The sequence below is a fragment of the Lytechinus variegatus genome, chromosome 1, assembly GCF_018143015.1.
Source record: "Lytechinus variegatus isolate NC3 chromosome 1, Lvar_3.0, whole genome shotgun sequence".
Lineage (NCBI taxonomy): Eukaryota > Metazoa > Echinodermata > Echinoidea > Temnopleuroida > Toxopneustidae > Lytechinus > Lytechinus variegatus.
The window spans coordinates 6,998,058-7,101,918 of NC_054740.1; the positions used below are offsets into that span (position 1 = coordinate 6,998,058).

Consider the following 103,861-nt stretch of genomic DNA (forward strand, 5'->3'; position numbering starts at 1 on the left):
CTTGTTGCAATATTTTCTGTTCATCATCCATAGTGCATTATTGCTATCATCTACTGGGATACAGGTTTTAAACTTTTGTTTTAAAATCAAGGCATTGTTTTGTTTCTTCTCAAATTATATTGTTTTTTATTTCAACAATCACATTGCTGCTTGTGTATGAAGACCTTCCTGTTCCCCTCTGTGGTGTTAAAGGATCATAGATTTTATGAGATACACTTAACCTTAATACTGTCAGGGTATTTCAAAGCTTGTTATTACCTGGAGGAGCCATTATGCCCCCCCCCCCCAGATCTTGGCCATCAGTTGCCCGATTGCCTCAAAATTTTGCTCAAGGGTTAAGAATTATATTATCTACAAAGTTGAATAGCTAAATTTACGAAATTTCTTATATTTTTTTATTTAAATAATTCTTGCAAGAAATCATAGATTTTGGTATTTCTCATTTACCTAAATAAAGCCTCAGGAATAACAATTTTTTGGTACAAATGTCTTTCATACATGTAACTCCCTCATCAATTCCTGAAAGGAAAAGATAAGTAGTGGTAATTATTTCCTATGTATTTTATTGTTTTTCAATTTTCTTATGTATTTCTTTGTTTTCGTAAAAAGTTTTCAGATGCGTTTCTGTGGGTGGGGGCACTATGCCCCCCTTCCCCTGAAAGTATTAGGGTTAAAGGGGAATGAAACCTTTGGAACAAGAAGGCTTGTGTCGAAACAGAAAAATCAAAGAATAAGAACAAAGAAAGTTTGAGAAAAATTGGACAAATAATGAGAAAGTTATGAGCATTTGAATATTGCAGTCACTAATGCTATGGAGATCCTCCCATTGGCAATGCGACAAGGATGTGTGATGTCACATGTGAACAACTTTCCCTTTGATGGACTGTAAAATACTTCAAAAATGTCTCTTTTTGCTTTTTCTTATGGTGATACAAACTCTTTATCCATGATGCATTCTTTAAAAATCAGTTTCCAGTGAATTTCAGTCCTTGATTTCAGTTTATTTTTCAGATGTGAACTGGGATATTTGTGAAAGTGATGTACAGCGGTATTTGAGTCTGCATGTGTACATGCAGTTCCAACCAAGATTGTAAGAGTTAATAGTTGACTATATTTTGCCTCTCATTAGCTTAGCAAAATTGTCAATAGTCAGGAAGTGTTTTTTCATTACAACTCCTGCACAGTTACACAGACAAAACAATGGGGACTGCAGGAAAGCTGCAATGAAGATGTGCAGCAACCTAATAGCAGGATTCCTGATAGAAGACATGGCAGAGACTTTTGACAAGTTGCCTTTAGTATTCAACTAGATGAGCAGCCCCCGTCCCCCCCCCAAAAAAAAACACAACAACAACCAACCCTTGTCATCTGAGATTTGGCATAGTCTTACAAGATACTGTGACGAATAAGTTTCCTACCAAAAATTAACTGAGTTTTTAAGCAGCATTCTGTAAGAGAAGAAATCTTCATTCTTATTATTTGTACAAACTGTACACTTATACTTGACATTTTGGAGTGGGTTCATTAATATATTTTGTATGTTATGTTTTCATAAAATTTAACACATATGTATATGGCTTGCAAATTAAAATGTACTTCAAATACAAATACTATGTACATGTTTTTAGGTTGAAGAATGTATTGTGTGTAAGTAATTTCTTAAGTAAAAAAAGGGTTGATTGATTATAATTATCATTTCACTTATCAATGTCACTATTCTGAATTGACAATGGTGTGGTGTAGGTAAGATGAATGGTTGATTATTATGTCTAAAGGCGACAGCACACCGTACGATTGGTCTTCGACTTTGGAATAAAACCTAGTAGAATTTGATACTGATATTGAGACTTGGAATATCTCACTGTGTAATGTTCTAAATCATTGTATGAATACCTCATACCTATGTTCAAATCTGCAACTATGCTATCATAATTTTTAGAAAAAAAATCAGATTTAATATCTACTAGTCGTAATAATGCCATAGCAATCGTACGATTGGCTTTTGATTTGACACTATTTTGGTATGTACTAAAAAATAAAGGCTTCTAATCCTCCAAATTTGTTATATTAGTATTCTTAGTTAATTAAACCTTAAATAGAAAGAAACTTCTCATTCACATATTCAGAATATGATTTGTTCCAAAATCGGTTCGTGGAACAGTCGTAAGGTGTGCAGTGGCCTTAACAAATATTGTCAGTACTACAAGAGTATATTTTGTTTTAACTGTAAGTGAATATGTCAGATAAATGCTTGAGCTTTCAAATAATGATTTTTATTTCTTTTCTGATGTAATTCTTTATGTTTATCTGTTTCTTGTTTGTAAATCCACTTATTCGTCTTTCTTTATGTATTTCTTTGTGTATTCTTTTTCTTCGTATTCTTTTCATGTCCTCTTCCTTCTTTTCTTGGTCATCCTTCCATCATTCTTTTTTTCTATAGTATCTTAATTTTTTACCAGAGATATTTTTGTAACATCACCACCTCAGTGGCGTAATGACCCAAAATTTTTGTTGGGCCACATTCAGTGTATTGGGCCAATTTTCCAAAATACGATGAGCGATCAAAGCAAGCAAGAAGTTTCTGATATAACAAAAATTGTGATAGATTTTGAGAAAACATATTTTTATTCAGAAAATAGTATATTTCCCATTTCCCTTTCTTTTTCATTTTATCATTTTTTTGCTTGGTGGAAAAAATTGGGGGCAGGGTGGGTCCTTGGCCATCAAGACCCCCATCTGTGCGCCAGTGCACCAGATTCTAAATAACAAGTAAAAAAAAGATTAATAAAACTGATTTCATCCAGAGAGAAGTGCCCTTGGCCAAGATTTATCGCAGAGCCGAGTGTCATGTTTACTTGCCTATTTATTGTTGTCTTGGTAAAATATAAGATTCATCATGGCCCAGGGAAGCGGGGTGCTGAAGCACCACTTATATTTTTTCAGAGGGTCCTGCATATTTTATACACCATATCGGCTGCACCCTTAGAAATTGGGTTAGTATGCTAAAATGTATACATTTGACCAAAATCACCTTCATTTTTGGAGCCAAAACCTTTTTTTAAAATTAATTTCGACCCAAATCTCCTTCATTTTGATGATTTTGGACATTAAAAAAAAAAGTGGCTGTCATTTTGGTTTTTCAAAACTAACACACCCTCTTCAAAACTTGTTCCCACGCTAAGCCATAATGATTAATGTGTATTCAATTTGAAAAAGAATGTTTTATTCTTTAAGCTTGCCTTAGGTGATACACACATTTCATTGATAACCTATCCTTTAACAGCACAATCATGCCTGCTATTATCATGGACCTATTAAATTAGGTCCATGCTATTATCAAGATTAGAAATACGGTGTTGGACATCAAATTCGGTGTTTTGTTATTGTCTTTGTGTATTTTAGTTTAGCTTTAACGTACCGAACGAGTAAAAAGTGTTTATTGCTTATTAGCATGGCCATACACAGGGGAGGGGGGGGGGGAGTTGCCCCCCCACCATTTTTTTGTGTGGAAGACTTACATTTTTTTTTACTGAAAATTTTCACAGAAGTCACTAAAGTTATGCATGAAATCCTTCAATTTCACATTACAAAATGCAAAAGTGCCCCAAATGACAAGCTCTGTAGCTTTACTCCCTTGCATAAGAGTTCTTTAGTAAACAAAAAGTTTACACGTCCTGCCCCCAACAAAAAATTCCTGTGTAAGGCCATGCTAAGTAATGATTTTATTCAAAGATTATTTTACAATTTGTACTCAATGGGTAGTAATAATATGGTGAAACCAAAGAACGTTAATTTCATTAAACAGTAAAATATTTTAGAAAAATAAAGATTTTTCCTTCAATTATCTGTATAATTGTGTTAACTCTATTTTGCCCTTGTCAAATTACACTGAATTGTTTTTCTTTTTGTACATATCATTTTCACATGAATATTTGTTGTATGACGATTGCGGCAAGTACATTATGTAACAAAACCGTCTAACTGCACCCACTTCAGTCCCGGGAACGTATAATGTTATGGATTCAAAATAACCTTCATTTTTTTTTTGCTTGTCAAATTTCTTGGGACCAAAATAACCTTTATTGTTTAGCGACCCCCCCCCCCATTTTTTTGTTGCTTATAAAATTTACATCATCACCCCTGTTAAACAAAAAATGGTTCCCAGGGGCCTGCCTTGGCGCTGGGAAGCGGGGATGCTGAAGAGTGCCTCAAGATTTTCTTTGGTGCTGCGTATATTATATATTATAGACGGCACCCCATGGAATTCTAGTAGGTGTGACGAAATTTAACTAAAATGAACTTCATTTTGTCCAGAAACCCTTTTTTTTTTTGCTCGTCAAATTTCTCAAGACCAACATAACCTTCACTTTTAGTGGCACTTTTTTTGCTTGTCAAATTTCTCGGCACCAAAATGACCTTTATGTAGTGACCCCCTTTTTTGCTTGTCAAAGTTACATCCGCACCCCCGGAGTGGCGAGTTTTCGGTATTCGGTATTATTATCACATCACGGGTATTGTATAGGGGAAGGCGGGGTAAGTTGTGACACTTTTTGCATTTTGCATGTTAGAATCGATATGACTTATAATATTGTAGTATTACGTACCTTGTCTTTAAATTTGATTCTTGGGAAAGATTTTTCACTATATATAACTTTCTACCCCCACACTGAAAGTTATTATGACCTTTGAAAAAAAAAAACGATGTCAAGTGGCTCAACTTGCCCCATCTGTGGGGTAAGTTGTGCCACCTTCTGGGCCAAGTTAAGCAAAAAAGCTATGTATAAAATGTATGTGGGTCGAAGAACCAGCATATCAATTTTTTATTTAAAGTTTTCACTTGCTAATTCTCTATAAGTACTAATATCCTTTAAAAGTTAAAGAATTGTCATGTTAATTTGCTCCTTTCTGCATGCATATCAATGGCTTTTTAAGGTTTTTTTTTTATACATTACCATAAGAATTACAATGGCTCAACTTGCTCCATGTTCTGGGGCTCAAATTACCCCAGTCCGGACTTAATGCGATATGTTCGCATCCACACATTTCTTATGCATCCATCGTGTAAAAGACTGACAAGAATGAGAATCCATACCTGGACTAACAATATTGTTCTTATTTCTTTATTATATTTTAAGATTGTGTGGCTTAAAAACGCCTATCTATTTCACACCCTTTTTTTACTTTTTTGGCTGAAATTAGTATTTTTCCCACTAAAAAAAGTACTTTTTGTTTCTAAGTTAAAAACAATTTGGTGGGGTTGAAGGTTATGTAATGGGTCATCAATGCATGACACCACCAAAATGTCTGACTGGTTCATTATTGGCCTGGGGGTGGTAGGTCAACTTGCCCCTATGCTCAACTTACCCCGCCTTCCCCTACGTATATACTGTAAATGTGTACATAGTACTACAAGGATTAGAAAGATATTTTTCCATGGATTTATTGTAAAGGATTTGCTGGTATACAAATTAATGAATTACAATGACTAAAATCGTCTTCTAAGGGATGTGTAATTATTGGAGACATGCAGCGAGTGAGTCTTGGAAAAAGTTGCTTCAGTTGTTTAAAATGAAATGCATTAACAGAGTATGATAAGGGTAATAATCAATAATTTAATCTTTAAAAGAAAAGGAAAGAGAAATAAAGAGCAAATAAGAGTTGAGCAGATTTTGTTCAATAAAAACTCATTTGATCACTGCATGGTTAAAGGTGAGATGAGAATAAATAAAAACAGGATCGTGCATATCGGGACTAAGCAGTGGTGTAATGAGCCCAAAAATTAGGGGTCGCAGATATGGCTTACCGGGCAAAATTAAAAGAAAAAAAAGAAGAAGTCGCGAGTTTCTTTGGTCGATTAAAATTGGGGGGGGGGGCGCCCCAAGCCCCCCCCCCCCACCATCTGTACGTCACTGTGACTAAGGGTGCTGTATGAAATGATTATAGGTCATCACAGGCCACAATATGACCCCCCCCCCAAAAAAAAAAAACATGAGAACAGCTCAAAAATGAAAATTAAATCATTATTTTTTTTAAATACAAATTATCCACCGCTTCCAAAAAGATGCTATGATCGATATGACCCCCCCTGAAATATCAACGCCAGTGTATTCAAAGGATGTTTTGACCGTTTCTCTTTAAATCAAAGTTATTGGTATCATACAGTTCATAAATGGACGTACATGTATTATAACCATACTATCATGATTCAGCGATATAACCTTTGCAATAAGCTAAACGTACTGGTATAGGGATTTGTCATGGCCAAAATCTTGTAAAATTAGATTGAGCGGAGCGACCTCCCGAGAAATTTTGTACATTTAGAACACCGCATTGGGCCAATATCATTTAAGCACTTTGTCTAAATTTAAAGATCAATCCACTCATAAACAATAGTATTAATGATGTGATGATAAAAATGTCGTTTCTGTCTAGAAAAATGGGGGGGGGGGGTTGATTGTACATGCCACCCCCCTCTGTGAATTGCCCTTAGACGTAAACGGGGCATGGTGGCTCAGTGGTAGAGCGTCCGACTCGTGAAAGGGAGGTCGTGGGTTCGATCCTCGGCCGAGTCGTACCAAAGACTTATAAAAAAGACCTTGCGAGGCGCTCAGCATTAAGATTGGAGGAGGGTTATATTATGTTATGCAGGGCCTACTAGTAGAGCAGTTTTCAACTGAAGTGGCTACCCTGGGTAAATAAAACATTCCCTTTGGATAAAGGAATCGGAGAGCACAAGACATAGGGTCCACGACTAACACCACCCCTTTCACACCCACCTTACTAAAACCCCTGTTATCATAACCGTGGACCTATAATAGGTCCATGGCATAACATAAACATGAACCTTATTTTTTATGGCTCATAACACTTGATTAAGGCCTATCTCTGTAAGCTTTTGAACTTTGATTTCCTAATTAAGATCAAAAGTTCATCAAATTACGGATCAAACATGCAAGTAATCTTCAAGAACGTGACTTCTTTAATGTTAAAGGTCAAGTCCACCTCAGAATTTTTTTTATTTAAATCAAGAAAGAAAAAAATTATTTAATTATTTAAAATATTTAAAAGAAGGGTAGCCCAATCAACAACAAGCTGGTTTTCGTTGGGGCCCTTCGTAAACAAACACAACTATCAAATATGGTGACATATTCAAATATAAACAAAGAATAGAGCATAAATACTAATATTAAAAATCAAATAATGAAATAATCATAATTAACTATGGAAAATGGAAAATAACAAAATAAATGAAATATGATACTGTACAAATGTTACCTAAAAGTAAACGAAAATTATTATACACCTGAAAAGTATAAAATATGTACAAAATGAGGAGAAAGATTAGAATAGATTTCACCATTAGTCCCTATTACCTATTAAATGTTTTTCCCCCATTTTGACATTTCCCGTTATTGTTTAATGTCTTCTATCCAAGAAGTATAATGCTGAAAATTTCATCCAAATAGGATGTAAAGTAAAAAAGTTATGACATTGTAAAATTTCGCTTATTTTTTTTTACGAAATAGTGATATGAACAAGTCAGTGACATGCAAATGAGAGAGTCGATGATGTCCCTCACTATCCCACTCACTTTTTTTTTAAATATACAATATTTCAATTTTTATAATTTTGACCGACTTGACTGAACCATGAAATGTTTTTGAAAAAAATGTAATTCTACATGTTCAGCGAGGAATAAAACTTTCCTTCACGTGACAATGAGGGGAAAATTAGAATATTTCATATATAATAGAATACGAAAGAAATAGTGGATGACTTCACCAGTCCCCTCATTTGCATACAGACCCGAATGTGCATATAACTCTTTTGTGATATTAAGCGAAATAAAAAATGTCAAATTTTCTTATTTTACATCCGATTTTGATGATATTTTGTTGGATTTTTCTCTTTGTATTCGAAAGAACTTTCTGCTGGGGTGGACTTGTCCTTTAATATCAATTAATCATCGAAGCTTCATGTTGAGTGTATATTAGAAGGAGGTAACCCATTTTGATAGCAGTTATCTGGGCTCAGGGGCGTAATTATGATATATATTTTTTTTTTCGGGGGGGGGGGTCGAGGGGCCGGGGGAGAAGAGAAAGAAAAGGAGAGTACAGAAAATTATTGGTAGTGTAACTTGTGTAAGACACACACAAAAAAAGACTTTACGTTTTCATCATCTTGCCCAGCCATGCCCCGCCCCGCCCCCCTCATCAAAGCATCTTGGCAACACCCAGTTAGGTTTGATCCGTCTGCCAACAGCATTCAATACAAAAACATACGCACTCTGACTGCATGGTCTCGTCTCAATCTTTATAAACCTGCACTGCCTACATTGACCTGGCCAACAGACTACCAGTATCTTGGGGGTATTATTTACCTCTGTATTTGTGAGAAACTTCATTTTGCTTCGTATGAAATGATATTTCAACCATGGAGAGGTTGATTTGTATTCTCTGCCTTGTAGCGGCTTGTATATCGAGTCTTTTCGCTCAAGATTTACCACCGGCAAGTAATAATGTACCTTTGGATTTTACACAGAGCTATTGTAATGTTATTGTTTACTCACCCCTTGTCATACGTAATGTAGCATATCACGACTCTGTACGACCATTGTCATGGTTGACATATACTGATTTGAAAACGGAACATTCAACATAATTCCATGAATTGCAGTAGTATGGAGCCATGAGAGAGGGTATCATGTATGGGGATATTTAGAAGGGGTTGTCCAGGAGAGTTGAATAAACAGATAAAAGTAGAACAAAATCGGATATCCATGCGCGTCCTTTGGCTATATGACCATCAACTATAAAGGCCTACCCTAGATAACACTATGATTGTCTTCATCATCACCATCATTATTGTCATCATTATTATTATCATCATCATCATCATCATCATCTCATCATCATCGTCATCACCATCATCATCATCATCATCATCATTCATCATCATTTTCAGCATCAGCATCATTATCACCATCATTAGCATTATAATTTTCTTCATCGTTGCCATCATCACCACTACCACCACTATCATCTTCATATCACTAACACCATCATCATCATCATCAATTACTACCACCACCATCATCATTATATCACTATCATCATCATCATTGCCGTCGCCATTGCCGCGTCACTAGTTATTGTACATGCATTTTTTGTTTTATGTTTTTTTTTATAATACAGACAAATTTTTGTTTTGTTTTCATTCACATAATTGTTATCTTTTTCTTCATGTCCTGTATATCGAATTGTATATAATTATTCATATTACTTGATGTAATGTACGTTGTAATTTATCTATTGTTGAAATAAGACAATATGATTTGATGTGATGAATATATTATGTGATCCTGTTATTTGAATGGAAAATGAAAGTGAACAGTCATCCTTTTGCTCTCCTCTTTAGTTTACAGACAAGAATTGCCGAACCGATGCTTACCCACCATCCCCCAGTGATGCAGCTCCTCAATACGTCTTCAATATGGACTTGGATCCAGAAGATAGATGGACAGAGTTGGTCCAGCCTAAATCAGCAAATGTAAGACATCTCCACTTTGATTTCAAACTTCATGATTTCGATACATCAGGTCCCCTTTTTCGGGTTTCTACTGTTTCTATATGTATGTCTATGAGTTTGTTTGCCAAACTTTGATTTATTAGTAGGCCCTAATAATGTGCGATTCAATGCTAGACAATCAGCCATTTCCCAACATTTTTCAACCTGCCGTCCAAACTAACAAAGAACTTCAAGTTGTTTTGAGATTATAATAAAGTATAACTGACAACCAGCAAAGAAATTTCGTCTATAGATGAGTGAATATGGGGGGGGGGGGCGGCGGCGGCTCCCCATTCCCTCTGGTACACCAGGGAACCCAGGGCCGATTACATCATGAAATTGCGATTATGCTAATTTTTTTCTATTAACGGAACAAGTTAAGTGTTACGTAATATAAAGACTCTCTGACGCTCGGCTTCATTCTTCTTCATGACTTGTCATGTCCCCATTTATTATACCTACAATGTCATGAACTAGAAAAAAGGGAATGTATTGTATACGGATTTAAGTGATATGTTGCGGGGCTATAAGCAGTTACTAAGCTGGGATATTCTATTCACACTAGAAACTCACTCGACCATCGATAGTGAGAAAATTTGGAAATCGGATTAGGGTAAAGGTTTAGTGTTCTTTGCGCTTGAAACCTCTTTCTTGGACCTCATTACAGGTCTCACGGGCCTGAAACATTTCCCATAGACTCGTGTGTTAAAGTGGCACTTTTAAAAAAGTATGAAATTCGGGGGTCGAATGTTCACTACCAGTAGATAGGATATATATCTGACATATTTGACCAGAAAAGGGTCCCTCAACCGGTTCATCTTAAAAATAAATCGGCATTTACGAAGATCCTTAGGGGAAAAAAAATCATCACCTAAAGCAGTATTATAGCCCTAATCCTTTCACCATTTTTTTTCTTCCAAAGTTGGTGATATTTATTCCCAATTTTGGAAAAAGAACTTCAGTAATTGGCTTGACTTGGTGTGAACATATTACTAATATCGTTTGTAAAATATCTCGAGCAATAGGTTGTATAAGGCGGATTAAGCATTTACTGTCCTTTGATATCATGAAGAAGCTGTACTTTTCTATGATTTTACCTTACATTGATTACTGTAGTACATCTTGGGGAAGCATGTGCAAAAATACATTTAGATAAGATACAAAAATTTCAAAATAAATATGCCAGGGTGCTTTTGAAAAAAGATTATAATACATCACAAATTTCTTTGTTGCAGTCACTGAAGTGGCAATCAGTAGATCAGCGTATAAAATATCAGTATTGTGTTCTTGTATATAAAATAATGAATAATTTAGTTCCAAATTATTTAAAACCTTTAGTATGTAAACGGCCCGTGAAATACAGGACACGGTTTTCTTTGCGATGCCCCCTTCAGCTTCCCAAAGCTAGAATTGAATATAAAAGAAAATCTTTCGCATATTTCGGACACAAATTATTTAATGCACTTCCTTCAAATTTACAATCCTGTACCTCCTTGTTAGTTTTTAAAAAAATCATGCAAAGCCTTTCATACGTAACGAGCGAAATAATATTCCATTGATTTACAATGCTATGTACTTGTATGTTTAAATTGTCACTTCCCACTATATATTATTTGGTGTTAATTGTTTCTGATGTTAAATAGTTTGTATTTTTGACGTTGATTGTTTTTTTAATGATATATTTTATAGTTATCTTGACATGTATTTTAAACTGCAGGGCGCCTTTGTAAAGCAGTTTTAAGAACTGAACAGGCCTACCCTGCAGTATAAAATAAATAAAACAAAATAAATAAATGAATAAATAATTACCCTCCATTATATTCATGCACTTTGTCAATCAAACCCCTCAAAAAAAGTTTGGAAATCTATGTTTGGCCATTAATTTCTCCCAACTTCCAATTTTACACAATGCATATTTTACATCATTCAAAAGATCATCTAATTCCCTTTAAAATGATACCATGCTTGTTATGATCATGCCATCACGAAAAGAGCAGGATTCAAAAGTGTTGGATGAGGTCTGAATTGAAAAGCTGCAAAAGGAGCAAAAAAAATTTGGAAATCTGAGTTTGGCCATTAATTTCTACCAACTTCCAATTTTACACAATACATATTTGATATCATTCAAAAGATCATTTGATTCTCTTTTTTTATGATACCATGCTTGTTATGATTATGCGGAATTCAAAAGTGTTGGATGAGGTCTGAATTAAAAAGCTGCAAAACGAGCAGAAATAGTCATGAAGGTTCAATACAGAACATGATTTTGTCTGTGTCAATAGACATGATAGAGACGAAAATCCATTCAAATCAAGCCCCTGTAGTGATGGTTCTGTGAGATGACATGGTTGGAGTCATGGTTTCAAATACCCATGCGTGTTTGTTTGTTATGTGTTTGTTTGTGCAGAGGTGTGTTTGATTCCATGTTAATGGTGATGTTAAGGTGCATGAAAATAATAATAAAAAAAAAACCGCTGAGAAACCCACTTATCACCCCTGAAAAAAGAACAGTGACATTCAATATTGTGTTATTTTGCAACTTTTGAATTTTGACCTTATCCACATTTCAAGGCACTGCACCTCCATGTGAACGATAATCACATCATGTAGGGTATCAAAGAAAATTAAATGATCGATTCATTGATATTAATTACACATTGATATTTACTAAAACCAGTAAGGTATTGTCGATCAAAGTCAAAAGAAACCGCTGAAAAACTCATTCATCATCACGGAAAAAAGAACAGTGACTTTCAATATTGTGTCATGTTTTGCAACTTTCGAATGTTCACCTTGCCCCACATTTCAAGTCACTGCACCTCAATGTGAACCCTAATGATATCATGTAGGCTTCATTTTAAAGGGAATCAAATGTTTTATTCATCAATATTAATTACACATTGATATTTACTATAACCGAGGAGGAAACATCGATTAAAGTCAGATTTCCGAACTTTTTTTTGAGGAGTTTATATATAAAAAAAGAAAATGGGTTGGTTCGAATGATTATCTTTTTTCCTTTGTTAATCGGCCCGTGACTTGCAGTCGACCGTTAGATGTCCTTTTAAATTTTACAATATGGTCCTTATGTTCATTACTTTTCATTTAGATCGGACTACTTAGATTATGAATCGAATTTTACAGGCAGTGTTTTATCCTGTTTGTAAATGTATACAATTTATTGTTAAAAAGCACTGCATTAAACAGCATGTGTTCCTTTGATTCAATTAGTGGGTCATGATAATGAGTTATCCTGACCTCGATACTTTGCCACTTTTATAAAGTTGATCTATGAAATTTTACTTTGCACTTAACATGCTTAAGAAATAGGTGAGCCAAGAAATAGACTTAGACGCTTTCTTTTTATGTCAACCGGACTTAATCATTAAAATGTGCAATTACGAAACCTTGTTTGGCCTCCAAACGGGACTATTCGACATTTTCTGTGAAACTCACTGTAAACCTTATAAAAAGGTTAAAGGATTGTGGAAAGTCAACAATTTACTACTGTAAGATTCAACAATATTCTGCGTAATAGAAAACAGGAATATACTTAAAACATGTAAAAAAGTATCTTCTATAGCGAAAGAAATGGTTCTGTCAAATTGTTGAACTTTCTTAAAAGTTTTGTGTCCTTGTAAATGGCACGTATAGTGTATAAAATATAACGAACATTGCCTGCTCATTTATGACGAAATAAAGGCGAATGATTTCTTCTAGTTAAGAGCACTGTATATTCTGTAAGCAATCAATTTCATGACAGTATTTTATTGCTTGTACAAGTACAGTATAATCATACTATGTTTTACTTTTTCAAACTCCTTATGAAATTCAGATCAGTTTTCTAATAGAAGACATCAAAGGGCTTGTTGGGCTCCTACTAGGCAAGAAACTCACTTCTGAGGTCATTGATGATTTATTTGTAAGTCTATTTATTATTTTCTTAAAAATTAAAAAGAAAATATGTGTTTCAATTTCATCAAAGATTGTATTGTTTGTTTCTATTTTTCCTTTAAAATTTGATCGATTATTTGTTTATTTCTTTGTACTGAATACCGTTTTCGTTCTTGGCTGGCTCCTCCTACAATGCGCCTTTGAATGTCTTTGACAGATATATGACGCTATACAGATGCTGTGCATCATCATCATCATCAAATGTTTGTTATATTAGTTTTGTTAAACTGAATACGAGAAACATCCTAGCAGCTGCATACCAGCAGATATTAATTCTAATTTAGATATATCAAAAAAAATGAAAGAAAAAAAATATGACGTTTAATATGTATAATTCTTGTGGAATTACCATACACAGGGTCCCGTTGTGTCTTCTCTACGTGAGCCGTATGACCGTGAACTTCAGGGCATTGCGGATGCGACTGGGATTCCCATTGGTAAGATGAATTATTATCTGGCGGACGATATTTCCCAAAGTTGGTCTCCGATGATAAGAACACTCTGAAAAAAATATTGGGTAAAAGTGCTCAATGAGGGTAATTATGTGTCCAACCAACATTGGGCATTCTTTTGGGCATTTTCATTTATCCAATGTGATGAAAATTGTGCCCATTCTAAATTAATGGCTACTTCTCTTTTCAACCTTACTGGACAATATGCTTCCCGCATTGGGTAAAATACTGTTCAAAATTGGTTGGACACATAATTTCCCTTGTGGTGATAAAAATCCAACCGAATATTTTTTTTGTAGTGAAAGTAGTAACATGGGTAATCGATGTGAGCTTCAAGTAGATTAATTATTCTTACGATTAATGAACATCAATAGCTGGTGCAACAGCATGTCATAGAAATGTCTTGCTCGACATCCTTTTATAAAAATGTTCTTAATTAGATTTCAATTAAAAAAAATGTGTTCTCGGTTGTCTTTTATTACTTAACAGTTCCCTTTTAGATAAATCTTCGGTTCGTATCAGAATGCTTTGATAATTACAATGCTCAAAATCGTCGATTATTTTATTGGACGTTAAAGACGACATCCGTTTTACTTCGACAGCAGTCTCGACGAATAAAGCATTTATACAAGGGCTTATTTCATTTCCCCCTTCCCTCCCACTCTCTTTCTCTCTCTCTCACGTTTGTGCCGTAGAATATTCTTTTTAACTGTAATAAAATCCTCGTCATTAAATCTAATTTATCCATTCTTTATCCTGCAGGTGAAATAGTACTGATGAACATCTTCTATGAGATAGAATCCTTCTGCACTGCTGTAATAGCACAGACTAAAAGTGGTAAGTCATTATAGGGATTGGGCACATAAAATGGACACAAATACACATAAATCGTGTAATACATACGGTTTGGGGGTAAATCATAAATCACGTAATTACCCAAAGCAACATGGCTAGAAGATCATATTAAATAATATGTTTTACGTGATTGTATACTGTAATTTTGGAGTGGGATTATAATATTTTGAAAATGCATTATAGCTCCTTCGGGAGTGAACAGTGCGTATTTAAAGATATTTTCACTCCAAAAAGAGGTAAATCCACTCTCAAAAGATGTAAATCCCACTCCAAAACGACTGGTCCCTCATGCCACTCCGAGATGACTGTGATTAGTGACCAGATTAGCATTTTTGCATTTAGAGTGATATGGTTGATACTAAAGAGAAGGAAGTGGGATGGGGAAGTAGAGTTAGAGGTTAAATAGAGAAGGAAGTAAAGATACTATCATATTAATCAACACTTTGATGTAATCATGGTAATATAGGCCTACAGGTTTATAAATCGAGCTGATGTGTCTTTCTTTTGTTGACGTTTAGTTAAAGTCATAGAAAATAATTTTGATGATGACAGTGTTGTGACGAAATTGTAAAAAACATAACCGAATATAAGCATGTACAGTATAGGTGGAATGATGGTCGTTACTCTTAAAGCTGGCTTAACCTAATTAGACATAGTCCAAGTCTATGTCAAACATGGCCAAATTTTGTTTACACTTTGTTTCTTTTATGGACCAGGCTATTTTCTATCGTCGTACAATACACTGTAAAAAAAATATTGGGTAACATTTTTACCACCATGAGGGTAATTATGTGTCCAACAAATTTGGGGCAGTATTTTTCCCAATGTCATGAATGTGGGAAGCGTATTGTCCGGTAAGGTTAAAAAATAAGTAGCAATTACTTTAGAATGGGCAAAATTTTCATCACACTGGATTAATAAAAATGCCCCAAAGAAATGCCCAATGTTGGTTGGACACATAATTACCCCATGAAGCACTTTTACCCAATGTTTTTTAAAGTGTAATTCACTGGGATTTTTTAATGCATAGTTCAATTGCTGGTGAATTAAGAATCGCTTTTTAAAGTTCATTTGTTATCAATCTTTAAAATCTGAGTTCAGACATGTTCATTTGGAGCAGAAGAAGTTTACGCCAAAATACACGTTATGGCAAACAACTAAACATGTTAAACGAGAATTTTCAAGTGCCAAGTTTATCAAGAAGCGAATAGCATGCTCTGCTTTCTATAGGCCTATATGCATATCAAAAGGAAACTGGCTGATCTTACCTGATTTTGTTTGTTTTTGATTAATTAATACACCTATAATTATCTCATCTTGATAAAATCAGGTGACATCTATCACGCACGGAATATGGACTTTGGAACCTTCCTAGGGTAAGCAGATAAGAGTGGTTTCACACGAGAGCATAAAATATAATTATTGTATATGTGAATTACATGCCTATAGAATGGTTTTCAATCTATTATGCAATCAGTATATATTTTATTTTTAAAAATGTATTTCAACATATCCTTTTCAATGTTTATAGTTTAATTTAACCGTATTCTTATTTCACCGTTGAGATGTGCCTTAACATATTTTCAGTGTATCAAGGTTTCTTAGACTGCCGTCCGCTATCCACCACGGGAAATTAAGATGGCATTTTGTTTCGCTTTTTAAGCTCGTGTCAATACCATATTAATAGATATAATAATGTTGGCAAAGAGTTCATTCTGAGCTGAATATGGGCGAATCTTCTACACTGTAAAAAATATTGGGCAAAATTTTAACCAGCACGAGGGCAGTTATGTATCCAACCAATTTTGGGCGGTATTTTACCCAATGCGGGAAGCATATTGTCCAGTAAGGTTAAAAAATAAGCAAAAATTACTTAAGAATGAGCAAAATTTTCATCACACTGGATAAATAATAATGCCCAAAAGAAATGCCCAATGTTGATTGGATACATAATTACCATCATGGAGCATTTTTACCCAATATTTTTAAGAGTGTACCCATATTTATAAAAACAAGGAAGGGATTTATAGATCCTATCAGGGCACTGGGAATATTTGTTTTTACAAAAAAGTGTTTCACTACAAAATGAAGGTCATTTTGGTCCCTAGAAATTTTACAAGAAAAAAAGTATCCATTTTGACACAAATTTCCTGGGGGTGTTGCCTATGGAAAATAGCACACCAGCACACCCTGGAAATTCTTGGGGGTGCTGCGAAGCACCCCCACTTCCGAAGGGCCACGGATCATATCCTGCATGGATGTTTTACAAAAGCTGAATATGCAAAATTGTTAATGTAAAAATGGTGGATTTTGCAGGAGTTTTGCTTTGTTCTGATATTTTTGGGGTTTATTGCTTTACACCATGTACATGATTCATTTAAACTACAATATGTTTATTACTTATTCAAGCATATTCGATATATGTTTGAAATTATTTAATATTAAGCCTATATTCATTGCTAATAAAATTGAAATACATCGCAATTTAATCAATGAAAGTACATTATTGGATTTTAAATAAAGTATGCGTATTCCAGATTCATAAATGAATAATTCAATGAAATTGTTCTACAGTATAAAAAATATTCGTAGGTAAATGTTGGCTACTGATAGAATTATTGAATTTAACTGAAAACCAAATTGTGGTACTGTGTACCGTTAAACCGCTACACTCCTCCGCAATGGAAACCTTCAGAATTTTCTTGTAACTTGGAAACAATATGAACAACGGTAATATACAATTTGAGAGGAAAGTTATATACATGTACATAATAGGCTTACTTTATGAGTATAATCGGCATGGCAGGTACAGCCTATTGCCCAAACATCAGCTACTCTGGCATTTTTTTGAGGTTACATCGTTGGTTGAGGTAATTAAAAAATATACAGATTTGATTTAATCTTTGATTTTTTCTAATTTCCAAGATTGATGTTCCAAAGGAACATAGACTAGATGAATACAAAAATCATGAAAACGAATAGACTGATTAATGAATATATAAATGCAGGTACTATCTAAGAAAGAAAATTTGTTTAAAACTTCTAGGTGGGATGTAAAGACGAATGAATGGATAATCTCTGAGAGGCTCAAACCTTTGGTTACCAATGTGGAGTATCAGAAAGGTGGGAAGGTGATCGCTCGAGCTGTTCACTTCGCTGGTTATGTTGGAATTCTGACTGGATTAAAACCGGTAAGACATGTGTAAATCGTTAGGACGTATCTAGGCCGGCTCAAAACCGTTAAGACCTGATTAAAGTCGATGAGATGAAATTAATTGACTCAAAGACGGCAAGACCTGCGTAAAGTCAGTGGAAAACAATTATTTGGTGTTTTTTTAAACAGGCAAGACTTACGTAAGACCGGTGAGATGAAATTCTGACTGGCTTTAAACCGGAAATTATTTATAGGACAATAATGGTACGTCTGCGCACTAATAGTAGCATGAGCTTTTACATAAGGGGCAACTCTAGGATATTTTAATAGGTGGGGCTAAAGTGACGTCATTTTTATTCGATTGAATTGTAGGGGTATTATATAATTTGTATGCTATTCTTCATTGTTGCTTCCTTTTTATTCCAAGACTCCAACATATCCAAGTGGATTTGGCAGGGGGGGGGGGGCAGAAACATTATGTACCATTTTGCAAAATTTTAGTATTCTTTCCCGAAGGGGTGGGTGCACCACCTGGATCCACCACTGATGTTTGAACATCCAATATTTCTTTATTTTTAGGGAGTGGTTAGTCTTAACATCAACGCTCGTCATAAGCTGAAGGATAGCGGTGTACTTGGTTTTATTGAGTGGATCCTTGGTGATCGCAAGCCATACTGGACCGGATTTGCACTAAGAGATGCTATCCTCATGGCAAAAGAGTAAGCTCATTTTCTTCCATATTTTCTTCGAATAAATATAAACGAATGAATATAGGGAAAATATACATTATGCAAATAGTAGTATTTTCAAGCAAAAATAAGGTTTGGTGAAAAATCTAAAAGATCTTTCCAGAACAATACATATAAATATGGCAAAGTCCTGGAAAAAATCCACTGATATTGATTTGAATGAGACTATTTCGATATATATATATATCTATTAATGATATGGAAGTGAATGGACGCATTTTCGTTCAATTTGGAGTTTCCACAGTCGCGACGGGCACAAATTCTACAACACAGAAAATCTATTGTCTAAAACCCTTCGTGACAAATCAGTCTTTGTCGGATATCAGTGAATCAAAACAGCGGCATATTTGCAATTTTTCGTCATCTCAGAATATTGCGGAGATCAGCTGTCCCTATTCACAAATTTTCGACAAAGCCCTCTAAGCTGTTCATTGTCATTTGACGGGCTTTTCAATATATTTACTGTGTTGTAGAATACGCCCCGCCGCGATTGCGAAAACTCGCTATTATCACGAAATGAACAAGAAAATGAGCACATAAATAAATCGTAGACAAGAAAGAAGTGTGTATATGTTGTTAACTGAATGTACAGTATTTCTGATTTGATCTCGTCACAGTTTCAACAGTACCGTAGAGTACCTATCTACTGTAGATACCATGGTGCCATCCTATCTTACTGTTGGCGGCATGAACCCAGGAGAGGGCGTGGTCATCACTAAAGCCCAAGGAAATAAATCGGATGCCATCAGGAGGTAAATTATTTGCACTCTTCCCAGGAGAAAAATGCGAAATACCGCAACGCTAATTACGACTGCAATGTGTCTTGTCATTTTCAAGTGCGATATGTAAATCTTTGCCACATTCTTCAAAAAGGTTTGGTGAAAATAACAACTGTGTTGATTATTATGCGTCAGACGCCAAATATTGTTAAGAATTCTAACAATTTGTTCGTTTAAGTGTACCATAATTTTGTCGAATTTGGTAACATTTTACAAGGATATTATTATTCGGCATATTTCAACAATACATTATAGTCATGATTGTGACTGACCAATTATTTCAAGGGTGAAGTTCTGATATCGATATTGAATTATGCTGCTGTATTATCTAATTCCATTCTAACGTTAGCAATTTAGTAAATTAGCCATGAAAGTTAGTTAAGCACAGTCCCAATTGAATCAAAGATCTCGCAACTGAAAATTTAGTATGATGCCTTTTCTGTCTAACTTTATAATTGCTATTAGGATAAACGTTGATCAAGGAAACTGGTTTTTGGTGCAGACTAACTATGACAGCTGGAAGAATGCACCATGGTATGATGACAGAAGAGATCCAGCCATCAAATGCATGAAAAACATGACACAGCCGGTAAAATTTATATACATGTATATCATTGTGAATGCTTTTTGGTAACAAAAAATAATAAAAATGATGTTCTTACTCAGGAGTTACAAGATGGATTGGTCGAAAAGAAATTGAAATTAAAATAAATGTTTTTCACTTGTGTAATTGCCATGGCAAATTCGCTGTTTTAGTGATCGTTTCTGTCGTTCAAACGACAGGAATAGTAGTAATAATAATAACAATGATATTAATAATAATAATGATAATAATAATAAAGTATTCGTTCTTAATTGAGGTTCTCTCGAGAAGCAGTTCTTATGTACTGAAGAGACCACCCTTAATGTTGAATGAATGAATAAATAAATATAAATGCAGTTTTTTTTATTTGTCTAAACTTAATTTTTTAGAGAATATCCATTCTTATTTTTCAGAGTAGGCCTGATACCGATTAACCATTATTTCTTTTGCTTTACAGAATGTTAGTTCAAAGAGCTTCTTCAATGTTTTGTCAACTAAGCCAGTCTTGAATATGGTGAGTTTATTTTTCAGCGATAGTTAACCTTGTTTGTATGATTACCTCCTTTTAGACATTTGATTAAGAATGCATAGTTCGTTGATGTTGTAAACCTACTAACTGAGATACAGTTTGAAAAGTGTATTAATGTCAATTGAAATTATAACTTTAGAAATGGGAATTGTATAACCATCTTATTGATTGTCAATGGATCATAATTTTAAATTATAAACATTCTGTTGAAATAAAACAATGAAATCGCAATAATACTTATTACTGTTCACAAGATATCTACCCTCCCTATAAATCATGCGGCACGTTTTACTCGGTTCACTGATGATTAAAAATAATCCAGTTTAACTAATTATTTAGCCATTAATCGACTTGCTCTTTTAGAGAGTGAAAAGACTGACGACAACATACTAATGGTCACTCATACAAGTCGGTTATAACTCATTTACGAGAGGGAATACATTCACTCGTTTAAGCGACTAGCTGTAAGGTGATCCTTAGTAAACGAACGATCAAACATGAAATCCATAATAGTGACGAGACAAACATGAATGACCTAAAAGGCATTGGCGATTCCATACTGGTCGTTTGGGACTTTTCAACAATTTGCTTGAGCAATGATATAGTGGGTATCGAAAAAATTATAACCAACCAAAAAATGTTTGATTATGGGTGAATTAAAGGTGAAAATGTTATGTGCCATATACGGGACTCAGAAATGTCCCGTACGACACGCAACATTTTCTCCTTTAATCACCCATGGACGACATTTTTCTGTTGGTTGTCATTTTTTTTTACATGACTACCCAATAGTACTTTATTATTACCACGAAACAAGTTCAAGTTCCTCGTTTGCTTGGACAGCAGGTTGAATGTTGTGAAAATGGGTGATTTTTCTAGCATGGAATCGCCCCTTCTTTTTCTACTTGTTTTCTAATTCTTAGTGCAATCTCTTTCTCTATGAATCTACTTTAGCTGACCACATTCACTGCTTTAATGCATGTAAGAGAAGGAACTCTGGAAGCCTATATTCGCCATTGTCCACAACCTTGTTTCCCATGGTAACCATCCAAACCACGCCCACGACTCAGCCCAGGAATCGAAAGTTTTACATCTGCGATAAACCTCCAATGTTTTGTCATGTCTCGTTGAATAGCTGAAAAGAATCATTATTTCATTTCATAATGATAGTTATTGGTGATTTTTAAATGGTTAAAAGTATTGTGAGACATGACCCTACATTATTTTGTTGAAAAGTAGACAAAATCTTAAAACCGAAGTTGACCGTAATGCCAAATAATGTAGTAAACATAATACAATTTAGAACCTTGAAAAGTAGGCACGTAACTGTCCTGAATAATTTGAATTGTCAAATCGGGTAGTTTTTTTTTCTAAAATGTTATTCCAAACAAAAGTCTCTATTCAATCTGCAATTTGAAAATCGTAATTTAATAATAGTTTTTCTGTCATATTTGGATTCTAAATTATATGATAAATATTTTCGCCACTAATAGTCCATTACGTAAAGAGGAGGGGAGAAAGAATGAGTGAAGTGAAGAGTGGTAGCAAAGAGAGGAGGAAGGGAAAGGGAAAGGGTGAGATAATGAATAAGAGCTTAGATAACTAAATATAGAGAAAGTGAATTATTGTGCAATAACGGGGGCAAAGATGAAGTTGGCTGTTCTTTCGATATTTTTGTATGATTTTATATGATTTTTCTTATAGCTGGAATTCTTTGTTGCCAGAGAACTGGAAAATAAAATCATGTATTTCAAATATTTCGATGCTGTTTTGGGTTTTTCTGTAAATTTACACCCTTGAAATGGAACACAAGACGTGACTGCGTTGTTACGAGTCACAATAAGGAAACCGCCTCTATAAATATGGGGCACTGGGAACATGTGGTGCTGGTTTGAAGTTGAAAAGCCAACAACAAAGAAAGGGTTTTCACTACAAAATGTAGGTTATTTTATCAAACCTAACAGATTTTCCAGGGGATGCAGCTTAGTATGGGGAATAACACACCCAGCACCCCCCCCCCTTCCCTGTAAATCGCTTTCCAGGGCCATGCACAACGATCAGAAATACCAAGTCATTTCGAATGGTTTATCATCGGTTAATTAAGGGACGGTTATATGGGTGTCACTGTAGCATTATAGATGTTGGCATTCGCAAATGGTGCTTAGGATATGTTCGACTTGAAATTGTGTCCGTCCAAAACCTGTTGACGAAAATTGATGGACCGGCACACGTCGATAAACAAAATCGACAGAGGGCGTTATGTGACAAAGACCACAAAGACTCAATGATTGATTATCAACACCTTTATGACGTATTTCGATTGTGCTTGTAACTCCCGTCACTATTGTAACGCCACGCTCTCTCAAAATAGACCACTTACGCGGTTCATCGGATGACACTTGAATGCCGAAAGTGTCGACAAGAGTGATGCTATCCTTAAAATACATATTGGGTATTTGTTATTGACAGATGTTTTCGAATATTTCAGATCGTGACAAGATGTCTTAAGAAATAAATTTTATATGAATTATAATTGTAAAACAGTTTATAAAATAGCCTTTCGAAGTACTTATAAAAATACCTATATTTTCAATTCTTTTAAATTTCATTCAAAGTTCTTATAAAGCGCCCCTTGAGCACCTCTACAGGATAGATTTGGCGCGATATAAGTCCAATGTCTTGCAATTATAATGAAAAAAATGTTGACTGATAAGTTTGGTCTGAAATAGATCAGCTCAAACTATAATACATTACGGAACTTTTCCAAGGTTTTCTTGTTTTGCATATTAATTTTTTAAAAATAATTTTCATCAATTTCATTTTTTTTCAATCTATTATAAGTTTCATTTTCAACAGAATAAAGTAATGTGGTCGAAATAATTACAATGAACTTATACAGACAAAATAAATTTAGGCATGTACAATGTATGATATTTATCTATAAGTAAAAGTAAACAAAACAGAGTATTATATTTAAGCAAAATATTTTTTTTTATAAATTCTGAGAAAACAGGAAAATGGAGGGATTTACTAAAAAGCAGTGCTTTTATTGTGTGGACACCTCTAAATAATTATTTTAGAATTGCCTACAAAGATTTGTTGTCCAATACAACTTCAAACTTGAAATTTACAAATAATCACTAAAACATTAGTAGCAAATTTATTTTCCGCACATGTTTTTTTTTTATTTCATTCTTGGATAAGGTTAACAACCCTACACTGTGAACATGGTGAACAAAACAAATATTTCCATGACAACCGAAAACAGCAGACGATCTTGTTAATTTTTAACTACCCCGATCTTGCTTTAATCCGATTATATACACTTATCATCTGACAATCCTTGTATCGAGATATCGATACACTCATGCCTTCAACGATACATGTAATCAATATCGCTGAATAAAAGATTTCTTTTGTAGGAAACTGGGGAACAATTCACAAATCTATTTGGACAATATTTGCACAGAGTCATCTCGTTTCTAGCCTTCCGACAAAAAGAAAAAAAAATCCATATGCGATCTGAATTCAAACGGAGTAACACTGGGTGGAAAACTTACTTGATTAAAATCGTCTCCCTGAAATCACGTGTAATAAGGAATTAACCTTGAACATATCGCCCATTTTAGATATTCATGTGGCGTTGTCAACAAACTTGGATTGTTACTGCAGTACTGAGAAATTCTGCGATGAATATCGCATTTCAGCCAGATAATATTTTTCTTTGTAATTGGTGAACATGATTAATGATCTGGAAATCAGAAGCTTCGAAACTTTGTGTCATAGATGATATTGACATACGATCGATTTACTGTTGTTAATTGATATGAAATTTACTCTTTATCGCTTTTATGAGCACAAATTAAAGTTTGGTGTTTGGATTTTGGACCTCAGATGTAACTTCGTGCGTGCCCTGTGTTTTGTTTTCTTGATTGAAAAAATGTTTTGAAGTGAATGATGCATGTTCGGATCAATTATTGAAGACTTTAATTCCCCTCAAACCTACGAGCAACGAATGTACTCTTCGAGAATTATGTTTTCATGACTAAAAATTTGGTAAATCGGGTAGACGATATGTGGATGTACAAGGTAATCAAATCACAAATGATTACAGTAAAGTAAATGTTTTTTCTAGATTTGGGAGAATCAGCAGGCAATTCAATTCCAGTAAAATAGTCTTATCATGTCACCTGAGAAGGAAGATGTTAACAATGATGGATATAGCGAAGAAGTTCAAAAGAAGTTGGAAATCAAACGACATGCATTGGCAGTCTTATTTGGTGGGTCGAGCGTACCGCTTTTGCCGGTGCTTGACGAAGAAAAATCATCAAAATCTACTTCTGGGGCGAAAAATGGACGAACTACGAGTGGACACAGTCAGACACGTCAAGGAAATTCGACCAAGACGCTGTCGAACTTCATGCCCGAAATCAAAGAGAGCCATTCTGTCGCGGCTAAGAATAAGAATTCCTCATTACATAGACAGCCTTCCCAGGAAAGGATTTCGAGAACAAGGTCGAGCTCGGAGACGATGACGACCAGCGAGGAGGAAGAGACTCTTCGGGCGTTCACGAAGTCCCGACGTGCGGTACGACGCAGGACGAGCGCGAGCCGCGGCTCAAGGGGAGCCGACGGGCTGAGAGACGACGAGGCTCCACCGATGAGGCCTTTGCTGAGGAGGCGGAGTACGAGGTTTAGCTGGTCGGAGCAGGACAGCGGCGATGTCAGTGGGTCATCGACTTCGCTGTTTGGTCGAAGGGGGTCAATGAGCACCAGGATGTCAGACTGGAGGAGGATAAGCTTACTCATCAAACAAGAGGAAGAATTGAAAGAAATTCAAAAGAAGAAAGAGGTATGGATACAATTTATTAACAGCTAAATGCAAAATATGAATTATGCTTGGTGAAAAATAGGCCTTTGTTAATTGTAGAAGTTTAGACAGTTAGAAGTGCCCCAGGGGCCCATTGCCTAAAATATTTTGCCTGAGAAAAGTCAGGTTGTTTTAACCGGAGTATTTGCCTTGTGTTAAAGTCAATGGCAGAAATCAGACTAACCTTAGTTTTCAGTTTTTACCAGAGTTTTCTCAGGTAAAAAGTTTTATGCAACAGCAGGCCCAAGATGTACAAATACTAATCTCGTTACACCAACATTCTGTGGAAAAGATGACCAGATGATTGGATCATGAATATTGTCATGGTAACATCCTAAAAAAGAGATGATTACTTGACAAGATGTCAAATCTAGTCATAGGAAAAATTAGGATCTCGGCATGTCTTCACCTTTTGGAAAAGAGGATGAGATGACGAGATCTCGTCACATCGCCGTCATGCCGAAGAGAACTTTGATGACATGGATGAGATGACAAGATCTTCGGATCTCGTCATGTCTACATAATTCTGAGGAAAAAATGGTCAGATGACAAAATTCTTGGAAAACTCTGGCAACTAGTAATGAGGGCCTCGTTGCATAAAATTTATCATTATGGTAACTTTATCATCCAATATTAACCTGCATGGAATTTTGTTCGAAATGATGTAGACATGACGAAATATGGGATCTCACCATCCGATCATCTCTTTGAAGCAGACATCGTCATGATGAGATCCAAGATCTCGTCTCGTTTGCTTATAAGATGTAGACTTTTTAAGGTAATTAAACTCTGAATGGTTAGTATTGACATTCCAAACCCTTGTCAATGCATGTGTAATGAGTGTACCGAAGTGATGTCTTTAAATTCGTTTCAGCATATGCCATGCAGGTGTAAATCGTCGGCTTGGAGTTGGGGACTTGTGTTTTAAGCAGGACCATTGTCATGATTATTGTAGACGTAGATCATGTAGATAGGAGATATAGCAATGTTTCGAGCCATTTGCTATGGGATGATAGGCCATGACGTCACACTTCTGTACTCTACTTATTTTCCCTTATTTTCCATTAAAAGATTTCGGTACTCTAACAAGTTTTAGTGTAGGCCTGTAGATTGACATATACGACATTTTCTTTCCGGTATCCATGTTATCAGAATAGGTTTTACGTCGTCAAAGACTCATACGCACTCCAAGAATATTCATCAAATATATTTATTATCATGAGTCATTAAACTATTACATAATATGCAACACTTTAAGCAACTGGTCATTGTGGTGCAATGGGTCATCGTGTTTAAAATAGCGGCGCTGTGGTATCAACCCCGACAACGAAATTGGAATAAGGAAAGATATGAGCTCTTATTCGGTCTGAAATACGAGTTCTGCTTTACTGAGATGCACCCCCCAAAAAAAAAATGTTTTACGACTAGAACAACAAATGAAATATAAAAGAGCGAAAAAGAAAGGGAAATGGAGATGTTATTTTCTGAATATCATTACAAAATCTATCACAGAATTAGATTTTCATAACTTAAAAGGCGTAATTTTTAAGTTTTGTCCCAATACGCCTTTTCTCTTTTTATTGTTGTTGCTCATTTTACCATATTATTTATACATGATATGTAAATACTCTATTTTGTGACACCTTAACCAGCTTTTTTACTCTGACGATATTGATCTGGGAAAGGCAAATCAGAGTTACTGCGTCCTCTACGTCACATTATGTCCATTATAATTCGACAATCAGCAAGCACTTTTTTTAATACCGTGGTTGAGAGCAAGTTGAAAAAACACATAACATTTTTGTAACAGACTAAACAGAGAAAGGGACTAACAGACTGATAGACCAACAGACTAAAAGAAAAATATATTACTAGGTCTCTGCAGAACTTCGTTCGGGCAAGATTTAAAGCCCCGATCACACCTGACCGAATGTAGGCGGACGAAGGGTGACGAATGGGAAAATGAACGAAATGCACGCGAATTAAACGAATTCAAATAAAAATTTCCATCAAATCTTGCGATCAGTAACAGTTATTGTCAAATTTTATCAACGAATTGTAATCGAAAGATAAATATGACATGCAAAGGATATCGATTTTCGGTTCACGTCTTTGAGAAAATTGCTGCCAAAGGCGAGCGAAGGGTTAATATAACCCAATAAGACGAAGGAACAGTGAGAAATGGTTTGATATAGCGTGCGATTAGTAACGAAGACGAGGGAAAAGATCAGGCAATCTTGTTCGTTGTGTCATCGTGTTGCTTCGTTACAGGTTCTCCCGAGATTGGTCCACTTTGGCAAAAGTGCAAAGAGGGACTATGCGCGACAAAGACACACGAACGATAAACGAACGATTACCGCAGACTAAATAAGAGATGCAAATTCAAACAGATGACCAACGGTTTTTCAGTTCGTCGGGAAATTTTGAACATGTTCAAAATTTCCGCGCGAATTTGAATAATCGCAGCTGTTATTTCAGGAGATGTACGAACCCAAACACGAAGGTGAAATAATAGGATTTACTGTCAGTTACCATTGAAAACGATTAAAAAAAAATGCCTTTCGCCAGCCATCGCAAGGCATATTTCAGGCAATTCGGTTAGGTGTGAGGGGCCTTAAGACTTGCAAATACGGGCCATAACCTTGAGATAAAGGAAATGGAATAATTGGAATAATGATGCAATTTTGAAAAGCAGCTTATATTCATTGCATTATACAGTATCGCATAATCATGATGACCTGCATAAAGTGTCTCATTGAATATGCAAAAGTTGTCCTTACATAGTTGATTTACTCAGTATGAATTCAGGTATCAGCATGATAAATACCCCCCATCAACCATGGTCTCAGTAGACTGAAAATGACGTTCTCACGATATTATAAAGAGAATTGGCATATCATGGTTATTGATGGATCCTTTCTTCAAGAGGTCGTTCAGCGGTTCTTATAAACACGTAACGGTTGAAAGGATTCTATTGTTACTGATCTATAAGCATTTTGGTGAAGGTGGATGCTACCATTTCCTATTCAATGATAATCCGATTTTCTTAATAAACCACCCTGTGTTAAGGGAACCCACCTTACATACAGTTATATGCACGAGTTCATTGGAATACGATACAAAAACACACACAAAACAGAGGGTATTCTTAGGAAGAAAAAATGTGGTCCTTGTCTCAGAAAACTTGATTATCCGGAACTCTGTTATAAGTTACTGATATTGTACAATCTGATTGGCTTGGAGTTATATGGCGCAGTCGCATATCGCCTATCGTATGGCAAGTCGAAGCTTCGTGTTGTGCATACATAGAAATCCAATTGCCAATTTGATATTTCCATAGCACTAGTGATCGCAATATTCAAATGCTCATAACTTTCTAATTATTTGTCTGATTTTTCTCAAACTTTTGTTGATCTGTTTTTCTTTGATTTTTCTGTTTTCACACAAGCTATCTTGTTCCAATGGTTTCATTCTCCTTTAAAACAGCTGTTTTCGACTCACTCAAGTGCGGACACCATACGGGGAATGTGACTGTTGCATAAATTTACCTGTTGCAGAAATGAAAGATTTCTGTATATAGCTCATCTTTGGTATCAACGTTTATGATTTATTTTAATCAAGGAAATTAAAATTCGTCTCGAGGAAAAGCTTTTGATAAACCTCATTTGTACAGTTCTCTTATCATCATCATGATCGTACGTTGATCCCATTAAAAGTGTTAACACAGAGAAAAGTCCGAATTATGCCAAGAGCCGCCCAAAATTATTGTATGTAGTTTGGGAAAAAAAATTTAGATCCATTTCCTCTTTGCCTCATAAATATTTTTTATTGTTAAATTTACATCAGCACCCCAAATTAAGAAAAATCGTTTGCAGGGCCCTGTATTAGGGTCCCCAATTCTATGGGTTTGTTGCAAAAAACTTTCTGAGATTTATAATAATCTACCTCGTGTCAAGTAAGAAACAGATGTAAAATTATGAATGTTATTAATTTTATAACTTATTCACCTTTTTTTCATCGCACATCGTATCGATTGGGGTTATTGATATATCGCACATCCCAAAATAACGAGAGAAATTAATGAATTGAAAAAAAATATTTCGGGCCATTGTGACCTCGGTAGAGGGAAAGTTTAGAAGTCAAATCCTCTTTGAGTCATGGAATACTAAATCGCAATTGGCACTTAAACCTACCACTGAAAAGAAATCGCATCCGTGCTTTGGGTTGAGGTCAAGGGTGGTTACCCTAGCAACAGTGCACATGCTACCAAGCTTCGGTTGAAATGTATCCCATCACTGTATGAAATTGATCGCAAAACTTGGCACTTGTGTCGGTATGCAGCGAATTGGACAGTATCACGCTTTTGACCTGTTGTACTTTTGGAAAGCACAACGATTTATTGAAAATGACAGACAAATTGGTTGTTCGATATAAAATGCTAAAGAATGCGTTCTCGCAAGTAATTACATTTGTAGTTCTGTGCCTCTTATGCATCTCTTACCACCCTGCCTATCTAACTTGGGACTATCGTATTTTAACAGGTAAATTGACTCTTGAAAGTATTGGTCTTAAAGAGATGGTCCGGGTTGAAAATATTCATTTTGATACATATAGTAGAATTCACTGAGCAAAATGCCGAAAATTTAATCAAAATCGGATGACAAATAATAAAGTTATTGAAGTGTAAAATTTAGCAATATTTTGCGAAAACAGTCGTCATGAGTATCCATTAAGTGGGCTGATGATTTCACATCGCCACTTTCCGTCTTCTTATGTTATTACATAAAATTACATTTTTATCATTAATTCATACTTGTGTGAATAATATGTCTCCTTTATAATGAAATAAGTTGCAGCAATAAATATCTAATGCACTAAATCAGTTGTCAATCCAATTTTTCTAGTTCTTGGAGGAAAAAAATTGAATAAACCTAATTTCATATAATAAAATACAAAGAAGATGTGGGGGATGTGACATCATCAGCCCACCTAATGAATATTCATGACGACTGCTTTCACAAAATATTGCTAAACTTTAAAATTCAATAACTTTGTTATTTGTTATCCGATTTCGATGAAATTTTCGGCATTTTCCTCAGTGAATTCTACTTTATTTATTAAGCTACAAATACTTTCAACCCGATCATCCCTTTATACCAAATGGTTCTTTTGGTGAATAATTATGTTTCTAATCGAAACCGTAAAAGTCGACCAAATAATATATTGGAATCTTCTTAAACTTTGGCATATTTGATGATTTCTAGCCTAGGTTAAATGTAGTCAAATTCACTAACAGAGTGAATTTTTTTTATGAATCCTTTTGAATAGTGCACAAACTTGCAATAAAATTCAATGTTGAATTTATATGTATACAACAATAAAGTATTGAGTATAGGTTCGTGTATCAAATTGCCGCCATTACCATAACAACTTTTTAAATAATTTTTCTTTCATAATTATGGCGTGCATGTGCTCATCCATGCCATTTTCTTTCAGTTTGAATACATTATGTTTGCTATTGAACGACTTCATCGAAATGGGAATAACAAATAAATCACACGATATTATCCTACGATACTGATGACGTATCTATATTCAAAACGCTCACAATAGTTTCATTTTTTACTTTATTTGGAATCTAACCTCCCACAAAGTCCATCTCCCACGACAGATGTATAATAAAGTATATATATAATTCAAATACAAAGGTAACTCGAGTCTTCAATGCAATGGATAATAGTAAGGTGACGCTGGCAACGATATGAGCCGGTCTTTTCAGGCTCAGTCGTGCGCGCGAAACACAATCGCTATAAAATTCGATGCCCCTTCGTGATAGTTCGCTCAGCCTAGCGACAGCACGCATCGCCACTCAAGAATCCTCGTCGGGTTAACTTGTTCTGTTGAAGTACTTTTCAGCAGGAAGATATCTCTTTCATTTCCTTCTCTTATTCTGCAAATGTCTGGATTAGATTCAAGTAGTTTTAACAAAATGGCCATCTATTTCAAGACCTGAAACTCTGAAAGCGAAGCAAAGGCTTAAAAATTTATCCGGAAGTGGAACTTGATATTGGAGGACATCCGATGAAGATGATTGGAACTGGTATACGAGGTTCTCTCTGGTTAGTCAGGGCAAGCGTGAAATTTTGATCAGATTCCGTCATTTACTAGGAGAGTGATCACCAGGAATCAGTAGTTATCTAAATTACTTTTGTGAGGAAAGTCAGAAGCAAGACTATCCGCAAGACTGTATATTCCTATATTCGTCGTCAACTTATGCCACGTTTCGACAATGACTCCATTTAAACATTCTTCTTGCTCAAAGCTTCATCCGTCATTCGTGCAACATGTATTTCCCTGAGCTAGCTGGCTAACTAAGACGTGACTGGAGATCAAGCGAAGCGATTTCAAGAAACAAAAACATATTGACAGCTCTTCGCGGAACGGCTTAATCAATCGAATCCTCCCCATTCATTATAAAGGAATACTTAAAGACGTATTAAGGAGAAATAAACTGTAATGTCGCGGGGATCTAATGTTTTTAAACGACAGAATACGAAGCAATGCATACTTATGATAATCAGAGCACTTGTAAATATCGAGGGGCATTGATACGAATGACTTTACCAGGACATTGCCCGAGAGAAGATGTAAAATGATTTCGACAACATCCTGGCGAACAATCCGTTTAAATGTTTGATTAAGATAGCAAACGGGTTTTAATTATCGTTGTTTAAACCATGGAAATAGTTCTGAAATGTAAGACTGACATCATCACCTCTAGACGACAAACACCACCTGCAATAAAATTTATATCTACACTATCTTTAACTGCAGAGGTAGAAATGTAATTAATTTTGTTCCATTTCAGTGTGCCGGCTAGTAGAAAAGAAAAACCCACGAAATCAGGAATGCGCAGCTCTGAACTAGCGTAATGCATGATACTGGAATGGATCACAGCAAAGTTTTTAAAGCAGATAGATTGTTGTCATCGCTCTGGCTCTAGGCTATGGTTGCCAGTATGGCCCGAGTCTGAGGAATATAATGCGAAATAATTTGTATAACTTCACATCAGAATAGAGTTTAACAAGCAGAATGATAAAAATTTAAAAAAAAGCTTGAACATCGTTAAACCTTCAGTATGGCTTTGAACTTGGGAAACATAATGAGTGCTGTTGCTATGTCGGAAAACTTAAACAAGCGTATTGGTACGCCCTCGACTCCTGCATCAAGCACGAGGCCGTCTCAAAATCAGTCAAGTAATCAGCATCATGGTCATCGACATCCAACTCGAAACCGACGACGGGTTCGGTCAAAGTTTTTCCAATTTATTGATACCCCACCCGAGGCCGAGGCTGTATCAAGTATTCGATTATTTTCACCATCGTTCGATGTAAGTTAATTCATTATAATGATATAACAATTTGAAATCGTGATCGTTAAAGTTAATTTGTTGATTTGTTATATAGGCCTTAGTGATATGTCGATGTATATGAGCATTATCATCATTTATTCTTAAATTTTCAATTCGAAATCGTTCAAAATTAAAGTATCAGCCAATTTTCAGTAAATTAATTGAATGAAAGAATAAGGGATGATACAGAGGAAGGCATTAAAACTAAAAAAAAAAATAAAAATCGTTTAGAGCTCAATAATCTATTTCGCAATTTATGTGAAAGCAGGCCTATCTTTATCTGTATCGATGTTATCCAAATTGTTATCAATACATTCTATTGTTATAAATATAATTGTTATTATTAATATTATCATTATCATTGCTATTACTAGCATTACTATCATCTCCATTATCGTCATCGTCGTCATATTTTTTTAAAAACTTTCTTAAACTGGGGAACGTTGGTTATGTCACATGAATGTTCCCTGCGACCAATCTTCATCAACACCACCAACACAAAGGCAGATGGATGAGTTGATAACGATGTCTTAATCAATAAATTGTAATTGACTTTTTATACACGAAGATCATAATCTTACTTTGTTCCCGCATATATTATTCATCAATGATTTAAATCCTATACAAGGCTTGAACGATCCATACCTTACAGTGTATATAACATTTTCCTGGCGTTTTAATGGACATGCATGTGCTATGAGAGTTGGCTTTACGAGTGATTAATTATTAAGTCGACACTTAGATCAATAACAATCGGTTTTTTCTTTTCAGAAGCTGGAGTAAGATAGAGATAAAATGTAACAAGAATGGCGTGTAATCTCCTTTTTTCTAGATGGTCCAATTGAATAGAAGAATGAAATATTGATCTTATTCCACTCCATGTTTTTATGCTTTTCGTTGTTCACTTACGAATGTACAAAATAGATACATGTCTGCTCAATGCACCCTATTATACGACATTCATCTTTGATCTATGTGTACATGTTGTATAATGTGATTTTTTCCCTTCAATTTACCCCTTTTTACTGAACAAATTCACTTTTTACACGCTAAAACCTGACCTGTTAAAAGAGCAATTAAATGAAGGAGCAGCAACCTTTTTCGAATGTTGCATTCATAACTTTAAATGGTTCGACCTAACACTTAAATATTTGGATTCAGCTTTATGCAAGGTTGAATGTAACATTTGGAAAAGGTTTTCACTCCTCCGGTGGATGAATTTACATTTTGAGTAGCAATTCAAACGTACAATCTCATTTTTTAAAGTTATTTTATATTTTACCCCCTTTTAAAAAAATAATAGAAGTGGTAAAACAAATCATAAATAAATATTAATCTGTTAATACATTTACATTATGGTGTCAAGTTTCAGCGAAGACAGCTCAAATAGTGGCCATCGCATGGGGGTATTCTTATGATAGCTCCTTTCATTTTATACATTGTTAGAATGTATTCTCCGATATAGTTGTAAATAATTCTATCCTGACTATCATTTTCATTTTTGATTTTCCCATGTCTACATTCCCAGGCTCGAAAGAAGTTCATTCGTGCAGCCAAACTCGTCATTGTGCTTTATCGGGTCTACAAGGTCATTTTCAAGTAAGAATATTCCCTTTTATTTTTATTTTGTTCTACCCCATATTGCAAACGATCTCTTAATTTCTGAAGATATGCACAATACAGTTTTTATATCTTGTACACTTTAAAGACTTTTTTTTCGTATATAGACGTATAAAGTTGATGCCATAATCGTAACAAATCCAATATTTTAATGATAAATTGAAATGCGGTTTAATGTAGTTTAGATGTAGTTAAGGCAACATAATTATATAAACGCGACAAAAATAGAGCATTACTTGAGTATCCTAAGATCATGAATATTATAGCGAATATTACTAGAAAATATTGAGGAACACAATTTTGCCATTCTTATTTCATTCGTGCCCATAACTTAAAAACAAAAACAAGTCTACCTCCCCTGCATAATTTCGAGAGGGGTAAACGTATTGACTGACCCATGTTGGCATATGACCTGTTTTACGTGATTGAATTCCGTCTGATACACGATCATCTTGGGTGCATGTTATGAAGACATCTGTGGGTATAAACTATAATGTCACTGACTGGTTTGCTTTTAGCCAAGCAGATGCAATGATTTTGAGTAGCTTATGACATATCGGTGAAAATCACAAAATTCTTCATGGTATACTGTAAAGGGCAAATACGTTTCATGGCAACAAACGGGATAAGAAAAGTTAATGAAATATATCAAATATTGGATGAAATGAGAGAAAAATACGGGTAATATAATATGAAACGTTTTGGTGAATTCAGAGCAACCGAAGAACAGGATCAAGACATCATAAATAAGAAGATCATTAAGAATATGATACCTAAACTTTGTACTCTTGCGCGAACCAAGTACGTCACGTAGTTTACAGAAACCCCAATGTTTCTTAGAGCTCGTGACAAAGATTCCCGTTCTCTAACAATAGGACCCACATGAAATTCAAATTTATGTTGTTCTACGAGGTCACGTCATGTTCAACATTATGACCCCGGGATCTTTGATTTCATTAGACCCCCATGCCCCAGCGATGTGATAATGTAACATGATTTGATGGTGGGGTTTGATCACGTACCAACGAAATTCATCCCCGCTAAGGTGATGTCTCCCCATCCATGATAAACAACAATTGTGATTGGGGCATCACCTAATTATAACAGAGAGACGGAGAGAGAGAGAGAGAGAGAGAGAGAGGGGGGAGAAAATAATACACAAAGAAGAAAATTGGAAGCGAGGTGGCCATCCAAATTTCACATTATTTGTCTCCAATTTAACAAAACTATTTTTAGGAATAAATTTCGATCGCCAATCCGCATTATTTCTTTTTATAGTTGAATGGGCAAAATTAATAATAGTCAAGACCTCGAATTTGACCACCTTATTTACCCCTACAATAATTGATATGACATTATTATTTCGGTCTAGCCTTACATACATTTGTAATCAATATGACCCGACTAACAATATATGTCTATCGGTTTAAACTCAGAAACCGACAGCTGTCAACGCAAGTCTATTCTCATAATTCTCACAAAAATCTTATATTTTGTTTCAAAACATTGCTGGTATTTCAGTCAATGCATGTCATAGGATGTCCTTGCTTATTCGATCTGCTTGAGTACCAATTCCTAAAAGTTAGTATAACAATACAACAAAAAGATATACCGTTAAAAGACAAACGCTTGTATTTAATTAGTTGAAAGCAAGTCGCCATTAATGTTGGACTTAATTAATAGGGCCTTGAATGACCAAAAGCATGCATGATCAAAAGAAGCTATTTGAAATAAAGAGTAGGTTCAGAAAAGAAGTCATTACTATTTTCCAAATAAAAGAAACGTGCCGTTGATATAGGTGAATGTCATAACAACTCAATATCTTTCCTCTTCTCCACCGCATCACGCCTAGCGCAAGGATTTGGTTTGAACGCTACCTGTCTCCCATCCTATCCATACCTGCAAAAGATTTTTGTTTATCATTTATAAGACGTGTTTCTCATATAAAAATAATTATATCGGATCGATGTTTGAATATGTTGAAAAAAAGAAACTAAAAAAAACACCCCACAATACACGCAACACACTCGAGTCAGTGCGAATATCTCGTTAATATAACTGTTGGGGAAAATCTACGGAGTAAAAATAGTCTTGACTAATGAATGATTGTGAATTGAAGAGTCAACAGTACTATGTCCTTTGAGTTCAGCATCATTTATTTGTATATCTCATCAAACCTTTAGTGTTACTTCTGTAGGCATATTACAAAGAAGGTTGTATCCTGAGATTACCAAGTCTGATTTCACTTCAATTTTCTCTTTCGGTATCATTGAAATGGCAAATAAGAAAAAGGGGTTTGTTCACAATTTGTTTAAAATTTATGATTTATATCGCAGCGCAACACCCATACACCTATGATGATAAATGCATATACCTGCAGTACATTTTTTTTAAAATGGGGATCTGGAAAAAGCAGCCATTCAATGCCTTATCTCTTTTTGAAGATGCACTCTATTTTTTTTTATTTAGAAATGTTGCAAGCAATGAGCAAATCCATAATTTGATTGATAAAAATAAAGACTGTATGATTACAATAATTGTAATCTCACTTGTGATAAATCATGACTTTTATGAATATGAACTGCAGTTTATTTGTTTATAATATTTTCAGCCTGTCGATTCATCAATTTTGTTTGTTGTTAAGTTTTGTTTGATTTGTTTACATACACTGCATTCCTCATTCAGTTATTAAAAATTGAATTCATGCAGGGATTTGTTTCCTTCCGGAATCTAATCTGCATTTGCGAATATGAGATCAACAGATTGTCAAGAGAGTGAAGAGACTTCCCCCCCCCACCTTTATATCTAGATCGTAATAATTTAGTTGGTTGTAACAACTACGCCGCATTGGCCCTATTTGTAGGATTATGGTATCAATCAGAGTGTTTTCTTTTGAAATCTATAAATATACCATTATTCAAAGGATTAGAAGGGTAATCCGCATTCACCGTATTCATGGTGCATGATTTCTTTTGATTCTGTTGTATAAATATCGCTGTAAAAGCCTCTTCATGCAGGAAAAGCGTATAAAGTGTGTTATAATTTTGAACGTGTTGTTTTCATTATACATCACTTTCTTTGAAAATGATAACTTAAAAAAAAACGAGACCGACTCTAGACCAACAAAAGCTATTATATGCGTTAGTGCAACACAAAAATAAGAAAATGAAATTACACACACACACACACCCACACAAAAACATCAATAGTTTAGGGTGTGTATATATTTAGTATGGTATACAGGAAACCATCCTACAGGAAAAACATTATACCATCGAATTAAAGGCAGGCGACATATGGTATTAAATAGTAAAAACAACTCCATAACATGCATAATGCTTTGCTGCCATAAGAAGCAAGAAGGAAACCTTTGCGATCTAGCCCATCTTGAATAAAAGAATAACAACACAAATTGCATGCTTTTGACTATTTTTTATACAAGAATTTTCTCTATAAGACCCACACGAGTTGACAATTTTACAAGGTTGCTTGAAATGAGTGCTTTCTCCAACTGTAAGCCTCGTATTCATTAAGCAGTAAGCCTCCTTATTTTTTACCAATTGTAACTACATAATTATTTTGGATTGTAGATTTTCACAAATAATTCACGTATCTCTTAGGTTATCCGTGAGGTTAATGCGATTTTCATCTGTTCACATGTTAATTATTCAGTTCATCATTTGATTATTCACTCATTCCAAGGAGGTAAATTGATTACCAGTACTGAGTACAGTGCTTGGGTGAATACACTTTTATATAGAGTAGTGGTATCGTTGTTTTTATACGAGGTTTCCAAAGTAAGCAAAATTATTCCATGCATTGGTGGAACAAGAAAAACAGTAAAAACATCAAGAACAAGCTGCTTCGTATTGATACTGCTTTAACGTTTGAGTCAAATTATTGGAATAGCGTCGGCTATGAATCTATATTTCCGAATTAATATGTCATGAAGTTAATTTTCTGAAACAAACGTGGTAGCGAAGAAATAGAAATCAAATTATGGTCTACTTTTTTCGAAGGAATCGAATTTCATGTTAGGTAAAAATATAAAGGTCCTATAAAGAAAAAAATCAAGAAAGAAGTACAATATAATATTTGCCTGCTATTTTGGAAATGATCTTAAATTCTTTTGTTAAACTCAGTGTCAAAATTTCTGTTGAAACAAAATAATGCCCCTGAGCCCTTGTTGTAGACGAATAAAATGTTTGATACATCTATTCATTATAAGTACGAATTCCGAATGTCATTTCTATATGTAGTTCACTATACAGTACAATGATTATACAGAATGATCGAGATTGAGGGAAGTGGGGGGGGGGGGGGGGGGGAGACAGAGAGAGGGAGAGAGGGGAGGGTGTATAATCAGGCTATATCAAGATGATCCGAAAGTTAATTTAAAAGCCATCTGAGCAAACAATTACCTTATTAGCAATGGAATCCTAATGAACTCTAAACATTAACATTTGTGGGAATGGTATTGTCAAACAGATGATAATCTATCAACAAAATATTGACCGAGCAATCATAAAGCAAAGAGAAAATAATTGGAGTACGTAGAATCTAGAACCACTTAGAACATTAGAAGAAGTTTAAAAATTGACAAAAATAGACGAACACATTAGAGGGAGTTTTCGGGGGTCTCTCTTAAATTAACATAATAGACCTTATATCAAAGTACAAACTCAATGTAAAGTCGAACTCACTATTTGTTCAGGAATACAGAAAGATAGGAAGCAATTTTAAAAGGTCGTGTTATCTCAAAAGAAAGAATATTCATTCGTCTACGTGAGTTGCTGTCAATTTAATTTGATACAAACTAATTTTTTCGCTTTCTTTAGGAATAAAACACTCCACTCTATCATCTTTAACTGCAACATTTCAAATTCTAATCAATTTATTTTCATATCTCTAAAAATAAACAAAGATACATTGCATTTTGAATTGAATGAAACGAAACTGTTCCTGAACAACACAAAATAATAGCAATAATTATAAATTATACAAAATAGCAAATAGTAATGAATGACATGTGAGAATGAAAATGTGTGTGAGGGAGTATAGCAACAAACCATTTCGAATGATTGGAACCGATTATGACGATGGGTGCAGTGTGTCATTTTTATTTGTACATCACGCAACAACAGTTGAGGTGTGGGAAGTCTGTTTTTGACTCCCATACGATGATAATTGAAGGTGTTTATAATCCACGGTGTATGAATGGGGATCAATAAGGTAAACACTTATTGGAAACCAATGCCTCAGGCTCGGCTTAACTAGTCTAAATGATGAAAGGTGAACAATATACTTAGAGACCTTCTAAGATTTCCACTTTTTTCGACCTCGATGAGGTCCATTAATGTTCGAATGACTTCCTTTTATCTCGTCATGCTTACGAGTATAAATGTTTAATGCTTGATGGGTGACGCCGGAAATACTCGTTTGAATTCTCTATTATTTGTTCAGGTTTTTTTTATTGGGGGGGGGTTCGATGTTGATCAAAATGAAGAACGCTACTTCTCTGTGCACATTTCCATTCTTTATTCTTTACGGGTCTTTGCGTGAGGGAAGGTATTGTGGTAAGAGAGAAAGAGAGGGGAATGGAATGAGAAGGGGGTAGCTATGGATACCCATAACAAATTCATTTTTAAATGTCGTGTGTTCAGATTAAAGGCAACATCTGCTTTTCTGACAGTCCTCATACACTATCCTTTTCCTCTTTTATTTTTTAAAGAAGAAAAACTCAATGACCTTTTGCTTTTCACGCGATATCCTTATCTCCCTCAACCCTCCTTGTTAAATGATTTTTCTTCCCTTTTGAAAGTTTTTTTTTAATCAGAGCAATGTCACAAGTGAATAATCACCCTTCTCCATATTTACATTATCCAACAGAACTAAAAAGGATAGTGAACGCATTGAGCCGCATACGTTCACCAGCCTCGCGGAGGAATACCAATCTGACAACATGAAGCTGTCAGGCCTTTCTTTTGACCGAAACTACTTCAAAGTCAAGAAAGAGGTACTCCGTCTAAGGATGTTTTGTGAAGGATGATGCAGACGATATGAAATTAATTATTTCATGACATATTATCTCTTCCATTCTCAATTGAATCCACATGATTTCAAATTTAATGTTAATGTTGATGATTTTGGTATTCAAATAATTACACTGCAAAAACTCCGGAATCTATATATGTCCACACCAGTATTGAAACATCACCAGTTTGGAATCAAACCGATGCTGTTTTAATACTAATTGGTGTCGATAAACACTTATCTTGTGTTAGACCAAAACAGTTCTGGTGTTGTTTTACACTTCTCTGGTGTGGACATATATAGATTCCGAGCTGGTGTTAAATCAACACCAGAGTTTTTGCAGTGTATCCATTGATCCTGCTGACTATATACCCCACCGAAATTAAAAATGACAATTAATGATTATCTAATGTTCATTATTACCAAATGATCTGAGTTAAAAGTCTTAAGCCACATTACTCGCAGCACATAACTAAATCTGTGGTGTTAACCGACATACATAAAGGACTACACCAGTTATTTTAGACCGGTGTTAAATTGACAATGTTAGCTTAACACCTATAGGTGTTATTAAAACATCTTTGGTTGTTACATTTACACTCATTGGTGTTATGTACGATCTCTAGTGTGTAATTTTAACACCTCAGGATGTGGTCCTCTATTAACACCAACCGGTGTTAACACTGTTTTAACACCACAATTTTTACAGTGCAGTATAGTGGTACAATGTGTTGTTGTTCAATTTTAATATTAAACAAAGCTGTTTATTATTGTTGGCATTACTATTATTATAATTCATATTACCGCATTCACTAATTTCTCTCATTTCTCCCCTTTATCATCCCTCCCTTTCTGTGTCTTCTTTTCTCCTCTTTCTTCCCCTCTTTTCCCTCTTCCACTTCCTCATCTTAATATATCTTCATATCCCCTCGCCTCTTACATTTTTATTTCGTTTTATATCTTTTCCCGTTTCAATATACCATTTACATTTTATTTCATACTACAAAGGTTGGCATCACACAAGAAGTCAAGCATATTTTGAGCTCACCGAGTTACTTCAGAACAAAAGAACAACTGGGAGTGGTAATTATAGGCATATCTGTATATTTTAAGAACTATTCTGCGTACTATATACACCCCCATCATTCTATATTTAAAATTGAATCCTATCAAAGGAATAACATTCATTTAATATTTCAAGCAGCATATATTTTAATTGATTAATCCAAACAGACTAAAAATGTCATAAAATATGTTACAGAGAAAGCTCCCATGAACGTTATAATTTGCGAAAAAAAACCCGGGTGTATTACAAAATGTTGAAGACAGGCAGGATGCTATTTAATCATGTTGGTTTTTCATCTCATAGTGAATCTTTGGTTCAGCATGTTCAGTGGCATACAGATAGGGGCGCTAGCCCTCACTCCTTAAGATTTTCTCGACCCCCCCCCAAAAAAAAAAAACGGAAGAGAGAATGGTGAAATTTTATATTCTGACAAAATCTATCACAAAATTTGATTATTGTAATAAAAATGTCAAATTTTTGCTCGATCGATTCGCTCGCAACTTTTTTATATAGATTTTTGCCCTTTACGCCATAGCTGGCCCCCTCATTCTTTGTGTCATTACGTCACTGATAGAGTTAAACCGATAATGATTCTTTGTTCACTAGTTTAGTCTCTGAATTAAAGCCTTACATCCCGCCGATATTGTTGAAAACATTGTTGAAACTGAATGTGATCTTAATGATATCCAAGGTTTCTGGTGAATGAATCAATATTACGTAAAAATGTTAATTTGTCTAGTAATATCAATCATAATGATTTCATTTCACAGGCTTTGATTGGATTACAGACGATGAAATCATTTGCCGAATATCCGCTCCATATGCAAGAAAAACTAGTCAAAGTTGCATGGTATGAATTGTAAGTATACACTCTAAATTCAAAGGATTTAGAATAAACCCAGATCGGCTGTGAATAGTGACTAGCCGAATATTAGATTTAGTTTTAAACCTTGTAGATTCAAATATAAATCTAAAAGATTTGAATTTCACTCTTTTGAGATTTGAAAGTTAATCCTAAAATATAATCGGCTGGTCACTATCCACATCCGATTTGGATTTATTTTGAATCCTTGGAATTTAGAGTGCATGTGTTTTTGAAAAATACAATGATTGCTTAAGAATCAGAATAACAAATAATCTTGATACCATATAATTTCATAATATTCAGGAAAGGAATTGGCTTTTGATATATCCTGAAATATCCTTGTATCTTTTAGCCCGTTTAAAGCCAAAAGATGAAATCACATTTAAATGCCAAATTCTAAACGTTTTCATTTTTGTTTCCTTTCTTTCTTTTTTTCTTCTATATGAGTTTATCAAGAAAAAATAGTTCTTGATGAACTAGACGATGGGGGATTCGGAAGATTGCTTTCTACTTTATCATGCTTATTATTTTTTTTTCAGCATTCCTCCTAAACGGGTCATCATTAGACAGGGTCATTACGCAGAAAACTTTTATTTCGTCATTTGTGGTTCAGGTGAGTCCATTACCAAGTGTAAATTATTTCTATTTCAATAGGCCTATACATGCTCATTGATCTTACATTCGGGTATTTGAGTACTTAAAAATATTATCATTAATGGACCATTTCGTTTCAAAAAATCTAAATTTTATTTGATTATGATTATGTTTCTTCATGTTCACATATTTAACATTTTCTAAGCTCTCTGCTTGACAATTTCTCTCAGTAATACTCAAATAAAAACTTAATTATCATTAATCATAATACACCACAGTAAAATAAGAATACAATTCTTGAAAATATGCCTTGAACGTAGTCCTGTGTAAACTCATAAAACTTGCATGTACACGAACAGGAACTACCTAGATTGAAATAGATTGCGATCAGGATTAAATTTTCTATCTAATAGATTTAGAATTCAATCTTATTCGATTGAAACTTTCGATCAATTATTGGTCCCTGACCACAATCTACTAGAGTGACTTCCAATCTACGGACGTGAGAGAAGGAGGGGGTACGAGTACGTTCAAAAATTGTTTTTCTTTCTTTTCCTTCTGGTTATACCTTCACCATTACGTATCTTTTCTATTTCGTTCTTACCATTATCTTGATTATAGTTGTGGTAACTATATTATCCAATAACCCTGATACGGGTGAATCGAGTCTACGAACTGTAGCCGTGCTTCGTCGAGGGAGTAGCTTCGGTGAGATCGCAATCCTACACCACGGTAGGCGGACAGCGACCGTGTCAAGTCAAGGACCGGTCCATCTTCTTGCCATCACACGAGAAGACTTCTTCGATATCTTCATGAGAGGACAAGAGCCTGGACAGGAACCAGAACATGTCAAGTTTTTAAGGTGAGGACCCGGGTGGACCTGGTGCAGACAGTGGCTGATTCACTGGTTGCATATGACAACGTATCCATGATGATCCACCCCGCGCGCTCCTTGCCCATTATTGTTCTTATGCCCCCAAATATGAAGTTAAGTCCTGATTTTTTTAAATGTTGAATTAATCAACAGTGAGAGGGAGGGAGCGAGAGAGAAACAATATATAATCACTATAGCCTTTTTATGGTTTGCCATATTCCTGTTGCCTAATACACAGTAAAAAAACAGCACATTGTTTAAGCCTATCACTCTAGCAAGTTGTTTAAACTTTTTTGTTTAAACCTTTTTAAACAACTTGTTTTAAAAGTTTAAACAGTTGTTAAAAAAGTTTAAACAATAGTTGTTAGATTGATGTGCTGAAACAACGTGCTTAAAATTTTGAACAGCGTTTTTACAGTGTATCACCACAATCATGATCAAATTCTTGTATTTTTCATCTAAATCATTATTATAATAGCCATTCTTCATTATCTCTTATCCTTGTTGTAGACAAATCAACTTCATGAAGTACTGGCCCATCGAAATTCTTAAACAGCATCCGGAAATGTGCCTTTTTCATTTTTACAAGTGAGTACATCCCATGAAACCGATATAGTACGACATTGAGATGATTTTCATTGCAGGTTTTGGCATTAACGATCAATATTATTATAGCCTTTATTTGCAAAATATAGCTTTTGTGTTTGGTTTGATTGCGATTCTTGGATTTTCTTTAAAGGGTGCTCTTTACGATCGAAACAATCAACTATACCATGACAATGCTTGGTTTACAAAAAAAAAAATGAAGAAAAGTTTCTAAACTCTTGTGGTGTTAAGAGTTCAGAGTACTTCCCGTCAATACTATTTAAAAAAAAAAAAAGACGTTAGACATTTCTCATTTTATGAAAATGAAGGAAAAACTTCGTTATTGGTCTGTGTCATGCCTTTTTACACCTGTTAAAAGTGTTCGAAATTATGATCCTCATTCTTTTGGCTCTCTATTGCTTTTCTTTATAAAAACACATGCATGGAATCATCCCGCAACGCCAAGGAAAGCGTGAAATTCCACATCTCTTGAGTGTAATAAAGTGAGAATCAACCCCCTGCTCGTCCTTCCAATAAGTTTATTCTTGTTTATTGTTTTCAGTTTAGTTCTTACCTATATCAATAACCTTAGAAAGTCGGTTTACACAGAAACATTGCCTTTCTGAGTATACTTATACACTACCAAAATGTAAAAATTTTTCATTATTTTCTTCTCTGTTACAGACGTGGTCAGGTGATAGTGAAAGACAGTGAAAAGTCGGAATGGATCTATGTTGTAAAATCGGTAAGTTTGATATGGGATAATGATAATAATGCACGATGATAGTGATGATTTGATGACAGCTGTGAAAATTTCAATGGTATCTAAAATGAAAATAAGGATAGTAATGATCAAAATGAATGATGACAAAAATTGAAATGATAACAATTATAATAATTACAATCAAATTAATATAATGATAATGAAATAGATCTTCGTAGTAAGTATTTAATTTAATTGGCAGATTTTCAAGCATATTTGCTCATAATTACAGTCCGCCTTCCGCGAGTGATTTCTTGTTCAGTGAGGAATATTTTTGATTTACTGTAAAATTACTGTCTTTGTTACACGTGGTACCATTTTATATTGTTATGCAGAACAAAATGAAATGAATTGATTATTTTTCATGTTTGATTGTGTAATGCATAGGGTACATGCCAAGTCTTGATGCAACTAAAGGCTGTCAAACCTAACCTACATACAGGCAGAGATTCATTTGAAGATGAAAGGCAATCACGTCTACAGTCAACATCGACCACTGGTATGCATACTAGTTCAAATTTTGATAAACAAGAAATATACCATTTAAACAAATTAAAATATCATGTTCATTGTTTGGGATGGGTTTGTTCATTACTCTCTTAACCCGTTGCCAACGGGAGCCGGCTATATACGGTTCCCTAAAACTCATTCATGTACGGGAGCCGTATATAGTCGGTTCCCCAAAGGCTATTACTCGAATCCATTTGCAGGCCTTAAAAATACAATTTCATACTATGTTTCTGCCTTTTCTGTGTTATAATTACAATGTCCATTAATTAAACTACACATTCCAGAAAGTCATACGTTTTTACCTTTTGTTTCTATAGTTTATAAAGCATTATAAAACGAGTTATGCTTCGATGAGAGTCCAATATTCGCGTACAGTGGGCATTGCCGCGATGAAAGCTTGATTTCAATGATTTTCAGTTTCGCAGGACCACGTATACACCGTAATCAATAAGAGTGAGGGAAAATAATGGGAGCAGCGAAATGCAACCCAAAACGCACGCAGAGCTGCGTGCGTGCGCTGATATGATCAACGGTAGATCGAAAACGGTCGACATGATCGATACTATATTAGATTGCTTTCTCTAAATGGAAAAACTTAAATATTAGACCATGTATTGGAGCCCAGAGCCAGTTCTCCACCGGATAGGGGATGTGGGTGTTCATGGGAGGGTTGGGGGGGGGGGGGGGGGTAATGACAAGGGCTGAGTTTGTGTTTGAATTTATTTGGGTGAGGAGGCCGAGGTGATGGGTCAAAAATATATATGCTGATGGCTTCAATTCGTTTAGGTTTTATTAATGATTTATTTTTGTATTTGGAAAATTTCTCTTATGTTTTTTATTTGACACTGGAAAAAAATCAATATGTTGGAATTTTCTGTAGAAGTTTCTTCTTGATGCATATATTATAATCAATGTTATTTATAATTATGTATTGGAAGATGTCTGACATTGTGTTTTATTGTAACATTCATGAAAATATTATGTTTCAAAGTTTTATTTGTTACATATATTTTATTTTGTATATGAATTGAAGTTGTCAATAAAAACTACTCAATACAAAAAAATTGCTAGTGAGGTTTCAAAATGGCGCCGTTGGTAGAATATAGGAAGAAAAAAAATCATGATTTCAGTTTATAACACATCGATTTTTGTTTTCTTCTTTCATTTAGGTGCATTATTTTGCCTCTTGAAAATGGTTGTCATAATATTCAACTTCATGAACTGATCAAGCTAGATTAAACTAGAAGAGAGTACACGACTTTAAGTTGATATCGATTTCTATAATCCTAAACAAAAGTGTATACAGCTGGCTATTGAGAATACCTCGGATCGTACATACACTCTATTTTGTTCTAACGATACGGATGGGGTAATTGATGGAGGCATGGCCCCCTTTGAAAATAACAAAAGGGCATCCAGCGAAGATCAATAAAGTTGCCACTTACTAACAATGTAAAAGAGTGACTTGAAAGGGAAGGATGTACGGATGAATTCACCCTTTGTCAGTTTGGTTCAACACCAAAGAGTGATAAACACCGTGACATAGGCATAATCATGCTAATGAAGACTAATATGTGTTATTTACGATGTACAAAGTATATGAAGCATGTTTTATCCATATAATCTCATTATATGAATATTCGAAAAATCTAAGGTTTCCCCGATTGATTTTATTCTGATGCATGTTATCGTGGTTTGGTTTGACCTGCATATAAAGAAATGTGATGCGATAGGAATCCAGAGCATGGAGTAAATATGCATTCCATGGATATATTATTCGAGAAGATAGAGGGAATGAAAAGCAGAATATATTAAAATAAAATATCTATGTTTATGTCTGCAAACAGGTCTATAATGCTTTTCAGGGAACAAAATTGATGTAAGCCGGGTAATAAATAAGTAGAGCGCCTTCATCACAATGTTTAGTGGATATTATATGAATTATTAATCATTATCATCATGCGGCTCGTTTTATTTTTTTTAATTGCTTGTTAGAAGGGTGCGAGAAAAACGGCATAAAGCATATTGTGATTCCATATACGTCCATTCGGTTATTTGTTTTATTTTTAGCCGTACTCCATAGACCATAACAGACGCTCAAGTTGGATAAAGATATGAGATAAAGCAATCAGTACATGAATTAATTAATAAAGACAATAAATTAATTAATTAATTAATTAGAGATAATATGTATCAGTCAATATGAGCTGGAATATGATATTTAGGCAGGCGAGAATGGCCTTTCTATGTATCTCTTTTTAAGCACGTTCTTCCTCTTACAGTTCTCTAATTAACTCGTTATATTTGTATTTTCATCGGAGCTCTTATGGATTGTTGGCTACAAGGAAAAAGGAAGGGGAGAAATACAACATAAGAATTATTTTAATACATCGAAATTCTGTAAAGGTGAATGTACCGGGTGAGAAATTATATACACTTACGACATTTTAGATTTTTACTTTGGCAATGCAAGTTATCATTTTCAGAGTCCTTTTCCATCTTGACGAAATTGTATATTAAAACAAACTGAACGCAGGAAATAATAATTTCCAAAAGGAAAGTTCCTAAAATGTAATCAAATCATATTGTCCGAAAATTTGACAGTGAGTGTGGCGAATCAAATAGGGGGGTGGGGGTTAGACGATGGAATATAATTCATATGCACTAGAATTAGAAAAAAGGGGTATAAAATAGTAATGGTGTAACTTGGGTTGCGATTTCATTGCTGACCTCTATTTCCTCCCCCCTTTGCTTGTCAGAAAAAAAGTAAAGAAAAAGTAGCGCATTTATAGTCCCCTCCACCGAGAATTCCTTGGTTCACCGCCGATCTCTAACAAATAGATTACCAGCAAAACCGAAAATGTCTTTCTGGTCACACTCATTTTTTTTCCATTTTAAATTGTCCAACATATACTTATGTTATTCTTTCTTGCATTTTTCCATGCATTACTAATCATTTGTTGATCATTAAATCCTTTGCACATAAATGTCAAGAAAATAACCACACACGTTCTAAACTAGTGAAATAAACTGAGAATTGAGTAAGTCCACAATAAATAAAACGGATTGCAGGGACTTATTGTATATTCTTGGATAATGAAAGAAAGGCAGAATGTCTTGTTTATAATACAAATTTAATTACTAGAATCATGTGATACATAATATTCATTTTTTTACACAAATACATGGCAACGTCTCCTTTGGATTTTGAATTAAGGAAATAATTTGGAGTTTTTTGTTGAACATTTCTAGACGACGTAAAATCTAGACATCATTTGAAATTGATTATGTGCCGAATATGCCGGGCACCTATCCTAAAATAGGTTTTATTTTTATTATGGGTGGGCTTGGAGGGCCGGGTTTGGACATATTTCTGTGATGACGAGATAATACTAAGAAGGGAAAAAATAGAGAGAGGGCCGGGGGCACGGAACACGAAATGAAGAAGAGAGGGAGAACATAACCCACTTGTCTGCGCAGTGTTGTAGTACATTTTTTTTTCGATTAAAAGCGCCTCGTATGAAATAGAACCCTACCCCCCCCGCGTAAGCTACTGATTGAAAAGAAGGGAAAAAGTAAAGGGAAAATAGAGGAGAGTAGAGGTTGACTAGAGGTAAGGGGATTAGAGAGGGTAGAGGGGATGGCATTCAGCGAAACTGATTCTTCTTTCGGGCTCCGCCAAACAAACATGACTATAGCAATAATATTTTTCGATCGAATTAAACTAAATTCTTTTATTCTTTACATGTAAATATTCAAATGTTTACATAATATCAATTATCATATTATCAATTATAACAATTATAAACATTACTATCAACACTAACAATGATAATAACAAATAATAAAAGAAAATATAACAATCGGATAATAAAAATAATAATAATGATTTTGACAATAATAACAACAATGATCAAGATTATGAATATAATAATGATAAGACAAAGAAAAAGATAAAATAAAAAAAGCAGACGAAACAGAAAAAATAGATGAAAGGAGAAGATAATGGTGATCATGGGGGATGGGGTGGGCTAACTTAAATAATTGGATGATAAATGATAAATAATCTTCAAAATAATTGTCGTATACCACCTTGCAAACTTTTGGATTGGTAAGAACTGCTCCCTATCGAGAAGATTATGATTTCTTGTTCAGAAAATATTACTTGTATGCATATAAAGATATTTTGAAGATTCATGTTTTGGCGGACATACTTTTAAAAAGAAATATCATATTCTTCATTTTTTTCATTTTGCAAGAAGAGAAAAACAGAGAGAGAACAAAATAAAGCAAAATAGGATGACAGGAGTAAAAGAATGAGAATAGGTAAGAGAAGATAAGACGACGAAGAAAAAAAAACGAAAAGGAAGAAGCACAAGCAAAATCATAACAAGAATAAATAGAAGGGAAATAGAAAAAGAAAACTTAGGAGATGGAGGAGGTGTAGGATTGCACAATTATCAGTGAAGAAGGAGGAGAAAAGGAAAAGGGAGCATTATAAAAAAGAAAAAGGAAAAAAAGGAGGATTTCATTTGCAAGAGGAAACAAAGCAAGACTATATCAAGGGAGAAGGGGGGGGGTCTATAAATAGGAAGTATAAGAACAAAAAGATGAGACACAGATCGAACAGAAGAAGAAAGGAAATGAGGATGATAAGATAAGAAGAATATCGAAAAAGAAGAATATGAGAAGAAAAGAAATGAGAATAATAATTTTGATAATAATAAGATCGCAAAAGAAGAAAAGGAAGAAGAAAGGAAGGGAGAATGATAATATTATGATAATAGTAATATCAAAAAAGAAGAAGTCCAAGAAGAACTTCAAAACCCACATCACAAACAATACATTCTCAAAGAAGTCACTTTGTGCGGACATAATTATAGTTCTTGAGCGACAGGTGAGCTCTGAACTCCGTGCAGCCAAAACAGGAAATGAACTACGCATGCGCGAAAACTATCGATCGATCAATTCACTCATCGTGGATCGCACACACGCTTTTGTAATCAACGATCCAGCTCGCACGCACGGGACAATGGAGCTGTTCGAACTCGACATGGTCGGCTGATTAATCTTGTTTGGGGTGTTAGAACCTATTCTACTATGCCGTCGCGAACGGGTTAATGTAAATGAGTGAAAATCCACCAAAAAATTGTGAAATTCCACTCGTTCAAGGGATTAATTGGAGGACAACCCCTTTTCGACCAAAAAAAAAGAGTGAGAAATTTCTGGATTACTGCCTCACTGATACCTGAAGACTTTCCACTGGGTCTGTATATGCAATGTTGATGCGATGCGCGATTCTCGAGCAAGGGCGTGCCCACTTGTGATTGGTTATAAGTGTGAAATTCGATTGCTTCTTATTGGTCAAGTTCTCCTTGTCACACACTCGACGACACGAGTGAGAGGGAGCGAAAGATCGACTGTTTACTGAAAGGAAAATTGACCACTCGGAAAACGAGTGAGGAGGCGGACGACGAAATATCGTGATGAACACTCGGATCAGAGTGAATAACCGCTCAATGAGGAGTGAATGTTTGTTCGCTCTTTACGTCGAGTAGCGATCTCATTGGTTTACATTTGCCACTGAATAAAATTCACACATTTTTCATCGACATGTCTGTCACGTTCGTTAATTTATTTTTGCTATGTTCTATTGCTTCAGATAATGAAGTGAATTCTCGTTTACGGAGTAAGACGCTGTCACTACCAGACATCGAGCCTCTCAAAGTCTCGTCTCCGAAGAGGGTAATGCTTGGTCAACACACCAAAGCAGTAAGATAATCATGCTACTCAATATCAACCATTTTTGTAATATCCGGGAGCCCAATTCTCTTCCTTTTCTATCACTGAGAAATTGACATAATTATGTTTGAAATGGGACAAGAGCGTAAATGACAGCATCCAGAGGGCTCCTCAATCATACATACATGGTATTACTCTTGTTTATCACCACCGTTGCACTCAGTGGCGGTGACGTTTTTTTTTTTTGGGGGGGGGGAAGATGAATTCAAGATGACGTCATAATTCCCCGATTGAATTACAAGAGTAAGAGTTACACGACGTAGATCTCTGTTTAATACCTCTCCTTCCTTCACATACTTCCACTTCTTTTCCCCCCACCTCTTTTTACACTCATGAAAATCAAGAGGGTGGTCGCCCCTGTATTATAGTCATAATAATTATAATGCCATCACCTTGGCTTTGACTCATATATTCATGCCCGTCACAGTGCAGTATTTATCACATCTGTAGAATATAATTTTACCAATCATATCAAAATATAAAATTGTGTTTTTAGAGTTTTCACCCAATTTTGCAAAAGAGAAGCATGTTTATCATAGCCAATTTTCATTGTGTCCGTCACAGGTAACACTACAGCACATGGATATCCGAAGTCTTTCAGACACGCCTACATTCCTAACTCGATCAAAGACTCTTTCAGAGAGTGAAGAGGATGAAATGGACAACCTACCAAGTCACACAATCACTCACATGACAAACCATGTGACTAATCACATGACTGCTTCCTTGCCAAACATCGACATGAGGAAAGGGGCCACGCCCTCCCAGCAGTCGTTTTCCCCGAGTACGTTTCGGGATTTCTCGTCATTGTCATCGGCAAAATCAAAACGATCCAGCAGCAAGCGGGAAAAGAAAAGAAAATCGGTTAGTATTGAATGATCTAGTATCTCCTAAACTCTTAATGAAATAAGACATTTCTTTTCTTTACACGGAAAAACTGATAAATAAATTGCAGCAACAATGTAGGTGAAAGTCTCTACAAACAAAATGAAAGACCTCAAAGGGTATAATCTATATTTTTCTCGATTGTCTAAATAAGACATCATCTGTTTCACCACACCAATCAAACCAGAACATATCAGATCATACTTGACATGATTTTACAGAAGGCATGTTGCTGATTATATAATTTACAATTATAAATAGGCCCTCCTATAAATCAAAGTTAGATTATATACGCTTTCGTTTTTTACATTACTATGTGGTTTATCTTATCTTTCTCTCGTTTCATTCTTCATCAGGTATCTCCTAGCATACCAAGTATCAATGTTTCAGCTGATCCTGTTCGTAGGCGTCGAGCATCCATTCCTACCGATAGGAAAGGAATATCCGTTTTCATCCAGGTTGAGCTCCTACATCCTAAGGATTGTTTTGTAAGTATTTGTTTCAACAGCACATAATTATATTGTCGACGCCACACCAGCAGCGTCCCATTAGTGTATGGCTTATGTGGTCTTGTTCTTCGGGCACCATGTACTGTCAGGTGGAAGTCTAAAAAGGCCAAAAAAGGGAATGAGGGAAAAAAAAGGAAACAAAAATAAAAGAAAGAAAAGGGATCATAGCTCAGCTACATCGACAGGACAGATGTTGTAGCAATACTGTAAATATTTCAGTGGGTGTCGAGTTCTTGCTTCATGGAACAATTTTTTCTAAAAATCTGATACAACTTTGAAATACACAGTGATGGATCATGTACTTATTATCCTTTTAATTTGTGTGTAATTACACAATTATCTTGATAAGTTGTGTATAATTACTGGTCAGGATGTGCGCAATATTATCATTTCAAATTTATTGAAATATGACAACGTATGATGCAGTCGGCTAAAGTTGTTTTTTGTATTATTTTCAAGGAGTACGTTTTCCTTCAGACAACGGTTTATAAATGTATCTACAGTCATATTTTCAACGTTTTTCAAACGCTTCTTTTATTGGTAAAATATTAAAAGAAATATGTATTTCTTTCTAATTGCAGGGTTTGTCATCACTTGACTTTGATTTTGGTTTTGATTACAAGCAATCGTCAGTCAGTCTGGTGAGTTTATAACTTGTGATTGCCTTCATCCATGTTCATTTTCAGATTCTGTTTCAGTTTTCTTATTTGTCAGCCCTTACGGAAAAAATCCCAAGAAATTTGCAAACAGGGTCAGCCATTGAACCCCATAGCCCCCTGAGTCGGTCCAGACTTATTTTGATTTCGTAGTTTCTATTCAACTAGGCTTGTTGTCATCCGTTGAATTTATAATCAAATGTGAATTACACATGATACACAGGATAGGATACGATATCATGGATATGTTAGATATTCTATTCATTCACAAAAACATGTTGAAAAATGTCTTTTAACCGCTTCCAAAAAGATGTGATATTCAAGAAAAATCATAACAAAATATTGTGATACGAAGAAAGGTCACAAGGTGTGTGGCAGTGTTTGTTGTTTCTAGGTTATGAATTTCAATTTATGATTTATAATGTTGCATTTGCATTTTTTCTATCTCATATTGATATTATAATATCATTCGTTCCAATTCTTTGCAGGTGAGTAGAGGGGCTGAATGCATCATGGTCAAGAAAGATTTCTTCATGAAGCACGCCCCCAACGCTGTAAAACGGAACGTCCGATCTCTGGTGTATCCATACCCGACGGCTGAGAAACTGCAAGAAAATCTTCAAAGTCACACGAACTGGTCGACTTACAAAACAGAGACTCTGACAGGAATACTCAATGATCAATCAAAAATGAAAGACTTGAAGGCATAATGATCAGTCATTAAAAACATTATGAATTATCGATACAGGGTCATAGTGTATACAGTTTGAAGGACTGGTGCAACATTGGAACATTGGTGCACATCTTTTATTTTATTTTCGTATCAGAAGTAATTTATATCATTTATAGATCTCCTGTCCCGATTATTAGCTCTAATACTTTAAATAACTGTCAAGGTTTTTCAGCAACCAGTGGAAATGAGAAAAATATAAGATGATGGAAGCGTACTACCAACTTCCACTTAGGTCTTTTCTGAAATATTTTATCAGATCAAGGAACAAATAAATTTCAAATTCAAATCTGGGGGATTAACGTTTTTATTGTATTCAAGTTAAATTGATGTTTGTGGCAATAAGAATTTTACGATTCATTATTCCATGCACTCAAAGGTGGTGGCGAGGGGGGGCTCTTTTCAAGTATTGAACAGAAATATAAAAAAGTGGTGGAAAGGGAAAAGAGGGAGAAGGGAAGGAAGAAGGGTACACAAGGGAGAGGTTTGGGTGGTGTACCTCTAAAGTATCCCTGTAATTCAATTGTGGAATACAATGAAGTTATCTTGACTTTCAATCGTCTTGCCCCCACCCCCTCCTCTGGTGCTTCACCTATATGGTCTTATGATCGAATGATGCGAAACATATTGGTCTGTTTTTATTTTACATATGTCTATTATTAAGTATCAGAAATGATGGAAGTGATTTTAATCATCCTTACCGAAATTTACCTTTAGTGGCTTTTAACATATTACCAATTTTTGAATTGATTCTGCTTAAATGAACTATGCTTAAATAAGCTGTGGTTGGAATAAATTCAGAAAATGGTACAGAATTGGTTATTTTTATTCCTGCTTACAAAGTAGTCAAAATAATATCCAAGCATCAAAGCTCAAACGACTCGAAGTTATACAAGGAATTGCAAGCTTGAAATCGTCACATTTTAAACACTATTTAATATGTCACTACAGATGATATACATTGAATAAATTAACAAGTTTGCTGGTATAAATACAAATTATCTTCATTTATACTGTTACAAAAAAGGTGCGAATTTGAACCCTCTCGAAAAAGATTCTTTACGTAAATAAAAAAACTTGAAAAGTCTCAAATTGGCTGTTTATGGTAATTTAGAACCTGTACAGGTTCTAAATACGGGATAAGTATAGAACCCTCTAAGAACCTAAGAGTGTACACTGTATGATACAGTACAATAATGTAATAGCACTATTAATTCAAAGAAAGCATCAAAATATTCACTCTCAGTTTGAGACAACACTTATACTTCGAAACAAACATAATAATGTCACAAAATTTTGAATTAGAATTTAACATTTCTTGACCAATAAAGCTCAATGTATTGAAACATAATCCGATGAAATTGAAAGCAAATTGGAGATGTTTTTCTTCTAATGATCATGAAGAGATATATTATCAACCTGAATGCTTATCATATAGAATTTATGAAATGACAAAATATGGTAATTGAACATGTTTTCTGAGAAAATTAAATTTGTGAAAATGCAACTCGAGAGAATGTATATATCAGACATAAAAGAGGTCAGTGCAATGAAACTGGCTATCTCATCGTGATATTAGTGTCTTATATGTATATTTTGAAGACTTATTAGAGATAATTCGAGTGCCTGTATATTTCCGTCCTTTATATCTCAGAAACTTTTATATCTTTTTCTTAGCCAATACGTGATGTAGATGAACCTGTTAGGTTGTGCAATATTGTGGTATATATTTGGTTTATCTGTTAATATGTGTTCGTTTTTTCAACTGAATAAATGAGTTAAAATGTGTCCCGAATTTAAATTTGCACTGAACTTATTTGAACGTTTGCTGAGTTAACCATAATCCCGTGAAAGCAGTGATGAGATACACTCTCAAGCTCAGGTATTTAAAGGTCAAGTCCACCTCAGAAAAATGTTGATTTGAATCAATATAGAAAAATCAGACAAGCACAATGCTGAAAATTTCATCAAAATCGGATGTAAAGTAAGAAAGTTATGACATTTCAAAGTTTTTCTTATTTTTAACAAAATAGTTATATGGACGAGCCAGTTACATCCAAAATGAGACAGTCAATGATGTCACTCACTATTTCTTTTGTTTTTTATTGTTTGAATTATACAATATTTCAATTTTACGGATTTGATGATAAGGACCTCCTTGCCTGAAGCACAAAATGTAAAAAAAAAATGGAATTCCACGTGTTCAGGGGGGAATGAAACTTCATTTCACATGACAATTACGAGAAAATAAAGATATTTCATATTTCATATAATGAAATAAAAAAAGAAATAGTGAGTGAGTGATGTCATCACTTCCCTCATTTGCATACCGACCGAAATGTGCATATAACTGTTTGGTGAAATGAAGCGAAACTTTAAAATGTCATAACTTTCTTATTTTACATCCGATTTTGATGAAATTTTGATGTTTACTCTTTTTATTCAAATCAAGTTCTTGTTGGGGTGGACTTGTCCTTTAAAATAAATCCTGATCATATGAACTAATCACTACAAACTCTATATTTAGTATTATATCCTCAAGGGTCTTTTTTAATTTTCAAATGAATTAAATTCAATTCCTTTCGATTAAAATCCAAGATAGGAGTTCGACTGGTAACAAACTACAACCGATGAGGATTTATTTGAAATCTCTGCGATTTAGAGTGTCGTCTGTCCTGCGATCAAGTCGTATTGAATATATTTAACCGTTGTGATCAAACTTGGATGAAAATGGGGTATTGGAAACAATAACACAAATGCAGTCTTTGGCGTCGACATTGAGATGACCATGTCCATGATAAACTCATCAGATTATACCAGTGGCTACCTTCTTGTTGAATGTGATGATATCTCCGATCATAGCTGATTTATATTTATCCCAATCAGCGTGTTCTTGAAGTAATTCTTGTAAACGAGCTTCAGCCGGCCACGGAGGGACCTAGAAGGAAAATGTTAGGTAGTGGAAGTCATTCAAGGGACTCGGTACCAATTTTCAAGACACTTGCCGGGAAAATGGTCAAACAAATAGCTAGATAACTGGTCGAAATCAAATATACAGTACACATAAAAACATTGGCAGGTTTGAAGCAGCTAATTTCAATTAAAAAAAGAAGTTGAAGCATTTACATTTGTAATCGAAAAAAAATTGACCACGACACCACTCCTCTCGCAGCTGATCCGTTTTCGAATTATTGAAAAACCATAATGACAATCCACAAATTATATTTTATTCTTTTAATTATGGGTGTTTTATTTACACAAAATCGATTCAGCTTCTCTTGTTACCCTTTTGTCGACCATTTGTTTTTGCTTGCTTTATATTTTTTTCATCTCGTGAAAAATGATAGTGGGCAATTGCTCATACCCATTCATTGCTGTCCTTACCGTTAATTTAAAAGTTGTGATTAATCTGGTATCTTTATGTGACCACATCTATATAGGGAACAGGAAACACAGGCTACAGGATTTGAGACGAGTTCATCTCGAATTTCGAATTATTTTTTTATATATTTTTTCAGCAACCTATGGAAGAGGTTCGTCTGCCACCCCCCTCCTGACGAAAATCACGAATGGCCGCACATATATATATATATATATATATATATATATATATATATATAGGAGGCACCATGTACTGTTTATCTGTAGCTGTTAGTGTGACTTACCGTACGAAGTAGATGATCTTTGGCTGTCTCAGTTAGGTGCTGCAGGAAGAAACTCTTAGAGATGAGGATACACTCGGCTCCTTCTGATGTCAAAGTTAAACTAGGGGAACCCCCGACAGACTTGAAGAGGACTGAGTTGAGCCCCTGTAAAAAAAAAAAACCAAACATTGATTTGAGTTGAACCAAGAGAACTAAACCCGGAGTGAATATCCTTATAAAACATGATTTAATATCGAAATAGACGATTCCTTTATTTCCATTCAACAATCAATATATATTGTGGAATTTTGGTTCAAAAATTATTTCCATCTGATCTAAATTATTATTATTTTTTGAATATGTAGTAGAATGAATATTGTAAAAAGTAAGGAAAAGTGCAACATTCTTTTGGGTCTTAATCATATGGCTATGTAAATTTTCAAATTTATCATATAATGTAGAACAATAATGTCAAGCCATTAAATAATTTGTACTAGAGTATTTTACTTACGAAAACTTCACCCGAAACACATCGTCTGAGTTTAAGAAAGATTGAATTCCTCTCGTCACAATCTCGTGTACTACCAGCATCAGAAGCCATGGACGCCATCAACGTTGTCTGTTGAAATAAAAGTCGGGAGTTTTAGTATCATACGAATTGATATTGCAGGAGAGTAGATGCTTCCAATGTATCCATTTCAAGAACAACCAGAGGCGACTTTTATAGGTTTTAAAAATTATCAAGGAGAACAGGAAACTGATCAATTTAAAACCACAACAAATGAAAAAAAGATCGAAGTAAATTCATGAAGAAAAACAAGAAACGGTCACCTCCAACGAATGACCCTTACTAAAAAAAAAAAAAACACCCAAAGGAACGTATTAATATCGTCACTGCTAAGGGTGTGACACACAAGGGAGGACTGTATCCATCTCGTGGTAATAATTGCATGCAAAGTTGGACCAAAGATGGGGCATAGAGCCCCCCCCCCCCGGAATCAAGTAAGATAATAATTGAATCGCATTAAACTTCCTAACTGATTTTGGTTCGGCTGTTGAAATCCTGCATATACCTTGCTCAAAAACATGCAAAGACCAAATAACGAAAGCAAATATCCCATATCCTCTCTAAAATCGGTCTTGGCGCTGATCAGGACGGTGTTTTGGAAGCCGTGAGAATCATGAAAATTCTCGAACGCTACTTATAATTACAACATACCCAAGAACATAAAACAAGAATACATGAATTCTATTTTACAACTGATAAACCTACCGTTAAATCAGCAAGGCGAGGGCTGCGACTCCGGGCATTAATGTTATCCAACACTAAAATAAAGAAAATAAATAAACAGAATTTAACATTCAATACAAAAGTGATGATATCGTTTTAGACTGAATGAAACTCTTAAATTGCTATAATAGCTGCATTTTTTAATAATTGCATTTACAATGAGGTGAGTCTTTAAGTACTTTTATTTTGGTTATTTTTATTTATTTATTTATTCATTCATTCATTCATTTGTTTATTTTATTTTATTTCATTTTATTCTATTTATTTATTTTATTTTTTTTTTTTTTGGGGGGGGGTGGGCGTATAGAAACAATGATAAACCTACATGAGATATGTTCCTCGGCGTTTCCAATACAGTCCAGCTTCTGTCTGAGTTGTACCTCGGTGGAGAAAACCGTTTTAGCTGCCCTGTAAAACCTTCCTTTCTCCTTGGATACCTTCGGCTCCCCATCACTTCCAATGCTTGCTGTGCTGACGTCATCTCTGATGCTAGGGGCGGGGCTAGAGGGCCAAGAGGTGGATGAGGGTTGGTCGTCTTCCGTGACTTTGATGATGGGAGGTAACTTCAGTTTCTTTCCTGATTGGAGAAGAGCATTGGGAGAAACGTCATGAGAAATTGAAAATGAAGGAAAAACAAGGCGCAGAAGACAGGGAGAGTATTCCCTTTTCCTAACTTTTTTTCTTATCTATTATTTTGCATATCAGATAGCGAACACGCACTTTAGGGTGAACATCATTTTATTCAAAAGATTCTGAAGTAATAGACCGAATTGCATTGGCAGCTGAATTTACATTCGCCAGCTAATTGGTATGGCAAAGAGAAAAGGAAATAAGAAACGTAAGAATAAAGATGTTTTAGATTTGATAATCATAGGCAACCGTCGTTGTATTTTTTTTCTCCAGATTGAGCAGCTATCTAAAATACAGTTATCTAAAATACAGCTATCTAAAATATAGGAAAAAACACGCAATGTTCGAATTCCCAGTTTTGCCATACTTAAAAATTTACCATTAAAAGTAAACTTGAAAACGATGAAATTGAATGAGAGAGACAGACAGACATAGAGAAAGACGTGGATATATAATATTTATAACATAGGCACATACACTATTACATACATTTTGAATTATTAAATAACAAAATAATTCCTTAAAAGAAAAAAAAACGATTTACGGACAGATTCTTTGAATGTTATGTTCATAGAGTGTCAACGATATCTTTCTTTCTTTCTGAAAAAAAGTTTAAAGTACTTACTGCGATTTGCTTTGTGAGTTGTTAGTTTCTTCCTGTGAGGTTCTATCCCCTTTGTCTTGCGTGGAGTTGTAGTTATAGGTTCTTTGAGTTCTTTTAGCACTTGACAAGCTCCCTGGATGGAGGAAAAAATAATGATGTAAAATGTGTGAATCTAAGCGGTTGTAGGAATCATGTTTACAATTTTTTTTCAAACGTTTGTTATATTTTTCTCCTTTTCTCCTTTTTCGTCATGCTCCTTAAAAGTATACTCGCAAACATGCCTGCCATTTTTTTTGGGGGGGTCAATTTGCCTGCATCTTATCAGGAATGTTTGTACTGACGCAAATTGATAACATTATTTTCATATAAACATGCCAATGTTTGAATATTTTAAAAATATAAGTTTGTATGTAGGGCAAATCAGTGATTCATATTAATTTCGGCAACACTGATTTGATATGCAATGTTTGAGTAAGAACGCCATGATATTAGTTTTAACCATTCGAAGGGTATCTACCCCCCTCCCAACGATGGTGAATATCGTTGCTAATTTATTACTAACTTCACAACCATTACTCTATAGACTATTACTCAACTATGACGTTTGCCCCATGTAATATATTAGAGAGGTTCGAGACTATAGGATCAGAACACAACTCACAGATTTGACGATATAAATCCATTCCGTCTTGTTGCTGTTCAGGCAAACCACCGCGCCCTTTCTAAAGTAGGTGAGAAGGCAGATAGCAGGGTTGTTCTTCGGTAGCTTCTCGACAGGCCAATCGTTAAAAACCGTGATCGTACGAAGAAAACTGGCCACATCGACGTCCTGCTCGATCTCAAGCTCGTTCTTAGGTGTGAAAATTGTCATATATTCCTTAAAGAAAGTGAAGTCCAAACGAAGTTTAAATGATTAATTGCCGCATTTGCGTTATGTACAATGGGGAGATTTTGAACACCAATTAATATATGGAAAAGGGAAAACACATTTATTTACCAACCCAAACTAATTTTTCATGTAATTAGTATAAAGAAAAATTCCTATGTGTCTGAATAAAGGACACTGGTTTCCCCCTATAAGTAATATACGACTTCAATTCTTGACATTAGCCCCAGCTTATTCTAAAGTCCCCCCTGCCAGTCTATTTCATTTTCTCTTTTGTTCAAGATTCTATTGATACAAATTACCAAGAAGAAAAAAGTATGCACAACTAAGCAATTAATGTTCATAATTATTAATTAATAAAAAGAAACGAATAATTTGAAATGAAGCCGTTTCCTACCTCTCTATCTAGGCTAAGTAATTCCACTTCCTCGTGAGATACGATGGTGTGTGGTCTCACAACCCCAGTCATCAGTTCTCGTTCCTACAAAAGGTGCGAAAAATTGAAATATTAGTTCTTTCATTAGGTCTGCCTAACATTCAATCATCAGAATTATGAGTCAGCATCCTCTATTTCCGCAAGATAGCAGGGAATGACATCTGTGTTGAAATTTTAAATAATTCATAGGCTTGGAGTAGTAGTCTTCACAGCACGGTAAAATGAGTTTCGAACCCTCACCCTTGGCTTCACCATTCATGGAGTGACCGATTGTACCACGCCAACAAACTGCTACATGGTTCGCAAATTAATGTTCATCGATATTAATGAGGCGAATGACCATTCTCTTTGTTAATACGACCGATAAACATTCAAAATTAACCAATACAGCTTACAATTCAAGAGGTATTTGAACCTTTTAACCAATTTTATCGGTCATACGCATTATTCACGAAGCCTGCATGGTTCATCTGACCATTCTGGACCATTCTCCGAGAGAATCCTGTTATATGGAGTGTACATAATATTTTAACATTATCTTAAAATTGGCGCCTCTGTGCTTGAAGCGACGCACCGATACTCACTCCAAACGTGTTTCCTCTCTTGATGAAGTTGACAAGTTTAACCCTTGGTTCTTGAGTTTGTTCATCCCGGGTGGTTGTGGTGACGATCGCTGTACCTGATAACATCAGGTGAAAATTATCTGCTCGATGACCTTCCCGTACAATCACGCGACGTTTCTCAAGCCTTCATTCAAATAAATATATCACAGCTTAGTTTACTCAGAGTTTAGTCGTCTTTAGAATTGTATGAAAGGTGCAACATAATTAAACCATCGAATATAAACAATAGCTGCTTCGATGATTATGATAGTGATGTTGATATAAATTCGGATGATAATAATAATGATAATAATAACAATACTAATACTCTTACGCCCGTAATTGTTGCAGCTATCATGGCTATACTGAAACTAATAATTTTACTATAGTGCAACTGCTGGTGCTGTCACTGCAACTACTACTACAACTACTACAACAACAACTACTACTACTACTACTACTACTACTACTACTACTACTACTACTACTACTACTACTACTACTACTTCTACTACTACTACTATTACTACAACTACTACAACTACTACTACTATATTACTGCTCATTTGATGATAATGATGATGATTACAATAGATATTATGTTCATGAAAACATATTGAATGAAAATTGTAACAATCTACAATTAAGAGTTTATATTTTCCTACCAGTGATTGTCTATAAAACCATCTTTTTATACATATAACTGAATAGGACAAATCACTACTTAATTATTTTGGATTATTAAGAATACTTAGGAAAAGCTATGCGAATTCCGCTTTAATCTGTTTTTTGTAGGACTATTGGCGCGTATTCGTACTTACTTGTTATAGAATCCAAACTTTGCGATAGATTGTTGCATTTGAACTGGAAACTCACAGAAAGCGTCCAGAGTAGTACGAAGTGAAACCAATGTCTGTTTAACATGTTTAATGAGTGAGAATCGAGATAATCGCAAATAAATTAATATCAAATAAGTTTAACAATCAATGTCGGCTTATACTAATATCTTCTTCTAGGGCAAGTCCATAAAACGATTAACCCTTTTTTACGTCTGACTCCCATTTTTCTCAAGTTCGAGAAGAACTGGCCAAGTCATGGTCCGTTGAGATATTACAGACTGTCATAAGAACCAGAAATCAGAGACAGAAAGTTTCATCATGGTAGGGTTAATGGTTTCATGAAGGTAACATGTATAAGGGGTCGGACTTACACATTTTTTTTGGAATTGCTCTCTATTCATTCTAAAGACTTTGAAAACTATAGATTTATTTCATACTATTACAAGAAATACACAAATTCAACTCGTGTCATATGCCAGACTTTAAAAACAGAAATTGCTAGGTATGCAAATAAAATTTCAGCTAAACCTTTTTAAATCATTGTAAAGACTGGATACAGTTGCAGTTTGAAAACAATCTAAATTCGGCTTGTGATTTCGAAGAGAGAGTGAGGAAGGGGAGCGGAGCCGAGGGGGGGGGGGTCCTAAGCCGTGTGTACTAGGGAATAAAATTGAAAATAATATAGAATCTCCAAACAATGACAATGACATACCTTCTTTACTTCTTCATGACTCCTGTCACATGGTTCCTTCATTAAAATCCGTTTAACTTCCAAACTGAGCTGACCCTAATAGTTATGATGATAGAAATATAGGTCGCGTGATTATAAAATTTCACGTCACGTGATGATAGGAGGATTACGTAGAGAACTTTCTGATAACGAACATTGCGATAAAAATGTTTACTTTTTCTAGTTCCCACACCATGTAAATAGTAATTTGTTTCAGCAAAATGTGAATGATTATTGAGAATGCAGGGCCTCTAAATACTTATTTTTTTCCAAATAATTAAACATTACTTAGAAATGGGGTCATCATTGCAACATGTACTTATTCGCACAATTTCATGATACTTTAATCAATATAATTTCAACTGTATTATTTATCAACATATTTGTGTAGATACTTATAAATATCATCACTCATTTTTTTAAGAATTAATGGCAAATTATTTTATTTGTTAAGTCTTTGGATTATTTCAGGGGCTGTTTCTTATTCCAAATTAGGGGGAGGGGGCAGACGTACCCATGTATTCCTGTACACGCTATCATAATTATTAAATTATTATAATTTCACATTATTTTCAACAATTATTGTTAATGGCGCTCCAATCTTTTGGTGGCTCTTTATATCTTTACTTTCGTCACGCGAGGTCATGAGGTCATTCATCTCTAACGGACACACCTTTACTTTATAGCGCGTAGTCTGTATCGATTTTAAACATGTAGAAAACATTTGTATTCACAATCAGTAGACGGATTGATTTAGGTTTTAAAAATAGTGAAAAGCTTTTCCGAAAATACGTGATCTATACACTATTCATGTCTCTCAGCAAGGCCATTTTTACGTAGCTTATATTGCTTTTCGCAAGTGTTTTATTTTATTTATTTTTATAACGCTTGATGATCTCTGAAGACGATACAGGGCGATTCCATACGCGTCGTACTGGAAATTTTGACAACAATTTCTAGTGTCCTAGCCGAATGCTTGAGCAATATTTTTTTTGTCGATGATAAAGCTATAGTGGGTAGTCATGTGAAAAACTATCAACCAACACATAAAATTTGATCACGGGTAAATTGTGTGTGAAAATGTTGTGTCGTACAAGTATGTCGTACGGGACGCAGGAATGTCCCGTACGACACGCAACATTTTAAGCTCTAATTCACCTACGGACGACGTATTTTTGTTGGTTGTCAGTTTGTTGCATGTCTACCCACAAAGCAAATTGAAGTTCTTCGTTAGTTTAGGTAGCAGATTAGAAAATGTTATGAAAATGGCTGATTTTTCTAGTCCTACAGAGACTAACTATGAAACATAAAAAGTGCAGATTTCGAAATATTGATACTTTTAAGGGGAAATGTTTCAAGGCTTGTGAGAAATCGATATTGAAATCCGTCTCCCTGCTTTCCATTGCGCTTATGAGTCGCCTTTATTTTATATTCTTACGTTTCAGTGCCAAGTGCCAAGCTTAGCCACGTTAAGAGATAAGTGGTCGAAACGAAGCCCCTACCCCACACACACCCACACATCATAGAGCTATTAATAGCTCCATGCACACATCATCAGAGCGTGACTAGGAGAGGGAAAAGGACAGAAAACACTACAACGAAGCCACCATTTCAAACAGCTGTTTCATTATAGTCCTATAACTAAATAAAATTCTGTTTATACGGGGCGGCGCCGGGACAATTGATAGGGGGCAGGATCAGACCAAAGTGAGGTCAAACCTGATCTCTCCTTTTATACTCCTTTTTCTTCTGTCTGCCCCTTTGAAACCCCGTTTTCTACCCTTTTTTTAATAACCAAACATCCAGACTCTCTTGCCCCAAAATTGGCACCTCTCCTACAGACCTATATATCTTTCATGGAATTAAATTGAAATGTTTTTTTTTGGTCCACCACTTTAAGAAAGCGAATACTCTGAATCAAAAAGAATAATGTAAAATGGTACAAGGTTGGAGTGAATCTCTCTATGTGGGGATGGGAAACACTTTGGTCTGTTTTTCCCGATGCTTTTAAGACGAGAGAGAAATTATGTTACCAAACTGATAATTGGAATAACAAATATAGTCGTTGACTAGACATCACCTTTCTAAGTGAATATCAACCACCGTAATTAACGTGGAATCGTCTGTATAGCATGTCCCTTAAGAAATGACAATAATCTCAGTCTAGCAAGGGAAGGAGATCATTCACCAAATAATAATATGCCTCAAATTTCTTTAGATACGGTATAACTCAGAAAATGTAGGCCCAATAAACATGATAAAGGAAAATGAAACGACTGAGTGGCAGATAACTAATTTCTTTTTCCTTTTTTCTTGGCTTTATTAATGAAAACCAATAAGAATTTAACATTTTTGCCACAGATTTCAAAAGGAACTTATATCAATAACTTCTTTCATATTTATTTTCTCTTTGTTAAATCCATCAAATTATCATCATCATTATTATTTTTATTATTTTACCAAATCATGATATAACCATAGATGAATTCATACATGGTAAAAACAAACAATACAGAATGGAACAGTGCTACATACTGGTCAGTGGTGATAAAAGCATAATAAATAGCTGTTGCTCGTTAGCATATCACCCTCACCTGTAGCACTGCGTACAAATACCAACTTACAAAACATACCAATTACAAAAAACTATCTAGCTCAATAATAAGTTCTATAAAAGCCTTCCGACCACTAAAAACTTATTTTCATACTGTGAAAAAGGGAATTATATAAGTCTATACATGAACATGATCACGGTGAAGAATAAAAGAACAAAACAATATTGTTAAAGATAAGTTAAATGTTTTAAGAAGCATTACGGAAATCAATTCAATTATTCAGCATCATTTTCATTTGTATAATAGCTGAGAACATACCTATCATTTTGATAGCCTAATTGTCTAATTCTGTAAGCTAACTAATGTAAAGTAGGTTGAAAGTAGAATGCATTCGAGATAGATGTTAAGATTAAGGAGCTACATATTAGCTCCATGTTAAGATTGAACAATGATACACGTAATGCATACGACCTTATTGCTATTGGTGAATACATTAGACAAGATGCGAAAAGATCAGTTAGTTTCATAGTTACAGGGGCACATGGCGAACGCATAATTATTGATGAATAAATTAGACAATATCATTAAAAATCCATATTTTTTTTTAGTTTTTGCCTACAATCATTCTTATGTTTCATCTTAGAAGTGCCCAATTTCTAGGTGATATCCCTTGTATTTTACTTGACAGATCTTTGGGGGAACAACTGTACCCTTTCATGGAGTAAGAGATGCCCCTCCCCCTTTTTTTGCTTTTCAAAGAGAATACACTCCACCATCTTGTATGAATCTCACATCTGCCCTTCAGTGAATTCTCGCGCTTCAATAACAACCACATGTCGGATATACCGGGTTATGCCGGTCCACCATATGATTCAGAGAATTTGATCACAATTCTGAAAAATGAATAACGTTTTAAATTTAAGGCCTTAACTAAATTATCAAGGATGGTTAATCCTTAATTTTTTTGCACGTACGTACCTCTTTTCTCGCCTTGAAGTGATTAAGATCGAAGAAGATTCCTACTTCTTTCTTAGGAGAATGGCTACCCAGACCGACACTCTCGGCGTCTTGTTCCCTCACATAACGGCTTCTATTTCAGGAAAATCATCAAAATTATCTTATCATCAAAATTCTTGTTTGCACTTAATGTTTGCAAGAAATTTTTATCTATTATAAACATAGATTTAGTAACTATATTGTCAGTTGATACAATGTAGGATTATGTACTAAAGTAGATGGCGGTTTCTTGTAAATATACTTCAAAGAAAAATATAGGCCTTAACATCGTTGCTGTGTACATCTTACATTACGATGGTTTTAGTACTTCTCCGGATAATATGCTTCAGTATTATATGCAACATATTTTATACATGCAGAAATAAACGCAAGAAGAGAAACAAGAAAACAACACACGGAAGTTGTTGAACGCTCATGATCCCAGAGAGAGGGGGGGGGGGGCGGCAGGGGCGTCGATCCATTTTTCAGATGGGGGGGGGGGGCAAAATCATGAATCAATTTTCCAAAAGCGCTCGATCACACAAAACAAACTCACACACACACATATGCCTATATGTATGTGTACATAATATATATGTATACACAGACACACACATATATATACATATCTCACCAGCAGATTAATGCGAGCGCGAAGCGCGAGCTGAGAATTTTGATATTTCGATCTTTAAAAAAAATGAGTTTAATGGACGTTTTTATTAAAGAACAAGATATATATATCCAACAAAAGATTATTGCAAGTCGAAGTGGGAGTTCTTTTGAGGTTTAGAACTTAAAACGGGACCATATTCACCTATTTAATCATGGAAAGTAAAGGTTTTTGTTACAGAAATGATGCGAGCGCGAGCTGAAATTTTTTGATATTCCAATCTGAAAAGTGGACATTTTGAGCACGATTTTATACGAAGAACGAGTTGTGTATCTCAATCTCGCTTGCTGATTTCTGTGTAACATTACGATCTTATTTTATTTTTAGCACATGCGGAATTATTGGGGGGGGGGGGGGCAAAACGATATGTTAGCCCCCCAATATTTTCATTGGTGGGGCGATCGCCCCCCCCCCTGCCCCCCATAATCGACGCCTCTGGGGGGGGGGGTGAAAGAGAAGGGGGAGAGGGGCATATACCAAGAAGATACTAGTAAGATGATTTACCTTTTGTTGATCTGAAACGAGCGGTTGATTAGCTGGAGAAGTCTAACAGCCTTCATAAAACGGTGCTTTAACTGTCAGGGGAAAATGAGAAATCTAAGCATTATATTCATGAAGAATTATGTCTCTCGTCTGTTTTATTTATAAGCTCATCCACCGTAAAGGTTGCAAATAGAATATAACAAAAGCAGTGAAGGTACCTCAGCCCTTCCCCAATCGTCAAAAACCTCTAATTTTCAAATTTTCATACGAATCAATTCAACTAATATAGTGTGAAATATTTTATTCGAAAAAATGTACTCTTCAGAAATGGCGCTTCGCTGCCTCGCTTCCATATTGATTGTTACTGAACAGTAATCATATTTGCTACCCCCTGAAAATATATAAATCATACGAACGTAGCGTAAGTTGAACATTATACTGTTGACTAAGTTTGACGTCTGTAATCACATTCCTATATCATGTTCTATGAATAAAGATATTCATAATTTAGTACTACTAATGATACTGATGGTGACGATTATTAAAGATGTAATTGATATAATGATATTAATCTAAGTATTATGTATGACGATTATACAACAATAACATAATAGTGAAAATATGTCTTGACATTTGTATTTATTCCGATACGCACTGCAATGCTATATTCTTTCATTCATTTCCCATATCTTTACAAAAAAATCAGATTTTTAATGATTTTGAAAACGAGAGATATGAATTAAAAACGTAACTGAATTGAAAAAGAAGATTAAATAGCGAATTGTGCTTGACGTTGACACGTGAGATTATGACGACACGAGTGCATAATTTTGATCACGGCCGACTTACCAAACTTGGAGGAGGAGCGATAGCCTTGAGTTGCGATCTTCTGCTCAGTCTCCCGCCAATGCGCGATGGTGATTCTCCCTGTCGACCTGACTTCCTATTTCGTGAGCCCGACCTTGGATTAAAGCTACCTCTGCTTCTCCTTCTCCCACTCCTTCCAACCTTGTCTAAACTCATCAATGACATCGTCGACGTGTTCGAGCGAAGACTGAGAAGACTTATTTGTTTTGTGAGAGACTTTCCTCGCGGTCGAGGCACGGAGCGCGTTTTGACTACATCTACTGTTCCATCGCTGAAATTACTCGATCGTCGTAAGTACGCACTGTCGTCGTAAATGTCACTCAGAGAGCTGTTTTGCTTGGCGAGTTCCTTGATAGCTCCAAGTCGGAAACTCTCCGAACGCGTAAACGGCCGTCGCGCCCTCTCCTCTTTTTCTCCAACCTTATGGCTATCAAGGTTCCCGGGAGTAGTGGTTTCAACCGCGTTTTGAACTCCGATTAAATTACGACTACTCATTCGTTTGTAGAACTGAAGTCGCTTCTCGGCGGTTTTATTCTTCGGCTGACCCTGAAGAGAGAAATGACGAGGAGGGGATGGGTCTTCACACACCGGCGCATCTTCATCAACGCTCGTTGACGAAATGGTGGCCGGCAAACGATTAATCAAGCGAGAACTCAAGTTGATGTCAACTAGTCTTGATGAATCTCTCAAGCCGGTAGTGATCGTGTTCGCTTTCTTTGGCGGTCGACCCAGTGGTCGAAGTTGAGGGAACTCCACCCGTCCAGTCGCCATTGTCGTCATCAAGTTCTTAATACGGACTTTAATTTCCTTTCAAATACCAGAAGAAATCCTTGAATAGGTTCGTTCTTTTTTTATTCTGTCACCTATTCTCCAACATGATACGATTTACACAATAATTTCCAACTCTATATGATGCTTATTCATGAAAAAGCACTCTAGCATGTCTAGGATAGGAAGTATACAGTCCCTTATAAAGTAGATGTTATTTCTTTGCCAAACCAAACACATTGAATATTACAAAGTGAGATAAACCAACAAGAAACAAATCAATCATGTGACAGGCAATGTTTCAATCTCCTGATTTGGATAATAAAATGTCATTATGACAGATACATCGAATGCGTTTCTCCTCCAGGAATCAAATACCATAGCCCGCTTACGGGAGTTAACTTTCCTGATGGTCACTTTTAGTGGTGAAAAGGAAGATTTGTCTGATTCTGCAGAAATTTTTGTTCAAAGCAATCAAATCCTGACAGTTACCTTTCATATCGACTGCTTATTCACATGTAGCGAGAACGTACTCCGAAAGTTCATCTTGCCCAAATAATCAACATGACTGGCTTGGTCGTGATGATTATTGGGCATCTGGTTCTACTTGTCAAAGCAAGTTGATTTGTTTTTAGAAGCAGAGACGTCCCATAATACCGAAATGTTTTATAATTCACAAATCATGAACAAAAAAGAAGATATTTTGAAATTAGTCCAGATCTATTTCTTCACACATTGCAACATTAAGTCTGAGTGACTTCTATGTTCAATTAAACTAAATTACAGAAACACGATGGAACTTTCGACCTTGCATATCCTGCTGTAAATTTCTTTAAGTCAATCCACGAAATGGCGCTACCAAAAGGCTGAATACTCCATAATTAAGTTCCACGTTGAACCGTTCTTTCCTCTGATCCAAATTCAATGTTCTTCTCAGCACAAGAAAGAGGTGTTGAAATCTAAGGTGACTCCATGGACCATACCGGTTGCCAAGTTCTTACCAAGTATAGTGTTATCACATCAAACTCCTATAGACAGCCAGTAGTCCGAACCTAAATCAGAATTCTGAAGACCCTCCAGTGTCGTCGACATCTGGTGTCATAACCTGTTTTGAACCTCTGGCACAGGTGGTCCGTAAACATCTACAGTTTACATGTACAATAGATAGCTCCCTGCCAGCTTGACCGTATCATTTACAGTCCCGTATCCCAGAAACTGTTGAAGTCTTACAAAGCGTAAGTCACATCGATCAATATCTTCTATAGATCGTGAACAATCAGGAAAGAGTGGGTTGAATTGGGGGCCGATTGAGGGCGTCTTTAGCAGTCTTTGGGGGTAGACAAAGGGCTTGGCCGGGCTATTCTGAGAGAATCAATACTTGACGTCGATCGAAGATCCGCTCATATGAATCTGCATCCCCCTGCAGGGCTTCATATATTTTTATACTTTACCTGAAAGGAAACAATAACTTTGACGTCCATGTTCAAGGGTTCTTAAGTACAATGACCATTGATGTTACATAATCTGAATGAGCTTGACCAAAGTTTTCAGTGATCATGATCAAACCCATCTAATGCAGCATGCCTTGAACGGAAAGAATGTTGACAAGTTAAACAACAAAACATTTATTGAATATTGATGTAGTGTAATTCCACGATTTATTTCCAATTCGTCTAATGCAAATTTGTCCAATTGCCAACTCGTCTACTACCATTGGGTCTATCATCAGTTCGTCTACTCGCCACATGGTCTACTTTAATTTATGCGAATGTCATTCCGTCTAATAGGCAGTTGGTCCAATAGCCATTTAGTTCATATACTATTTGGTCTAATTAAACTAAACATTTGTGCAAAATGAATAAAAAGAATATGGGTATTAGACCAACTGCATGGTTATTAGACAAAGTGGTAATATACGAAATGGTGATTAGACAAAGTGATTATTGGACCAAATGGTTGTTAGACAGTGTTGATGGACGGAATGGCATTAGACTAAATGAAGGCAGACTATGTGGTGAGTGGACGAGTTGGCAGTGGACGAATTGGCAATTTACCAATTCCACACGGTACATGCATGACATTTCTCCATTTTACATTAATTTCGGGATTTAAAGTTAAATATACCTTACAATGATAACGGTGGTGGCGGTGTTAATCGGGATGTTCATGTCTGTCATTGATAGAGATTTACATGTTGAAAGATAGGATCAGAATTCCCAAATATTGTTACATTCTGGCAATTAAGAAACAAGATTTATCGGGGCCGTGGAACGAATATGAAAGTTGGGAGAGGGCTGCACATTTAATCACCTTTAATTGTGATTGATTTTATATTTTCACATTTTTGTACATGGTTACTGAAAAAAGTGTGGTTAAGCGGGGGTGGCGGGGGCTACACAGGGCTGCAGAAACGAGGGGAGGCTGGATGGGCTTCAGCCCCCCTTTTTCTCCAAACTGTGTACAATAACGTAAAAACGACCATCAGATTGTCATTTTTTTTTGCATGGTCAGTCCCCCCACCCACTTCAATACCGTTCCGCGGCCCACGGGCTTCATGCCCGCCATCCCCTTCTTCGAAAATTCGAAATTCGAGGGGGATCGACACGTCTCCTTCTCACAGGATTGTCGACCATGCAAGAATCAATACGACACTTCTTTCATCAGTTGGACATAAAGAATAATAATTAAATTATCTTAAAAGAGTATTGTCCAGATGCACCCCGTTGCGCGTCGTGCCTCATCAGAGGCTAAGTATTGATCCAATCATACGTTTTTTATGGACCCACTGCACTCAGCATGCTCAAAGTCGCGCGTTATTTGAAGAATCATCATTGAGTTTGTGATTTTTTTTTAGTTGCATGTATATAGGCACCTGCATGCATGGGCCCGTTTCTCAACACCGTCTAAATCGGTGATAGTGAACTATTTGTCCGCTAACCGTTTCACGAAGCCCTCTTTACCAAGATCGGGTATGACAACCTCACTAAATATTTATGACACCTCCGAACCTGTCATGACTTCTTTCTTAATGACGTATGGCATCACGTGGGTAGACTATGACATGCAAAAGTGCCTAGAAATTTTGCAATCATAATCTTACGTAATCAATCATAGAGGTTTAAATTACATCACAAAACAAGTGGGTTAATGCATTCAATGATAATTGTAATACAATGAAACTATAAAAACCGTTAGTAAGACGCCACAAAACCATTCATTTTGCAATAGTAAAATGGTTTAATCGATAAAGATTCTTCTACGTCATCAGGCCATCCCCGGGGGCCATCCATAACTCGTATTTGTTGTTTTCAGACCCTGTATTAACAGTTCGATAAATTCTAACTCTAATTCATGCATACAATTGATTAAATATCGTATGTTTCGGTATCAATGATTAAAAATGTTTCATTGAACTACATTTTGATGACGTTTGGAATCGTTAAAGACCGTATAATTATCATCATTTTACAACGAAAACCGTTGTGGTTTTACTTTTGTAAACTATTAAAATTGGATAACCCGGGGGTACCCATCTCAACGTCCACATGTGATTTTTTAGTCACGAGATAAATTATTCATAATTCCATATTTTGCAAATTGCAAATTTGCAATTTTGTTGTAATTTTTCTTTTTGAAAATTATGCTATTTTGTGACTAAGGCTACGTCTCATCTGCTCTTTTTACCGATAATATCGATATCAAGGTATTTTAGTTAGAAAGCCTTTCGAGAAACGGGTTTAGTAAGATTGGAACTAACTCCGTGGTTGGTGGATAAAGATATGACTAACTTGTCCATGTGTTGAGAAACGGGCCCCTGAAACATGACAGAGAGAGAAACGAGCCAAATTGATGTCCACATGAAGTAGGTTACTTCATTGAAAACAAACTGTAAACTGTACGATCGACGCCGTTTTATTTTATTTGTTTTGTTTATTATTCTTAGTCTAATATTATTCAAAGAATTGGTTATCAGGTAGTTAAGTTTATTAATACCAACATGTGAAAAATTGCAGTCCAAAGAAAGTAAGTCAGTAGTTACCACTAGTAACCTACGCCTTGAAAACCATCAATGTATAGTTTTATTATTAAGAAGAATTAGAAACGAAATTGGCAATACTGGACTTCATCGAAAATGACTATTTACACGGATACAGGTATTGAATTTTTGTTTAAAGTCAATCTTTTTAATAATTTATTGTTTTTAAAGCCACACAAACAAGAGAAACATTTATAATAATATTATCCACTTAATGGTATCTTAGTTCAATATACATTTGAATAAAAGACAAACAAAGGTCGACAAACAACGAAATACAAAAAATCCATAAAATAATGAATTACAAAATAATTGAATTTTAGGAATGCTTGAAAGAATATTCATAGCAAATAAATGCATTCTCCACCCAGAAAAAAATAATTTAAACCAACAGGGAAATATCAAACCAGTCTAATGCTGCAATTTTCATTAAAACAGGATGTACAGTAAAAAATACATATTACACGTTTCTCTTATTTTTCACATTACAGTTATGTGCACAACACAGTGATAAACACAATAATACAACTCACTCATTATTTCTTTTGTTTTTTATTGTAGGAACTCTACAATATTTCAATTTTTACAGATTTGACAATAAGGATGAATTTGACTGAACCACAAAATGTTAAAACGGTTACACTTATTAATTCCGAAGGTTCTTTATTCGGAAGGTTCGTAATTCCGAAACACGCAAATTGCCTATATCTCGATGTTCGTTAATCAGAAAACGTAAAAGGGTTCGTTAATCCGAACATTTGTGGCGTTATTCCTATAAGGTTCGATAATCCGAAAACGAAATAAGGTTCGATGTTCCGAAGGTTCGTTAATCCGACAACGAAATAAGGTTCGATGTTCCGAAGGTTCGTTAGTCCGAAAAAAATAAAGTTAGTTAATCATTTATTTTTCGGACTAACGAACCTCATTTCTTTTTCGGATTAACGAACCTTCGGAATTACGAACCTCACTTCGTTTTCGGACTAACGAACCTTCGGAATTACGAACCTCATTTCGTTTTCACGAACCTTCAGAAATACGAACCTTCGGAATAACGGACCTTCGGAATATCCGAACCTTCAGAATAGCGAAGCTTCAGAATTACGAATGTATGCGGTTAAAACAATGGTTATATCACATTACGCAATGAGGAATAAAGCATGTTTCACTAATTTTCACTTGACGATGAGGAGAAAATTAAACATTTTAAAGTTTTAGTTTTAAACTTTCTTATTGTATACCTAATGTAGATGAAATTTTCTGCCCGTTTAATTCAATATCAACTTTTGTTGGGGGTAGACGTGCCCTTTTAACGAATTAGTCAGAAAAAATGTATGATTCGTGCATAAATTAGTATGATTAATCCATATAAAATAAAATCTTAATAATTCGGGGGAAAATAACAATATAGCCTTGTATACATTGCACGCTATCACTGTGTACACTTTCAAGGCGCTCGACCGGTGGCCGAGATATCAAGGGGTTGATTTAACTCACCTCAGGCCAGAGAACAGCCCCACCTCCCAAAAAGCATTAGTCCAGGATAGAAGAGGCGTAACCTTGTTTTTTACATATACAATATCTTTTAATGGTTTCTTGTCAATTCGAGGGTGCTGATTACGAATCTGAATGATGCCACTGGTGTAACCTTGAGCATTTTCCGCAAATTGGCAAAATCCAATATGGCCGCCAAAATATGCAACTTACCCATAAAAATCCTAGAATTGTCCGCACATTTGCTACGAAATGCATGAAATCGTGTAGCAGGAGTGAGATACTCTCTGAAAAATTAATTTTTGACAAAATATTTATTTTCCTCATATTCAAAATGGCCGCCAAAGTCCATTGTATACTCTATTATGTGCAATATAAAGAGGGAAAACTAGCTTTCGCAAAATTGAGCACTAAACTGCAAAAAAAATCGCGATGTATGAACGAATTGATGTATGCAAAACATTATTACTAACGAGATATATCATTCATTATATCATAAATGGGAAGATTTCTGTATTTTGATATCTAAAATGGCCGCCACTGGCCCAAACAGTATTGCGTACAATGGCAATGGGGGCAAAAAAATTCACAAGAGTGATCACTAAAATGCATATTATTAAGATTACACGAGTGGAATACTGACTATTATAAAACATAACTGTTAACGAAATATATCATTAACGTGCTATGTATGTGATGAATGTTGTATTTTGATTATCAAAATGGCTGCCAAAGGCCCTAAAAGTACTATGCACAATGAGAAAGAGGGGCAAAGAACTCACAAGAGTGATCACTAAAATGCATATATATGTGATAAATTAATGGGATACTGTTTTAAAACATTTTCTAACGAAATATATCATTCAGGTTTAAAGTTTGTGTTAAAAACTGTAGTTTTACTTTCAAAATGGCCGCCATAGACATTAAAGGAGAATGAGACCATTGGAACAAGATAGCTTGTGTGAAAACAGAAAAATCAAAGAAACAGATCAACGAAAGTTTGAGAAAAATCGGACAAATAATGAGAAAGTTATGAGCATTTGAATATTGCGATCACTAATGCTATGGAGATAGCAAATTGGCAATGCGACAAAGATGTGTGATGTCACTTGTGAACAACTCTCCCCATTACTTCAGTATATATTTTACTTGAATTGCCTCTTTTATCACATCTATCCATAACTCATACTGGGGCCCGTTTCTCAACACCTGGACAAGTTAGTCATATCTTTATCCACCAACCACGGAGTTAGTTCCAATCTTACTAAACCCGTTTCTCGAAAGGCTTTCTAACTAAAATACCTTGATATCGATATTATCGGTAAAAAGAGCAGATGAGACGTAGCCTTAGTCACAAAATAGCATAATTTTCAAAAAGAAAAATTACAACAAAATTGCAAATATTGTGATGAATTGGGAATTTCATCTTTTAAAAATAATAGCACATGTATATTATGCACCATACATACTTAGACCATGAAGACTAGAGCATTCAATTGCTGAGAATATGGAATTATGAATAATTTATCTCGTGACTAAAAAATCACATGTGGACGTTGAGATGGGTACCCCCGGGATATCCAATTTTAATAGTTTACAAATGTAAAACCACAACGGTTTTCGTTGTAAAATGATGATAATTGTACGGTATTTTACGATTCCAAACATCATCAAAATAATAGTTTAACAGTTTTCTTTTAAATCTTAGATACTGAAACTTACGATTTGACAAATTCTATGCATAAATTCGAGATAGAATTTATCAAAATGTTAACAGGGGTCTGAAAATGACAAATACGAGTCCATTTATGGATGGCCTGACATGGTAGAATCTTTATCGATTAAATTATTTTACTATTTCAAAATGAATGGTTTTGTGGAGTATAACCAACAGTTTTTGTAGATTCTTTGTATTACAATGATCATAGAATGCATTATATCCAACTTGTTTTTTGGATGTAATTTCAACATCTATGATTGATTACGTAAGATTATAATTTTCACATTTCTAGGCACTTTTGCATGTCATAGTCTACCCACGTGATGCCACTACGTCATTAAGAAAGAAGTTGTGACAGGTTCGGAGGTGTCATAAATATTTAGTGAGGTTGTTGTACCCGATCTTGGTAAAGAGGGCTTCGTGAAACGGTTAGCGGACAAGTAGCTCACTATCTCCGATTTAGTCAAGAAGTTAGACTTATGACGGTGTTGAGAAACGGGCCCCTGTTCTTTCTACATGAGGGCATGTAATACATATTTTTTAAGAATACATCATGGATAAAGAGTTTGTATCATCATAAGAAAAAGCAAAAAGAGACATTTTGAGGGTAATTTATAGTCCACCAAAGGGAAAGTTGTTCATCAGTGACATCACACATCCTTGTCGCATTGCCAATGTGAGGATCTCCATAGCATTAGTGATTGCAATATTCAAATGCTCATAACTTTCTCACTATTTGTCCGATTTTTCTCAAACTTTCTTTATTCTCATTCTTTGATTTTTCTGTTTCTACACAAGCCTATTTGTTCCAAAGGTTTCATTCCCCTTTAACAGTATCATGCACAATGCAAAGTGGAAAACCAATATGAGCACCATAAATGCAAGTATTAGCGATCTATGAGTAGAATATTGTCCGAAAGCATAATTTATATTAAGAGATATCATTCATTCTGCCAGTTAGGTGATGAATACTGTTATTGGAAAGTCAAAATGGCCGATACAGGCCCTTATGATATTATGCACAATGTGAATGGGAACAAATTATTTCAACAGAATTTGGCTTTGCTTGGCCAAATGGTGATGTATGAGTGAAATATCGTCTGAAAACACGATTTATAACAAAATATATCATCTCTTATGTAATTTAGGTGGTAAATACTGTATTTCAACATTCAAAATGGCTGCCATATGCCCTTTTTGTGAACATTATTTGTCTACACTCAAATTGTATATTATACGATAAGGGCTTATGGTGGCCATTTTCAATTTAAAAATGCAGTGTTTATCACCTTAAATACACGACATTATGATATATATTGTTAGAAACCATGGTTTTAGACAACATTTCACCCTTGCATCAGAATTCACAATTATAGGCAATATTTAGAGTCAAATGTCCAATGTTACAATGTACATAATACTTTTAGGACCTATGGCAGCCATTTTGGATTTCAAAGTACAGCATTTATTACCTCCACAACCATTATGTGATGTATTTAGTTAGAAATCATGTTTAAGACAATATTTCTACTCGTATTTCACAGTCATATGCATTTTATGATTCTCACTCTTGTGAAAATTAGTTTCTCCATTCGCATTGTACATAATAAATATAGGGATTATGGCGGCCATTTTGAATGTCAAAATACAGCATTTATCACATAAATGGCATATTAACAATGATGTTTTTAGTCAGTATTCCACTAGATTATCTTAATTATATGCATTTTAGTGCTCACTCTTGTCACTTTTTTTTGCCCCGGCCATTGCCCTTGTACATAATACTCTTTATGCCACTGGTCGCCATTTTGAATGTTGAAATACAGTATTTATCACCTAAATTACATAAGATAATATATATTTTGTTATAAATCATGTTTTCAGACGATATTTTACTCATACATCACCATCTGGCCGGCCCGGTGTAAAAATGGCAGAGGTAATAATGGCAGAGGTAAAAATGGCAGAGGTAATAATGGCAGAGGTAAAAATGGCAGAGATAAAAATGGCAGAGGTAATAATGGCAGAGGTAAAATTGGCAGAGGTAAAAATGGCAGAGGTAATAATGGCAGAGGTAAAATGGCAGAGGTCATAATGGGAGAGGTAAAAATGACAGCTATAGGTAAAATATGGCCAGCCTCAAACCCCGATGCAATGAATTGTCAAAAAGCCCCCGCATGTACATAGATTGAATTAGAAGTGCATGTCACGGTTAGACATTTCATCATATCATTATGTCTTTATCGGCCTAACAATGCTATTTACGAATTCGTTGGAGGTGTACCGTGAAGGCTTTTTAAAAAGAAATCAAACGACAAATATTTTTTTCATTCAATTCTTCAGGAGCAAAATGAAACTGCACTATTCTCATTCATCATTTTATAACATTACTTTTTGTCTAGCTGTTTTTTTTTATATCTAAAGTTTTGCCAGGTTTACCGTTACAAAAAGGAGGAAGAGTAGACATAAGAGAGGTGGAGAGACAGAGAGGGTTAGAGGTGGGAAAAGAACATAGCAGGAAAAGCTTAGACCTTGAAATCGTCACGAATGATTGTGGTTGAATATTATGTCCTAATTTGTAATGTCGTCTGTACTATTCTTGTTAAATATTTGAATGACAATAAGCATGCATTCCCAGGTTTGGCACTGAATATGTAACTGATTATGAAAATCAATAATAATCTTGACTGGTAAACCAATTTGGGGTCGATCGAGGGGTACCGTCTGCGTCTGGTTCAGATTCTTTGCATAAAAGAAGACCCTGAACCTTCTTTACTATTGCATCCAATATGATATAGACGGCTTGATGGTCATAACCCTTGGAAGCGGAAGTGCTGTTGGGTATTTTGTACACCATAAGCAGCACCCTCTTGGTAATTAGCTACTGCACTGTGTAATCCTACATGCATGCATTTGTATAAACTTACAGAAAATTGATATTTTGTGCATGTACCGATACAAATTTATTGTAATAAAATTGTTTTCCCCTTTTTAAAAACATATCTGTTCTGTAAAATTGTAGAAAAATTGTGGAAAACCCTCCTGTTATTATAATCTTCAAAATTATTTGTTTGTTTTTCTGTAAAACCTGTTTTTTTATTTTTCTTCTGTAGAATCTACTGTTTTTTCTAATAGTGTACCTCGGCCACTTTTACCTCTGCTATTGTCACGTCTTCCATTTTTACCTCATGTCATTTATACCTCTGCTCTTTTTATCTGCTGTTCTTACCTCTGCCATTTTTACCTCTGCCATTATTACCTCTGCCATTTTTACCTCTGCCATTTTTACCTCTGCCATTTTTACCTATGCCATTATTACCTCTGCCATTTTTACTTCTGCCATTTTTACCTCAGTATCTGCCATTTTTACCTCTGCCATTTTTACCTGGCACCATCTGGCCAAGCAAAGCCAAATTCTGCTGAAATAATTTGTTCCCATTCATATTGTGCATAATATCGTAAGGGCCTGTAGCGGCCATTTTGACTTTCCAATAACAGTATTTATCACCAAACTGGCAGAATAAATGATATCTCTTAACTGCTTAATAGAAATTATGCTTTCAGACAATATTTTACTCATAGATCACTAATACCTGCATTTATGGTGCTCACTCCTGTGAATATTGGTTTGCCACTTTGCATTGTGCATAATACTGTTAATATCTCTGGCGGCCATTTTGAAAGTAAAAATACGGGATAAGCCCGTCAGTCATAAGGACCATAAGTCATAATACTAACTGGTCATAAGGACCGCTAGTCATAACGTGTAAAATCCTATACCCAAAAGCTCGCTAGTCATAATAGGCAAAAGGGGTCGCTAGTCATAAGGTCATAAGGACCATGGGTCATAAGGTCCGATTTTCATAATGCAAGATAAGGGTTGCTATTCATAATGGACCATAAGGGTAATTGATCATAAGGATCGCCAGTCATAATCAACAATGAGGGTCGGAATTCATAATACTAGATGAGGGTCGCTAGTCATAAAAAGAAAGAGGCTACATTGATCATAAGGGTCGCCAGTCATAATAGGGGATGAGGGTCGCCAGTCATAATGGTAGAAGGGGTTCGCCAGTCATAATAATGGATGAGGGTCGCCAGTCATAATAGTGGATGAGGGTCGCCAGTCATAATAGTAGAAGGGGTTCGCCAGTCATAATGATAGATAAGGGTCGCTATTCATAATAGTAGAAAGGGTTCGCCAGTCATAATGATAGATGAGGGTCGCCAGTCATAATAGTGGATGAGGGTCGCTATTCATAATAGTAGAAGGGGTTCGCCAGTCATAATAATGGATGAGGGTCGCTAGTCATAATAATAGATGAGGTTCGCCAGTCATAATAGTGGATGAGGGTCGCTATTCATAATAGTAGCAGGGGTTCGCCAGTCATAATGATAGATGAGGGTCGCCAGTCATAATAGTAGAAGGGGTTCGCCAGTCATAATGGTAGATGAGGGTCCCTATTCATAATAGTAGAAAGGGTTCGCCAGTCATAATGATAGATGAGGGTCGCCAGTCATAATAGTGGATGAGGGTCGCTATTCATAATAGTAGAAGGGGTTCGCCAGTCATAATAATGGATGAGGGTCGCTAGTCATAATAATAGATGAGGTTCGCCAGTCATAATAGTGGATGAGGGTCGCTATTCATAATAGTAGCAGGGTTCGCCAGTCATAATGATAGATGAGGGTCGCCAGTCATAATAGTAGAAGGGGTTCGCCAGTCATAATGGTAGATGAGGGTCCCTATTCATAATAGTAGAAAGGGTTCGCCAGTCATAATGATAGATGAGGGTCGCCAGTCATAATAGTAGAAGGGGTTCGCCAGTCATAATAATGGATGGGGTTCGCCAGTCATAATACTGGATGAGGGTCGCCAGTCATAATAGTAGAAGGGGTTCGCCAGTCATAATAATGGGTGAGGGTCGCTATTCATAATAATGGATGAGGGTCGCCAGTCATAATAGTGGAAGAGGGTCGCCAGTCATAATAGTAGAAGGGGTTCGCCAGTCATAATAATGGATGAGGGTCGTCAGTCATAATAATGGATGAGGGTCGCCAGTCATAACAATGGATGAGGGTCGCCAGTCATAATGGTAGAAGGGGTTCGCCAGTCATAATAGTGGATGAAGGTCGCTATTCATAATAGAACAAAGGGTTCGCCAGTCATAATAATGGATGAGGGTCGCCAGTCATAATAGTAGAAGGGGTTCGCCAGTCATAATGGTAGATAAGGGTCGCTATTCATAATAGTAGAAAGGGTTCGCCAGTCATAATGATAGATGAGGGTCGCCAGTCATAATAGCAGAAGGGGTTCGCCAGTCATAATGGTAGATGAGGGTCGCTATTCATTATAGTAGAAAGGGTTCGCCAGTCATAATAATGGATGAGGGTCGCCAGTCATAATAGTAGAAGGGGTTCGCCAGTCATAATGGTAGATGAGGGTCGCTTTTCATAATAGTAGAAAGGGTTCGCCAGTCATAATAATGGATGAGGGTCGCCAGTCATAATAGTAGAAGGGGTTCGCCAGTCATAATAATGGATGAGGGTCGCTAGTCATAATAGTTGATGGGGTTCGCCAGTCATAATAGTGGATGAGGGTCGCTAGTCATAATAATGGATAAAGTTCGCCAGTCATAATAGTGGATGAGGGTCGCTAGTCATAATAGTAGATAGGGTTCGCCAGCCATAATAATGGATGAGGGTCGCTATTCATAATGATGGATGAGGGTCGCCAGTCATAATAGTGGAAGAGGGTCGCCAGTCATAATAGTAGAAGGGGTTCGCCAGTCATAATGATAGATGAGGGTCGCCAGTCATAATAGTGGATGAGGGTCGCTATTCATAATAGTAGAAGGGGTTCGCCAGTCATAATAATGGATGAGGGTCGCCAGTCATAATAGTAGATGGGGTTCGCCAGTCATAATACTGGATGAGGGTCGCCAGTCATAATAGTAGAAGGGGTTCGCCAGTCATAATGGTAGATGAGGGTCCCTATTCATAATAGTAGAAAGGGTTCGCCAGTCATAATGATAGATGAGGGTCGCCAGTCATAATAGTAGAAGGGGTTCGCCAGTCATAATAATGGATGAGGGTCGCCAGTCATAATAGTAGATGGGGTTCGCCAGTCATAATACTGGATGAGGGTCGCCAGTCATAATAGTAGAAGGGGTTCGCCAGTCATAATAATGGGTGAGGGTCGCTATTCATAATAATGGATGAGGGTCGCCAGTCATAATAGTGGAAGAGGGTCGCCAGTCATAATAGTAGAAGGGGTTCGCCAGTCATAATAATGGATGAGGGTCGTCAGTCATAATAATGGATGAGGGTCGCCAGTCATAACAATGGATGAGGGTCGCCAGTCATAATGGTAGAAGGGGTTCGCCAGTCATAATAGTGGATGAAGGTCGCTATTCATAATAGAAGAAAGGGTTCGCCAGTCATAATAATGGATGAGGGTCGCCAGTCATAATAGTAGAAGGGGTTCGCCAGTCATAATGGTAGATAAGGGTCGCTATTCATAATAGTAGAAAGGGTTCGCCAGTGATAATGATAGATGAGGGTCGCCAGTCATAATAGCAGAAGGGGGTCGCCAGTCATAATGGTAGATGAGGGTCGCTATTCATAATAGTAGAAAGGGTTCGCCAGTCATAATATGGATGAGGGTCGCCAGTCATAATAGTAGAAGGGGTTCGCCAGTCATAATAATGGATGAGGGTCGCTAGTCATAATAATAGATGAGGTTCGCCAGTCATAATAGTGGATGAGGGTCGCTATTCATAATAGTAGCAGGGGTTCGCCAGTCATAATGATAGATGAGGGTCGCCAGTCATAATAGTAGAAGGGGTTCGCCAGTCATAATAGTGGATGAGGGTCGCTATTCATAATAGAAGAAAGGGTTCGCCAGTCATAATAATGGATGAGGGTCGCCAGTCATAATAGTAGAAGGGGTTCGCCAGTCATAATAATGGATGAGGGTCGCTAGTCATAATAGTTGATGGGGTTCGCCAGTCATAATAGTGGATGAGGGTCGCTAGTCATAATAATGGATAAAGTTCGCCAGTCATAATAGTGGATGAGGGTCGCTAGTCATAATAGTAGATAGGGTTCGCCAGCCATAATAATGGATGAGGGTCGCTATTCATAATAATGGATGAGGGTTCGCCAGTCATAATAGTGGAAGAGGGTCGCCATTCATAATAGTAGAAGGGGTTCGCCAGTCATAATAATGGATGAGGGTCGCCAGTCATAATAATGGATGAGGGTCGCCAGTCATAATAGTAGAAGGGGTTCGCCAGTCATAATAGTGGATGAGGGTCGCTATTCATAATAGAAGAAAGGGTTCGCCAGTCATAATAATGGATGGGGGTCGCCATTCATAATAGTAGCAGGGGTTCGCCAGTCATAATAGTTGATGAGGGTCGCCAGTCATAATAGTAGAAGGGGTTCGCCAGTCATAATGGTAGATGAGGGTCGCTAGTCATAATAGTAGATGGGGTTCGCCAGTCATAATACTGGATGAGAGTCGCCAGTCATAATAGTAGATGGGGTTCGCCAGTCATAATAATAGATGAGGGTCGCAAGTCATAATAATGGATGAGGGTCACCAGCCATAATAGTAGAAGGGGTTTGCCAGTCATAATAATGGATGAGGGTCGCCAGTCATAATAGTAGAAGGGGTTCGCCAGTCATAATAATGGATGAGGGTCGCCAGTCATAATAATGGATGAGGGTCGCTATTCATAATATAAGAAAGGGTTCACCAGTCATAATAATGGATGAGGGTCGCCAGATATAATAGGATTTATTTATTGGAAACATTTCTTAATAACTTTGGCGCAATCTATCAAAATGTATCACTGCAAGGAAAAGACTCCCTGCAGATTATTCAAATCCAAACGTTAACATATATATATCTCAATTAATTATGATATCAAATTATTTGGGATAAGATTAGATAGGCCTATCCAGCCATAATGATTATGCATTCTCCTTTGGCGACTTGCTGTTTTGAAATTGACTGCGGTATGGTTTCGAATTGGGAGGGGGGGGGGACTCGGGTTAGGTAAGTTCGAAATGTTTGTGTGTGTTTGTGCGGGGGGGGGGGGGTTAACATTGTACTGGTTTATTGAAAAGGACGGCAAAGGGAGGGATTGAGCCTCTCATGGTCCCGGTTTCCTGGGCCAGTCAGAATATCAAGGAAAAGTAATATTACATTTCAAGATATTGAAGGTCAAGTCGCAAGAAAAATGTTGACTTAACGTTAAAAATTTCTTATAGATTTATTTATTTAATCATTTATTAAAACATCTTTATACAGGATAAAATGTTCAAATAAAACACTGTTTTTCAACACGGTCCTGTTATATCAAGAATATGAAATAACAATAAAAATGCATACAAACTTAATTAAGTTAAAATACTGAATATGCTTAATTTAAAATAAAAGTTGCAAAAAAATAGAGAGAGCAGGAAGAGAAATAGTGTGGTTTAGTATATGGCAGAAGTAGAGAGAGAGAGAGAAAGAGAGAGAGAGAGGGGAAAGAAAGGAGTACAACAGCATAATACAGAATTAACTAGACAGTTAAGTATACAATAAAATATGGATAAAAGGTCAGTCTACTGTTAATTTAAAAATACTTGTTTTTGTACGACCTCTTGAAATGTAGGAGGTTAGAAATATTCTGGAGTTCATTTGACAAGGAGTTCCATGTCTTTATTGCACTAAATTTAAAGGATTGCTTGAAACTTTCAATATTTGGCTTATAGGTAATACAGCATTCAGTGAATCAGCATTACGTGTATCCATGTCTATCAGTAAATAGTTCAATATCATTACAGAGTCTAATAGGGGCAAGTCCATATATACATTGGTAGAAGCTAAAATACATAAAAAAATCCCTCCTTGTATCAAAAGATTGTCATAATTTCAGTTAAATCTGTACAACTAATAGAAAATCTTATTCTTTAATTACAATACGTGCCGCTCGCCTTTGCAGTCTATTAAGTTCCCTGTTTTTCAATGAACAATTACCCCAAACGGAACGAGCATGATCTATACATGACTGATTATTTTTTTCAATAAAGTATTATGTAAGTCTGGTTTAAGAGTTTTACTTAAATGTCGTAAAGCATTTAACTTATTGATCTACATAGATGTTTGACATGAACATTTCATATGAGATTATTATTAACTTCAACACCTAAATATCTTACAGAATTAACTTGTTTGAGTTGCCATTAAGCTTTATATAAAATTTTCCTTTGTTTTTTGAATAACGAGTTGAAATAAGCATAATACTTATTCTAGTAACATTGATCTTTAAACAATTGTTTATATACCACTTATCAATTTCATGTAAACATACCTGTAAATCGCATTGAATTGTTATGTAGTATTTTATGTAGTATGTATTTAAGTTCCTGTTATCCTTTCAGTCATTCACATTCACTTGTTTACAAACTCCCCCAATGTCATCTAAGAATGCAAAAACCCCAATGCCATTTAAATCCTAAACCTTGACCATTAATGACCAACCTCCAGTGATGTCAGCTAACTTCAAGGAAGAAGTAGGACTCACACTTCCAGCCCGAGTCACTTGCACAGAGCATCACCACACCCCTTATACCAGAGAAAGTTTGATAGACAGTTACCTATAGACCAATCAGAACAAGTTAACATCCCCCACCTTGAATTGTTACACCCCAAAACTAATGATATAAATAAGACTGCTTGATTATTGAAGAATAGAATACAGAAGAATACTAGACCCACGCTCATCCAGATAGAGAATCGGAAATGTACACAATTACATAATCAGCAAAAATATTACAAACATGCAGCAGCACTGGCGTAAATCCCGGGGGATGAGGATATACCCCCCCTTCAAGGAGGGGGAGATGGCCCGAACAAAAACACCCCCCACACACACACACATACACACACTTTCTACGAAAGAAATGAAAAAAGTATCACAAGAGATAATTGTTCTATTGGTGAAAATTCTTCCTAAAATACCGCTAAACAAATAAAACAATATTATTTAATCATAAAATGCAAATAAAGAGCCAGTTCACCATTTCCAAACGAAATACTTATGTCATTGAAGAGAAACCCCGGTTTCTTCAAATTCATCAATGTTGGGTCTTTGGGAAGGGATTAAGATGGAATGTCAAAAAAATTGAAACATATAATAAATCCATTAAACCATCATCATGATGGGATAAAAAAAGATAATATTGGAGGGGGTTGCCGTATGGACACACAGTGGCGTAACTAAGGGGGGCATGGGGGGCAGCCCCCCCCCCCTCCAATCAGCTGAACAAAAAAACAAACGGGGAAAATGAGAAAAGAGGGAGAATGGAAGAGAAACGTAGCGGGGAAGAGGAAAATATTATTCATTATAATGTTATATTATATGATAATTGTTACATTACATAAGAAACATTGTAATCATACCTTTATGAAACATAATTTGCCCAGGGCCTACGTCTTCATTGTTCCTGGTGCTCGCATTGTCTGTTTCACGAGATATATAATCCTGTTGTACTAAAACATCCCGTTTTCAAGTCAATATAAACCAAATATGTTTCCTAGCACTTGAGTTATCACTGTTTTATTTAGTGACATAGCTTCTTTTTCATGACTCAAAAAGTGATTGCCCCATGTTAAGGTCTTCGTATCTATGAAACATTTCCTTCCATTATTACGTTCGCTTTAGTGGATTGGTGAGATATGACAGCTCTTCATGAATTTCTAAAATCTGTCTTTAAAATATCCCTTCTTCTAATCTGAATAACAAAAAATTTCAGCTCTCGCTCGCATGATTTGGTTAATGAAATACGTATATGGTCCTAGTTAATTCCTACAAAGAAACCTTAGAATGCCCCACTATAGGTCTATATTATTTAAATTTTCAGCTCGCGCTTCGCGCTCGCAATATTTGTAAGATGCGTTTGATAATCAAAATTGCAATGACTGCAAAAAGTGTTTCATGTGTTCAGATGTAATTCTAATAAAATCAGCAAGCGCTTAGCACTTGCATAAGATGACTATGGTGAGATATGCATACTCTAAGTGGATTCCTAAAATATATTTCTTAAAATCTCGCTGTTTGTGGTCTAATTGTGGTCAGTATAACCATGATAACTGGCAATCACTCAGTGATTCAAATATTTTGCTGGCGCCCCCCCATGCCGTGACCCACGGTACGCCACTGTGAAAGTTATCAAACCATTGTCCTCATCCATTACTATGAATAGCGACCCTCATCCATTATTATGACTGGCGAACCCCTTCTACTTTTATGACTGGCGACCCTCATCCATTATTATGACTGGCGAACCCCTTCTACTATTATGACTGGCGACCCTCATCCATTATTATGACTGGCGATCCCCTTCTACTATTATGACTGGCGACCCTCATCCATTATTATGACTGGCGAACCCCTTCTACTATTATGACTGGCGACCCTCATCCATTATTATGACTGGCGAACCCCTTCTACTATTATGACTGGCGACCCTCATCCATTATTATGACTGGCGAACCCCTTCTACTATTATGACTGGCGATCCCCATCCATTATTATGAATAGCGACCCTCATCCATTATTATGACTGGCGAACCCTTTCTACTATTATGACTGGCGACCCTCATCCATTATTATGACTGGCGAACCCCTTCTACTATTATGACTGGCGACCCTCATCCATTACTATGAATAGCGACCCTCATCCATTATTATGACTGGCGAACCCCTTCTACTATTATGACTGGCGACCCTCATCCATTATTATGACTGGCGAACCCCTTCTACTATTATGACTGGCGACCCTCATCCATTACTATGAATAGCGACCCTCATCCATTATTAGGACTGGCGAACCCCTTCTACTATTATGACTGGCGACCCTCATCCATTATTATGACTGGCGAACCCCTTCTACTATTATGACTGGCGACCCTCATCCATTATTATGACTGGCGAACCCCTTCTACTGTTATGACTGGCGATCCCCATCCATTATTATGAATAGCGACCCTCATCCATTATTATGACTGGCGACCCTCATCCATTATTATGAATAGCGACCCTCATCCATTATTATGACTGGCGAACCCTTTCTACTATTATGACTGGCGACCCTCATCCACTATTATGACTGGCGACCCTCATCCATTATTATGACTGGCGAACCCCTTCTACTTTTATGACTGGCGACCCTCATCCATTATTATGACTGGCGAACCCCTTCTACTATTATGACTGGCGACCCTCATCCATTATTATGACTGGCGATCCCCTTCTACTATTATGACTGGCGACCCTCATCCACTATTATGACTGGCGATCCCCATCCATTATTATGAATAGCGACCCTCATCCATTATTATGACTGGCGACCCTCATCCATTATTATGAATAGCGACCCTCATCCATTATTATGACTGGCGAACCCCTTCTACTATTATGACTGGCGACCCTCATCCACTATTATGACTGGCGATCCCTATCCGTTATTATGAATAGCGACCCTCATCCATTATTATGAATAGCAACCCTCATTCATTGTTATGAATAGCGACCCTCATCCATTATTATGACTGGCGAACCCTTTCTACTATTATGACTGGCGACCCTCATCCACTATTATGACTGGCGACCCTCATCCATTATTATGACTGGCGACCCTCATCCACTATTATGACTGGCGACCCTCATCCATTATTATGACTGGCGACCCTCATCCATTATTATGACTGGCGAACCCCTTCTACTATTATGACTGGCGACCCTCATCCATTATTATGACTGGCGAACCCCTTCTACTATTATGACTGGCGACCCTCATCCATTATTATGACTGGCGAACCCCTTCTACTATTATGACTGGCGACCCTCATCCACTATTATGAATGGCGACCCTTATGATCAACGAACCTTTTTCCTCCTTATGACTGGCGACCCTCTTCCTTTATTATGACTAGCGACCCTCATGTTTGATTATGAATGGCGACCCCCATCGTTGATTATGACTAGCGACCTCTATGAACAAAGCCCCTTATGAATAGCGACCCTTATGACTATTATGACTAGCGGTCCTTATAACTAGCGGGTATTATGACCAGTGGTCCTTATGACTGGCGGGTGGACCCCAAAAATACAGTATTTAACACACACTTTAAACCCGAGTGATATATTTCGTTAGAAAATATGTTTTTAAACAGTATCTCATTAATTTATCACATATATATGCATTTTAGTGATTACTCTTGTGATTTCTTTGCCCATTTTCTCATTGTGGATAATACTTTTAGGGCCTTTGGCAGCCATTTTGAATATCAAAATACAACATTCATCACATACATGACATATTAATAATATATTTCGTTAACAATTATGTTTTTAGTCAATATTCCACTCGTTTAATCTTAATAATATGCATTTCTGTGATCACTCTTGTGAATTTTTTCGGCCCCCATTGCCATTGTACGCAATACTGTTTGGGCCAGTGGCTGCCATTTTAGATATCAAAATACAGAAATGTTCCCATTTATGACATAATAAATGATATATCTCTTTAGTAATGATGATTTGCATATATCACTTCGTTCATACATCGCAATTTTTTGCGGTTTAGTGCTCAATTTTGTGAAAATTGGTTTTCCCTATTTATATTGTACATAATAGAGTATACAATGGACTATGGCGGCCATTTTGAATATCAGGAAAATTAATATTTTGTCAACAATTATTTTTTCAGAGTGTATTTTACTCCTGCCACACGCTTTCATGCATTCCATAGCCAATGTTCGGACAATTTTAGGATTTTCATGGGTAATTTACATATTTTGGCGGCAATATTGGATTTTGCCAATTTGCGGAAAATGCTCAAGGTTACACGAGTGGCATCATCCAGATTCGTAATCAGCACCCTCGAATTGACAAGAAACCATTAAAAAATATTGTATATATAAAAAAAACAAGGTTTGGTCAAGTTTCTATGGGGCCTATCCTGGACTACATGGGTAGGTTCAATGTGTATGTAGGTGCAAGGGGATTTAAAGGACAAGTCCACCCCAACAAAAACTTGATTTGAATAAAAAGAGAAAAATTCAACAAACATTACACTGAAGATTTAATCAAAATCGGATGTAAAATAAGAAAGTTATGACATTTTAAAGTTTCGCTTCATTTCACAAAACAGTTATATGCACATCTCGGTCGGTATGCAAATGAGGGAACTGATAACATCACTCACTATTTCTTTTGTATTTTATTATTATGAAATATGAAATGTTTTTATTTTCTCATCATTTTCATGTGAAATGAAGTTTCATTCCTCCCTGTACACGTGTAATTCCATTATTTTAACATTTTGTGCTTCAGGCAAGGAGGTCCTAATCGTCAAATTCGTAAAAATTGAAATATTGTATAATTCAAACAATAAAAAAAAAATAGTGAGTGACATCATCGACTCTCTCATTTGGATGTATCTGGCTCGTTCATATACCTATTGTGTTAAAAATAAGCGAAACTTTGAAATGTCATAACTGTCTTATTTAACATCCAATTTGGATGAAATTTTCAGCATTGTGCTCGACGTCTGATTTTGCTCTATTGATTCAAATCAACATTTTTCTGAGGTGGACTAGACCTATAAACAGATCCCTAATTGATAGGTGACTCTACACGGATGAAGGGAATTTTCATTTTTTCACGACACTTTTATTTACAAGTATGATTTCATATTTTCCCCAGAACAAAAAAAAGATAAAATATAATCAATGAAAGACGGTGATCAACTCTGAAATTCTACTTCGACACAAAGGACATAAACCGTTCCCTGTTGTTCGAATCTCCCTCGCACAATTTTCACAGATACACATATGGCGGCATGGTAGAATAACACAATTTCTTCTCTGATCTTGACATATCGTACAATAACGTTCCTCATAGTTTAGTTCGCGCCATCCTCTGGTATTTCCGCCATTTTGAGTATTAGGCCTAAGTGATTTTAAGATTAAATTTATCTTTACTACAGTCCATGATATGAAAAGTGAGCTGGCAATCATCAAAACAATAAGAGAAATTACCAATAGCCTCCACTGAGAGTTGAACGAAGCTTCAATGTTCTTGGTTCGTTCATACAGGTCACCTATGTCAGAGTGTGTGTAAATGGCAGGACAAGTTTCATCGGAATCCCACCAGGAGAAAAGCCAATAGAAGGGAGACAGAAACCATGAAAACGGGTAAAGTAACCACGACAACGGAGGAAGAATAATCTTGGGTAAAGCGATCAGAATCGATGTGATTGCGTAAAGGACATAACTCAAAAATCCAAACAGAATGTGCGAAATCACCTGCAAGATGCTGTATGTCAGCCCAGCAAAGAACAGTATCTTGGCTTCAAAAGCTCTTCTCACTGGAGGCACCTCCCCATCTAGAAATCTTAGAATCCTTTCCAAAGTTCCGGTGACGCGATTGATAGTTGTCGCCATTTTGAGGTTTCAGCAACTTAATCAGAGGCTGGAGCTCGGATACATTCAGTTTCGATTTGACTGTATTAAAGTATAATAGGAATTTCTGAAATATGGACCGAGTTAAAAATATCATATTGCATATTGTGAGTGTACCCTATAGTTCATATTTTTTTTCAGTCAAAATGCAGGACGATATCAACCAAAAGCGAAAAAAGGTCATTTAACATGTTAAAGAAAAAAAAAACAGTTTCTTTCTTCCTTTAATTCAAGTCTGTCTTCTTCTGCATTCGTAATGAATGAAACTTGAAATATATAAACAAGTGTGATTCAAATACCATACAATACTTAAAAAGTGAATTATACAACTATAGGGATAACTGGGATTCAAAATTGATATGGGAATCGCTGTTCTAAAAGTATTATGAATGAAACAAGACTGATTATTATGTTGCATTGCATCAGAATACCAGCTCTAATGGAATTGCGGAATCTCTTGTCATTGTTTGTTCCACTGGTTAGTGCATTGGACTCATTAAAATCACAAGGTTGTGAGTTCGAATCCCAATTGTGTCATTGTCTCCACTTTGATAAAAAGGCCCGAGAGTGATATCTGTCGTCTACAGTGCGTACCAAAAAAGGGACAGTTTTATAAAATATGAAAATTTTGTTTCAGATTGTGATATCTATATTTTGATGTTAATAGATGCTCTGATATCTTATGTTTGAAACACAACTTAACAAAATAAATTTTGTTCATGCTTGAGCGAACACAGGAAGTTTTAGTCGGGGGTTCAAAAAGAGGCTTGCGCCAGAATGGCAGAATATGAGCAATATGATGACCGGACTTCTGGCTAATCAGCAGACTTCCTCTTAACCTTTTCATTATATGTGCCATAATTTTCGAATTATGCTGTCAAATTTTATTTAAAAAAATATTTATTTACTTGAAATATTTTTTTCAGATTTAAACTTCTTTTACCTTTGAATTTTCCTTCATAATAAGAAAAGAAGACTTTTTGTCAACCCTAGAAAGAATATTTGCATCATTTATTGAGAAAACTTAAATTGTAATTCAAATCCTTTTATTACCAAGTTTAACTATATGCTTGACAGGACAAACATAATGGATTCGTGTCTTTTAATAGCAATGGTGAATTGAGTCAATTTTGAAGGAGCTAGATGTGGCAGATCGGGTAAAATGTATTAAAAAGTGAGCAAGCGAAGCGAGCACGCAAATATTCCCACTTTTTTTTATTACAATTTCAAATTTTGTGATAGATTTTGACATAATCATTCACAAAATAATATCATATTTTACTTTCTATCTCTCCTTTTATTCCTTTCCACTTTTTTCTTGGTCATTGCTTTTTATTGAGTGGGGGGGGGCATTCCCCAGTCCCTGCCCATCTGTATGGCACTGTTCAAAAGGTGCCATAACCTTTGTAGCTCACAATGAAAGGATTTGAAAAAAAATACATGGTCTCCCATACGTCGATTGGAAAAAATGTTTTTTCTTGAGAAGGAATATTCAAAGCTAAAAGAGAACAGATTTAAAAGAATCAACCCAACTCAACAACAGAATAATTCAAACAAATAAATTGATTTGAAAATGAATTTTGACCACATTATTTGAAAATTATGGCAACGGTAATGAAAAGGTTAAGAGGAAGTCTTCTGATTAGCAAAGAAGTCCGATCATTATTTGTCATTTTTAATGTCATTTTGGCGCAAGCCTCTTTTTTAACCCCAGACAAAAACATTCCGTGTTCGCTCAAGCATGAACAAAACTTAATTGTTTTAATGGCATTTGAAAGATAAGACTTCAGAGTGCCTGTTAACAACAAAATATAGACATCATAATTTGAAACAATTTTTTTTTAGACTTTTCAAATCTGTCCCGTTTTTTTTAATACGCACTGTATAGCGTCAGCCACTATATGACTGTAACCATGGACCCTACCACTACTTGTGGTCATGGTGGTAGGGTCCATGCCTAGACGTGAAATCTTTCCGAAAGGTAATTGGTATACCAGATTGGCGTTTACCAACAAAACGCTGTCATGCCGAGTTCCTGAGGGAGTTACCATAAACAGAAACAAACACATAAACAGAAAGCATGCATAATTCTACAGGCGACATGATCATGAACATGGGGTACCTATAGTCATTTATTGTGAAGGCTGGTGTATTGACATTTGTATTATTGAGAAAGAAATTCAAATGTATTGTGGGTTTATCAACAATATCATATAGAAGATGTAAATTCAATACTCACCTAAATCTTCTGAAGACTAAGCAAAACTAAGTTTTAGTATGTGGCTTCTGGAAATGCACACCTATGTACCAGCTTTATATTTGTGGTACAGTTTATGAATTCTATGCAATCGCTCGCAATAAATAATCTCCAGAAAATGGACTTTGGCCATGGGTTTTTCTGTGAAACTTCAATTCAATTGCCGTGACAGGAGTGGCTTCAAAATTATAATCTCGTCATCAAAATCACGTCTATCAATTTATTTAAAGTTCAAGGTACAAATGTATTCAATGTTTAGAATAAATGCTTATCATTATTCATCAGACTGAATTCATTTCGAAAGAGTCAGGTACCTGCTAGAAAGTATGAATTCACATGTCAGATAAAAAAGCAAATTCAACTCATTAATATGAATTTATTATTAGGATACAGAACGCAATAATGACCATGACGAAGAACGTCAAGTCTACCAACATTCAAGTTTTGTTTTGTTCATACTGATAATATCATGGTTATCCTCATAAAAAAGTTTGTCGTGAAAACTTTCAAACTTTCTCGATAACTGTTATCAGAATGCGATAGCTCTGTCGGTGGAGCGGGGGTTTCGTATCCCGGTGACCCAGGTTCGATTCCCACTTAGTGCGCCTATTATACCCTTGGTAAAGCATTATCTTAATTACCAGGTCCTGTTAAGGCACATTATGGTAAAACGAATTTGTGAACCAACATGTGCCGATAGTGCACGTATGTCTGAAATGATTTTTTTAAACCAAAATGTGCAGTTCTAACATGATGTGCCCGCACATTCTGGATAATATGCAGATTAAAAAAAATTGACGGTTTTAATGGACTAAAAAATTAATAATTATAGTATTAGGTTAGAGGGTGCTTTGCCTCGATGTCCAATGCCATATCGTCCAATGGCTGAGTCGTTTAATGCCATTTTGTCCAATATCCTTTCGTTCAGTAGTCAGTTAGAGACACTTCGCCCAAAAGCAATTCACCATATCAGTAGGTCCATGGTCCAATCCAATTGCCACGTCGTGCACTGTCACTTCTATTCCTCAAAGCAATTTCGTCCAATAGCCACTTCGTTAAATAGAAATTTCTTCCAATTTCGTCCACTAGCCAGTTCATCTAGCCAGTTGGTCCAATGTCCATTTTGTTCCAATGTCCACTTGGTCCAATTGACAGTTGATCCAATACCCACATAGTCCAATCGACACTTGGTCCACTTGGCTTAATACCCATTTCTTCCCATTCTCACTTGGTCTAATAAACATTACTGGGGGCAGGCGCACATCCAGGGGGTGAATGGAATTCCCGGTAAAAGAAAATGGGTAGAAGAAAAAGAAATACATGCCTTTATTATGTTGGGCAACTATTATTCAGACACAAATAGTGATTTATTAGCCTGATTTTGAAAACCGTCTCTGCGATGCATTCAGCTAATGACATTTTTTTCAAATTTAATCACTGTCTTATTGGTGTTGCTGTTTATTCTCCTCAAAAATATTAAATCATCTGAAATTTTTCCAACACAAAATGTAAAACCAAACCTGATTGTTTTGCAAATTTGACACTTAAACGTGCGAGGCTTAACTCTTGTAATTTGTAAGAACAACAAAACAAAATAAATGTCCATGTATATTTTGCCTCATTTAGTTTTTTTTTAAACTAGGGGTGTATTTAATGAATTGGATATTAAAATAAAAACCAATGAAATTGGGCAGAGTAATATTTATTATACATTTAATGTTTTTGTAGGAGCTCTAGTTTTGGTCTAGTTGGTTTCGAATACATTTGTTTTATTTGTTTATTGCTCTCTCTTTCTTTCTTTCTTTCGCAAGTCAATTTGGACATAAGAGTTTATTAGAATTCATGCGTTTGTAATCCGTGGAATCGTAACCTTTTTTGCATTTGAAACAAATGGCTAGCGAGAATTTTTTACGAGAACAACTAATTTTTTACATTTTGAGATTTGTAGAGAAAATTTATGTACATTGTCTATTTGACATAGGGGAAGTCAATAGTTTTCACAAAAGGGGTGAATATTTGCATTTTTGGTGGGGAGGGGGGGGGGGGGGGCGTGAAAGGCAAGAGCCGGGAGCGTTCACACATGTTATTAGGCGATTGTGTAGACTTTTAAACATTAGATTAATGGACATTGGGTTAAGTGAGCATTGGTGCGAATTGGTATTGGACCAACTGTCAATTGGACCGAGTGGGCGTTGGACCGAATCGGAACGACGTACATTGGACCAAATCAAATGGTTACTGGACAAAGTGGCTATTTACCCAATTGGTTATTGGATGAAATGACAACATTTTTATCGAAAGAAGTGTCATTTAGATGAAGAATAGATCTTAGACGATGTGGCTATTGGAGGAAATGGGTATTGGACCAACTGTCAGTTAGATCAAGTGGGTATTGGACCAAATGTCAGTTGGACCAAGTGGGTGTTGGACCAAACTGCACCGAAGGACATGAGACTAAATTGTATTTAGATGAAGTAGCTCTTAGACGAAGTGGCTTTTGGGCAGAGTGGCTTTAGACTTACTGGCTATTGAACATAATGTTTATTGAACCTGGTAGGGTCCATGACTGGACAAAGTGGTATTTAGATGAAGAAGCGCTTATAGAGGAAGTGGTAATTGGACGAAATGGCTCTTAGAGGAAGTGGCCTTGGACGAAGTGGCTCTTTGACTTACTGGCTATTGGATGAAATGGCTATTAAACGAAATGATATTTGACTAAACATCATTAGACGACATAGTAATTGGACGAAATGACATTGGACGCAGAGGACATGTAAACAAAATGAGTTTAATAATAATAATAATAGGCATTTATATAGCGCCATCTATCTAGAAATATTCTATTCCGAGGCGCGTTGTTACTATTATTATTACCCCGGCTTTAGCTTGAGCTGCCTCTCAGCGCTCATGCATTCAAGGAATTAATCCTGCCGGGTACCCATTCACCTCACCTGGGTCGAGTGCAGCACAATGTGGATAAATTTCTTGCTGAAGGAAATTACGCCATGGATGGGATTTGAACCCACGACCCCCTGTTTCGAAGTCAGAAGACTTATCCACTGGGCCACAACGCTCCACACTTTAGCTAATGTCGTTTTAGAAAAGAGAGACATTTTACATTAAATGAGTACAGTCAATGAGCGAATAATCCCGGAAGTTACCAAAATGTGCTGTCAATGTCCTGTAATTGATAAATTTACCAATGTTTTGGTAAATTCCCAAAATGTGCAAGTTACCAACATGTGCCGTAACAGGTCCCTGGGAGACGACTTTAAGCCGTCGGTCCGCTGATTGCTTGCTTACAAGCATTCATACTTTCTAGCAATAAGGTTAAAAAAGAAACCCACTACCAAATATCATTCAAAATGACTTTTAAAGTGTCTCCTTCCTTCCCCATTCTAGATCCTTCCAATTGCACTTCTGTTTTCACCTTCAGTATTTGAATGATCTTACGGACGAATGTTAAAAAACAAGATGAAATTGAACGTCAGCTGGTATTGGGTATGATTACATGAGAAAGGTATCCGGCTTATATTCTACAAAAGACAAGACAGAGCTTCAAATCAAAGACAGTCCAGGGAAAAGGTGCAAAAAGCCAAACGCGAACAGTGTGACGTTCAACCAAAAATTCAAATGTGGCCATGCGTTTTATGTTGGGCCCGTAAATAGGTGGTATCGTTACATTAGCACGATAAGCACAGAAATAACTAAAGGCAAGACTAATTAATATTTTTAGGGGTAAATCAAGCATTGATACATATTTACCCGAAAAATTGTGATGTGAAATTTGGTCTTAAAAGATGATTGCGCCCAATTATTTTGGTAGAGTTATCCCTAAAAAGTTATATATCATTGGAAAGGTCTCAATCTAAAGAATTAAAATATTAATGTTATTTCCCAATAGGATGTAAAGTTTATCTGATTCTTAGATTTATTAGGAACTATATTTTTTTCACAGTTTTCCACATTATTTTGACCTTTAACTTTTTATGACATCACCCTATGCCTTTTCTGATTGCATTTTTGAATTTCTCAGACAATTTCCTTTCAGAATATATATACTTTTATGGGTATAGGATGTCGAACATAAGAAAAAAATACAATTGTATAAAATGGTGCGATTTTGGAGGAAAATTTGAGTTGCAAAGGAAATGGGCCCAACTCAAAACGCATGGCCATGTATAAGATTTTTTTTTAAATATCTATTTTTCATTTTTAAAACATTGTTTTTGACACCCTTTATAACGTTACATAGGCCTATACGTAACGTACTTGCCCACTCTGTTCCCTTCTACGAGCGGTCGCGCCTGGTATCCACTAATCAATGGAAGTGGGCCCCCCGGGCGGACTCTCCAGCTCTAGGAGGAACCAAATGTGGCTTTGGAAAGTCGTCCTAGATCGGATATATCGCTGTTACTATAGTAGCAACCAGAATTTTGCACACAAAACGCAAATTAAATGTTTCTGCTCCAGATGCGAAACGAAAAAAAAAGATCTCATGTTACACAATTTGCATTGCAGGACAAAGATTTACGAGCATGACGACGGGCCCAAAAGTCTCTTCCAAAATCAACTACCGTCGTAAATAAGCGTTCGCGTTCTTCCAACGAAAGGTCGGGAATATGCCATGGGTAACGTGCGTGCCAATTTTCCTCGCGATCGCGATATCGACGACCAAGATCATGGTGGGGGGGATGTGCTAAATCAGCCCCATCAGTCTCCTTAGGCGTCGAAATAGCCCAGTCTAAACAGGTTTAAAGATCAAATCGAATCTAGGTGTTTATGGCAAGCTGATGGAGGGCTCCCCCAGATAAGTTGCACATGCATTGTGTTATCTCACAACGCCTGATGGATTTTTAAAAAACATTATTCTACATTCAAATTCAAATTTCAAATTCAAATAAAACATTTATTTTCTTCCATTTCAGTACATTTTTCATAACATGAATTCATACACAAATCAATTTGTTATAAAAAAAAAATATATAAACATGTACATATTAGAAGGCATATACCCTAAAAGCTTAGGCTTGTGGCGGGATACGCCTGTAGACAAAAATACAATACAATACAAAGAAAAGGGCAGAGAAAAGAAAAAGAAAGGGAACGAGAGAGGGAGACGTGAGCGGGAAGGCGGGCATGAATTACTAAATAAAATAGAATGCTCAACAAAATATCAGATGGGGCAAAGTATAAATGCCGCAACAACAATTTGTTCATGGTTCATGTTATCATGTTTAAAGTCAAAGGAAACGTAAGATGGGAAATATTTATACATATAACGACAGAAGCATTTTTTTCATTTTATACTTAAAGCTGGTTGTCGACAAAGATTTTTTTATGTCATCCGGAATTTCATTCCATATTTTGGGGCCAGTATAACGAATGTTGTGTTGGAAGATTATTTTTCTATGTTTGGGAATGAATATTTGATTATTTGAACGGGTATCCAAATGATGTATGTTGGAAACATGTGTAAATGAATCACGAAATTTTTGTGGAATTTGAGAATTTAAACATCTGTATAGAAAATGACATTGTTGAAGTTTGTTGATGTCTTCTAGTTTCAACAATTTTAGGGAATAAAACAAATTCGTGGTATTTGCTGGTGGTATATTGACGTCTGGAGAAATAATACGTACAATTTTATTTTGAAGGGAACATAATTTTTTTAAGATGGGTTTGATATGTGTTAGCCCAGACTAAATTACAGTAATAAAAATATGACAGGATTAAAGAGCGATACAATGTACGTAATAAAGTTTTAGGCAAGTAAAAACTTAGACGAATATTTTTTGCAACTTTGTTCTCAATTTCATTAATGTGATGTACAGGGTGAACAGATTTCACAAAATGAAATACGAGACAATCGACAAACATATTTAAAAAAAGAAGGCCACACACAGCGTTAGACTTGTAAAATAAAATATAATTCCAATACAAATATTGGAAGAGAGGGTGAACGAAAGAATGAAGGAATGATGAATTGAGAAAGGAAAGAAAATGAAGGAAAAAATGAAAAAAAAATAACAACAAAAAGTTAGAATAAAAGAAGGATGAAAGAAATGATGAAAGAGATTAAAAAAAGGTTTCCATCATGCTTTGAAATGAATATAGAAAGAAAGAGAGTAAAGGAAGATAAATGAATGTGTGAAAGACAAAATAAAGGAGAGAATTAAAGGGAAAAGGTAAATAAAGGTAAATAAATAATTAAACATTGATTTGAGCATTTGCCATGTACGGTTTATATTATTTTTATATTCTTCAAATTTGGATTTATAATAATGTTTTTTAGCCTGCCGTTTCAAATAGTTCACTTGTTTAAGAGAATCCTTGTATTTACTTTCATTTCTTACTGTTGGTTTATGGATATATATTTTATATAGATTGTTTTTATGTCGAATAGATTGAAGCAAACCATCGGTCATCCAGCATTTCAGTTTAAATTTCTTACTGGTGTTTTTTTTAATGGAAAATTGGTATTATACAATGTAGTAAATTTAGTTATAAATATGCCATATGATTGATTAGCATCCTGCATATTAAAAATTTCGTCCCAATTTGAATTTTCGATTTGATTTTTAAATTTCGCAATATTTTGTGTTGTAAAAGATCTACGGAGTACGTTATGATTTGCCGATTTAGTTTTACTAACATTCATGTAAGTTACATGAAATATTGGCACGTGATCTCAAACGTCAGAGTATATCACTCCAGCTTTAGTATCTAAGTCAAATTGATTTGTCAGAAAATTATCTAAAACATGTAAAAGGGTGGCACTTGTCTTAGTAATTCTTGTGGGCCTGTGAATTATAGGGAGAAAAAAATGACTGAAAAGACAGTTCACAAAGTTCTTAGATTGAGAATTTGAGTTGAGTTTTAAAATATCTTTGTTTGAGTCGCCCGTCAAAAATACCCTTCTATTTTCCCTGGAAAGCTCTTATACAGTGCGTATCAAAAAAAGTTTACACTTTGAATAAATCCTGTAAAATTATACATTTATAATTTCCTGAAGATTTTTCCACATTTTAACATTAGTATAGGTCCATTTAAGCAAATGACGATATAACTGTCAAAAAATATTTCCGCTTGAGTAAGCACCACTTGCTTTTGAAAATTTAGTGAAAAATGATTTGCGCAGAACTTTGAAATAGTTATACAAATAAAAGTAGACCTTGTAATCATTTAGCTAGATAAATTGATTTGAAGATATCTTTTACCTTTTTAAACTTGTTTCCTTGCCCAAAACACTTCGAAGAGTGCATTGCGCCCCACCCCACTCCCCCATACACCGAGGCTATCGAGACGTTATTTGCTTTACACTGAGATGTGATTTACATGCAATGGCTTAGGCTTGATTTTAATTTTGTAAATCATTGTCAAGCTTGGGAAAAGTGTGGAAAAACAAGTATTAGATGAAAAATGAAATGTAAACCCACTTCAAATAATAAAAACTCATTGAAAAATAATGCTGGAGATGTCTGATGTAAACTTTTGTTCAGATTCAGTTATGTCCTCAGATCCAGCTGGCACAAAAAGGGTAAAGGTTGTGCTCACTAAATGTTGAAATTTCAATTTGGGTGGCAAAATTGTTACAAAATGCTTTAATATATCCGTTTTATTTCAATTGACTAAAAGTGCAAGGGAAATGTATGAGAAATGTTTCGCAGGGTAAGTTTGATTTTGCCCTTTCCCCTTGACACAGCGTGAAAACAAGCATTTCTGCGCAAACAGATTTCTGCGAGCTTTACAGAAATGGACAGTGCTCACTCAATTGTAACATTCTGTCAAAACTTTTACTTTCATTGGAAAGATGAGACCTAAACCAATATTATATGTGAAAAAAATACCCACATGTTGTATATTTTTGAATTCCCAGCTCTTTTTCAAAGTGTAAACTTTTTTTTTGATCCGCACTGTACATACCCCTACAACAAATCCCAACGGTGGCCCTGTACCTCCCGCTGATGAAGAGTGGTTTGCAATCACAATGTTTCAATTTAAAAGCAAATGGAATGAGGAATATTAAAATTTTCATAGGACTCAGTCACAAACCATGACTCCCAGTGGCGTACCGTGGGTCACGGCATGGGGGGGGGGCACCAGCAAAAAATTTGAGTCACCTAATGAACGTGCATCTCACTAGTCAAATATTGCGAGCGCGAAGTGCGGGCTGAAAAATTAGGAAATTCACACCTGAAGAGGGGAACTTCTATGGCTTGTTTGTAGGAATTCACGTAGACAATACGTATTTCACTAACCAAATGATGCGAGCGCAAGCTGAAATTTTTTATATTCAGATCAGAAAAAGGGACATTTTAAGGACTGATTTTAGGAAATCATGAGCAGGGTTATCTCAAGCACGGCAGGGAAATGTTTGATATCAAGACTTTAAAATGGCATGTCACTACATAAATCAATAATACTTCGAAGTG

General features: G+C 35.7%; 3 protein-coding genes across 3 annotated transcripts; 2 read left to right on the forward strand and 1 right to left on the reverse strand.

Moving 5' to 3' along the window:
• The first annotated feature begins 8,244 nt into the window (after positions 1-8,244).
• On the forward strand, positions 8,245-22,379 carry LOC121416860 (acid ceramidase-like). The gene is made up of 12 exons (XM_041610414.1): positions 8,245-8,508; positions 9,418-9,549; positions 13,403-13,489; positions 13,880-13,958; positions 14,736-14,810; positions 16,159-16,204; positions 17,875-18,019; positions 18,562-18,701; positions 19,349-19,483; positions 19,976-20,099; positions 20,551-20,607; positions 21,577-22,379. The coding sequence occupies exons 1-12, from the start codon at positions 8,434-8,436 to the stop codon at positions 21,664-21,666; spliced, it is 1,185 nt and encodes a 394-aa protein (XP_041466348.1). The 5' UTR covers positions 8,245-8,433; the 3' UTR covers positions 21,667-22,379.
• Positions 22,380-23,500: 1,121 nt separating this feature from the next.
• LOC121416948 lies at positions 23,501-55,443 on the forward strand. The gene is made up of 15 exons (XM_041610519.1): positions 23,501-25,474; positions 34,432-34,502; positions 40,413-40,539; positions 41,565-41,639; positions 42,393-42,481; positions 43,027-43,100; positions 43,703-43,943; positions 44,466-44,543; positions 45,225-45,285; positions 45,691-45,802; positions 51,476-51,585; positions 52,180-52,479; positions 52,857-52,988; positions 53,591-53,650; positions 54,154-55,443. The coding sequence occupies exons 1-15, from the start codon at positions 24,806-24,808 to the stop codon at positions 54,373-54,375; spliced, it is 2,421 nt and encodes an 806-aa protein (XP_041466453.1). The 5' UTR covers positions 23,501-24,805; the 3' UTR covers positions 54,376-55,443.
• A 1,387-nt stretch (positions 55,444-56,830) lies between these two features.
• On the reverse strand, positions 56,831-71,609 carry LOC121417036. Its single transcript, XM_041610626.1, has 14 exons — positions 69,611-71,609; positions 68,783-68,853; positions 67,591-67,702; positions 64,040-64,114; positions 63,310-63,401; positions 62,471-62,633; positions 61,848-61,931; positions 61,226-61,441; positions 60,586-60,697; positions 59,656-59,907; positions 59,313-59,365; positions 58,551-58,658; positions 58,061-58,204; positions 56,831-57,333 (listed from the first exon to the last, which is right to left on the reverse strand). The coding sequence occupies exons 1-14, from the start codon at positions 70,406-70,408 to the stop codon at positions 57,202-57,204; spliced, it is 2,412 nt and encodes an 803-aa protein (XP_041466560.1). The 5' UTR covers positions 70,409-71,609; the 3' UTR covers positions 56,831-57,201.
• Positions 71,610-103,861: the final 32,252 nt, after the last annotated feature.

Coding starts and splice junctions, on each gene's coding strand:
- LOC121417036 (XM_041610626.1), bottom strand. CDS start 70,408: ATGACGACAATGGCGACTGGACGGGTGGAGTTCCCTCAACTTCGACCA. Junction 62,634..63,309: donor AAGTTTGGATTCTATAACAA/GTAAGTACGAAT, acceptor ATTTGAATGAAG/GCTTGAGAAACGTCGCGTGA. Junction 57,334..58,060: donor AAGATCATCTACTTCGTACG/GTAAGTCACACT, acceptor TTTTCCTTCTAG/GTCCCTCCGTGGCCGGCTGA.
- LOC121416860 (XM_041610414.1), top strand. CDS start 8,434: ATGGAGAGGTTGATTTGTATTCTCTGCCTTGTAGCGGCTTGTATATCG. Junction 16,205..17,874: donor GACTTTGGAACCTTCCTAGG/GTAAGCAGATAA, acceptor TAAAACTTCTAG/GTGGGATGTAAAGACGAATG. Junction 20,608..21,576: donor CTAAGCCAGTCTTGAATATG/GTGAGTTTATTT, acceptor AATCTACTTTAG/CTGACCACATTCACTGCTTT.
- LOC121416948 (XM_041610519.1), top strand. CDS start 24,806: ATGTCACCTGAGAAGGAAGATGTTAACAATGATGGATATAGCGAAGAA. Junction 41,640..42,392: donor CAAAAGAACAACTGGGAGTG/GTAATTATAGGC, acceptor TTCATTTCACAG/GCTTTGATTGGATTACAGAC. Junction 44,544..45,224: donor TGCCTTTTTCATTTTTACAA/GTGAGTACATCC, acceptor TCTCTGTTACAG/ACGTGGTCAGGTGATAGTGA.